At 39.9% G+C, this 144179-nt stretch overlaps 1 protein-coding gene and 1 pseudogene across 1 annotated transcript; both read left to right on the forward strand.

Moving 5' to 3' along the window:
* Positions 1 to 27910: 27910 nt before the first annotated feature.
* Positions 27911 to 107826, forward strand: LOC120542446 (cysteine-rich and transmembrane domain-containing protein 1-like). Its single transcript, XM_039774933.1, has 3 exons — positions 27911 to 28081; positions 99306 to 99568; positions 107498 to 107826. The coding sequence occupies exons 2-3, from the start codon at positions 99325 to 99327 to the stop codon at positions 107602 to 107604; spliced, it is 351 nt and encodes a 116-aa protein (XP_039630867.1). The 5' UTR covers positions 27911 to 28081; positions 99306 to 99324; the 3' UTR covers positions 107605 to 107826.
* Positions 107827 to 119465: 11639 nt separating this feature from the next.
* LOC120542854 lies at positions 119466 to 120619 on the forward strand (annotated as a pseudogene).
* The last annotated feature ends 23560 nt before the right edge of the window (positions 120620 to 144179 follow it).

Raw genomic sequence — 144179 nt, forward strand, 5'->3', positions numbered from 1 at the left:
TTTTTGTTTTTTCTGTCCACCCTGGCCATCGGACCTTACTTATTCTATGTTAATTAATGTTGACTTATGTTTATTTTTTATTGTTGTGTCTTCTATTTTTCTATTCTTCATTTTGTAAAGCACTTTGAGCTACATTTTTTGTATGAAAATGTGCAATATAAATAAATGTTATTGTTGTTGTTGTTGTTAGGGACTTTCAAAAGTCGACTTGATGTTTTTTTGGAAGAAATAAGTGGATAGGATTGGCGAGCTTTGTTGGGCTGAATGGCCTTTTTTCGTTTAGAGTGTTCTAATGTTTTAATGACAGCTGTCAATAAATGAATGCTCATCAGGAAGTAAAATTCATACAATGCAGTGACAAGGAATAAGGAAGGACCTCACAAACAGACAAGGCGCTCGCCTGTTTGATTTCTGGTATTTTATATACAGAATGGAAAGAAAAAATGGGCAGAAACTGGTACAGAACTCTCCATGAGCAAAAAGCACTGGCTCATTCAGGTAGCATGTTATTGGATGTCACAAAAAGAAGTGAGCATGGAAGGTCGGGTACTCAGTCGGTAAATGTGACATATAATATGTATTGTATTGTATTGACCCCATTCTTTTTGACACCCACTACACGCCCAACCTACCTAGAAAGGGGTCTCTTTTTGAACTGCCTTTCTCAAGGTTTCTTCCATTTTTTTCACTAAAATAGTTTTATGGAAGTTTTTCCTTGTCTTCTTAGAGAGTCAAGGCTGGGGGGCTGTCACACTTCTTGTGTGATTTTGGGCTATACAAAAATAAATTGTATTGTATTGTATTGTATTGTACACAGCCAACGAGTTTTAGTCGTATTAATTGAAAAGCTCAGCAACTTCAGCCACAAAGACTGATATACCCCACGACTAGAAGTCAGAGAGAGAGAGAGAAAGACAGGCTGGAAGCATGCATTTATATATCGTGTTGCTGCACCTACCACTAGAAGTCACATAATGCAAAATTGGCTAAATATGACTTGGGGTAGGTAAAAACTTAAACGTTTTCAATACAAGCAAAATCATGTATGCCAGAGTTACCACAATGCTACTTTAAATATTGTCACAAAATGATGTTAAATGTTCCTACTTCCAGACATCATAAGGGAACAATGGGATGTCATTACCAACAACAACATGGCCACAGTCACACAAAATGATGACATTAAAAAAATAATAATAATGACAAGAAAAAATAATTTGTCCATAATGCACAGAAATGTGAAATAATGATAAACATGAACTTTGAGTGGTGCAAACACTTTAAATTATAGTATCTGTTTAACATCATATTTGCATACTATCCAGGGTATTATCTCATTTTATGCAACTATTAAACTGTAAGACTTTTATTGAGCATGATGAAGGCACAGGCTCTGTATCTCATTTACTACCCTAGGACAATAACATAGCTGGACACACAAGTAGTGTTCCAATGTGTATGAAAATCAGTGTAAAGAACAAATCATTCCACAAACCAGTTCAGGCACATATAATTCTTAGGAGATGAAAGTAAGGTTTAGTTAGGAATCATTCTGCTGGATTTTGATCTCTTAACTAGCTGGGGTTTAACTGTTTTCCCCTTGAGCTGGCATTTTAAGTAAATTTGTGTTCTGTGAAACCTCAAGTTCATGACTCTTGGAACATATATCATTTGCAACGAGTGCAGAATGCAGCTGCTAGAATCCTAACTAGGAAAAGAAAATCCGAGCACATTTCTCCAGTTTTGATGTCACTACACTGGTTACCTGTGTCATTCAGAATTTACTTTAAAATACTGCTTATGGTTTACAAAGCCTTAAATAATCTCACTCCATCTTATATATCATAATGTCTGATACCTTATATTCCAAATCGTAACCTTAGATCCTCAAATGAGTGTCTGCTTAGAATTCCAAGAGCAAATTTTAAAAGAAGTGGTGAGGCGGCCTTCTGCTGTTATGCACCTAAAATCTGGAATAGCCTGTCAATAGGAATTCGCCAGGCTGATACGGTGGAGCACTTTGAAAAACTGCTCAAACACATTACTTTAATATGGGCTTCTCATAACTTCACCTTAATTAAATCCTGATATATTCAATTCATTATAATAACTATTCATGGTGGCTCTAAAATCCGTACTGACCCCAACTCTCTTTTCTGTTTCTTTTCCCGGTTTTCTGTAGTGGTGATTTGTACCGTTATGTTCCTACATTGACGGATTAAAAGCCAGAAGTCTAAATGACCATCATCATCAAGTCCTTCCATTAGAACCCTAAATACAATGAGGACTGTTTCATTTATGTTAGGTAGAATGCCCAGAGGGGGCTGGGTGGTCTCGAGGCCTGGAACCCCTGCAGATTTTATTTTTTCTCTCCAGCTGTCTGGAGATTTTGTTTTTGTTTGTTTTTTCTGTCCTCCCTGGCCATCAGACCTTACTCTTATTCTATGTTAATTAGTGTTGTCTTATTTTAATTCATACTTTGTCTTTAATTTCTATTTTCTTCATCATGTAAAGCACTTTGAGCTACATTATTTTTATGAATATGTGGTATATAAATAAATGTTGTTAATATTGTAAATACAGAAAAAAAGATGTTAAAAAATAAAAGTTTAGATTCAAGTTGAAATAAAAAACAAATCATATAAATAGAGTTTCTGGCCTAAAACAACATACTTAAAATCAATTTATAGATGTACTGCAGTATCTTCATTCACTAATGAAAATCAGTGACTGACCTTCTGTTGAAGGCACTCAGCTGTTCATACAACTTGACAAATATCCATCCATCCAACCATTGTCCAACCCACTATATCCTAACTACAGGGTCACGAGGGTCCGCTAGAGGCAATCCCAGCCAACACAGGGCGCAAGGCAGGAAAAAAACCCAGGCAGTGCGCCACCCCACCGCAGCTTGATAAATATGTCACTGAGAAATTATTTGTGTGCTGTATTATACAAATATGGAATTGAGTCATTGTTTGTGTGTAGCAAAAATATGGGTGTCTCATTGACACAAAAATCTGAACTTCTCCAATTATAATCCCTTTATCATAAGTCCAATACAAAGTGGTGATCCTGAGCATAATTTTACATACAAACCTGATGACATGCATACTTGGCTATGCTAAACTACCTCTCTGGTGTTCATACAAATCAGAATAATGCCTCTTGATGCAAATAATTTTTTGTCACAGAATGTACTTGTGATGAGACAGAGTATTGGAGGCAGTTGGAGAAGTCTGCTTTTTGGTACAAAGAGAATTGACTGCATCTTAACATCAGCTAATCCAAGGAACTGGTTATTGACTTGTGTGTATATTTATTTATTTACCTACTGTGAACGCTGGCCCAGACACAGACAGACGGACATCTTTGTTTCACCCAACACACTGTTTATTGTACAACTATTTACAAAAGTCACATGCTCACAAAACCCCAGTGCTTCCAGCACCGATCCCCCAAAGTCCAGGCTCACAGTCCTTTGTGCCTTTCTCCTGGCCGCCTCCAGTTCTCACTCCAGCTTTGTCTACTACCGCCCGACATCCACTGCTGACTGGAGGGAGGCGGCCCCTTTTATAGGAACCCGGATGGGCTCCAGCTGCTTCCCAGAAATCAGTCCTAGCCACACCTCAGTGTGGCGGAAGTGCCGGCTGTGCACCCGGAAGCCGTCCAGGTGTCCCCTGTCGTCTTCCCCCAAGCACTTCCTGGTGTGGCGGAAGTGCTGGGCTCCAGGGTTCCTCAGGCACCTGGGCGCCGCCTGGTGGTGGTCACGGGCCCCTACAGGGCTGGGCTTCCAAGCCCTGTACCCGAGGCCCCCAACCTAACCAGGACGGACGCCCCCTCGCGGTCTGGAGGAGGCACAAGCACACTACCTATTTATGCATTTGTTTATTTAAAGAACTTCTGTAAAAAAGCCAAATATCCCCCTGGGGACAAATAAAGTTCTATCTATTGTAACAAAAGGCACTATATAGGCACCTGACCTGACACAGATTCACACTGGAGGCACATATAAAATAAATAAACTTTTATTTTTCTTTACCTGTGGGGCACATCTTCCCCATAATCCCCACAGGCACAACACAGTCCCAAGTGTAACACAAGCACACAAAAACACCATGCTCCTCTCTTTCTTCCACCACCACTCCTCCTAGGCAACCTTGTCCTCCTACACTTGACTCTGGCCGCTGAGTGGTGGTTGCTGGCTCCTTGTATTGGGCACCCAGAAGTGCTCCAGGTGCTCGATTGCTGACCTCCAGTTGCACTTCTGGGTGTGGCAAAACCAGTGCCCAGAAGGGTCCAGCAGCTCCTGCTGCAGCATCCCCTGGTGGCACCTGTGGAACCCAACAGGGCTGCACAACACTCCAACCCCCATGAAGCCCTGTGGAAGTCCGAGGCACTGCTGCAACCCAGGTAGGCTGCCATCTAGCGTCCAGGGGGAGATACTGGGTTTCCCATTCTTGCTCCCCCGGAACATATGCTGCAGGGGCATCCTAGCAGGGCATGGACCCCGGCCGCCTCCCAGACTATCTATCTATCTATCTATCTATCTATCTATCTATCTATCTATCTATCTATCTATCTATCTATCTATCTAATGTCTTGAGTTTTGCATTTGCCACTTACCTAGTAAACTTAAGAATGCCACTAAATTAAAATTGTTAATCTATAACTTCGGTCATGTACTCACTTGCAAAGGCAAAGGAAATTGTTGCACAATTAACAACAGTGTAGTTTCTCTCACTTACTGAGTCATGCAGTTGCAAAGTTAACTACCGCTATAGGCACCTGCCAGGCTGCATGGAGGCACAATTAAAATACTGGTCTGGGTTCCTGAACACTCATTTCTGAAATGTGGACTGTTTATGTAATCCAAACAGATTAAAGGTGAAGAGCAGATTTTTTTTTATCACTTGCCTATACTGTCTCTGCTTTATTTGTTCTATGGATAAATGAATATATCCATCTATCCTAGCAGCACACAGCACAACATTTGAGCCAAACCCTTTAGCACTATGAAAAAATGTATCACTGCACACAAAAAACAGCTTAAGTCAATATGCATTTGTGACCTTCCATTTTAAAATAAGAAAAAAACACCAGTGTAGATGTCTGAATTTCTCAAGCTGCTTTAATGATTAGGCAAACTATTTGTGGATAGAGAAAGTGTGAAATGAAAAGATGGATGAATGCTTATTTGGATGCACCTGAATTTCTGAATGTTGCCTTCACCGTACAGCACATCAGAGGCTACAGCTTTCTGTTAAGATGAGCACAGATATTACCTTTATGAAAGCTTTTGATATTTTAGAAACTTACTGTGATATAAAGTAAATGAAACTCCTCTTTTAAAGTCATACTGATGTGCAAGACTTGTAGGGATAACCTTCCTAGAAAACTGTAGACTTTTTTTCAATCAAAGTATATACAGTAAGCTACAAATAATTAAGTAACAAATGATGATTAAGTTACTAAAGAGTACCAAAGTGATAGGAGCCACAGTGCACCTTTACTGTAAATTTCAAGAAATTTTCTTTGGCAAGGTTTACCTTTTTGTAGATCTGACTTGCATCATGTTGCCTCTGTTAAGAAAAACTTCAGGGAGTAGCGGAATGGCACATTATTTTGCTGGATGCTAATCTGACCATAACAGAGAGTGAGCAATGTCTAGGGAAGCTCTCAGCTCATTTGCTGGTGTAGCATGGGAGTATAAGTTTTAACCTTTAAGCATTCCCTGGTGTACTGGCAGTAACAGCACTGTTACTATACCAATTGTATCATCCCTCCACACTGCACCTCCTGTTATTCCTGCTCTCTGCATGAAAACCTCATATCCTGTATGAACTTTACTGTTACATTGTATTTTAAGTGAGAATTAATGGGCACCAGAATTACTTAGGGTAATCTGTAGTTGCCTTTGATATTAATTTCTTTTATTTAAAACTGCAGTTTCCTCTGCACCTCAGCTACAGCCCATTTTTCCCATACACAATAACACCAATGAAAACTGGACCCTGTCAGACAGTTGCACAATTCTTCATGTTCTGGAATATTAGCAAATTGAGTTTAATTTAAAAAATGGTACTATATGGCACATGAAAACAAATCTATGTACCAGCTTCAAGTAGCAATAACAGCAAAGTTGAAAATTAATTAATTCTGTTTAATGGATAGTAAATATCACCCTCTCAGAATCACATCTCATTGTAGCATAAGTAAAAGGAAGCAGAAACAGAAAGCCAAGCAGTTTGGTTTAATTATTGCCCAGGTGAGATAAGGCAGGAATGAGAAAGCAGTTTATGTATAAGCTGGAGGCTGCGAACTGATTGTGGCTGGTTTCTGCTGGTGATCTGCCAAAGTCAGTCTATACCTTTGTGCTAGGTAGTGGGGGAGGATCAAGCGGGCCAGTGAGTCTACTCAACAGGTCTGAGTGTTGCTTCCTTTATTCATTTGAATGTACTTTTCTTGAATAAGCACACCTCTAGTAGTACAAGTTTTTGGTTTTCCATAATCTCAACTCTTGCAACTATAGCTTGGTTAGTTTATGGCAGGTTTTGCAGAAGGCAAGAGGAAATTGTTAGGTCCTTTAAACATCTTAAAAGAATATGCATGCAACCGTTACTAGAATTTCAACATTGACTTCTCAACATTGATACATTAAACACAGGTCAATATTTTTGTCAAGTAACTATATTCTATCAATGTGTTGTGCTTACTAGAGTTAACAGAACACATTTATTCACAGGATTTAAAATCATTCCTTTTAAATTGTGCAGTATTGAGTCTCAGATGGAAAAACCATACCTGCCTTTTACTTATTTCTTACATAAAGAGAAATATACAATGATTGTGTTAATCGATCATGTGTAAAGACAATCAGGTCAGCACTTTCCACTTTATTATTTTGAGGTCCTGGTAGTTTGCTTCGCCTTTACTAGTAAATATGGATGCTCACTGGTTACTCTTTTTTATGGATTGCCCCTTCCTTTGTGGTGCCAATTAAGTTACACTAGATGTGCTGCTGCTGAAATCTGTCCGTTTGTGGATATGCAATAAACCTGAGACACCCAGGAAGAAAAATTTGATACCAACAGAAGTGCATTTTATGTGTTGTTTTATTTCTATATATTCTCCATTTACAGCTTCATCTCTTAAGATGCATATCATTGCCCGTTCCATTACAGATACAAAGTCTTCTCACTAGAAAATACTTTATGATAATATTATAACATTTTGCCCTTTCCCAGACGATATCACTACAAGTCACCATGCATTTGGTGATGTAATTGATCCAGATAGCAGGACAACCCTAAACTGTTCTTGGCCCTCTTTCTGCAATATTGATAGATAATATTAAAATAATATCAACAAACAGCAACTGACAAAGCAGAGAAAAAATGTATTAAATCAATTATATAAAACAAAGAAACACAAATGACAGCAACCAAATCTGTAAGTGCACCCCCACCCCCTGCCAAAACACATACAGTACACAAATAACGCAAAGGGAAAAACTCTTTGACCACAGACAACATCAAAGTCTATGCACTTCTGTCATTACTTTAAATTGTAAGCCTTTTTTCTCTTTTTCTTTTTTGCAGAGTCTCCAAAACACACTATCCCAGAAAAAAAAGATTGCTTTTAGATCATCCAGTCTGAACCCTCCTGACTGTCACATTCACTTCTTCCTAGAGCGCATTGACCAATGCAGTCTCAGAGGGAGTCTTAAGGTTGACCACGTTTACAGTATCTATTTTAATATCTGGTTCCCTACCCTTTTGCATGCAGTAGTTGATTGGTCCCATGTACTTTAGAATTGAAGCTGGTCCTGTCCATTTAGCTGCAAGCTTTGAGGAATACCTTTTAGTAGCATCAGAGACATGGTGAGCCCTAACCCAGGCCAGGTCACTCGCTGAGCAGTGCACTTTTCTATGCTGGGCATTATAATATCTGACATATCTGGCAGTCAATTGTTCCAGGGGGGTGAGTGTCAGGGTGTGTCTGGTAAATGAGCTGCTCTTATCAAATGGTCAAGTGGGCCCTTTAGTTGTTTCCCTAGTGCTATCAAGGGAGGGATTTCACTAGTAGCCTCATGCAATGCCATAGTGATGGTAAACCACAGCCCCAGGAGCCACTTCTCCCATTCTTGATGGTGGTCACCCATTTAAGAGGCCAGCATAGTTTTTAAGGCCTGGTTCACCATCAGATTACATTTGTGTTTAGTAGGCTGTGGTCAATTACTGCTTTACACTCCAGGTAGCATATAGCTTTTGCATTAACTCACTAGTGAACTGTGGACCTCTGTCAAACACTATATACTTTGGTACCCACAGTGGATGAATATTTCATTCTTCATGGTGGAGCAGATGTTCTGGGCTTTGGCATCCATTAGAGAAAATAGCTCCATCCACTTTGAAAAATAATCCACAACAACTATCAAGACCATCTTCTTGGTGGAAGCAGAAGGCAAGGGTCTCATCATGTCCACCCACAGCAAGGGTCCCATCATGTCCACCGACAACATCTCTCCTGGTTCAGACACCACGGTTGACTGCAGCTCTCCCAGTGGTTTTTCAAATGGGGCTTTCATTATGTAGAATGTCTGGCACCTCTTCATGTAATCCCACACATCATCCTGCACAGAGGGCCACCATGCAATTTCCTGTACTCTCAACAAGGTCTTCAGCCTGCCAAGGTGTCCCCCAAATGGGCTGTCATGATGATATATGAAGGAACTCAGGGCCGTACCTGTCAGGGACCACTAGCTGGGGTTTAGATTCCCCAGGTTTTGCTGCCAATGACTGATATAGTACACCTTGCAGTTCCTTAAAGTGTATGCAACCATGTTCTGGTTTACCAGGATTTTTTAAGACACCTTTGGCACACAGGACAAGCCTGTTGAGATTCTGCCAAATCCCACAGGCCCAGGGGTAAATGAGTCCTCTGGCTTTTAGTTGTAGCTGCACATACCATGTCTGTTGACTCAGGGATCCATGACAATGTGTCGGAGACCACATTGCCACACCTATTCTGGTAGAACACCTTGGAGGTAAAGCTCTGGAGTCACAGCACCCATCAATCGGGAGGACATTGGTTAAATATCCAGGTCAGGGCACTGTGGTCAGTGTATATCCCAAATTCAACCCCTCCAGGAAACAATGCCATTTTTCTACCTCCAGCACCACCACCACAGACTCAGAGGTGTAGTAGTTCGTAGTTCATTTCTGCTTCATTCAGACTTTGTGACGCAAAAGCAATCACTCTGTCCAATCCATCCTTCCTCTGAGATAGAACAGGACCAATGCTATAGTTGCTGCCATCAGTTTGGACATGAAAGGGTAATGTGGGGTGAGGCTGAGTCAGGATGAGTGGGGACTGAAGGGACACCTTAAGTTGGTCCACAGCAATTTGGAATTCAGTTGTCCATTTCCTGGGTACATCCTTTCTCTTTAGGTGGTTAAGAGGGGCAGCCAGGTGAGTAATGAACTGATGATGCCACCCCACCAATCCAAGGAACCACTGCAACCTCTTGAGTTCTAAAAGTGTGGGTAGTTCTGTATGGCATTGGTTTTTTCTGGGTCCACTTCAACTCCCATTCATGACACTATGTACCCAAAGACTTGTATTTGGGGTTCAGGGAAGGGGACATTTCTTCACAGTCAGCATGAGCCAAGCCTAATGGATCCTGTGGAAGATGATGACCAAGTCCTGTAGGTATTGATCCAGAGTGCGGGAGCAGACAATAATACCGTCACTGTACACAAAACAGAGTTTACCTCTTAACCCCTTAGAACTTGTTCTATGAGGTGCTAGAATGTGGTCCCAGTATTTTTCAGGCCAAAGGAAATAACCTGTAAATGGAACAAGCTTTTAGGGGTTATAACTATAGTCTTGTGCTTGCTGTCTTCTAACCATGCATACCTGCCAATACCCACTGTGCATGTCCAGTGTGCTGAAGATGGTAGCACCGTGCAGGGCTTCCAGTATTTCATGCACCTGAGGCATGGGATAAGCATACAGGTGGGTCTTAGCATTAAGCCCCCTGTTATCCCTGCAAAAATGAAAGGATCTATTAGGCTTTTTCACTAAGATCACTGGAGTAGCCCAATGGGATGTTGAAGGTACTATAATCCCTTTAGCAAACATCTTGTTGATGTGCTTCTTTATAATCTGCTTCTTCTAAGGAGAAACATGGTACGTATCATGATGGACAGGGAATTCATCAATAGTATGGATGCTGTGCATTATTACTGAGGTCTGTGCAAGGTTTTCTCTCCATACCTCTGGCCACAGACACAGCAATGTCTTACCCCCTCAGATTGCTCCAAAATATTTGCTGTTTCAATGTCTATGGAGGTATTCATCTCTACCTGCATAGAATCCCAGGTAAGCCTCCCAAAGCTCCTCATCAGCTTTTGATAAAATGAAATAATTCTCCCCATCCCTAGGCACCACATTAATCTGAGGTTGAAAATATATAATCATATTGACTACTGTGGCTGAATTAAGGCTCAGAAGGACTGAAATGGTTAGATACACATTTTCCAGGACATAGATTTCCATCTTCTAGGTTGCTGAATGAAGCCGTAGCTCCCAATGGACTTTGCCCTGTGCTTTGTTCCATTTGCTAAAAATGAAATTGACGACCAAGGCTGGCTGAAGCTTCTCACAAGACTCTGTCAATCAGTCCCACCAGTTCTTCTACATTAGGGTATACTGGCTTCCCATGTCCAGTGCCCACCATACCATCCAGCATTCAACCCCTCACCTGGACAGGGACCACCAAGATGGTTGCTAAGGAGGAAAAAACAGAAAGCCCAGCATTAGACTCACTGCTGTTTATCTAAGTGGCTGTGGGAGCTGGAGCCACCTTTATACTTGAATGTACTTTATTCCAGTAATTTTTACAGGAGGCCCAATCCCGTTCTACAAGTGAGTCCATCTTCACCAGACTGTCAACAGTAGTCAACACCCTTCTCAACCCCCAGCCAGACAGGCACACATTCAATATGTGGTGGACTATCTTATTTTCCTGCATCTCAGGGCACCACTTCAAGCACATAGCCCAATAGTCTTAGGCAAAGTCCAAAATGGATTGATTCGGCTGTTGCACCATGGACAGGAGTTTATTTTCCAGCTCCGTCTGGCAATCCTCCAGCAGAAATGCTTCAAAAATGCCATTTTTAAGTTGCCTCTATCCCCAATCATCTGTCTGCTAGCTTGCCACCAGCTCTCTGTGGGCCTCTTTGGCTTAATCACCTCTGTCAGTTCTTCCTTGCTTAGAGGAGAGATGGTCAGAAATGTATCATTCTGTTCTATGAGGCTGTCTATGACTTCTGTGGTATAGGACTCACCAAGCTTACAGAACTCCATTCAAACTGCTGGTATGGAGGGGTGCATGGAGCCAGGACAAATATACATTAGAACAATCTAGACGAGAACAGGCCATTCAGCCCAACAAAGCTCGCCAGTCCTATCCACTTGTTTCCTCCAAGAAAACATCAAGTTGAGTTTTGAAAGTCCCTAACGTCTTACTGTCTACCACACTACTTGGTAGCTTATTCCAAGTGTCTATCGTTCTTTGTGTAAAGAAAAACTTCCTAATGTTTGTGCAAAATTTACCCTTAACAAGTTTCCAACTGTGTCCCTGTGTTCTTGATGAGCTCATTTTAAAATACAAGTCTCGATCCACTGTATTAATTCCCTTCAAAATTTTAAACACTTCAATCATGTCAACTCTTAATCTTCTTTTGCTTAAACTGTAAAGGCTCAGCTCTTTTAATCTGTCCTCATAATTCAACCCCTGTAGACCTGGAATCAGCCTAGTCGCTCTTCTCTGGACCTTTTCTAGTGCTGCTATGTCCTTTTTGTAGCCTGGAGACCAAAACTGCACACAGTACTCAAGATGAGGCCTCACCAGTGCATTATAAAGGTTGAGCATAACCTCCTTGGACTTGTACTCCACAGATCGTGCTATATAACCTAACATTCTGTTAGCCTTCTTAATGGCTTCTGAACACTGTTTGGAAGTTGATAGCTTGGAGTCCACTATGACTCCTAAATCCTTCTCATAAGGTGTACTCTCGATTTTCCGACCGCCCATTGTGTATTCAAACCTAATATTTTTACTTCCTATGTGTAATACTTTACATTTACTGACATTAAATTTCATCTGCCACAAATCTGCCCAAGCCTGTATGCTATCCAAGTCCTTCTGTAATGATATAACGGATTCCAAATTATCTGCTAATCCACCTATCTTGGTATCATCTGCAAACTTAACCAGCTTGTTACTTATATTCCTATCTAAATCATTTATATATATTAAAAATAGCAGCGGCCCTAGCACTGACCCCTGTGGAACACCACTCTTAACATCGCCAGTTCTGATGAGGTTCCTCGCACCATCACCCTCTGCTTCCTGTGTCTGAGCCAATTCTGCACCCATCTAAAAACATCACCCTGAACTCCCACTTCTTTTAACTTGATGCCCAACCTCTCATGTGGCACCTTATCAAATGCTTTCTGAAAGTCCAGATAAATAATATCATAAGCTCCACTTTGATCGTATCCTTTTGTTGCCTCCTCATAGAATTCCAACATGTTAGTAAAACACGACCTCCCTCTTCTGAACCCATGCTGACTGTTCAGAATAACTCCTGTCCTTGTCATGTGTTGCTCAATCTTATCCTTAATAATTCCTTCCATTAATTTTCCTGTGATGCTTGTTAAGCTTACTGGCCTATAGTTGCTTGGATCTGCCCTGTCACCCTTTTTATATAATGGGATGATATTTGCCATTTTCCAGTCCTTTGGAATCTCTCCAGTGCACAGTGACTTCCTAAAAATATGTGTCAAGGGTTTATATATGTACTCACTAGCCTCCTTAAGAACACGAGGATAAATATTATCTGGGCCTGGTGATTTGTTTGATTTCATCTTATTTAATCTGAGCAGCACTTCTCCCTCTACAATTTCCAAATCCCTCAGTACCTCCTTAGTAGTTTGTTTACCTCTGGCAGGTTATCCACTTGCTCACTTGTAAACACCTCAGAAAAATGTAAGTTTAGGGCATCTGCTATTTCATTGTCTGTATCTTTTAATTCCCTTTACTATTCCTGATGAACTTGACCTCCTCCTTAACTGTTCTTTTACTACTAAAATACTGAAAGAATCTCTTGGGGTCTTCTTTCGCCTTATCTGCTATATTCCTCTCCAACTGTCTTTTAGCCTCTCTGATATCCTTCTTAATGGTTGCCCTCATGTTCTCATACGCTACGGTTCTCTTTGCAGTCATTAGTCTTATATGCCTTATACAGCAGTTTTTCCTTTGCAACTTCTTTTTAAATCTTTATTAATCCATCGAGATTTTTTAGTTTCCTATTACTTCCAAATTTAGGTATGTATCTGTCCTGCATTACATGTAAAACATTTTAAACCTGTTCCACTGCTCCTCGACTGTCTCCACATTTAAAAGCTTATCCCAGTCTATCCTACTTAGACTTTGTGCATCTGCTCAAAATTAGCCCTACTAAAGTTCAACTTAACAATTTTAGTCTTTGCATCTGTACTCTTACAAAATACTGAGAATTGTATTACATTATGGTCACTTGACCCTAGTGGTTCAATCACCTCTACACCCTCAATTCTATCCTGATTATTACAGAATACTAAATCCAGACAGGCTTCACCCCTTGTTGGTGCTTTAACATGCTGTGTTAAAAAACAGTCGCTGATTACTTCTAAAAACTCCTGCTCTTGTGCTCCTCCATCTGTAAGGTTATCCCAGTTAATATTTGGATAATTAAAGTCCCCCATGACTATAATATCCCCTGTAAACTTGCCTTTTGATATTACTAAAAGATGTGTGTTGAAATTACTGTCTGAATTGGGTGGTCTATAACACACTCCTAAAATGAGACCTTTTCCCTAATATTTTCCAGGCGAAGCCACATGTCCTCACTAAGATGGGGCTCATCATCCAACTGAAGATGACTTACATTTAATTCCTGTTTGGCATAAACAGCAACCCCACCTCCTTTTCTGTTCTGTCTATCCTTCCTAAAAATGTGTATCCCTCTATGTTACACTCATCCCCATCTTTGTTATTTAGCCAGGTTTCCGTTATTGCTATAATATCATAATTATGCTCTGCTACATACAACTCCAACTCACTTACCTTATTTTTGATACTTCTAGCATTAAGGCAAGCTATTTTTAATGTGTTAATCCTTCTACTTTACGTGTTTGCTTAAAATTTATATTACTATGCATTTTTATTTCTACACCATTGTTTGTTCTTCCATGTATAGATCTAAATCTGGCCTGTCCTAAACTCCCTGCTCCCCCCCATTCCCTAGTTTAAACAATCCTCGACTAGCCTACACATACGCCTCCCCAATACATTGATGCCCCTCCGGTTCAGATGTAACCCGTCACGGCGGAACAGGTCCCATCTGTTCCAAAAGGAGTCCCAATGCCCCATAAACCTATACCCTTCTACCCTGCACCAAGATTTGAGCCACGCGTTAAGCCTTCTAATCTCCTCAATCTTACCTGGACTGGCGCGTGGCACAGGCAGAACTTCGGAGAAGACTACCTTGTCAGTTCTGCTCCTCAGCTTGGTACCTAACTCTTTGAATTTGGATCGCAGAACTGACAGACTACCCTTATGTATTTCATTTGTTCCAACGTGGACAATGACAACTGGATCCACCCCCGCTCTGGCCAAGAGCCTATCCACCCTTCCAGGGTGGTCTCCCACCTGTGCCCCTGGAAGGCAACACACCGTGCAAGACTCTCTCTCTCTGGAGCACACCTGCGCTTCAATCTCCCTAAAGATTGAGTCCCCAACTATCACTACCTCTCTCTTTTTGGGAACTGGTTTTGAGGTGGCCCGTTGGGGCTCCTCAACCCTGACCAACCAAATATGTGACCAACCTGCCGTGTGGACTGTGCTTGAACACAGTCAAATGATCAGAAGCTATTGTGTATTTCTCTACAGTTGGTCTCACCTTTCCAAACACTGGACTATATCCCGCTCTAGTTCTATTCTAATGTCTTCCATGCATTCCTTAATTCTTCTGTGCATTTCCTTCATGTGGGTCCTAATTGCACATTTGCGGGATAAAGTGCTCTCTAACACAGATGTTGAACACTGATCAAGCACATCCAGACGAAAGGCCAATTCATTTAATAATGGCAGAAACCTACTGATATTTGATTCCTCCTGTCCAAGGGGATCATTGAGGTACATTGATTGTGACAGGCTTGGCCACTCCCGGCATGCTGGACACACCGTCACTGTAACATGGTTAATGCATTTCTATCAAAACTTAAATGAAATTGTAGTCCTTTTTTCTCTTTTTCTTTTCTGCAGTCTCCAAAACATGCAAACTGGGAAGGGCTTCAACATTTAAGTGAGGCAATCTCCTGTCTTGCCATGGATAGACTACATTTGTATTCTCCACCATAAAGATTGTGCTCAATCTCATTCCTCTTCCTGCCTTTTCACAATCTTTTCAACTGTAAATTAATGTCCATTTACCATGGCAACCTCCCTGAAATTACTGCCCTCGCTGAAATTACTGCAACAGACCACACCCCACTGAGTCCTCCTTATGGCTGTCTACCCAATGTGCCTGTCTTTTTTCCCTCTATTTTACCATAGGTGCTTTGGCGGTGACAGGGTTTACATTGAGGACCACAGAGAGAGACAAAAGACAAACCAGAAAATAAATTATGTGGCAGAGCTACATCTTGGACTATAACCCCACACTCAGGTATTCTGTCACTGGTGTGAGTTACACATGGCTATTTTATATTCTGGCTGGAACTCAGTAGATTTTTTATAATCTTCCTGACTCTATTTTTATGCTAGGTAGGAATACACAGTCCTAACAGTTTAGTGCCACAGTGGCAGAATTTCTTTCAAACCAGTTCAATTCCTGCTGTTAATTGAAATGCATGTTTGCAAAAGACTTCTGAACTCCTTTCTAAGTGTACAGTTTTAGATGACTGTAAACCCATCCAGCAATCCACTATTAAAACCATTTAATTCCAGTTCAAGGACTCAGGAGCCTAGGACTTTCCCCATACAGGTCTGGACACAGAAAAGACACCAACCTTGGACAACACACCACTCTGTAACAGGGCATACTGACTCACTGATGCAATTAACCTAACACAAATGTTACTGAGAAGTGGAAAGAAAACTGTGGTAGCTGGAGGAAAAACCCACAAAGACAAAAGGAGAACATGTTAATTCTAGATAAATCATAAAGGTGCTATATAAATAAAATGCATTATTATTATTATTATTATTATTATTATTATTATTATTATTATTATTATTATCGGAAGTAGGCAGGAATTTAAAATCTGTGAAGCTACAGTATAGGGTGCTTGAGTAATACTATGAGTTTAATTTCATTATAAAATTCAGAGAAAAGCCAAGCAAAATGACACCTTTTATTGGCTAACTAAAAAGATTACAATATGCAAGCTTTCGAGGCAACTCAGGCCCCTTCTTCTGGCAAGATGTAGAATCCCCATGAGTTTTGATTACACTGCTCCAATAAGGAGTTTTGTGCCTCTCTCTGCTTATGGGGTTTCAGGAAGCACTGGCCATCTAATACCAATTTGTTTAGGGCTAGTACCTTGTCCCCTCCCTGTGTTTATCTATCTTGCCTGAAGAAGGGGCCTGAGTTGCCTCGAAAGCTGGCATATTGTAATCTTTTTAGTTAGCCAATAAAAGGTGTCATTTTGCTTGGCTTTTCTCTACATTCATAATGGCTAACACGGTACAACAACCTAGTACTACATTATAAAATTCAGAAAAGAAACATTTACTGTACTGAAATCTATTCATTCTCTACCTTTTTTCTGTTATTAGATAACAAAACTGGCCATAGTCTGCCAGTCTGAGACAAGAACTCTTCCAGCCACATTAGAAATTCTGTCAGAATTAACAGTCAGTAATGGCTAACACTGAAAGTTCTGTTAAAATCCCCATGCTGTTATTATTAGTATAGGACCTTTAAGAAAGTTTTCCTAAGAGGGACAGATTAATTGGATACGTAGTAAAACAACATAGTGTTTATAACTGCCTGATATGGCTCTCTTAATTTAAATCTGACAATGCAGCTCTGAATACTTTTCCCTGCTTTTAATGCCTCAGCAATTGTAGCCAATCAGTTCTGTTTCCTTATTGCATTTTATGGATGCCATTCTGTTATAACAAAGTGTGCTCTTGGAGCTTTGTCTTTGAAGAGGCCTGCACTGTGGCAGCAATACTTTAATGTATTATACCTTTTAGACTTTCTGGTTTAAACCTCAATATGACAAGGACATTTTAAGTAATTAAGGAATAAGGAGATGAAAATGTTTCAATACTACACTGTGATTCACCATTTTTTTTTAACCGGAATTAATTTCAAACATTGAATTAAACTATGATTACAGAATCTCTTTCTTTCAGTGTAAGAAGGTCTGCTTATAACCTGAGATCTTTGAGTATCCGCTGTTGATCTTGTGCATATAATAAGTCTTTTTAACATTCAATGACTTCCTTTGATTGGTCATAAATTATTTTAGATATATAAAACATAACTTTTTTTTCAGATGTCTGCAATATATGGTCAGATATCTGCAGTATTTGTAAGACTACAGAAAGAGAGAGAGAGAGAGAATTACAGATATGTACAATTCAATATTGACTAGTCAGAATGTATATTAGAGTTTTATAATGTACTTCATGACATACACAACTGAGGGATTTTCACTTTGACTTTTCTGTTACATCTTGCCTAATAAATTTCAAAAAGCAGATATCTATATTTTTTACTAATATATGTTACATATAATATAATTGTATATATGATATGAAATTACATTTTCACTAATCAAAACTGCATTTTAGATATATAAAGAATGCTTTTATTTTAGCTATATTAAACAATTGTAATTTTAATCTGCAATTAGATATCTCTGACTGAAAGTTCAATTCTGTCAGTTTTAACTGAGAGACAGAATATAGATGTCGATAATTTGAATTGACTAGTCAAAGAATTAGCACATGACATTAACCATTAAAAAGCCTTGCCATATACTGTACATGCCTCTATGTTTTCAATTTTAAAGACACTGATCTAGTACTGGAAATAAGTAATGTAACTGCTTTATAACATTCTATATTTGTAAAAATGTTTGATGCTAATGACAAAATACAATTTTTGTTCACATGTCTGATGTTACTTTCCAGAAAAGACTAGTACATATCTGTTAGGACAAGTACTTTTTTCATCTTACTAGTCCTTTACACTGCCAAAACATTTTGTGTTAAATTCTAGCCACTGTTAAGATGCTGGGCTCTTGATCTTTTGTTCAACATGTGTGAACACAGAAACAAAGATCTGGTCAGTAAACTCAGAAACAGTAGACACAAATAGGTAAACTTCGACATAGCAATAATTTTAGTGCTTCGCAATTCCAGTTCACAACCATAGGTACCTTGGTACAATTCCTAGTATTGCCACTGTCTGTGTGGAATTAACACATTACACGCAGTCTAATCAAGTGTCAGGTACTGCCTTGTTGTAAGTGTGTCTGTGATAGACATAGACTCCCAATGACCCTGAAATAGAAAGCATGAGTTCATACAACAGAAGTACTGTATAAGTAAACAGAAAAAAACAGAAATACAAGGAAAAGAGTCTGAAGTACAACATGCTGAAAATGACTGCTTCCTTTGACTGAAGATCGTTAGTCTCTTAAAAATAGGCAGAAGCAATGCCATAATTTAGGGGCACCATTGAGTGTGTTCTGACCAGCTGCATTACAGTTTGGTACAGAAATTGCAGCATGTCCAACAACAACATATAACAGAGAATAGTGAGGTCAGCACAGAAGATTATTGGGAGCCCCCACAATCTCTGAAAGACATGTTCTCCAAATGTTGCATCCACAAGACATGCTAAATTGTGCAGGATCCTTTTCACTCCTTGCATGGAGTTTTCTTTCTTTTGCCATTTGAAAAAAGATACTTAAGCATAAAGGCCAGATCTGTCAGGTTATGTGACTATTTTTCCTTCAGCAGTGGAAGGTAGATTTTCGACAATTTCAATCCGAGTGGTGAATGTCTGCTTGACATCCTACAGCTGATCAGCAAGTGTGCTCAGTTTAGACGTGGTTTCCCGAATATGCTCCTCAATTTTATTCAGCATACCTTTAAAGGCCACCTCAAAGCGAATATATATACGTGTTTCTCAGAGTTTTTATTATCCTGCTGCAGGTCCCGTCGCAGCTTCTCGGTTGCCTTCTCGCTTTTCATTATATCTTTCTTTATCTCTTGTTTAAGTTCAGTGATCATCACGTTCAGTTTGGAAAGATCATTTCTGCTTTCATGCACCGCAGGTGAGGTGGTGGGCTCTATTACGGCCGGTGTTCCCGGCTCGTGTGGAATAGGTGAGAGCGTGGACTGCAAGGCTTTTTCCAGTTTCAGATGATCTTCTCCAATCGGTGAGCTATCGTGACCTGTGTCACTCGCACTCGCACATTCGCTCCCCATTTCGCTCTCAACTGGAGACGATACAACAGACCATGGTCCCGAGGAGTCTGGGCTTTCGCCCATCTGATCTAGGTCAGTCTCTGAAAGGCCATACCTTGAGTTTGAACTTGGACTGTTTTCTTTTCCATTTATTTCTGAGCCCCTTTCTTGCCGGCCATGTTTATATACATGTATGCTTGCATATACTGTAGTAGAACCCTCAGGTTGGATAAATACAGGATATCTCAGGATAATAAGAAAATAATACAAAAAAAATAACACCACTGCTAACGGAGCTCCGCTTCAGATGTCCATCTCTCGCAACGTACGAGACCAACTGTGACCATTTTTCCTCCAGGCTGTCAAACTACTCAAGGGAATGCACCATAATCTTCCACCATACCTTAACATCTTCGATCATAATTTCTCCTTCCAGTTTATTCACAAGTCACTTTATGTATCATGTCAAATATCAGTCATTGCATTGAACTGTGAAACCTGCATTTAATGGTCTCTATATAATTGTCAAAGTTATTTGTATTGGCATATTGCCCATTTACACAGTATGTTTCATTGTTTTGTATGTTTGTGCACAGTCTTATCTGATTTGCACAATGTGTAAACTGTAAGCCCTGAGCTTCGTCTTTTCACCTCTCTGTATACTTGTATATGGTTGAGATGGCAATAAATTTTACTTTGGGGTCATCCATGTCAAATCAACCAATGGCCCACGCACTTCGGACTCAAAAACATTCCAGAAAAATTACCAGGTGTACCCATGTTAGCAGGAGACACCCTGTAATTTTTTTTTTGACATAAGATCAGTACTTTCCAAGATATAGGCAGTTTCCCAAGGGAGGGGGACGATTTTATCCAGCCTAATTTTTTCATCAAATTTCACAAGTCCATAGCTCAAGAACTAAAAGACTGGGTAGGTTTTAGACTTTGCACGCTGGTACATTAATTGGTATAGTATGTGACGAAATTAAAACATTTGGTCTTGATGACCCTGTATGGTCAAAGCAGCTCCTTGAAACTGACCAAAATTGAATTTGTGCTTTTGGCTTAGCTATGTTTAGGCTTCAGAAACACATATTTGTAATCAACACAGACTTTTTTGTTTCCCTTATTCAAATAACTACATAGGCTTTCTGAAACAGCAATAAACAGAAAAGTAAATGTATCAGAGTTTGAAAAACAGACCTCTCACATCCAAAATATCTTTTTTGATTTCATTTTCAGAGCACTCCAACAGCATGTGGAAATGTGCAGATGATTTTTTAAAATATTTTTCATTTATTTTACATTGTCCTTTCTTTCTCAAAACATAAACCTTCTTTTCTTATGCAAATCTTTCATGTTTATTTTCCATCCTAAACATAGGTTGAATGTGCCATGTGTCCATAATGGTAATCATTGAGTTTTCAATCAGTAAGTTATCTAAAATGCCAAACTTTTTTCATATCAAATGGTGATGTCCAATCTCATGTTGCTGAACAGTGAATGTGATTCCCCATGGTCAGTATACCTAGTACTTGAGAATACCACTGTTACATTCATACAGAGGACAGTCAACTAACTGTCTGAATATTCATCATTGAAGCAGCAGCTGAGATCCTGCACTCTCGTGATCAAACACCTGATGGATTTAGATGCGTCCCACACATTAGACCAGTGTCCTATGAATATTTTGGGTGTATGCATGATGAAAAATGTTGTATTGGTGTGATTCATGACAAGAGTAAAGCAGAATCAGACATCCTGATATGTTTCATATATCCAAACTGTATTTCACAGTTTTTCCATTGTCCACCTAGCGATGATATTTGTTGGGTGCCATTACAGTGTCATTAATTGCTTAGTGCACCTACAACGGTTAGAAGGAGGCAGTACCATCTTGATCTCAAGGACAGAGAGACAGACACTCTGAACTTCAATTGAAGCAGAAATTAAATGGGTCACATTCCTCCTGATGAAATACCAAGATGTTAACATTTCATTTTAACTAGTTTGGTATTTAATGATAAATCGAGCAGCTGTTGTTCATGTTTTGTGCTTAATGTGCCTTTGGTGATTTTTTTTTATTTTTTCATTAATCCTAAACCCAAGTTAGTGATAAAGAACTTGATGATTATCATTAATGACAAATGGTGAATTTATCCCATGTTTAAAATGGAAAATAAAAATGAAAGATTCACAAAAGAAAAGTAAGACTTGTTTTTTGAGAAAGAAGGGACCATGAAGGATACAGGAAAAATACTTTTAAAAATGTCTGGACATTCCCACAATGCATTAAGCTGGTCTGATATCCAAAATATTTTTTTCATTTTTGATAGGTCTGCTGGTCAAACCCTGATGCAGTTTTGTTGTTTAGTTCTAACCTTTTGAAAAGCCCCGTGCAAGTATCTAAACATGGAAAAACTTTCAGCAGGCTGCATCAGTTAGAAGCATGCTTTTTGAAAGCCTAAACATGGCAAAGCAAAGACACCAATTTTTTTTCCATTTTTGAAGGTCTGCTCTTACCAAGTGGTGTCATCTGGGCAAAACATTTTGATTTTGTTACGTACTATACCTATAAAGGTACCAGTATGCAATATTTGAGCGTACTAGGTGGTTTAGATATTGAGATATGGTCTTGTGCTGTGTCAAATTTAACACCCTTCTCCCCTCACAAAATTGGTTGTATCTTGGAAAGTATGGATCTTACATCAAAATAATTTTATAGGTTGTCTCCTGAATAACATGGGTACATGTACTGTATTTTTTCAGAATTCTGTGAGACTGAAATACATGGGATTTCTGGAAAATCAGTTGATTTGACATGGAGTGACCCTTTGACTTTGACTTAAAAATGAAAACGTTAAGGAAATATTATGAGCATTGAATAGTATAAGTCCAAGTCTATTCAATTTTAACACTGCATTAGTCACATCGTACTTAATAGATCATAAGCACTTTTAGCTCATAAATGTAAAGATATAAAGTAAATATACATTAATGCCTAACACTGACAAAGTGAAATGCCACATTTTTGATGCACTCACTACCATACCCACGAAATGCCTTGTTTAGCAATAAGCCAATAGAATCTACTACCAACAAAACCTTATCCATACTGCCATGCATGGTGGGGAGAGTGTCCATCTATAGGGCTGTTTTTCTTACTGTGGCCCTTAACAACTTGACATTGTCAAGGGAATCGTGCAATCTGAATAATGTCAAGAAATTAATGAGAAGAATGTTGGGCTATCAGCTCAAACAGTCAAGATAGGCACAAAATGGGCATTTCAACAAGATATCCTAAACATTCAAGTAATTCACCTTAAGAATAGCTTGGGAAGTACAGGTTCAGTGTCCTGGAATGGCCTAGCAAAAGCCCTGAATCTTATTGACATTTTGTGACAGGACATGAAGAGGGGTGTTCATACCAGACTTAATATTTAACCAGTTAAATATGCAAGATGAATTAGGAAAACAGTTTAACTGACAACATATTTTGATTAGAGACATTATATTTTACTTACATGACAGCAACGGGCAGACAAAAAAGAAAGCTTGCTTCATTTCCATTCTTGCACAATAATGTAATATCTCACAGAGCAGCGGTTTTCCTTTTTGCCCCCAGGAGCAGATGATGATTTCTTTCTTCACATTCTTGTTCCAATATGTTCAAGTTATATTAATAAATTATTTTTAAATTTTCCTTATAAGCCACAAATAGTCGTATTGAAGGAATAATATTAATTAAAAGATTAGCTGTCTTTTGTTCATTCTTGTGCTGTTATATTGCAACATCTTTACATAAACATATAAATTCAGTATACACTGCAACTCATAATTTGCAATTACAAAAGACTAAAATGCTTGTTATCACTTAAGTCTACTGTTCAGTATAAGGCTGTGTGGCATCCGGCTGGGGGTGGAGCCCAGCCGGGACGCCCAGGAGGACTGGAGGCGGGCTTGTACCTCCTCCAGACCACGAGGGGGCGACCGCCCTGGTTGTATTGGGGGCCACGGGTAGAGGGCTTGGAAGCCCAACCCTGTAGGGGCCTGTGGCCAACGCCAAGCGGTGCCCCAGTGCCTAAAGAAACCTGGAGCCCAGCACTTCCGCCACACCAGGAAGTGCTGGGGGGAAGAAGACAGGGGACACCGGAGGGCTTCTGGGTGCGCAGCCGGCACTTCCGCCACACTGGGGCGTGTCTGCGGAGGAATGCCGGGAAGCAGCTGGAGCCCATCTGGGTTCCTATATAAGGGGCCGCCTCCCTTCATTCAGTAGCGGAAGTTGGGTGAAAGAAGGACGGAGCTGGAGAGAGGACTGGAGGCGGCCAGGAGAAAGGCAATTGGACAGTGAGGCCTGGACTTTGGGGGATCGGTGCTGGAGGCACTGGGGGTGCACGTAACGTATAGTGTAAATATTGTATATAATAAATAAGTGTGTTGGGTGAACAAATGATGTCCGTCTGTCTGTGTCCGGGCCATCTGCCACAGCTGTTACTGTAAATCTTTGATGGTGTAGGTGAAAGCTTCAGATTTACACAAATTAAATTAGAATTAAACTCTGCCAAATGAATACTTCAATTGAAAACACAAAGGCATGCAATCTTCTATTAGAAGTAATTGAACATAACTAAAATAAATAATAATAATAATAAATTATTAAAATGTAATAAAGAAATATAATAAATGCAAACACATTGATGATGACAAAAATAAACACAATCTTAGTAATAAAAATTACATAAAACCCAATGAAAATAAACGATTTTCCCTTTGCATAAAGGTTAAATAAATACACAAAATTGTTGACAATGAGCAAAATACTTACAAAATGGGAAAGATCCTTTTCATACTGTGTCCTACTCTCTGAACACTCTTTCCATGCTCTTTCATAAAAATGATAACTGCAGAGACATGAAAGGCTAACTCTATGGAAATGTAGGGAAATTACTGAAAAATGTATTGAACTTTAGTTTGAATAACAGGTGGACATAAAAACAAGATTATTTGAAAATGTGGTTTTTTAAGGGAATTTTACAGTAGAAGGTATTTTATGTAGGTACAATCACCTGAACTAGTAAATCATGCAGATGGAGATTACTGCACAACATACAATCATGATTAAAAACATTACAAAAGCAGCAATTTTTCCAGTGATGTTTCATAAGTATTGTTTTAATATTTCATATAATCTGTTCCAAATTTGTCATGCTGACACCATTAAAAAGGGTACTTGAGTGTACTTGGGAAATTTCTCGCTTGTAACAAGTTAAAAGTGTTAGAAAATATGATTAACAAAAGTTAATCTAAACATCTGTTGACAAAAACGTGTCAAGATAGTGGCTTAAAGGGGCAGAACAGATCCTTGACTCTAATGCAGGGCACAGGTTTGCTGCACTTCAACCCCATAAAAATAAGGTCAGGTCAGGTTGGGGAGCATGCATTGGTACAGTGTGTGGCTGCACACACCACATGATGAAACAACTAAGGATCCTGGTTGACAACACCCCAGGCAGACACGTGGTCCAGTCCCAACCCCAGAAATTACCATTTATCTGAAGCAACCAGGTGTTATGTGGGTGTCCCCTTGGCCTGGTTAAATCCATATGAGCTAAAGACAAACCAAATTTTTAGGCACAGCATCAGTAAAGAACATAGCTATAGTAAAAATCTCAGGCAAAGTTAGTCAAGGCACTGAAAGTGAGCTTATAAGACACTTAATAACAGGAGCCTGGTTAAATACATGCCACGTACATGCCAAGCCAATTAACTTGGCATACAACTGATATTGAGAAGTGAGTCAGAGACTAAAATGCCCATGGCGGGATACACCAAACGGTGTTGTGCTGGACATATCCAACGGTGTGACATAACATTTACTATCTTCAGGTGCAAGGTTTAGTGAGTGCTAGGACTAGACAGCAAATATACCTTGATCAAGTCAGGTCAGGTTGCGGAGCATGTACTAGTAAAGCACACTGCCGCACCCACCAGATGATGAAACAGCTTGGGATCCTGGCTGGCAACCCCCCAGGCACACAAGTGGTCCAGCCCCACCCCTTGCAAATGACCATCTATCTGCCCCTTGGCCTGGTCCAGCTGCTTGAGTCCTCAACAATGACAATTCTGTAAGCCAGATCACCCTCAGGAAATCGTGCCACATGGCCATGGTACTGTAACTGACGCTCCCTTACAATGTAGATAATGTGCCTCATTTGGGACTCTGTTAGCAACTGCTCGCTTGACACAAAGTCAAATCAGAGGTATCCAAGGATTCTCTAAAGAGACACAGTACTGAAGGTGTCCAGTCTTTGTCTCAGGTCACTGGATAGTGTCCATGTCTCACAACCATTCAGCAAAACAGGAGGCACCGGGATTCTAAAAACTTGGACCTTCATCCTTTTGCAAAGATATCGGGAGCACCATGCATCCCTATCCAGTGACCTTATGACCCTCCACGCTCTCTCAATCTGTCTACTCATTTCATAGGACAAGTCACCGGAAACATGAACGTCGCTGCCAAGATAAGTAAACCTCTCAAAAAGGTCAACACTTTCTCTGCAGTCAGACACACTGTTGATGGCTGTGTCCAAGAGGTTGTTAAAGCCTGGATCTTGGTTTTTATGCAGGACACTCGCAAGCCCAGACACTCGGACTCTCTCAAGAGCCCTGATCGGAGCCTCCATTGACTCCATGAAGATCACAGCCTCATTGGCAAAGTCAAGATCAGTGAATCTTTCTTCACCAAGAGATGCCCCACAGCCACTGGACCCCACGACCATGCCCAATACCCAGTCCATGCAAACACTGAACAGAGTAGGGGCAAGAAAACACCATAAAAATGTGCATCTTAAAAAGACTGAGAATCATTACACTTGATATTTTGTACTTTTTCTCAAATTTAACTATTGGAGTAAAAAATTAACATTACCTAAACGCATAAAGCCATCTTCTCAGAAACTTAGACACCAAAATTGTATATATATATAAAACAGAACACATCCAATCACAACTTCTAACAAATTAATTTGGTTAGCCAAAAAAGTAGCATTATGCGTGGCTGGACAATTTACTGTGGTGTCATTGTTTTGCAAGTGTAAATGAGAGTACTTTGAAATGTTGGAAAAGTTTTGCATCTATCTGTGACGACAATGAATTTGAATTTTGTCAGACAACAGTGGGCTGCACAGTGGTGCAGTGGTAGCGCTGCTGCCTCGCTGTAAGGAGACCTGGGTTCACTTCCCGGGTCCTTACTGCGTGGAGTTTACATGTTCTCCCCATGTCTGTGTGGGTTTCCTCCGGGTGCTCCGGTTTCCTCTCACAAAAAGGTGCATTGGCGGTCCTAAATTGTCCCTACTGTGTGCTTGGTGTGTGGGTGTGTTTGTCCTGCATTGGGCTGGCACCCTGCCTGGGATTTGTTCCTGCCTTGCACTCTGTGTTGGCTGGGATTGGCTCCAGCAGATATAGTGGGTTGGATAATGACTAACTGACTGACTGACAGACAACTGTGAACATCTATAATTTGGTGATAGAAGTTCATTCATAGCTCAAAGCTCTAAAGAAATCTGACCTTAAAAGAATTAGATGATAAAAATAGATCATTGCGCGTTTTTACATGCTGGACCTCAGCACCGTTACATCCACAGCTAGATGTGCTATGACGCATTCAAATGTCTTGCTGCCCTGAATCAGTGTGTACGCTCCAGAATATTGGTGTTCTATTGACCACATGATTATTAAATGGGCACAAAGGAGCCGATTGTCCCGTCGATCTAAGATAAACTCGTGTACATGTTTAGTTTGCATGCGCCTCATGATTAATGTGACCTCGCGATGAACCGATGCACCAGCCACACAGCAAAAGTAGCAACGCGAAATTCACGTGCGCGCGCCTAGGAGCGCTCTAGGCCTTTTTTTCTCACGGTCATCGCTAATTTTTATTGCACTTTTTACAAAGAAGCTTTGCCACTATTACGTTTCTTACAATGAAATGATTTGGGAGGAAGACTGTACAGTAAAAGAACGTTAGTGGTATAAAATGTGTATGAATATCCTTCGCGTTCTGTTTCTCTCCGTCTTCTCATAAAACAGAGTAGAACCAACACGAGCATCCAGGATACATCCCTCACCGGCGGAGGAAAATTGCACTTCTTGCGGCGAGTTAATAGCTGTATCATTATAATTTTCTCCTTCCCTCACTGGAAAGACCCGTTACTCCCAGCACCATTCCATCAACCTATCCCTCTTTTTGAAACTCTCCAGAGGTCCGTGTAGTAGCAAAAAAGTGCTGGGCCAGCCACTGGAGGCGAGTGTCAGCTGATAGGAGTGACAAGGCGGAGGCGTGACGTCATGGCTATAAAAAAAACCCAGCGGCATTGAGGGGCTGTGCCAGAGGTTTGTCGTGTGAGTCGGTGTTTGTTTGTGGATAGTACTGAGCGCCCTTTGGACAACCTTGTAGGAAGACGGTACGAAGATTACGGACGATTATAGTAACCAGATAAACCGTCTTGTCCAAAGAGACCAGTTCTATATTTCGAGGTAACTTCCTAATGGGATTTCTTGTCTATTAACTGAACGCGTTGAGCTTCTTTCCGCAGCGTTTTGCATGCCCTTTGTCCGACGTTTCTTCTTTTCTTCTAGAAATTGTGCTGTTCGTTTATATTTGCAAATTTTGCCTTAACTTGTCTTTATGCAGTTTACTTGGACCGCTGTGCACTCTCCCGTTACCAACGCAATTTTCGAGAATATCGCCCTCTATGGCTTTAAAGCGACAGCCTACCCAACTAACATTTTAATGAATGCAGGTGTATTGGGAAATGTAGACCTTTAGTGGCGATGCGCGAATTGAATTCCCACGTAAAGGGTCGGATATATCGAGTTTCGCCGGTTTTATTCAGCATCTCAACCTTGAATTGCAACGGAGTTATTTCTGGGGCCGATAACTCAAATATTCCCAGCGTATGTAATTAGTCGTTTGCGGCACTTAACTGTAGGAGTGTAAAAAGATATTTAAACAAAACCTCAACGATGTGATAGGTTTAGCTTTTTGTTCGGGACCCATCTAGTTCTTTTCAGGTGGTTGTTGAAAAAAGATTCACTATATGACGAAATGCGCAGGAGTGACTACTTCGCTTGCAGTATCTGCGTCTTTGTGCCTGTTAGCGTTTCAAATATTTAACTTCGATAAGGTTGCGAAACTGTAAGCAGCTTTAAATAATACTTCGAAGGTGTAACTTGTATGCTTATTGATTAAACGTCGACCTGAATGGAAAGGAGGGTCGTGAAAAACTTTTTCATTCATGTAATAAATGCTTTATTGTACCACACAGCTCGGGTAAAAATTAGTTTGTTTAGAGGTAAAATCCGTTTGTTGTGGTCTTCCAAGATTCCATTTTCCAGTTATTTTTAGATCTTTAACTAATTTTTCTCATTCTCATGGTCACCATTAAATGGCTGATTTATTCCAAATACAGTATTTGGGTTCTTGTAGTTTGGCTTTTGTTCTTTACGTATATAATGCATTAATTATTAAGGACGGTTCTGTATTTGGATAAAATTGCTTCCGGTTGCTGCTGCACACAAAAAGCAGCAGATGCAACTGGCTCAAATCGTGTTGCAGTGACATCATTGGTGAATACTGTAATGACGTCCATAAACTAGTGAATGTATATACTGTACCATCAAAAGAGTAAAGTTTGTCTTGGGATGTGGTTGTGCTTACAAATACGTCATGAGTTTTAAAATGTATTTGGATAGTTACATTGTTGTGACTGCTGTTTTTTCTCTATTTTGTCTATGGTAATGTGTATCTCCGAGAGTGTTGGAGAACATTCTTTTGATAGATTAAGTGCTCAAGTACTGGATTTCAAATTAGTTAAGTAACCATGCTGACTATACCTAGTTGTGTTTCTCATAGAAAAGCCAATTGGGTTAACAGTGCTTGTGGTGTTTGGGCATTTTAACATGGTCTCCTGTTTGACTTTGTTTTCCATTCTAGTGTTCTTTAATGAAATGCTGTAATTAGATTTGCATCTGTCCAGCCAACTATAAATCCGCTTTGTTCATTTGTTTCTGTGACATCATGGTTGCCTTGCCTATATTCTTTAGTCTGTTTCAAGAAAAAGAATGCTTTCATCTATACTTGTGCAATCCATTATAAATGGTCATCATACTGTGTGTAATGTATTTTCTGTGGGCTTGTGTCTTGTTCATCTATACTTGTGCAATCCATTATAAATGGTCATCATACTGTGTGTAATGTATTTTCTGTGGGCTGGTGTCTTGTTCATTGTTGGTTTATAGTGTTACATTAACAGTTCATGTGAGCAATGACTATACTGTAAACCAAATGTAAAAGGCATTAAGACTTGCTTTGGGCCATGAGGGTCTCTGTCTCGGAATAAAATTGGTAGTCCAATACAGTACCTGGTACAGTATATCTTAATTTATTCAGGTTCATTCAGTACCTAGCTAAGATCCCAATGACACCTGAAGAAAACAAGCATTGGTGACAGGAAAAAAGTGCTAAGCATCCTTAAAGAATAAAATCTGTAATGGCCTTAAGGTTATGAGTTTTGTTTTTCTCTCTCAATGGTTTTTCTTTTTTTATCAACCTGATTTGTTTTTTTTGACAAAGATTCAGCTTAAGAACTTTTTTAAGCACGTTCCCGTTTATAGCATTAAGCCTATGTTTTCCAATTGTAGATGCATATTATTGAATTTAATTTGCTTGCAGTACATGTTCAGATAAATTATGAATATTTGATAACGTATGCTAAATTTATATAGATTTGGTAGAACAAATTAAAATTGGGCCAGATAAATTTTGAGCTGATGCGGCAAGGTCTGAAAAACATTTGCGGGAGACATGTTTTAGGTACTGTAAAGAGAAGTTTAAGGAATAGTGGGGAGGTGGTAATGGAGTGCACACCAGTGTATGTCAAGTTTATCCTTAAATTTCTAATTGGGATACAGAAGACCTCAGTGGATGAGTAAGCAGTTAATTGCATAAATTTATACAAGAGAAATTGGGAACTAGTAACAATAGGCATACCATCCACTGAAAAGGAAATTAGAAATGCCAAAAGGCAGTTGAAGAGAAATATCACTGAAAGTAGGTGTTTTTTTTTGTTTTTTTTTAAAAAAGTATAGGCTTACAAAAATTACCTTAGCATTGACGGAATGGTCAAGGACTAGGGCAGCAGCGAAGGAACTTAACACACAGAAATGGCAAATCCTGGTACTGAAGCATTAATCTTCCAGTGCCTACAGGGAATACTTATGAAGCACTATACATATGTTGGCGAGTATAGAGATGAGGCACACTATAATTTTAAAGCCTAGTACACGATAACATTTACTTTAGTGTCCAAGGGAAGTTAAAACATAGAATAGACTGTTGCCAGGTATATAAGATACTGTATATACAGTATCTTGGCTAGTTCAAATCTCCACTTGACAGTCCTTTCCAAAAGTAAGGCAAATACACATTGATCAGCTTTGTTTGGTGAAATGGCATATTCCTAGCAAAAACCTGAGCTATGTCACTAATAAATATAGAATCAATTTATTTTGTATTTAAGTTTCAGCATTTTGATATTCAGATTAGTGTTTTAAGGTAGCCTTTTGAAGAATGTTTAACATGACAGTTTTGAGAATTGCAAATAAAAAAATGTTAGTCTAGTTATGCCACATGGAACAGGGTGTATTTCGCAGGGGGCACACATCCTCAGTGAAAAATGGTATACACAAACTTTTCCTTATGCACTTTAGTAATGGACAATGGAGGGCAAAGCATACACAAATTGGATGTAAAATACTTGGGTTTTAATTCTGGTTTAATTTGAAGATTTACTAGTTTGTGAGATTAGTGGAATCTCTGTCACAGCAGAACATCAGGTTTGTCTGTCATTACATTTTCATGGCTCTTCAGCTGTGCCTAGGTGGCTTAGTTTGGTGAAAAGATCCACTGTCTTGATGACTTCTAACAAGACAGCTATTAGATCTTGACTATAAAGAAGACAATGGACAGCAGGAGTATAGTACTGTAGCTGCTGTATTTTCTTATACAGATTCCTTGCAGCGTTTGCCCCATAATCTGTACAATTCCAAATATAGTTCTTTCCACTATAATCATTTAAAAATTCTAGATGTGCAGCTCTACTTTTGTTTTTTCAATTTCTATCTAGATCTGTTTTTACCCTCTTTAAAAAGGTCCTGTTCTGTATGTCCTGTCATGTCTCTCATTTCTAGCATAGGCTAAAATGTTTGTGTGTCAGTATACAATTAAAATGTTTATATCAGTATACAATTAAGTCCAGCCAAATAACTTGTTTGTATAAATACTTTGGATAAATTACTGAATGTAACATGCAAAAAATATAAATGGGGTGAGGATTATAAATTGAATTGGTTAAAAGCCTGTTTGTTTTTTAGGGGTGGGGTATGTAGTTAAACTGGAAGATTGATTTCAATAACTAGAAATTCAGTCGTCCTTGCTATTCAGGTAAACATGTTTTATGAAAGGTATGTTATCTTTATGCAGGGTCTTTAGTAGTTATGCACATTTAGTGACTAATGAGTACCACTTTGTAGCATTGTATAGACATTTAAATTTATTATACAAAACATGCACTATCAAGATTTTGGCTGAACAGGTGAATGATTAATTTAATGACTGTCAGCCTTGTGTAATCGGTGCTATGTTTAGTCTCCTTACAAAGGAAGTTCAGTAAGGCATTGGATTAGTAGCAAGTCTTTTCAATCTGTATTTTGACATTTTATGTATAACCTCATGTTGCACAGGTACACAACTTGTAACAATTTTAACAGTTGGTTAGCCAAAACTTGTATTTGGGCCGGCAGTGTTGTTATCTAGAAATGGGAAGATTTGCTGTATACTTTAGGGAATTTCGCCTTGGGCTTTAGAATGATCTTCACTAGACTGTGATTTATCTTGCCATATGTACATCTCTAAAATTATACAGCAACATTTACTGTTAGTTAAAAAAAAACTAGTTAAATTAGTATTACTCCTAACCAAGTCAAAATGTAAACCTTGTCAGCACCACATGAATTACTAAATACCAAGATTTTCTCGGGATTCTTTTTATTTATGAAAACACTTCTTTCAAAATAAGAAAAAAAAAAAAAAAAAAAGCTTTTCAAATTTGTCAAAATCAGTTTGTCATTTGGGATATTTGTTTGCATTAGCTCATATATAGTAGGAAACATCGACTAGTTGATGTGAGGACCAATGAATTTAATTTTACAAATTTCTGCAAATGTCATAGCAATCATTGATTCCAAGAAGCCAAAACTGTAATTATCAATTCATAATGTCAATTTCCATACAGCGGTGATGGTTTCGAGATAGTTCACATAAGCCCATCTTCTACTGTTACTACTGTGAACACATACAGAATTAGCCATTGAACATTATTGTCCCCAAGTGCAATAGCGTATGCTTTCTTGGATGTTGCATCCCTATCATTCTCATAGCATTCAAATATGTGTTGTATTCTGAATTGTTAGATTACCTTCATCACTTTTTATAATAAATAGATAGATACTTTATTAATCTCAAGGAGAAATTCAATAATGGATGATTCTTGGGCTTTGAGACACTGAGCACCACAGAATTGAAGCAAACCATATAGGGCCTATAGAAAGTTTTCTTACCCTTTCGAAGTGGTTACATTATTTGTCATACAGCCTGAAATCAAAAACACTATGCTCAAAACAACTTTTTACCAGCCTCTTTTTACGAATGTTGCCTTGCAACATCAAACTTTTTAAAAGAAAGTTTTAGAAAATTAAAAAAAAAAAAAAAAGTTGGAAAAGTCCTCAATCCCCTGATTTAATCCTTTATACAGACATCCTTTACTGTAATTACATCCATCAATCCTTTTGCATTGTCTCTACTAGCTTTGCACACCTAGATTGGGAGTGTTTTCCCATTCTTCCCTGCAAAATTAAGAGTTCAGTCAAATTCCGTATGAAGTGGCAATGGACTGCTCTTAAAGTTTATCCACAGATTTTTCTATTACATGCAAGTTAGGGTTCTGACTTGGTCACTCCAGGACATTCACCCTACCTTTCGCCAAGCATTAATCACGGTCTTTCCAAAACAAAATAAGGACTTATTACAATGTGCATCATACAGACCAATTTCACTTCTGAATAACTATGTTAAAATACTCTCTAAAATCATAGCTAGAAGGATGGAGAAAGTGCTCCCTCGGTAATATCACAAGACCAAACTGGATTTATTAGGGGCCGACACTTATCTTCAAATCTTCAACGCCTGTTTAATGTAATATACTCACCAACTAAATCAAACACCCAGAAATATTATCATTGGATGCAGAAAAAGCATTCAACATGATTGAATGGAAATACCTTTTTACTACATTGGAGAAGTTTGGGTTTGGCCCGAACATTTGTGCATGGATTAAATTCCTGTATACTAACCCAGAAGCTTCAGTTTTCATCAACAACATTTGCTCAGACTACTTTAAACTAGAATGTGGCACTAGACAAGGATGCCCCTTGTCACCGCTGCTGTTTGCGATTGCCATTGAACCACTGGCAATACATTGTCGAAATACTGATCAGATAAAGGGGATTAGCAGAGAAGGACTGGAACAGAAAATCTCATTATATGCAGATGATATGGTACTGTATATTTCGGACCCAGAAAATTCTGTGCCTGCAGTCTTAGCAGCACTCACAGAATTTCAAAAGATCTCTGGTCTCAGAATTAATCTGAATAAAAGTGTACTCTTTCCAGTGAATTCTTAAGCATATAATATTAGATTAGACACCCTACCTTTTATCATTGCAGAACAGTTTAAATACCTAGGGGTAAACATCACAAGTAAACATAAAGCTCTTTATCAACAAAATTGTCGTCTGCATGGAAAAAATTAAACAAGACTTGCATAGATGGTCAACCCTTCATCTCACACTAGCTGGAAGAATTAACACTGTTAAGATGAATATTCTTCCTAAGCTCCTTTTATTTCAAAACATCCCAATATACATTAATAAATCATTCTTTAAGCAATTAGATTCAACAATAACCTCATTTATTTGGAATTCAAAACATCCACGCATCAAAAGAGCGACCCTACAAAGACAAAAGGCAGAAGGCGGCATGGCTCTACCTAACTTCCAGTTTTATTACTGGGCGGCAAATATACAGGCGATAAGAACCTGGACACAAATAGAAGAACATACACAGGCTTGGACCGCAATAGAAGTAAAATCCTGCAGTACTTCTTTGTATTCCTTGCTCTGCACTCCAATAAACACATGTTATCGGCAATATACTAATAACCCAATTGTGCTCCACTCACTTAGAATCTGGAACCAATGTAGAAAGCATTTTAAGACGGAGAAGCTTCTATCTGTGGCACCCCTGCAAGAGAACCACCTCTTTCAACCTTCGCAAACATATGCAGTTTTTAATATCTGGAAAAAATTTGGAATTAACTTGCTTAGAGATCTTTATATAGACAACTTCTTTGCATCCTATGAACAATTACATTCCAAATTTAACATTCCAGCTACACATTTCTTTCACTATCTTCAAATCAGGAACTTTGTTAAACAGAACCTTCCAGATTTTCCTCATCTTGCACCCTCATCCACGCTGGAAAAAATATTGCTCAATCTTAAGGAATTAGACTCCATCTCTACAATATATAAAATCATTTTACAATCCCTTCCTTTCAAAGATCCAAGAGGACACTGGGAAAAAGATCTCTCAATTAATATATCAGAAAAGGAGTGGAAAGTAGCAATGCAGAGAATTCACTCAAGCTCCATATGCGCAAAGCATACAATTATACAACTCAAAATTATATATCGAGCACATCTGTCTCGACTAAAACTCTCCAAAATGGTTCCAGGGCATGATCCAACCTGTGAACGTTGCAACCAAGCCCCAGCCTCACTGGGTCACATGTTCTGGGCCTGCACCAAATTAACATTATTCTGGACAAAAATTTTTAATTACCTCTCAGACAGCCTTGGACTCACAATCCCTCCTAACCCATTAACAGCTGTGTTTGGGGTTCTTCCAGAGGGCTTAAAGTGGAGAAGGACAAACAAATTGTGATTGCATTCACTACACTCTTGGCACGCAGACTTATTCTGATAAACTGGAAGAACCCAAACTCTCCTCTTTTAAGTCAGTGGGAAACCGATGTGTTATATTATTTGAAATTGGAAAAATCAAATACTCAGTTAGAGGATCCGTACAGACTTTTTTCAAAACATGGCACGATCTAATCGGTAACATTTTAAAATAAGTTTATAAAGCACAGAGAATTTATTAATTTAGGTATGTTTACAAGCCTTAAATTTTACGCCGTTTGGCTTGCGCTCTCTCTCTCTCAGGGGTGGGGATTGATCTGTTCTTAACAATTCTCTTTTTTGTAAAAACTTGATTGCTATGTATGGATTGTAATAAAATTAATAAAAATAAATTGAAAGCAGCAGAAACAGCTTTTAATTATGTGCGTAAACTCTCAACCCGCGTCTACCTTTCCTATTACACTATCACATAATTAAAACCAAACCGAAGCGAGACATCTGACACACCCACTCTGCTTCAAACATCATCTCGCTAACTGCTGCGGATAGGGATCTGAAATAGGACGGAATTTGAGGAGTAGTCGTGGCCTAATTCCCTTCTAACTTTCCATGTAACATGCAAAATGGCCAAACGAAAAATTTCCAACTTTTTCTAAATGCCCACTCGTCCAAATCCTGCCTTGTCTATTTCTGAACGAACCGAAGATAATTCAGTCAGTGGGTTAACTGAGGTACAGCCACTGGTGTCCAGAAATGTACAGTTATTAAAGGATGACCACTCCGTCCTGTTAGCAAAGTCTTCTGCACCGAGGCTCCGATGCCTGGAAAACAGTATAAAGCTGCTTGGTTACGGTATGACAAGGGAAAGATGTATTGCAGCTTTTGTGCACAAGCCAGACAAGAAATTGCTGGTAAAACAGAATTCATTTGTGGCACGAGCCATTTTAAAAAGGAAACTGAAAAACATGGTAAGAGTAAGAAACACAAGAATGCCAGAGACTGTGATTGCTAGGTCTGCTCCTCGTGACACCCCCATAGCAAAGGCAGTACAACGTGCTTGTGAGAAAGTGACAGAAAATGAGATGAAAGAATTAAAAATAAAATTCAATGCAGCATATATGATTGCACTGGAAGAAATACTGTTCACAAAGTTTTAAATCTCAAATTCTGCTGATGAAGAATGGCATGGATGTGTCAAACATATGATAATGATACAGCATGTGCAGAGTTTGTAGGTTGCATTGCAGATTAATTAAAAAGTAATGTGCTGGAAGAAGCTTTAAAGGTAAACTACATCTATGTTATAACTGATTGTGGAACAGATGTCTCCGAGAAAGACAATGTCATCGCATACTGTAGGTATCTGATGGAACACGTAAGACTCATCTAGTAGGTTTGGCTGAGATTATGGTCATGCAGAACCGATTCAAAACGCCATTAAATCACTGCTTCAGAATGCTGACCCAACCAACCCAAACTGGTGGGTACATAAAATGAGTGCTTTTGGAGCAGATGGTGCAAGTGTGAACATGGATGCAACAGGAGGAATAGGGGCACTTTTCAGAAAAGGGATAGGTGAACATGCTCTGTCTTTCCACTGTCTACCCCATCTGCTGGAACTGGAAATGCTAAACACACAGATCTGTGCCAATGGTTGAAAAAGTTTGACCTTCTAAAACTTGTGTGGAAAATCATTTCAGTCCCAAAGGCAAGCGGGAGCTGAAGGCTATAGGAGCAGAGTTATTAGGATGCATAGTATGAAACCCATCAGCAGTAAAACCTCTGCGCTGGTTGCCACACTTTTATCGGGCACTCTGTTTTTCGCCATTCAAACTATGCAACAGGTCAGGGGCAGTACACTGCTGTGCATCATCATATGGAGCACCTTGCAGTCATGTCCAAAAACATAGACATAAAGGGAAGAGCCAAACACATTGTTCAGCAAATGGAAAGCCTGTCTTTTGTTGCCTTTTGTCACTTTTTACATGACCTTTTTTCAGAGGTCTCAAAGCTGAGCCTTACACTTTAAAAAAATTCTTATATACTTCCTCAGGCAGTTGCTGCAATTGTGGGCTGTGTGGTAACAATTAAAGGATTGAAGGAAAATGCTTTGAGAGAAATGTGAAATGTGACAAAGTATAGCTTTTCACAGGGTATGACGACTCTCTGTACGCACTGTAAATGTCTGGCAAATGTGAGTTTTGAATCGATAAATAAAATTTGTTTTGGAATGAACGTACAAAGTACGTCATCTGTACCTAATCTTCATTGATAGTAAAAACACTGACCCATCCCAAGCACTTGTAACATTTGTAGTTTTGCCGTCCTCATTGTCTCTCTGCATGGGGTTTCCCCTCCACATACCAAAGGTGTGCAGGTTAGTTGGTAACCTACAGTGGTGTTACCAGGGTTGGTTTCCAGCCTTTGTCTAATGATGCTGCGATAAAACACCTTCTTTCCCCGTGATTCTGATCTACATAAACAAATTAGAAAATGGATGGTTGTGTGGCCAGATAACTGTAGGAAAGATCCCTTTTAGTTTATCTGGGCCCATTGCAATGTAGTTTCCTATTAAACAGTGAATTTTTTTTTTTCTTTCTTGTGTGTGAGTGAATGTTGCTCATAGTCAATCATTTTCTATGCCACTTAGTCCTGAACTGGGCTGCGGGGATCTGAATGCAGCCTATCCCAGTTAGCACAGGGCACAAGGCAGGAACAAATCCTGGATAGGGCACCAGTCCATCACAGGGTGAGCACACACTATATGGTTAAACTAACGCAATCTCGCCTCTCTGACTTTGTCTCCAAACTGTCCAACCTGTGCACACAATATGGCTACTTTAGGACTGCCAGTTCACCTAACTGGGCATGTCTTTGGAATTTTAGAGGAAATTTGAGCACCCGGAGGGGTGATTACATAATGTCCCTCTCAAAGTATTCACATTTCTGAACTTGCATAATAAAGCAGTAAAATTGGCAAAAAAGCAAAAGCAGTTTTTGTTTTAAGTGTAGTGAACCTTTTTCTGCTGTTAGTTAGTGGGCCTTTTAAATAAGACCGTTCCTGCAATCCCACATAAATTCAGGGTCTTTTTTTTTTTTTTTTTTTGAGGGATCAATACAAATTTAAATATAATTACTGATTTATAGACAAACTTGTTAGGTGTGTGTAATGTTTTATTAAAGGTAGGAGCTTAAAGGTGATTATTACAAGGAATCATTTGGGCTATGTTTACAGTTTTGTTTCTGCTTCATTTGGCCAGCCATCTGCTTGCAGCTGATGGGCTAACTGCAAAATATGGATAAGAATGACAGCTATACTGTGCAATTTAATTTTTTTTTTCTTTGAAGTTTTTGTGTGCATTTTAATTTGAAAATGTGCTGAGTTTTAAGCAGATGTCAGTGCTAATGCTACTTAAGAGCCTGCAGAATTTTTCCACAAGGCTACCAAGTTATTTGAAGAAATAGGAAAACAGGAGTGTTTTGGTTTATTTAACTTAATGCTCATCTGCAGTAAATGACTATAGTTCTTTAAGGCCAGCACACTTCATTTAGTTTTCTGCTAGGTCTCCTTGTTGGTTACCCATACTTATCCAAGCATTTCTCTCGTGTTAGAGTATGAAAGATGTATAAAATCCATTTCACTGCTTCTTGTAAAATGTTTAATTTTAGTGTTTTTATTTAAGTGTCTTCACAAACATATGGATGGATGTATGTAATGTCGTGGCCATATTTCTGTGCACTTGAAACAACTTTGCTTTCTGACAGATTTCAGCTTTGGAACTTATCACTTTTTTTTTTTTTTTTAAGGAATTTTTGTCAGGAAAGTTCAGTTTTTTTCAACATAATACCTCTTAATAGATTATTACTCTGTACAAGCTTTTACAAATTCAAAAACTTCCATTTATAATACATTATCCAATTTATTTTATTTTTTCCCTTAAGTCCTATGTCTTTTTCTAAGTGATCTTGATGTTATTTGAACTTGAATTTGGGATTTGTTTGCTCTCAGGAACCTCTATTGGACACAACAGAAAAACCTACAAGTTACTGAAATGCTGTCACACAAGTGACTTGTGCAGGTTGATGTTCTTTCAAAAAATGTTAAATACGGACTGCAATTACTACTAGAATCTTCAAAACCAACATCCAACAGTAATACATCAGTCAATGCAATTTTTTTCATTGCTTGATTTGGAATCTCGTGTCTGTGAAATCTATTTTGGCCACTGCATGTTTTGATAGTGCTGGGTTTTTAACTACACTAGATGTGTTTCCCAGTGGTTGCTTAATTTTTTTCAAAACACAAATGTAAATTTTACTTTTTTCTCCTGAGCAAACAACCTGCAGTAGCCTATGAAAGAAGCAGCTTGACCAAGGTTTGCATGGCTAGAAAATGGACTCATGGGGAATCGTGACCATTTTGAAATGGAAAGTGTCATTTGACAGGATTTTATAGTTTGCCTCGGACATCATTTAAATGCTGGACAACAAACTACCAGATTCATCAACACCTCTTTCCCATTGCATCAAGATACCATATAGGTCTCCATCCAAGACCACCACCCCCCTGATTTCTTGGTTATTTGAAGTCTGCTGTACATTTTTAAATGTCTACATTATCTGCACAGAATTTTGTGGTCTGCTGTACACTAAGAAAACATGTCCAACTATGAGCTTGTCGTCCTGGATAAATGTGATTGGTGCTCCATACTGAGGACCATAAAACCTTGGCAGCAGGTGTCAGGGACATGTGGGAAATTGGTTATGACCTTTTTGAGAAGCTCTTAGACCAGTAACAAGATATTTTGGGGGAACTGCGAATTAGTATTTTCATTGCATGTTTGTGGTGAGAAAAGTGTTTTTTCCCCCCCAGTGATTCTCCACTCTTCAGTAGTCTGTCAATGTCGATATTTTTAACGAATAAATGCTTGCAAAGCTCCAGTGCAGTAGGGTAATCTGGTGTTCCTAGCCAAGACTTTAGGATATGTGGATCTTTATCATTTTTTTAGTGGGCATTGTTTAACCTTTCTGTGCTCCACAATGCCTTTCCTCTATTTAATAAAGGCGTCAATTATTTCAGTTGACATTGAAGCTGGTCACAATGTCTGTTAGTAGCACTTGCATTATTTATAACAAAGTGCTTTGGGAGGAAAATGCATTTCAACTCTAGTATCCATTTGCATCCAGCCCTGTATATTTGTCTTGAGTAGTTCACCAATTGAATTTTGTTCATCATACTGTTCTCACAGGAAAAAAATGCCAGTTTTTGATTGCTTTCCTTAGGCCCTAGTTTATTCCCTTCAATCAGATTCCGTCTAAGCTGACCGCATTGCTCAGTCTGAGATATGGCTCCAATGTTTACATTTTTATATTTGCTGATTAATCTACTACAGCACACAATCCAATCATTTAATGCTGAACATGAACAAGTGCTGTGTGATTAGCTTCACTGGTCAGTATAATGCTAATGACTGTATGGCTTGACATCTTCCATATACCTCATCTTTTAATTATGCCTGCGCAGGGCTCATCATTAACAGATGACAAGTTGCCCTTGGCCACCATTTTGAGGCAATTAGTGACCACTTTTTGGCTGGTGGGTGCCAAGAATATCATCCACTTTAGTGATGCACCAGTTTATTGGCAGTGGATCTGAAATTACCAGTTTTTGCGCATTATGCGTAGTTAGGAGATTGGCATATGCCTTGCCATTTGCCAGTTGGTTTAACAATTAAAACAAAATGTAAGCTTATGCATTACATTTCCTAGCTTTAACAGTTTAACTTGTTTTATCCACGTAAACAGGACGGAACATGTGATCCCGGTGTGCACGAAGGGGGAAATGTTAAGTCTCCTTTAGTTTAGAGAGATGAACATTAGGGCTTAAAAATCCCACAGGACCTGCGCCCTCTAAAAATGTCTGTGTAGAAGTCTGTTTTAAGTGTTTGAAGATGAGATACCAACTGTAGCTTATGGTAGGAAAACGTCAGCTGTATTGGAATTAAAGTGAAGACATTTGGCATTATAAATGAGATCAGACACTTTAAGATTACATCACATAACTTATGCCGACTATCAACTTGATTACATTTTGGGTGTTTTTGACACAGTTGTTCACTTCATTTTGGTTGGTTGTTCAAAATTTTGAAATATCAAAAAATTCATTAAAAATTTTGCTTTTTTTGTTTGAATTCAAGTTACAAGGATCAATATTTTAGAAACAAACGAAATGCTGTTGAATATTTTAGGAAAATGGGTTGTTACATATTTTTGCTATTTGCTCTACAGAACACGTACATGTGTAATGAATCCATTAAGATATATAACTTCCATCCATTTCCAAACACACTTCTCACAAGCAGGGTCTCTGTGAAGCTGGAATCTATTCAAGTAAGCATTGGGTGTGAGGAAGGAATATTCCCTGGACAGGGCAACAGCCCATCGCAAGGAGAGCATACACAAAGGACAGTTTAGCAACCGCAATTCTGTTTCTGGACTGTGGCAGGAAAGCCATGTGGAAATGGAGTGAACATGCAGGCACACCCAAGAGAAGAAACCCCCCATCCCCTTACTGTGAGGCAGCAGTGCTATGTTGTACTTTATTGTACTTCCCTTTGCTGTTGCTTATATTATTGTGATCTGGTGATTTATGGTGAAAGTAGAAAAACTTTAATATTATTGGTTTTAGGTATGGCTTACTGAAGCAAACTCTGGTAATTTTAGGCTTGTTTAAGCAGTTCATTTTTGTTTGCTGGTCCACAGTATTACATGAAAGCAAGATTATAAAATGCATTTTATGGTGGAATCCTATTTAGTGTACTGTGAGTAAATGAAGGTCTTTTGGAAATCGCCATCTTGCACTTTAAATGTCAGCTGGCAATTAGTGTTTTAAGCTGTAAAAGCATTAATGAATAGTTGCTCAATAAACTGAGTTATGCCACCCCAATCCTCATAGGCAAAGTTTGAATAAACCACGTGATGCAAGGAATGGTTTTGCATACAACTGATATTCTGACATGTTACGTGATACCATTTCAGATTGAAAATCTATAATTGTATAGAATCCTTTTTTTCCCCCAAATATAGGTTGTTAAAAATGGTAACCATAGTTTCAGTTTTGGTAACCAAAAGTTGATAACTGGTTACCAAGCCTGACAACCACTCTTAAAAGCAAGTTTTAAATTATGCTACATTTCCCATCATAGATGCAATGAGCAGGCATTGGAATATATAAATGACTTGGCATTTTCACGTTTGACAAAACAAAGGTTTGCATCACGCAGAGAGCTTCCTTTGTTTTTGTCTGTAAGGAAAATCTGGCAGCTTTAGCTGTGATTCAAGCACATTTTGAGTGTTGGTTAGTAACTAATAGAAAAGCCTCATTGGTGCTTCAGCTATTAACTCCAAATGTTAGGAATATCTTCATGAACACTTTTTTTTACTTTTTTGATGCTTAGCAGTCTAATTTAGCAGCAGCCGAAACTTGGAACAAAGTATAAAATGTTGTATTGTTGAATCAATACTAATAAAAGGCAAAGCCCTCACTCACTCACTGATCACTAATTCTCCACCTTCCCGTGTAGGTGGAAGGCTAATATTTGGCAGGCTCATTCCTTACAGCTTACTTACAAAAGTTGGGCAGGTTTCATTTTGAAATTCTACGCATAATGGTCATAACTGGAACCTATTTTTCTCCATATACTGTAATGGAGTTGAGCTCGAAGGCCGTGGGGAGCGGAGTTTCATGTGACATCATCACGCCTCCCACGTAATCACGTGAACTGACTGTCAACGCAGTACGTAGAAAACAAGGAAGAGCTCCAAAAAGTGCTGAAGAAAACATGCATTATACAATTGAGAAGGCAGCGAAACAATAAGAAGCGAGCGAGTGACACATACAAGCATATTCATGAGTGCAGCTACTTCGGAAACAAAAGCACGGTGTAAACCTAAAGTTTAAATTAAGTTCATAAACAGGCTGCCGCTGGCGTTTGTCATGTCCACGGCTAATGCGGGATAAAAGTTTAATGAGAGGACGCAGGATATAAACGAGGGTTTTGATCACTTTGTAACTAAGTTAAAATTGCACGTGAAGGGCTGTGCTTACGCAAATTCCGAGAGACTGTGTTTGTGGGGTGATTGACAGTTAAGGCGGGTGGGGGAGACACGTCATCTCCCATTCACCTCATTTCGCTCTGAGCTGAGCTCCGCAGCTAACGCAGTCTTGCGGAAGCAACTTTGTGACGCTGCCACCAAATACTCACAGAAAAATCCACAAGTTAATACACACGCTGTCTCTAGAGTTTCTCCACACTCTGAATCCTCCAGGCACTACTTACAAAAGGTTACATTGACAATCGTGTTACGTTATTTTTAAAATGTTTCCTTTTCTAAGCACAAGCACAGCTGAGAAGCTTCGATGCATGTGCTCCATAACGCGTTAAAAAATAACGCATTTAATCATACTTTGCATTCCAAGCAAAGGGGAACTTCTGTCAATGCATGATTTCCTGGTACACAGATTACATCGATGCACACATTAGAGCTACAAAAATGTAAGAGTCGGAAGAAAGCACGTTGCTAGGACTGAATGGAGGAAAATTTCGTTTCAAAAGACTACCCGACGGAAGCCTTGATAAAAACGTGGTTGTGTGTGTGTGTATATATATATATATAGATAGATAGATATAGATATAGATATCTATCTATCTATCTCATTTTGCAAATTATGGTGAAAAATAAGTATTCGGTCACCTACAAACAAGCAGGATTTCTTTCACAGACTATAAGTTCTTCTGTAAGAGGCTCCTCTGTCCTCCACTTGTTACCTGTATTAATGGCACCTGTTTGAACTCGTTATCAATATAAGACACCTGTACACAACCTCACAGTCGCACTCCAGACTCCACTATGGCCAGGACCAAAGAGCTGTCAAAGGACACCAGAAACAAAATTGTAGACCTGCACCAGGCTGGGATGACTGAATCTGCAATAGGTAAGCAGCTTGGTGTGAAGAAATCAACTGTGGGAGCAATTATTAGAAATTGGAAGACATACAAGACCACTGATAATCTCCCTCGATCTGGGGCTCCACGCAAGATCTCACCACGTGGGGTCAAAATAATCACACGGGGGACCTACTGAATGACCTGCAAAGAGCTGGGACCAAAGTAACAAAGGCTACCATTAGTAACACACTATGCTGCCAGGGACTCCAATCCTGCAGTGCCAGACGTGTCCCCCTGCTTAAGTCAGTACATGTGCAGGCCTGTCTGAAGTTTTCTAGAGAGCATTTGGATGATCCAGAAGAGGATTGGGAGAATGTCATATGGTCAGATGAAACCAAAATAGAATTTTTTGGTAAATACTTGTCGTGTTTGGAGGAGAAAGAATGCTGAGTTGCATCCAAAGAATACCATACCTACTGTAAAGCATGGGGGGTGGAAAAATCATGCTTTGGAGCTGTTTTTCTGCAAAGGGACCAGGACGACTGATCCGTGTAAAGGAAAGAACGAATGGGGCCATGTATCATTAGATTTTGAGTTAAAACCTCCTTCCATCAGCAAGGGCATTGAAGATGAAACATGGCTGGGTCTTTCAGCATGACAGTGATCCCAAACACACCGCCTGGGTAACAAAAGAGTGGCTTCGCAAGAAGCATTTCAAGGTCCTGGAGTTGCCTAGCCAGTCTCTAGATCTCAACCCCATAGAAAATCTTTGGAGGGAGTTGAAAGTCCGTGTTGCCCAGCGACAGCCCCAAAACATCACTGCTCTAGAGGAGATCTACATGGAGGAATGGGCCAAAATACCATTAACAGTGTGTGAAAACCTTGTGAAGGCGTGCAGAAAACGTTTGACCTCTGTCATTGCTAACAAAGGATATATAATAAAGTATTGAGATGAACTTTTGTTATTGACCAAATACTTATTTTCCACCATAATTTGCAAATTCTTCAAAGATCGGACAATGTGATTTTCTGGATTTTTTTTTTTTCTCATTTTGTCTCTCATAGTTGAGGTATACCTATGATAAATTACAGGCCTTTCATCTTTTTAAGTGGGAGAACTTGCACAATTGGTGGCTGACTAAATACTTTTTTGCCCCATTGTATATATGAATAACCTCCAAAGAGCGCAGAGACTTTTGATCACGTGAACGTGTCTGCAAAAAGTGGCGTCTCCTGCCCTCCAAAACTCGAGCAGCCAGCGCGCGCGCATAGCTGTGCCGGCCTTTGAGACGCTGACTGCGCTTCTCAAAGTGAGCACTTTTAATTTTTTTCCTCCTCCCCCTGAACTATAGCCCAGACAAGTGCAATCACGGGATCCCTTTTCTACCCCGTGGCAAACTAATATTAAGGCGCTTCGCACTTTCTTTTGCACATATACGATTTTGAGGTCGTCAGCTCGGATTATGAAGGCATGCACAGGAGTGGAGGACCAACAGTGCCATCACAGCCGATTAATGGCAGGGACGTCTCACCAGTCTAGACAAGACCCACCGTGACTGTCCCCAAAAGGCGCTCATATCGTCAGCAAAAACCTCTCTCTACACTATATAAAAGAAAAAGGCAACTTTCCTTTCTTTACACCTTTTTTTCCTTTTATTCCCAAACCAAAGCCTTTCTCTCTTAACACTGCAGAGGACACCAAAACTAATTTTCTTTAATTGCTGGTAAGGCACATTACCAGAGGCAGAAATTTGGACGTTCACATAGAAAATGTAATTTCTATACCACAGCCGTCGTGTAGCGCCTTTCAAAAGGGATCTACTACCGAGAGATCATCCATATACATTTTAGCTGCTGCTAGTACTACTTACCTGTTGTGTTACACCGTCTTTAAAATGTAGTTTACCCGAAACCACTCCAGTAATGCTCAATGTAGCTTTACTTCTTAAAACGTTAATGTTTTACTGTTTAATGACGTAGACTACATTTTTATTATTTTTCCCTTGCACTCGGTGACCAAAGCTATACACACACACATATAGACACATACATATGCATGTATGCATGCAGTGGTGTGAAAAACTATTTGCCCCCTTCCTGATTTCTTATTCTTTTGCATGTTTGTCACACAATGTTTCTGATCATCAAACACATTTAACCATTCGTCAAATATAACACAAGTAAACACATAATGTAGTTTTTATTATTTAGGGAGAAAAAAAATCCAAACCTACATGGCCCTGTGTGAAAAAGTAATTGCCCCCTGAACCTAATAACTGGTTGGGCCACTCTTAGCAGCAATAACTGCAATCAAGCGTTTGCGATAACTTGCAATGAGTCTTTTACAGCGCTCTGGAGGAATTTTGGCCCACTCATCTTTGCAGAATTGTTGTAATTCAGCTTTATTTGAGGGTTTTCTAGCATGAACCGCCTTTTTAAGGTCATGCCATAGCATCTCAATTGGATTCAGGTGAGGACTTTGACTAGGCCACTCCAAAGTCTTCATCTTGTTTTTCTTCAGCCATTCAGAGGTGGATTTGCTGGTGTGTTTTGGGTCATTTTTCTGTTGCAGCACCCAAGATTGCTTCAGCTTGAGTTAATGAACAGATGGCCGGACATTCTCCCTCAGGATTTTTTGGTAGACAGTAGAATTAATGGTTCCATCTATCACAGCAAGCCTTCCAGGTCCTGAAGCAGCAAAACAACCCCAGACCATCACACTACCACCACCATATTTTACTGTTGGTATGATGTTCTTTTTCTGAAATGCTGTGTTCCTTTTACGCCAGATGTAACGGGACATTTGCCTTCCAAAAAGTTCAACTTTTGTCTCATCAGCCCACAAGGTATTTTCCCAAAAGTCTTGGCAATCATTGAGATGTTTCTTAGCAAAATTGAGACGAGCCCTAATGTTCTTTTTGCTTAACAGTGGTTTGCGTCTTGGAAATCTGCCATGCAGGCCGTTTTTGCCCAGTCTCTTTCTTATGGTGGAGTGGTGAACACTGACCTTAATTGAGGCAAGTGAGGCCTGCAGTTCTTTAGTCCTGGGGTCTTTTGTGACCTCTCGGATGAGTCGTCTCTGCGCTCTTGGGGTAATTTTGGTCGGCCGGTCACTCCTGGGAAGGTTCACCACTGTTCCATGTTTTTGCCATTTGTGGATAATGGCTCTCACTGTGGTTCGCTGGAGTCCCAAAGCTTTAGAAATGGCTTTATAACCTTTACCAGACTGATAGATCTCAATTACTTCTGTTCTCATTTGTTCCTGAATTTCTTTGGATCTTGGCATGATGTCTAGCTTTCGAGGTGCTTTTGGTCTACTTCTCTGTGTCAGGCAGCTCCTATTTAAGTGATTTCTTGATTGAAACAGGTGTGGCAGTAATCAGGCCTGGGGGTGGCTACGGAAATTGAACTCAGGTGTGATACACCACAGTTAGGTTATTTTTAACAAGGGGGCAATTACTTTTTCACACAGGGCCATGTAGGTTTGGATTTTTTTTCTCCCTAAATAATAAAAATCATCATTTAAAAACTGCATTTTGTGTTTACTTGTGTTATATTTGACTAATGGTTAAATGTGTTTGATCAGAAACATTTTGTGTGACAAGCAAAAGAATAAGAAATCAGGAAGGGGGCAAATAGTTTTTGACACCACTGTATACCTGTGTGTGTGTGTGTGTATGTATATGTATACACACTCAAACCGATTATAACAGCAGCAATCCAAGCTGTGAGAAAACACTAAAAAGGAGGTGTGTCAGACGTCGTGGTACATTTTCTGATGCAGCTAGACGAAAACAACTTCGTGACGCTGCGGCCAAATACCCAAAACAATTACTTTGACAATTCTGTTACGTTATTTTCAAAATGTTTCCTTTTCCTTTTTCTTTAACACACTACTTCTCCGCTGCAACGCGCGGGTATTTTGCTAGTACACATATATATATATACTCGTTAGTCTGCAAAATGTCAAATGTTTCAATGCTGTGGATACAGTAATCCCTCGCTATATCGCTCTTCGACTTTCGTGGATTTTATATGTAAGCATAACTAAATATATAACGCGGATTTTTCGCTGCTTTGCGGGTTCTGCGGACAATGTGTTTTTTCACTTCCTTGTACATGCTTCCTCAGTTGGTTTGCCCAGTTGATTTCATACAAGTGATGCTATTGGCGGATGACTGAGAAGCTAACCAATCAGAGCATGCAGTTAAGTTCCTGTGTGCTGAATGCAGTGTTAACCAGGAAGTCTCGTCTCGCTCATTCAGCATCAACGTGTTTCGCTGTGTAAAGAGTTAACTTTTGTGTTTATCTTTGTGTGTGTAGTCAAGCCCTTCATTATGGCTCCACAATGATCTTCTCCTGTTACTTCTTCAGGGGCCGTGTCCAAGCACCAACGGAACATGTTAACGATTGCTAAAAAGGTGAATGTTTTGCATTTGTTGAAGGAAGGGAAAATCTACACTGCTGTAGGACGCCATTACAGCATCAATGAGGCTACGATTCTTTTTATTTAAAAGTAGGAAAGGAATACAAGATCTATGGCCGCAGTGTCCTTTTAACCAGGGTGCAAAACAAGTTGTAAGTGGATGTAATAAGGCAGTAGTCTTGATGGAATCTGCTTTAGGGATTTTGATTGAAGACTGCCAGAAGAACAACAACGGCAGTGCTCCACAATCGCCTGAAGTGGCTCCTTTACAAGGGCTGTAACTCTCTCCTTTGTTGAGCAGTAAAATTAAACTCATTGTTATCAGACAAGTCATTGTGTCATTGTTGGTGAGTAACCATAATTAATTTTCTACTTACAGTGCTTAGTACATAATATGTATGTTTACTGTCACTGTGTACACATTTACTGTATGCTATTTTTCTTGCATTGTACGTATTTATTGCTGGTGGCCTTTCTATTGTAATTGCTGTAATATATGTGATATCGGAGACACTCTCTCTTTAAAATATTTAGGTTTTACTGTATATAAACAGTGTTTTTACATGCATAATTTCAATGAATCTTACATAATATCTAAGAGAATACAAAGGGTTTATGCTGTATAACTCTGTGGGGAATATTTATAAACAGTGTGGGAGAGTTTTATAAGGGCTAAAAATACATATAAAAATAACCATACAAACATGATTTCTACTTCGCGGATTTTCACCTATCGCGGGGGGGTCTGGAACGCAACCCCCGCGATCGAGGAGGGATTACTGTATTACCATTCCAGCTACATTAAATATCTTGTTTATGCTACATAGGATGCTGGATAAGCAGTACAATGAAATGCTTATTTACATGGGCAATACATTTTACAAACCGCAAGCGAAGTAGGGATTGAAAGTGTAAAATGGCCATACATTTGATCAGTAAAAAGTGCTGGTATCCAATTAAACATGACTGGACAAAACCTAAGCAACCTTTTGTCTGGACCAGTATTGACATAGTGTCATGGGGTTTTTGTTGTTTGGTGTTGGTTTTTTTTTTTTTTAATATAAATGCTCTCTGATTTTTATAGTTTTTAAACTGTTTTTTGTAAATTCCATTCATTTTAATGTTTAGTGACTATAGGTGGAATTTTTTTAATTGATTCCATAATTGACCTTTTAAGCTTGCAAACGTGTTCCGGTTTCCTATTTTATGCTTCTTAGAAATCTCAAAATGCATTTTGTTAAAGATGTGGTAAACAAATTTGCTATACTTAACTTTTTCACTATCTTTCTTTAATGCATTTCCCCCTGTGGGTAAATGATATGGTAGATCCCAAAATTTTTTCCCTCAAATAACCATAAATATCCATAGTTCCTAGTTTATTTTTCCTTGGTCTGAGAATTAAGATGGCTCACAATATTGCTTTTGGGTAAATTGCATGCATTGCCCATAAGGACTCTTTCTTGTGGTCAAGTTTTGAAATATTTTGATTGGTCAAAAAGGCTTTTAATTTTGGAACATTTGACTCCACTTATACTTAAGTTGGATTTTTTTTTTTTAATGCTTGCTGAAAATGCAAATTCTTCAGTCAACTTGTCTTCATCCTAATGTACCATCTTTCTTGACATTAATATTTGGCTTGGAAACTGGTATGTCTCCTGACCCCAAAAACTGTCCAACATTGTAATTTCATTGTGTGCGGATATAGTAATAAAATAAACTTGGTAATTTGCAGTCGCTTCGTACAACACGTGAATTTTAATGGATAATTTTCTGGTAATAGGCTACAAATATATATCCTGATACATGGTATTGTATAGTGACATCCATTTGAAGGCTGTATGTTACATTATTGCTGATGTGGAGAGAATTAATGTTTAAAGCCATGGTGCATTATATACAATCAAACTTGGATTGTGGAAACAGTTTTTTTTTTTTAAATCTATTAAATTATTTTAGATGCAGGTCAAGTAGATTTCTCATTATCAACTCAACATTTAAAAGTGTAAACATCTTCTTTTTTGTTACATATGAAACCCTATCCACATTAATCAGTTGTGTATGAAAATGAGTTATGGTGAGATCATAAATGTGAAAGTACTGAATTAATGTTCCCCAGGGTTTACTTTGTTAACTTTTGCTTACCTTGGCAGTGACATTCATGTCTCTGGTGACTCTTCCTGTGAAGTCAGTAGACGGATTGGGAGAGCTTGGGGAGGTTCATGAGGTCGCTGGAAAGGGGTGTGTGGCGCTCCCAATATCTATGCAAAAGGATGAAAGGGCAAGTCTTTAGAGTCCTGGTGCTTCCTGTCTTGCTATATGGTTGCAAGACATGGTCGCTATCCAGTGACCTGAGGTGAAGACTGAACTCCTTTTGGTACTGTCTCTCTCCGGAAAATCCTTGTGTACCATTGGTTTGACTTTGTGTCAAATGAGCAGTTGCTTATGGAGTCCTGATTGAGGCACATTACCTACCTGCATTGTGAGGGAGCGTGGATTACGGCACTAAGGCCTTGTTGTGCGATTACCCAACCAGGACAAGGGGTCGCCCACGTAACGCCTGGCTGTAGCAAATGGGTAATTTCCAGAAGGTGGGGACTAGACCGCATGTCTGCTTGAGGGATTGCCAGGTGGGATCCAGAGCTGTTTCGTTGTGTGGTAACGCACTGTACCAGTGCATGTTCCCCAACTTGACTTGAGTACTTTTTATTGTTTTTAAAATTCTTAGTTTAAATATAAAGTGTTTACATTCTCTTTACTTTTTAGCCAAAAATTAAAGTGAGAGATGTTTCTGTGGCTTTAATTTCTTATCAGATGTTGGACTGTATTGAGACTTGCTGAAATTTACTGCTCTTAGTACTTCAGAAAGAGAAATTGATACTTGATGATGATTACGCTGCCACCATTAAACTTTAAAAAATTTTTTTTTCTTAATTTTGATCAAGCCGTGTGTTTTTTCTTTTGTTTATAATAAATATAAATGGAACCCATCATATCTTTTACCTGCCGTGGTGTAAACTAAAATACTTTGAATACCCTATTTTTACATAGTGCATTCAGATACTACTGAGTAGCAGTGTACAGCTGCAGGAAACCTTTATCACAAACATTCTTTGTGTCTATGTTAGTGTTTGGCGGTATGCCCAAAATTCTATATCACGGTATTTTTCAAAATTATACTGGTTTCATGGTATTCAATGATATTTTTTTTTTTCCCCCATAAGTGAGTGGATGTTAAAACCACATTTTCCACTGCAATTACTGCAGTAGATTGGCTAAGTATAACCTATTCGACTGTCATGAGAGTTGTACATTGTACAAAAATTTTTTTTAATGTGCATACAAGTATTAATACAGGTTTGCATGGCCCCATAAAGTGTGAGTTTTCAAGGGGTGGCACTAATGAAGAGAAGGAATCACATTGCATAACAGTTGCAGTCAAAATATAGAACCTTTTTATTGAACAAATTTTGCAAACAACTTTAAACTAAAATTTTAACATTTTCAACCATTCAAAGAGGCATTTAGACTTAGTAAAATATTCAGAGTTGCTTGTCAAAAGTTGTATTGCACTGAACATGTCTTGGAAAATGAATAGTAAATATTTTTAGTAAACCAACTACACTTTCTGTTAATGTTAACAATCTCTGTCCACTGACACGTTAAAGTGATTTTTAAGCAACTTCACCATCATTTAACTGCATAATATTTAAACTAATAAATAATAACAATAAAAAAGTGCAACTTCCAGTAATACTATTTATTTCAAGCCCAGGTGAATTACACAGTATTCACCAAATAAAAATAAAATAAAATAAACCCAGTACAACTTGGTGATGACATCTTTACCAACTGAACCATCATTAAAGCAAACTGTATTAATATGAACCTTGCTTCAAGCTAAGCTATATACATAAATAATAAAACACATTAAATGCTTTGTGTTGTGTTCCCTGACCCAGTTGTTAATCACTACGCTTCTTAAACTGACTTTCTCTGCATTAAGAGGAGGCGCGGGCAGGCAGCGCTGCACAGAATACATTCACTTCATGATATTCCTGCTCTCTGAAAATTTAGAATGCTAAGATAAATACTTCATATTTTCATGATGAAAAGCATCAAAGCAGGTATTAAAACCCCTTAACATGCACGTGTACCGGTCCCGGTACATAACGACGATTGGATGACGTCACAATCATGTCACAGCCGTGTGTGCATGCCCCTCTGTCATGCACCTCGACATACTACACATCAAATGAAAATTCAGAGTCTCGTCTTTCCGATGATATAAACCATTTTGACACACAACAACCACAGCACTGACACTAAATCCTTTTTTACAGAGAAGTAAATACTTTTAAGAGCTGACTTTTCCTACCTTTGACTACCTTTTGAAGGCTCTCTGCAAGTCAAACATCAATATTTCCGAGCAATATTGATCTCATTCTGTCCGCAAGGCTCCAGGGAATCTAATCCAGTAAAACGATTAGGTCCAAAACACGATAGATCCTCAAAGGGACAAAAACTCCAGAAGACGTTTTTTAACTCGAGACTAGCTCCGACATTTTTTTTTTTTCCTTCATTTCTATTCGTCATATCAGACGTAATTTGTTTCTGTCGGCAATAACCATGCTAAAGCATGTTACACGGAAGTGTTAGCTTCTGATTGACACCTAAGTTGGCCAATTACGAGGGGTCTGGGGGGTGACTGGCACCTCGTATATCCAACGAGTGTCACAGACAGCTGAACGATGACGCACAACTCCAAACCCTGGTAGAATCTACCAGTTTGATTGGACGCTGTGAGTGACACTCCAAACTTACAGCCAATGAGCAGCTGAGCACGCCGATATGTAACTTGCCATACCAACTTGTAAACAAAACCGATTGGAGATGCGTGAAGCTGGCATTTGTGCCAGTCTGCAGACTTGGTGCGTGGTGGTTTATTGTGATTTCACCTAGTGTTTTTTCGCATTTTAAATATGGATAAACATACAGATAAATACACTCTCGATTAAGTCGTAGACGAATGTACGCGGCGTCACAGTTTTCAATCGGACAATGGATATGTCTGAGGCAGAGAGTGACATGTGACACGCCCTTGTGCTTTCTGCCTGCTAGGGAGTGCTACAATCAGTGGCACATGGAAAAACGCTGAGCTGTGTTGTAACAGTTTGTAAAAAAATGTATATAGTTTTGTGTGCATTTTATTAAAAAAAAAGTAAAAAATAAAATATATATATATATATATATATATATAGCCCATAAGACTTGTTTTGACTTTTTTATATTGAAATGTGTATTTTTTGTTTTTATTATGGAATATGAATTTCCATAACTAATAGAGTGACACGGTGTGTAGATATAAATTCCTTTAGGTGTAAGCTTTTAGTAGAGCCCTCCTTGATATATGTGGGTTGAAGCATTCAAAAGTTATTACACTTTTTCCATACGTTCCAAAATGTGGATAATGGATAAACCATAGGTCCCTCTAAAAAGCACCTGGACATGCCCACATAAAACTGGTGTAAAATTTCATTTTACAGGTATTCTTTTCAAATTTGAAATGTGAGTAGTCAACAAGTTATTCTGTTGGTACATAGTGTGTTTCTGTCCCCACCTACCTACTGCAGCTATAGAGGCCTTTATTTTCACAAAAAAACTTAGCCAAGAACAAAAAAAATAATTTTTTCTGTGAGTTCTAATGTGCATAACTTTTGATCAGTCACACCTACAGTGATTCTGACTACTAAGGGTGAAACTAGAGAAAAAGAGACCAAAACATATGTTTATACTCCAGATAGTTCAATAACAGCAATTATTCTAATTTGGAGAGGTCAAATTACAAGCGATTTAGCAAAAATGACACCGCTTGATAAGGGGTTGGGGGGGATATGGTGGAGTGGCAGTAGTGCTGCTCCCTCGCATTAAGGTGTTTCCAGGTGTACATTCAGGGTAGAGAACTTTATGGCAGGTGTGACGAGGCTCCAAAAACTGGATGTATAAATGGGTATCACACAGGTTTAACTTAAATATTGTGTAAATGTTGGGTTTGTAATCTGGTGGTCGGAGACACGAACACAGAATTCAGTAGATGTTCCTCTGAGCGGGCTTTCTTTATTGCATGCATGTTATCTCTGTCTGACGTACCAAACCCCCAGTATCCTTCCTTTTTTCTTTCTCCACATAACCAATCGCCACACGATAAATGTTTTTGTGAAATTAAAACTAGTTCTAAACTTAGACCACGGAGTGTTCAGAACTTTAAAAAATCTGTGTTATACAGTACATGTTTAATTATGCCATCCATTCAGGGTTGCACCCATCCCAGCAATCATTGGGTGCGAGGGAGGACGTGGCACCAGCTCATCGCAGGGTGAATACGAGAAATACATACACTAGCAGGGTCAATATAGCATAACAAAACCCCACATCCTACATAAGTTTGAAAAAAACTGAAGCACGCTGAGTAAACCTACCAGATAAACATGCAAATTCAAGGCAGTGTACACCCGAGACCCCCTTGCTGTGAGGCAGCAGTGCAACCTCCACGCCATCGTGTCCCCCCATGATATAAAATTTTCATTAAAGCATGTATTAATCAAGTATTTATCTTAGCATTCTGAATGTTCAGGTAGCAGGAATATCATGAAATTAATGTATTCTGTGTGCTGCCTGTGCCTCCTCTTAGTGCAGAGGAAGTCAGTTTAAGAAGCATGTAGCACTTAACACAAAGCATTTAATATGCTATATAACTTATGAGGGGATTTGAGAAAATCTAGTAAATATTCATTTTAAGATGACGTTTAGTTTACGATGTTCTACTCTAATGACATGTAGCTGCATATTCCCAAAATTACCAAAGTTCTGCAGCTTCAACTCAAAAAATGGGATTCAACAAAAACCTGACATGCAGAGATGATTCAACAGACAAAATATCTTCGTTTTTAAAAGTTTAGTTAAGTTTTAAAGTAAAACGAGTTCACACAAAAAAGGGGAAAATTTTAAAATGGCAAAAAAGGAAAAATGTTAAGTTCAATTAATTCTAAGCTTAATCTTGTTACATCTCAAATCGTTACTATTTACTTAACATTTCTGAACCATTTCAAAACGGTCAGAAAACTGTATGCTTATCCCATTTCTAAGTTTAAAATGAGTCTTAAGTCTAGGGATGCACCGAAATGAAATTCTTGGCCGAAGCCGAATAATAATGAAATGCTTGGCCGAATACCGAATGCGGTGTTTCGCATTTTTTTCCATTTATTTTGCCAATTTTTTCACCATTACAATAATTAAATAGTAAAATTAGCTTTTACTATTTTGTGTTGCTTTTCAGAGAAATAAATCAAATAACAAAAATAAAATTTCAAAATATTTATTTAATACTGAACATTTTTTTTTTTTTTAACATTCCAGCAGATATTATACAAACAAAGCACAATATAACTTAAAATAAATAAATTGGTAAAATAAAAAAATATTTTTATTTGGCCATCTTTGAAGCCCCCCTTCTTGAATAGCCTATGTTAGGCCTATAACTGACTGCTGAAAGAATGTAACTCTGTATGTCTACAACAACAAATGTGCATTGAATAGTGCAAAAAAATGTGGATGAACCCACAACAAATGTATAACTGTCCTAGACATAAGCCTACTTAGCCTACTTCTTCAGGAAAAGTGGCAGGTTCTTCTTTATGAAAAGTAGCTTCTCTGCTTTCTCACATGAAAGTCGGTTCCTCTTCTCATCGATGACATGAGATGCAGCACTAAACAGTCTCTCGCTGTCGGTGCTTGTGCATGGAGCAGACAAGTACCTGCAGAATAGTTGAAATTTTTATTGCAGTTTTCTGACAGTTGCTCATTTCAAAACGAACAATGTCTTCAAGATGATGAAATGGTTGAAACCCAGTGTAGGCCTACTATTTTACTGCACTGAAAATAGTTAAATTTTCACAAAATACATAATATAAAATATAGGTAGTAACACTTTACAATGTTTCCTTTTGTTAACATTATTGCATTAACTAACAATGAGCAATACATTTGTTATGGTATTTATTAATCTTCGTTAATGTAAGATAATTTAAAAATATTTAGTTCATGTTAGTATAAGTGCATTAACAAAATTAACAAATAGGCCTACCACTTTTGATACTTTTTAATTCAAACATTAAAAATGTGATACTTAGTTTTAATACTGTATTAGTAAATGTTAACATTAAGATTAATAAATGCTTTTAATATGGGGTTTTCATTGTTAGTGTTAAAAATAGAAGCTACTTAAAGTGTTACCATAATCCAAAATATTAATAAAATCTTAAATTAATTTCCCATAGAAGTAGCCTACCTGCGTGCCATCTGCGCCAGTTCGGGAAAGCGGCCTTGATTGGTCCTCCAAAATTCGAGAGGGTTATTGCTCCTGGGGATGGGGACTTCTGAGAGATAACCATCTAACTGTTGAGCGGTTGAGCTTGTCCTCTCTTGCAAATGGGTTATTCTCTTGGAGGATCTCATCGAACATGTCAGACAGCGAGACTGTGCGCAGCTCATCTGTAGTACGAGCCCGTTTACTCTCTGTGCTGTTTTCATCTCCTGCGCTGTGCATCACCTGACCGTCTCCATCACCTAGCGGCTTTCCCAAATCCAACTCAGCCTGGATCATTTCTCGTGTGCGCAGCTTTTTCCCCACATCCAAGTAATGATCTTTATATCGTGGATCAAGCACAGTCGCGATGCAGTACAGGGGTTCTGAGTTCGCCTGACTAAATCGTGTGCTGACCACTTCCAAGAGCGCACTTTTAGTAGTTTTAACTCCGTGGTCTGTTTCAGCCTCTTTGTTTAAAAGACGCTTTAGTGCTGCAAGTAAAGGTATGACGTCTGCCACAGATGCATCAGATGAGCTTATCTCTTTTGTTATCTGCTCAAAGGGGGCGAGAAGAGAGAGAACATTCTCGATTAACACCCACTGGTATGCGGTGAATGTCACGGGCAGGTCATGATCTGCTATGTATGTAGCCAAGACACTCTTTTGCGCAAAAAGGCTTTCCAGCATATAATATGTACTGTTCCACCTTGTGCTCACATCTTGTTGGAAACGTTTTTGTGGCATTTCGAACTGTTCTTGGATCGATTGTAGGTGTGCATATGAAGCAGTGAATGTTTAAAATGGTCAACAATTTTCCTGCCTATCGCTATCACATCTGCTATACTGCGCTGACTCAACAATCCCTCGTTGACTGCCAGTTGAATTGTGTGTGCCATACACCATATGCCTTTCAGATCACTATCTTCCATGGCTTTAGCCAGATTTCTTGTGTTGTCACTGACTACCGCATGCACTTTAGATCGGTCGATACGCCAAGTGTCAAACATGTTGGCGAACGCCTCGGATATGGCTACAGCTGTATGGGACCCTCTAAACTCTTGTGAGTTAGGCACAATCTTTTGTAGCTTGAAATCTGTGTCGATCCACTGCGCAGTTAAACTCGGCATACTGGTGGTTCGCATCCGAGCTCCAAATATCAGTCGTGAAGCTGAGGGCTGCAATATCTGTAGCCAAGAGCTCATGGATGTGAGTTGAAACGACGTTATACATCTCGGGTAAGCACACATCTGAGAAATGCCGTCTACTAGGAATGGTGTAACGGGGCTCAATATGGTCTATAAGCCTGCGAAATCCAACATCCTCTACAACAGAGAATGGTTGATCATCCAATGCGATGAATTCCATTATCCTTTTAGTAATACCTTTAGCTTTGGCACTGTCATTGGCAAACTTTTTTGCCTTTTCTAAGAAGTCAGCCACAGATGGAGTGGGTGTCCTAGAACTGGGAGGAGCTACTTTCCTTTTCGCTGCTGCTGTTGCTGTAGCCGCCGCCGTGTCTTTCATGTACTCTGCATGATGTTTGGGGTGTCTTGATTTTAAGTGATAAATTAAACTTGAAGTGCTGTACGTTTTTGCAGATGCACCCCCTCTGGACAATTCAGCAGAACAGTGTCTGCAAATGGCCGTTTTTGCCTCTTTCTCTGACGCTTTAAAGTGTTTCCACACTGCTGACATTTTTGCTGCATAAAGCGCGCGTATCTGGTATTGTCTTAATGACTCGACCCATTACCCAGGAATTGCGGGGTGTGGTTTTGTCTACAATTAGAACAACGTCCATGGTTCCAAATTTCATTTCAAGGTTGTGAATGATACTGATCACGGAGATTCTGTTGGTGACAAAGGTCTTGAATCGAGTGCTTTCATTTGAGATGTATTTTAGCACAGTGGTGCTGTCCGTCCAAAATGTAGATTCTTGTAAGGGCATTTGAAGCTCACCTTTAAGCTGTTTTGTCCATTTTTACTGCCACAACGGCTGCTGTCAATTCCATTCTTGGAATCATGACCTGTTTCAATGGTGCAACTCTTGACTTGCCCATCAGGAATAAACAATGACTTTTGCTCTCTTCATTGGTTAAGACAAGGTAAGTGACAGTGCCATATCCATCTTCACTAGCATCTGCAAAATGGTGCATTTGTGCTGTCTTTATGGTTCCAAACCCGGTAGGTTTGAAGCATCTGTTCACTTTATAGTCTGTAAGTAACTTCAAATCATCCATCCATTTTTTCCATTTCTGAATATGTTTGACTTCTACTTCCTCATCCCACCCTAATTTCTGTTTGCATAAGTCTCTTAGAATAAGCTTTGCTGGCAGTAAGATGGGTGCTAGAAAACTAAGTGGATCGTAAATTGAGCTAATAGACAGGATACCACGCCTTGTAGCAGGCTTGTTTTGCAACTTAATCTGAAATTTGAAACTGTCCGTTTCTGTGCACCACTGGATGCCCGATGCACGCTCTGTGGGAAGGAGACTGTGGCTCAAATCTAAATCCTTGTGTTCATGAGCTCTGTTATCTTCGGGTATGGACGATAACACTGCTCTGTTGTTACTCGCCCACTTAGTCAAATGGAAATCCCCCTTTGAGGCATAAAGCTTGGAGGTCTTTTGCTAGCTTTATTGCTTGTTCTTCTGTTGTCACTGAATTTAGACAATCGTCCACGTAGAATTTGTTGAGAATGGTGTTAACAGCTTCCACAGGAAATGTCTCTGCCATCTTCGGCTGTTCTACGCAAAGCATAAGAAGCAGAATTGGGTGAAGAAGTAGCACCAAAAAGATGTACTATCATTTTGAATTCTTTTAAGTCTTTACTTGGATTGCTTTCAGGCCACCATAGAAAAAAGATCAGTGTTTTTGTTTGGTATCTTAACTTGATAGAACATTGACTTAATGTCTGCCATTAAGACTACTGGCTCCTTTCTGAATCTTGTAAGGACGCCAATGAGTGTGTTAGTTGGGTCAGGGCCTTTAAGTAATTGTTCATTAAGTGAAATCCCCTGGTAGGTGGCTGTGCAGTCGAAAGACTACTCGAATCCTCTTTTTCTTTGGATCATATACACCATGATGTGGGATGTACCACACTCTGCCTTCATTACAATTCAGTCTTTGGGTACCTTAACAGCACAACCATTGTCTATAATGTCTTTCATGAAGGCTTTATAGTCTTCGTGGAAACCTGAATTTTTGCTCAATTTTCTTTTGAGTCCAATAGCATGCTGTTCAGCAATACAGTGGTTATTCTGCATTTTAAGTGTTTCATCCTTCAAGGGTAAATTTAAACAATAGTAGCCACCTACCAGTCTTGCAGATTCTGAGGCTATGCATATGAACTTGATGTCTTCCTGTGACATCTCCTCCTTTTCTTCACAGCTGCGCTCTGGAAAATCTGTGTTATACTGTTGCAGCAACATGTCTTCAATCTCTATTATTGACACACGATTTGATGGAATGTTTAGACATCTTACCATTTTGTTTTATGAGGTCATCTATCTCTTTGTATGGTCCACCAACTACCCATCCAAGTGCAGTCTTCATGGCGTGAGGTCCACCTCCTTGGCTAGGTATGATTTCGTGACTGCTTGAAGGTTTCTGGATAATTGATTCCTATTAAAAGATCAACTTCAGAATCAATATGAAAAAGACGTACCTCCTTTAAGATATGCCCACTTATCGATATCTTCTTGTAGTGGAATACTTTCTCTGCTCACTGGAATGGAGACACCTGTGTGAAGACCTTTGGCTAATCCAATGTATTCAACATCATTGAGACCACAGACTTGTAAATCTGATAAGACAGAACATTGGGTTAACATCTTTGAATCGTCATCATAATTACTCATAGTTTTGAGGAATACTTGCGTCCTTCTCCCTTGAAGGCTCAATTGTCTCTGGAGCCTTTAAGTGCAAATCACTGTACTGCCGAGGTCTATAAAGGTGTATGTTTCTACATACCTTTCACTTTTTTCTTAGATTTTTACCTTAACAGGAACTACTTGAAGTGCACATTCTTCTCCGGCCCCAGTAAAGGCATAAGTTCCAGTCTCTGTTTCCTTTTCAGTAGATGTTGCCACACTAACCGTAGCTTTAAATACTGCTCCACTGTCCCTTTTAATGTGCAGGATATCTGGGTGCTGTAAGAAACCTGTCTGACATTTCATTCTTTCTTTATAGTTCGTTCTAGATAACCCTGTTTGAGACAGCGAAAACATAAACCTTTAGATTTTAAAAAGTCAATTCTTTCTATGTGGCAGTTCTTAGATTTTTCTACATTCGGCAAGGATATGCTGGCTACTGCAAAAGGCATAAGGTTTTTCAAATGCACATATATCGTTAACATTCATTAAGACAGATTTCTTGAGTCTCCTTTTCGGCAGCATCAGCTATATTTGTAGTAAAAATGTTTCTTGATTTCTGTCCATACTTAAGAAGAGATCTGATTTTGTGTTTTTTTTCTGTGGCGCCATAAACGGGATACATACATTTCTTAGCCTGTTTATGCAAAAAGGCAGTTAAATCGTGAATGTCGATCTCTCTCTATCTTCATTTTCAATTTCATAAGATGCATCTTGCCACTTATCTTGTATTGAATATGGGAGCTTTGAGAGAATAGTACAGATATTTTCATTGCTATTGAATGCTGCTCGATTTTCTTGTTTTGGTAATGGAGTCCATATAGTTATCAAGAAAGGTTGCATAATCTTTCGAGGCTTCCCCATCATTGTTTTATTTGAGGCCACTTCAAAGCTTTGCTTACGTATGTATCTATTACGAACGCTTGGTTGCCGTAATAACTTTCAAGCTGTTTTCCTAGCCTTTTTCATATCCTTCATCTGGTGGCAATCACGTACACCCTTCAATCATTTCTTGGCCTGGTCCTCTTGTATATTGAATCAAATAATCTAATTTATCTTGTGGGTCTAGTAATATGTAACCTACAGTGTGATCAAAGGTTCTGATAAATTTTGCATAAGTCAGTGGGTCACCTGAAAATAAAGGGACTTGTCTACGTGGTACTTCACCACGTGGCGCAGGAAGTGCTGGAGGTGTTAGAGCAGGTGTTTTCTTTTTTGATCAGTTAACGATCTGGCCATTTCAGTAATTGCTTTCTGACATTCAGCTTGATTCTGCGCCAATATGTCTATCATATCATTTTTGGAGCTCTGAGTGTTGGTTTTTGTGCTAGATAGTTTTTTCCGTTTTAAGTTCATGTAACATTTGTAGGATACTATCGAGTGTCGATTGTTCAATTTAACACTGCTGTAGAAGATGATGATGTGGCAGCGGTTTTCTGGGCCAAAAAATCAAGTTTAATATCGAGAGTGCGTTTTTAGCTGAGGAGACATCCTTCGTGTTTTTGACTTTGAGCGATGTCGTTCTTGTAATTGCATCTCTTCGAATTGATTAGCTGTTCATCAGATGTGTGTGTTAACAGTCTATTTGCATCTTTTGGCCATGCCGTCGTAGCGACAGCAAATTCATTCCATTTCTTAGAGCTTTCCACGAATGTCATTTTCTGTTTCCTAATCGCTCCCTCCTTATTTAACGTAGATAATTAGCTTTTCATGCAACTCCTCTATCTCTCTGTGCATCACACAAATATCTTCAAATCTTTTAGCTACAATTAAGCAGTTTCCTGGAATGTCTTTAAGACCTTCAATTTCCGTTATGAACTCGGAAAGCTTATCTTTCCTCTGACTTAGGTGATCTTTAAGATCTCCAATTATATTTTCTGACTTCGAGTCTGTGCTCGGATCACTGCCGATCTCACTTGAGCTCTGTTTAGACATTGCCGTGACAGCAGTTCAAGTAAATGACAGGACGTTTCCTGACAGCAGTTTCGTCACAATCGGGATGTTCCAACAAAGCAGATTACTTCCTTGAAATAAGGCTCCAATGACTCGGACAAAAGCACATCCGATCACCTAAAATGTCTTTTTCCAAGACGTCTTTTTAAAATATCAGTCTCTCAAATCTTCTCAAGGTATGGCGACCTTGCTTTCATTTACGATCATGAAGATAGTAGATAAGATCATAGTACCTCATAATGATTCAGTTCTTTTTCTTCGTAGATGAGTTCTGTAGCAAAAGCGTCCTCTGTGTTCAGAGGGTAGATTCCAATTCATGTTCAAGGCCTTCAGTGTGATAATAAGCTCAGTTGTTTAGAACAGGTCCCAGTACATAGGGACTTAAAAGACTCGTTTTAAACTTAGACATGGGATAAGCATACAGTTTTCTGACAATATTGTAGCTGCGTTTTCCCAAAATTACCAAAGTTCTGCAGCTTCAACTTAAAAAAATGGGATTCAATAAAAGCCTGATGCGCAGAAATGATTCAACAGACAAAATATCTTCTTTTTTAAAAGTTTAGTTAAGTTTTAAAGTAAAACAGTTCACACACACAAAGGGGAAAATTAAAATAGCAAAAAAGGAAAATTTAATGTTAAAAGTTCAATTAATTCTAAGCTTAATCTTGTTACTTCTCAAATTGTTACTACTTCAACAACAACATTTATTTATATAGCACATTTTCATACAAACAGTAGCTCAAAGTGCTTTACATATTAAAGAATAGAAAAATGATTTATTTTGTTTTATAATTGTGTCTTTCAACATTAACATAGAATAAGAGTAAGGTTCAATGGCCAGGGGGGACAGAAAAAACAAAAAAAAACTCCAGACGGCTGGAGAAAAAATAATAACTTACTTAACATTTCTGAACCATTTCAAAATGGTCAGAAAACTGTATGCTTATACCATTTCTAAGTTTAAAATGAGTCTTAAGTCCCTATGCACTGGGACCTGTTCTAAACAGCAGAGCTTATTATCACACTGTTTCTCGGTTACAGTAAGAAGGTTCTACCTATTGCTAACTTGTAGAGGGAAAAGACTATACCATAAGTTATGACTATGAAAGAAATTTTATATTCTATTCAAATTGAACAAACATTAATATTAGTTTAACTCAAAACTTTAACTTTCTAAGATTGGCTATTACATGACAAATTACGAGAAAGTCAACATGTCGACTTTATTCTCGTCATAAGCGTCGAGATTAAAGTGGAAATGTCACACTATTACACAGTACCCAGGTACATTACACAGTATTGGAAAAATAAACAAGTGCAACTTGTCTTGCATTATTAGCCAGTAGTATAGAAATAGTATTCACACATTTGAACATAATGGTCCACATCCAGCCTTTTAAAACCAAGTACACAGCTCCTTTGTTCAGCAAAAGTTCTTCTCTGTCATGTTCAACTTTATCGTTTGCTACAGCTTCAGTTTCAAAATGTTCTCTGTCCATTTTCACCGTTCAATACCTCCACTAACGCAAGTACTCCGTTGTATGCGTGTTTAGTGTTGCAGCAGTGAAAAAGGTCCCCCCCAAACAAACAGTTCCTCACTATGCAACTTTCTGAACGTTGTTTAGGCTACCGGTGTTAAGGTATAAGAAAAATCCATATAACAAAAATTTAAAAGCGGTTTTTGGTATGAACCAGTATACCACCCAGCACTAGTTACAGGGCCCCTAAACTGTGGAATGGTCTGCCTGCTACTATAAGAGATGCCCCTTCGGTCTCCGCTTTTAAATCCTAGTTGAAGACTCGGTACTTCGGTTTAGCATATCCTGGCTAGAACTGCTGATTAACTGTACAGACTGCATTTCTGTTAGTCATTAACACTCTAACATAAGTAACATGATAGTTTAGAATAGGTGAGTGTTAGTAACAAATTTATATTTCTCTTCTCGGTGCTCAAATGTGGCATTCAGTGCCACGGCCCACCTGCCAAGTTGTTTTGCCTGCCTAAGGTAAAGTCAACCCTGATGGACGATCGCAGCAATCGTGGGGTAGAGGGGTCCTTTCATCAGATTGGCTGGCCAAGCAATATTTCAGCTGTGGAATGGCCAAATGGGTGAGGCAGCTTGATGGCTGAGGTCTCCAGGACTCTAAACAAATCCAAATCATATGTGATATCATCTACTGTTAAAATCTTCTCCGTACTTGTAAAATTATTTTTATACTCTATTGAGGATTTGTTCGGTTTTGTGTATTGTATTGACCCCCTTCTTTTTGACACCCACTGCACGCACAACCTACCTGGAAAGGTTTCTCTATTTGAACTGCCTTTCCCAAGGTTTCATCCATTTTCTCTCTACAAGGCTGTGGTGGTGTGGTTTTTTTTTTCATAGTTTTTTCCTTGTTTTCTTAGTGTCAAGGCTGGGGAGTTGTCAAGAGTCAGGGCCTGTTAAAGCCCATTGCGGCACTTGTGTGATTTTGGGCTATACAAAAATAAATTGTATAATAGAATGTACAGGTTGCTGGAATTGTTCATGTCAAGTAAGATGGTCTTTAAAACTTGGCTACACAAGAAATTATTGTAGATAATGGCAGGGCTTGGGAATCCTTAAGTCCACAATTTAGTCTGAATCTGAACATCAAGATACATGGAGCCTCACAAACAGATCTAGGAAAATAGCTGCAGAAGTTGGAAGCCATGGAGTTCTGCAAGTGTTTGCTAAGTAAGCTGTGTTAGGAGCAGTAAAGAGGCCAGTGCTAGGAGTTATCTAAATTAAGAGATACAAACAAATATTCTGGAGTGCTGGAATACACTGCTTTTTAAAATCTGAAACGTTGTTTTGAAGGGTGTCTGATATTAAGTAGGAAGGTAATGTGAATGACTTAATTGAAGGATAATGTGGCCCTAGCATTTGGTTTGTTTTGGGACTCTACAGCATGTTAGATCAGATCATTGCTGACCAATCTCTTAATTCTACTTGCAGAAAGATCATTGATGGTAGAGTCTGGATGGTTTCTAGCAAGGATATGCCAGATAATAAAATATATAAATAAATAAATATATAAATAAAAATAAGAGATTGGAGTAATGTGTTAGTAAGCAAAATTTGTTAAGGTACTTAAAAATAAGCAGTTCTTAAAAACTTGTGGTTATCAGAAATGGGGGCAGTGTTGGTAGGTTTCATGAATAGTGAAAATATTTTAACCTAGAGCTGTTGGACAGAGACCAACATCTTTGATTCCTTCTTAAAATAAAACAAACTCTGATTTAATGTTGAATGAGTGTCCTTCAAGACTTAACACTCCACATGTGAACAGCATATGAACTTGTGTATATTTTATGCATAATATAGTATAACCCCCTCTATGGCACTTTATCTCAATAGTTTAGAATAGTTTAATTCTGTGTTAGTGTGAACAAAAAATTTATATTTTATGATGAGTACAAAAAAAATAGATGATGTTAAAAGGCAAAGCAAGTTACTTTCAGTATAGTACAAGTACCATTTTTGTTGAATTTTATTGGCCCAAGTAAAGATTAGGGATGTACCCAGACTATTCTGGTACTTGAATTATATTTGAAAAGTGACATTCGATCTGACAGTGCTAGTCATGATCAGCCTAATACAAGTTTATGGTAAAAGGCTGGGTGGCACGATGGTAGCACAGATGCTTCACAATAAGGATGTCTGAGTCCACTTCCTAGGTCCTCCCTGTGTGGATTATGCATGTTCTGTGTTTGTTTTTTTTTTTTTTTTTTTTTCTCTGGGCTCCGGCTTTCTCCCACATTTTGATAATTTTGATTAGAGATCTACTTCTTGAATATACATCTGTGTGTGTTTAGTTGTTAGCCTCACTGCACTGTTTTTTTAATTAGTTATACTATGAATATAATTTTAATACTTCCTAGGACATCCCTGATTTACTGCTGCATTAAGAGAACTGTAAAGCATCCATCACACCAAGCAAAAGCTAGCATCCTTTCTAATTAATACATATGGAAAACCAGTCTGAGTTGGCTGCTTACTTGACACATGTTGCTTTTAACAATATGGTGTAATTAAATATCTAGGTGTTCAGGTCACCTGTATATTTGCTACAGCAATAAATAAGAAAAACTAGAGATGCTGTTGAGTCTAATCCCTTCTGTTTGTTGATAACTGCTACACATAGTGCTTGAACTGGTGTCCCACAATACAAAGTATCAAACCTACCATACTTGGAAGTCCATTTTCCCACTGATTCTTTAATTATTAAGGCTTCATATAGAAGAAACCAATGCACCCAACTTTTATAACCACAGCATGAGCAATGTCTTTACTGAAATGCCCTTTACAAAAGTTCTTTAACAATCAGAAAACATATGATTGGGTTCAGAATCCAGTTCATTTAACATTGCAGCTTTTCCACTTGTACTTTGCAAAAATGTCAAATCTCCACTGCGTGTTTTTGTTTTTTGCATTGACCATATACCATGAGAGAAAATAAAAGCTTTCTAACATAAAAGCTAATTATAGGATTCACTTTCTCGTAGTGGTGGCTATTGTGAAAAAGGTACTAAAATAAACATGTAACTTAATAATTAGGGGTTTTGGTGAAGAATTACGTTTTTTGTATGGATCCAGTAAAATATATCTAATGTAAATATTTAAATAGTTTGATTTGCCATGCTTTTTTTTTTTTTAAATCACATTTCCTGTAGATTTTAAAGTGGTATTAGAAATGTTGTAAACAGAAATATTCTCAATCTAAGTGTAAATGTTGCATTAATACTATGATTTTTGGATTCTGAGTTTTGATAATATTGGTTCACCCCCGTTTTTCAATTATTGAAAATCAAATGTTACTGAATAAACTTTCTAAAACTCAAAACGATAAAATTCACACGTAATGGTAAAGTAACATTCCTTCTAAAACCCACTGAACTCCACCCAATGCTGTGATTTATTAAGATTCCTAACACATGTGAATGTTTAAAGGGTAATTGTTCAATCATTTCAAAATGAAAAAATATGTTTTGTACATTGTTCCGTGATTACAATTAACCACTTTTTTCATTGTTCTATTTTTGGAAATTTGGCATCATTCTTTAGATGTATGCACCGGTCATATGATATTGGTCTGTTGACCTTGGCGTTGGTTTGTCTGATTAATGACCCTTAAATTAACTCTTCCAGAGTGAGTGGGAAATCTCTCACAGGGCTTGATAACCTTTTTCAATACTTGAACCCAGAAAGGCCTTGTGAAAAGCGTTCTAAAACCATGAAACCTGCCCTGTGGTAAGGTAATTTGGGGCAAAACTTGATACAATAACACTCCCATTAAATATCTATCCACCCATTTGTGTTTTTACCTGGTAAAGTATCGTGAGGAAAAGATCCAATCATGAGAGCATCAGGTGGTGGGATGAAACCATCTCTGGATTAGATGCCTTGCGTTGAAGGGTTCAGTTATGCATTGACTGACATATGTATAGGGTTGTGACCTTCACATTTGGAATTCAGATAGCATGTTTATAGTCTGAATGTTCAGTAAGGTGTTGCAAATTGTTACCAGAAGTAATGCAGACCTGAGTAGAAATTGAAACACTTGGATTTTTCAGCTTTCCTACAAGCACTGTGTTTACATATCAATGAGGTGCCCTTTTTATATTTTGAATTTTTTTTATCAATAGCTTCTGATTTCACAAATGAAACAGTTTCCAATAAAAAGCATAGTCCTGTGGTTTTTTTCTGCATATCCCCCCCCAAGATATGAGTTACTCCATGGAGCAAGTCTGTTGCGTGGTTGACTGCTCCCTTGTGCTAGAGGAGCAGTGAGAACTACGAGGAGCATTTGCATTCCTCCCACTGACTAAGGGAGTGGCTAGCTTTAATGTGCCTGGGGAAAACTCAAGAGTGTCACAAATGAAGTCTTGGTGTGCTTTTTTTATATAATACACTGAAATGTATTGTATTGCGATAGGATTTGTCCCACGTGCCAAAAAGATTGGTGTATGTATGTGTATAGTATCTTTAAATTGGGCCAGTTTATGCCGTTCTGTACACCGTGTCTTGCTGTGGATGAGTGCCAATCCAGTATTATCTGTCTGATCATGTCATGAGATAGGGTTTAGCATTGCATGACATGGAACTGCACAAAGTAGGTCCAGGAGGACTGATGGAAGAAATTTGAGAAAATAAATGGCTCACAGACAAAAACCAGCATTTGTTAAGCAATCTGTTTCGATTTTTGTTGAATTGACCTTAGCCTTCTCTGGTAGAATGAGGGAAAAGGAAATGAATATCTCTTAATTTAAAAAAAAAAATCCCATGGGAGGGAATGACTAGGAGACGATATGTGATCTTCACATTAAGATCACGGAAGACCAAATAAAAGACCCGTAAGAAGAAAGAATGGCCACGGGGCGTCTCGCGGGAATATAGAGTATGAGATTCTTGCAAGACACACCCTACTTACAAGCAATATCAGGGCACGGCCAGCAAAAAAAATTAGCACACACAGATACAGGGGTCTCGGTGGATATAAAGCGTATAAAGGACAATAAGTTATAAATGAAATGTCGACTAAAAGATTGCATTCGCGCTAACAAAAGGAACTTAATCAGCAGCACCAAGTGTAATTGGAAAAAATAGCATGACAAAAAGCGAGGTCAGAAATAAAAGGCAAAGAGCAGAAAACAGTCTCTTCGCATCATTCAATGCACAAAATGTAGATTTACACAATAATGGACCATACGCTATGAGAATCTGTGGTCCTGCAACAGTTAAAGCAATGACAAGTTAATTTCAAAGAAAACACAATTCGGTCAGGTGTATTTATGATTACGGAGAAGTGATCACAACGCGAGCAGCAAAGACACAAAGTGGCAAAAAGGACAGCAGCTGTACAGGCTTTAAAATGATCGAAGGGCAGCACGATAGCAGCTGCCCCCCGCCTTCACAACGCGAGCAGCGTTGTACGTACTAAAAGAAAGAGATTTAACCATGCGCGGGGCCAGAAATAAAGGATAATTGTTTTTACAATGTCACGCGAGACAAGGCAGTGAGCCATCATTTTAAAACCAGTCCACAGACATCTAACCTATGGATTGCTTTTGGCAGACAAGCATCATGTGCTCCCAGCTCTTAAAACGACATGCGACAAGCAAAACAGGCAGCTCGCAAGCAGCAAATAGACCACAGATGATCCGACGGCATATCCTTGGCGTGTGTTCAGCTGTAATTCACAACGCGAGCAGCATTATACATCTGGCAAGGAAGAGATGTAACCACGAATGGGTCTGGAAATAAAGGACAAGTATTGCTTTTTACAAAAGTTTTTAAAAGTGTAAATAATGCATTTGTAACAATTCCCATGAAAATTAACAATCTCTTTAAACTGTATATCCAGTAAATCAAACACGGGTGTGGGCGAGCAAAGCAAGCAGGGGGCCGAGCCCCTAGTTTTAGAAAATTGGAAGGTAAAATCCTCTCGGAAGGTACTGTATATGCGAGAACCAGGAAGTTCAACTTGTCTGTTGCCAAATATTTTGTGAAAATGGTACTTCAGCAGTCCCCTTGTCACTGTAATTCCCGATTATCCCAACCCCACTTTTTTAAATAGTCAAATGTTATTGCTTATCCACTGGATTTTTTTTTTTTGGTAACTTATAGCAATGATGATACTCTGAAAATGCAGCCAAATAAAATGAAGATATCTCCTACAGCTATAGAGAAGCAGCCTCATTGTTTACATCAAAGTCCATTGTTTCCAGAAGTTGTTTCACCTGTAGTAGTCCAAGCATGAATCGACAAATACCATAGCTATCCAGTACAACATAATGGGCAATTTATGGAATAAGAATAAGGAAATAAAACTGAATATATAATTGACTGTATGCTTTGCCATTGACTGCATTATCTCTGTAGAATAAGTTAGTTCTATGTTTTTGTGAACTTATTTCCAGTATCAAGAGCTGTCTGAAATTGATACCAATAAGTTAATTCAAATGAAATGTGTTAACTTTGAAATGAATAAAAGTATATAGAACAAAGTTAACAAGTTCAGGATATAGCTGTCTAATTGTTTTAACTGGTTATATTGAGTATTTTAACGGTAAAACATTTGAGTAAAGCAGTTTTTTAGTACAGACAGATGTACAGTTTATGACATTTAGGTTCTTTTTAGTAAATGGCTCCTTTTTTGGTTTTCCAGCCCATAAAGTGTCTTGCATATTCTTAATGAGATTCCCGTACCTGTGAGTGCACAGAATACTGATGGAAATTCCCTAAAGAGAAACAACTGGGGAAACAAGTAAATACAAGAAATGATGGAGAGAAATGGCTTTCCTCCTTTTTATATCCCATTTTGTTATGATAGCAAATGAAATATTCCTTCCAGTGTTCCCATATTATTCAGATTTGTGTGTTAGTCCACAGTATGAAAGTTTTTCACTTTCAAATGTGCTGTTTCATCCAGTCCTGTTGGTTTGTTTTTGTGTGAAATATGCCTTTCAACCTTCCATCATTAGGGACTACTTTAAAGTCTTTGTCGTACAAAATTACATCTGTCAATGTGTTTAAGCAGTTACCATCTAATGGTAGGGCTAATGGATATTTTAGTCCTAATTTCAAGAGATTGGGGGTTCTCAATTACCAACCTGACATTACCAATTTTAATTTGGCTTATGCTCTAATTCAGTGCAACTGAGGACAATGTAAACCTGCGTTACTGCAAAATGTTCTAGTTTCTCATAAATGCTTCATGCTATTTTTTTGACTCTGGTCCTCATGTAATGAGACCTGATGTGTGTTGTCTCTCAGCACTGAATGGTAAGAAACCTTCAAATTCCTTTAGCAAAATACTTATTTTGTACTGTATGAGGAAGGCTGTGAAATATGACTATTATGAAGGATTTTATTTAATTCAGTACACTAGGGTAAACAGACACTGAAACAATATACTATTCTACTTAAGCTTTTGTTCAAATGTTACATTTAATTGAATATTATCAGTTTTATCCAGAAGAATACACGTGTACATGTGATAGGGTACAAATGTCACATCATATTACAAATTTTTCATTGTCGAAGATAAACATGAGCCATGTAAATATTACACATTATATTACAATAAGGGAGTTGTAACACCCAATATAAAATAATTCTAATGAATTACATGAAATGGGGATAGAGAAGATACAGACTACATACAAATGAAAATGATCAATAGAAATCACCATAAAAGAAACCCAGACATGAACTATGTGAGCCACTCAGAACTTCTCAGTCCACAATAGTAAATACTGTATCATAAAGTTTACAACTATATAATATCAGGAATATATTGAATTCCTGAGTTTCTAAGATATGTGGGTTTTATTTAATGCCTCAGAGGGCAGAAAGGGGTAACTTGGTGATGGGAACAGTAGTCAGTGTCTAGCCCTCAATAGAGAAAACGCAGCTGTTTTAAAAAAAGGTGTAAGAGTTGAGAAGAATGATACCTTAAAATTGTTCATGCATTTAATTGACCTTATGCTGCCACATCTGGGCCCTGCGCCATGCTCTTTGACTTTTTGCCTCTTTGTCCTTCTATTGCAATAGAAAAGAATGGCAGAAGATGTTAATGATCTTGAAATGAAGTCTGTGGAACTTGACATTTCTTTTTTTTCTGTCTTGACAATGCTGGTATTTCCTGCTGTAGCAGTGATACTGTTAGTTAAAACCGCATCTCCTGGCAGTCCCTGCAGAGGCTCTGACTGGACTTCTGTCTGGGGTGCAGGGGCTGTTGGGGTCAAAGGTGCTCAGAGTGGCTCTTAGCAGGGTAGGTGTCCAAAGTTTTTTTTTGTATTTTGTGTTTATATACCTGACTGGTTGCCTTCTGTTGATTAACTGTGCTTTATCGTTGTGTCCTGGATTGTTTTGTTGTTGGAGTCTGGGTCATCTTCTGTCTATCTGTATGCTGAGGACTGATAGTGGATTCATGGCTTTCCCACAACAAATGGAGCGCTCCTTAACCGTCCACCCATCTTCATCTTTATAGTGTCTACCAGTAGGACTGTCTTTTCATTCCCTTTCAACGTACAGATCTCTGGACTTATCTTCATCTCATTACATCTGGTGCTGTTTTCCATGGACTTTGCTGTGGGGGGGTTGTTTGTGATTTATTGTAACATCGCCGTAGGGATACAGGGGTGTTTTTATTGTTTTCGTTTATTTCATTTAATTTCATTATATTCTTTAATTGTTTGATCCCAGTGTGCATTTTTGTCTCCGAGTGTGTATGCACAATTTTCAGTCTCTGAATACTACAGTATACCTAGCACACATGTTGAAATATGGTTTTATGTTTAGCTTTGGGAGATTTTGTTTGTTTTATACTAAGTTGCTTACTATACTATAGCACACACGTATTTGTGGAGAGATAAATATACAGATAACCCTCAACATTGACGTGTTTACATTTTGACTTTTACGTCCCAAACATTTGGCTGATTTTGTTAGTAATATTTTTACTTTTGTGTTGGAGAGAGAAAAAAGTGGGGTGATGCACAAGTTTGGATATTGGCTAGTATCCTAATAGGCACTTTATCACTCTTTTTGCCATACTGTTGCAGAGTAGCAGGGTCCCTGTGTGTGTGTTATATATTTTCTTGCTTAAAATAAAGTTATGTGTTGCAATTTTGACCCCAAATCAAAGTACAAGGCCTTTAGGCTCTAAACTCAAGTGTGCAAAGTCACTGATGCAGCTTACTGAGAAAATAGCTGTTAGAAAAACATAGAAGCTTCTGTCAGCCGACTAAAGACATAAAAGTTGCCGATCCCATCATCAATAGCAGCCTCAATATAATATTTTATGTTGGTATAAAAGGTCACACAATTCTAGGTTCAATGTGTCAGCACTTGCATCTTTGACACTTCTGCGCTTTTTTTCCTACCAATGTTACCCCCATGAAAGTTGAGGATTGATTGTAAAATGAAGAACAAAAATAGGTGATATAGTAGACTACATAAAAGTGAGGAAACCCTATTGGGTGAAGTATTAACTTGTGAATTTAGACCAAAAAAAAATCTGGTTTTACATTAATTCACTTTGTGTACATGAAATGTACCAACTAGCATTTAAGTTTGTTTTTTTGCTTTATTCTTTAATTTCTAAATTAGGATTAGCAGTCTTTTAAGTTTATATTTAAAAATAAATAAATAAATAAATCTCGTTTTTCTACATGTTGCTTATTCCAAGGAGTAGAACCCATTTAGCAAAAGGTTGAAACTCCTAATTCTGTTGTTGGAATTGTATCTTTTGATGTATGATATGTGAGTTTGTCATACCCAATCTCATTTTGCTGAATGGTTACAAACATTTTATTTTTGTAGCACATACAGATAAGAATTTTTATATTGGTTTGCTCATATGACAGTAACCCTATAAACTTGTGTTAGGGATAAGTATGAAAGCTACATAGATCTATTACACTTGTCAGGTTTGAATAAGAGAACAGAAAAAGCAGCTGAAAGTGTCATTTGAAATGCTCTGCTTTTCAGCTCATGCTTAGTCTGTAGATAGTATGTTTTGGCTATGAAGCCCAGCACTTTTTAGCTGCAAAATATTTATACCCAAAAACTCCTGCTTAATCACAGGCACATTTTTATAGTCTGGTGGAAGGGGGGAGGGTGGGAACTTCAGGCTCAATTTTAAAACCAATTATTGAACTTGCTGCTAATGTTAGGTGGATTGATTAAGAGAATTAATTACAACTAGCCAAAGCCGGCGGTGTAAGATTAGGAACGGAAAACGGTGAGAAAGGAATTCAGTATAACAAAGGCTTAGGAAACCATCGTTGCAGTATTACGAAAATAGCAAGGAGTGAAACCAATGCCAATGGTCGAGAGTACCTTCCTGTAGCATGCTACGGAAAACAGACATATAGATGGACGCTTCATTAACTCTGTTGACCAGTCGACACGATTAGTCGGCGCGTCCGCCTCTATTGCGAGTGGTAAAAGTGCCATTTAAACTAATACAGGTAGACGTGGAAACCGGGTTTTCTGATGGAAAAAACAATAACATTTTAAACAGTATCGTTTCGCCAAAATCTGTTGTATGTAATCATTTACATGCAATTATTTATATCCATGTATACACTAAATGCGTGCGTATCCCACGGTCTTAGAGTTGGTGGACGGGGCTCTCTGTCTTGCTTTCCCTTAGAGTTGGTGATCGTGGCTCTGTCTTGCTTGTGGTGTAAAGTGAACCTGGCTCAGAGGTGCATGTGGACTTTTGCACAGACGAAAGCAACTGAGGCTGTGTGAGTTGTTGCGTGCCTCAAGAGTGACGCTGAACTTGCGAGGACAGTTACAGTTGGTGTGCGTGGCTCTGTTGTGCATATCCCATGACACGGTAGGAGGGTTAGAGTTGGCGGGCGGGGCTCTATCGAGCATATCCCATGGTCTTAGACTTGGTGGGCGTGCCCTCAGTGTGTGTGTGTATAATATAAATACATAAATATATACACACACACACACGCACACACTCTTAGTAAGCCTGTGCACAGATCCAAGCTGTTTGTTTTAGTAACAAATCTTGTTCCAAACATAGCAAAGAAGTCTGATCTGCTGGGTCATTTAAAATACCCCCTTTAGTTTTATTAATTGCTGTTGTGAAAAATATAGTCAAACTAGCAAGGGATTCAGAAGAATTAAACACTAAAAACTTACAGGTCTCAAAGGCAAACTAAACCAGGAGGTTTGTGTGGGTTTTTTTTAAAAAAGCATGAGTTGACAAAAAGCAACAAAAGTACAATAGTACATTTTAAAAGATACCACATGAAAATTGGTCATCAAACCCCAGTCAAAAAAAGTCATTTACAGAGCACCATCTTAAAAATGATTGTTTTTACATAGAGTACAGTAGCATATAGCAATAGATTGAGGACATACACATCATGCTTCCTTATTAGGGATGCTCCCATCCATCAGCTGCCAATCTAAATCGGGCAATTTTCACTAAAAAAGTAAAATGAAAAATTGCCGATCACAAAAACTGGTACTACTTCTGTGAGCGTTACGGTAATTTAGTTGTACTGCTGCTTTATGCAAGGTATTATGGTAGTTGAACCAGCAAGTGTGGAGCAGGACTATTTCAGCATTTTATTTTTTTTCCCAGCTGGAAGCTTGTTTTATCAGAAAGTGAGAGATTGGAATATTGACTTCTATGTTGAAGAAAGTGGAATAATGAGAAAGGATTGGGAAGAGAGTCTGAGTTCATTAGCTTTCAAGTTCAAGTAGCTTTTCTTGCGCTTTTTTTTTTTTCCCTTTAAATTAAGGCACCATTTGAGTTTAGACAGTGTACTAGTACAGTGCAGTAGCCTTCATTTTTAATGGGGAGAAAGAAAAGAGACTAGTTTTGAAATTGCTGCTTAGTAAGCAATAGGTTTTTTTAAAAGATTTGTACTGTTTCTTGCTATGTTTCATATAGCAACTTTTTGGTAAGACAATGACTACATAATTAAAATGGTATTCCATTTTAATAATTACACCTCAAGCGTTACAAATGTCTAGCTGTTACACTGAAGAAAAAAACACCTGTATAAATGTAGTAAATGTATATTTAGTAGCAAACGGTCGTAGTGCAGTTAATGATTTAAAATGTTTAAAACCTATAAGTGCAAAGATATTTACATTTAAATATTGTTTAATTATCTAATTTGTTTTCTGTGAAAGTATTTATTTTTCTCTCCTTTTCAGAGAGATGGTGAAAGCTGCTTTTTTCAGATAAGTATAATACAGGAAAATTAAAACATTATGACAGCTTGTAATTGAGAAGCATTTTATTTTCTTTTATGCCATATTTAAGGGTAAATTTTGGATATATTCTTAATGTATTAGGAAACTTGTATCTTTTAATAATTTTATGTTCACTGAACAACAGGCCTACAGAATGTAATTTTGTTAATAAAAACCAGTTAAACCTATGGTATAAAAATACCAAAGTTAACGCTTTAATTTATGACATCACTTCTATGTATCTGGTTATACACGACCTTAATGTAAATTTTTAAAAAGACAATTAGGGGGTGAACCGGACTGCAGCATCCCTGTTAATTACATTGTGTCCTGAAGAGGGAGCATTAGCTCCAAGGATGCTCTGATCAGGTTTTTTTATGGCAATTCCGAAGACCAATTTCATGAAACTTGATTGGCCAATTCGATATCGATTCAGTTGGATTTTTTTTTATATATACCTAAAACATCTGAATAACATAGCAAGTCTTATCTTTGGAAAGCCAGTAGTTTATTTAAAAAAAAAAAAAAAAAAAAGACACTGACCGAATTAAAATTTTTTTAATAAACTTCCATTGGGTAGCTGTCTGCTCCTACAGCTTCCCCACTTTGGCTGACTTTATGGTGTCTTGAATTTTTGAGAGCTAGGAGAGATTTACAAAGCTCTTCTGCACAGAGACTATAGAGCTATAGTAGTTATATTTTATGAAAAAAGTTCTTGACTTTAACCTGATTTGTATGCTGTGAGAAATGTAAGGGCTTATAATCTTTTTACTTTTTTTTTTTTTTTTTTTTTTTGGTCTTAATCTGTATAATTACATAGTGACCATCTGTTCGTTTTATTTTTTCTTCATTATTTTTCCTTTTCAGCTGAAAGATTCACTTCCAGTTATAAAGCCAGTCTTTTCCTATACAGTACCTAGCATATTTCTAATCAGTTCTAGAAATCTGTTCGCTTCCAATCTGCAGTTTATTTTAATGTAAAACGTAAAGGGCATTCTGACTTCAGTATTTTCCACAGTGTTCAGGTACAAGTACCTAGGGTTTACACTTCAAAATAATTTTGGTTCCAAAAAAATCCAAATTTTCTGAAAGTCTTTGTCAGCTAGCAATTTGTTACATTTAATACACAATCAAAGACTCGACATCAATGAGAGCTCACAGTTGGAACTAATATGACCCTTAAGCAAGAATTCTTTGTCATCCAGATTTGGCATATATCAGCTAGTAATTAGGGTTTGTATGGGATTCTGACATCATTATCACCTATCAGAATAAGGTATTCTGTCATTGTCTCCAAATGGAACTGTTTTGTTCAACAAGCTGACCCTATTTTATTCACATGTTAAAGATGCCTTTTAAACTGGTGGCATCTTTGAGCAGATCTGATTCATATTACTTTCACATACAAGCATGTTATTAGACAGAAACCTGTTTCCACTAGGATAGTGAGGAAGTGTACCCTGAAGGCTAAAGTGATTCTAAATATCTGTTTCCAAAGGACAGATTGGGAATTATGAGAGTTGCATGGGAACAATATCCAGGGACTTGGGTGGTCAACACCATTGGTCTCTCAAAAGTCTTGAATTGCTAAGCCAAGAAGTCTCCTGAATGATGACTGCATTCTGGTGACAGAAGCTGTGAAGGACAAAGAGAGTGCTGAAGGAAAGCTTACTGAGCTAAAATAGAAAAATGAATTCGCTCAGAATATGAAGGATTTTTGGAAGAGATTAGGCATAAATACTGAACTGAAGCAATCTAGGGCTCATATGCGGGAAGGGAATGTAGACATTACTCGTGCACAGAGACAATTAATATATACAGTGGGTACGGAAAGTATTCAGACCCCCTTCAATTTTTCACTCTTATATTGCAGCCATTTGCTAAAATCATTTAAATTAATTTTTTTCCTCATTAATGTACACACAGCACCCCATATTGACAGACAAAAAAAAGTTTTGAAATTGTTTCAGATTTATTAAAGAAACTGAAATATCACATGGTCCTAAGTATTCAGACCCTTTGCTGTGACACTCATATATTTAACTTGGGTGCTTTCCATTTCTTCTGATCATCCTTGAGATCGCCTTCATTTGAGTCCAGCTGTGTTTGATTATACTGATTTGGACTTGAGTAGGAAAGCCACACACCTGTCTATATAAGACCTTGCAGCTCACAATGCATGTCAGAGCAAATGAGAATCATGAGGTCAAAGGAACTGCCTGAAGAGCTCAGAGACAGAATTGTGGCAAGGCACAGATCTGGCCAAGGTTACAAAAAAAAAAATCTGCTGCACTTAAGGTTCCCAAGAGCACAGTGGCCTCCATAATCCTTAAATGGAAGACGTTTGGGACGGCCAGATCCCTTCCTAGAGCTGGCCGTCCGGCCAAGCTGAGCTACCGGGGGAGAAGAGCCTTGGTGAGAGAGGTAAAGAAGAACCCAAAGATCACTTTGGCTGAGCTCCAGAGATGTAGTCAGGAGATGGGAGAAAGTTTTAGAAAGTCAACCATCACTGCAGCCCTCCACCAGTCAGGGCTTTATGGCAGAGTGGCCTGTCGGAAGCCTCTCCTCAGTGCAAGACACATGACAGCCCGCATGGAGTTTGCTAAAAGACACCTGAAGGACTCTGAGATGGTGAGAAATAAGAGAGAACTTTTTGGCCTTAATTCTAAGCGGTATGCATGGAGACAACCAGGCACTGCTCATCACTTGTCCAATACAGTCCCCACAGTGAAACATGGTGGTGGCAGCATCATGCTGTGGGGGTGTTTTTCAGCTGCAGGGACAGGACGACTGGTTGCAATCGAGGGAAAGATGAATGCGGCCAAGTTCAGGGATATCCTGGACAAAAGCCTTCTCCAGAGTGCTAAGGACCTCAGACTGGGCCGAAGGTTTACCTTCCAACAAGACAATGACCCTAAGCACACAGCTAAAATAACTAAGGAGTGGCTTCACAACAACTCTGACTGTTCTTGAATGGCCCAGCCAGAGCCCTGACTTAAACCCAATTGAGCATCTCTGGAGAGACCTAAAATGGCTGTCCACCAACGTTTACCATCCAACCTGACAGAACTGGAGAGGATCTGCAAGGAGGAATGGCAAAGGATCCCCAAATCCAGGTGTGAAAAACTTGTTGCATCTTTCCCAAGAAGACTCATGGCTGTATTAGCACAAAAGGGTGCTTATACTAAATATTGAGCAATGGGCCTGAATACTTAGGACCATGTGATATTTCAGTTTTTCTTTTTTAATAAATCTGCAACAATTTCAAAAATTCTTTTTTTTTTGTCTACCAATATGGGGTGCTGTGTGTACATTAATTAGGGAAAATTAATTTAAATGATTTTAGAAAATGGCTGCAATATAACAAAGTGAAAAATTGAAGGGGGTCTGAATACTTTCCATACCCTGTGTGCGTGTGTGTGCGTGTGTGTGTGTATAATTTCTCTCCCCCACCCCCCTTTCTTTCATCACTTCCTTCCAATGGCCAGCCTTATACATGTTCCATCAAGCACTCACCCCCTACTGTCTCCAATGCATCCTTAAACTCTATTAGTAAGTGCTGTCCTCTCACTTAGTGCTGGGCGGTATGACCAAAATCTATCACAGTATTTTTCAAAATAGCGGTTTCACAGTATTTCCCATGCATGACTGGATGTTAATCACTTTTTTCACTGCAATTACTGTAGTAGACTGGCTAAGAATAACCAAACTCCACTGTCATGAGGATTGTACGTTTGTACAAAAAACATTTTAATGTGCACACAAGTATTAATAATACAGGGTTTGCATGGCCCATTAAAGTGATAGTTTTCAAGGGCTTGACACTAATGAAGAGAAGGAATCTCATTGCATGACAGATGCAGTCAAAAGATGGAGCCTTTTTATTAAACAAATTTTGCAAACAACTTAAACTAAAAGTTTGACAACATATTTTCAACCATCCAAAGAGGCATTTAGACGTTGTAAAATATGGTGCTTGTCAAAAGTTGTATTGCACTGAACATGTCTTAGAAAAGGTATAAATAGTATTTTTTTTTTAAACAAACTACACTTTCTGTTAATGTTAATCTCTGTCCACTGAGACGTTAAAGTGACTTTTTAAACGACTTTACCATCCTTAAACTGCATAATATTTAAACTAATAAGTAACAACAGTAATATAAATAATAGTGCAACTTCCAGTAATAATACTATTACTTCAAGACCTCAAGCCCAGGTGCATTACACAGTATTCACCAAATAAAAATAAAACGAGTGCAACTTGGTGATGACATCTTTACCAACTGACCCATCATTAAGGCAAACTGCACAATATGGACCTTGCCTCAAGCTAAGCTATATACATAAATAATAAAACTGCAAAATATAATGCTATTTGTGGTATATCCTTACGGAACATTTCCACTTTTTATTCTGTTTATTTTGTCATTAAAGTAGAATATCGTAAACTAAACTTCATCCTAAAATCAATGTTCAATTTACTTTTTCTCAAACCCCATCATAAGTTAATGTAGCGCATTAAAGGCTTTGTGTCAAGTATTCCCCGACCCAGTTGTTAATCGCTGCGCGCTTCTTAAACTGACATTGCCACACAGAATACATTCACTTCATGATATCCCTGCTCTCTGAAAATTTAGAATGCTAAGATAAATACTTGATATCATTTTCATGATGAAATGCATTAAAGCATGTATTAAACATGCATGGTGGTGTGGCTGTACTGCTGCTCCCTTGCAGTAAGGGGGTCCCCAGGTGTATGTTCAGTGTAGAGAACTTCATGGCAGGTGGGACGAAGCTCCAAAAAACTGGATGTATGAATGGGTATCGCACAGGTTTAACTTAAATATTGTGTAAATGTTGGGATCAGAGACACAAACACAGAATTCAATGGATGTTCTTCTGAGCAGGCTTTCTTTATTGCATGCATGCTGTCTCTGACATACTAAATCCCCAGTTCCTATCTTTCCTTTTTCTTTTTACACATAATCAATCACCACACGATAAATGTCTTTGTGTAATTAAAACTAGTTATAAACTTAGACCACCGAGTGTTCAGATCTTTTTTTTTAAAAAAAAAAAAAAAAAACCTTCGTTATACATGTTTAATTATGCCGTTGAATCAGGGTTGCACCCATCCCAGCAAGCATTGTGCGCAAGGCAGGAGCAAATCCTGAACAGGGCGCCAGCACATCACGGGGTGAATACAAGCAATACATACACTAGGAGTGTCAATATAGCAGAACAAAACCTCACATCTTACATGACTTTGAAAGGAAACTGAAGCACGCCGAGTAAACCCACCAGAAACGTGCAAGGCAGGGAACACCTGGGACCACCTTGCTGCGAGGCAGCAGTACAGCCTCCACTCCACCGTGCCCCCACATGATTAATGCATGCTCTAATGCATTTCATCATGAAAATGATATCAAGTATTTATCTTGGCATTCTAAATGTTCAGGGAGCAGGAATATCATGAAATTAATGTATTTTGTGTGATGATTGCTGCCTGCGCCTCCTTAGTGCAAGAGGAAGTCAGTTTAAGAAGCACGTGGTATTATGGCTCAGGGAATACTTGATATAAAGTATTTAATATGCTACATTAATTTATGACAGGGTTTGAGAAAATCTAGTAAATTAAATATTCATTTTAAGATGTTTAATTTATGATGTTCTGCTTTAATGATAAATTCTGAGAATAAAGTCAACATGTCGTCACACTATTACACAGTACCCAGGTACATTACACAGTATTGAAAACAAAAATGCTGCAAGCCAAGTTGTACTTGTTTTATTATCCAGTAGTATAGAAACAGTATTCACACAATTGAACATAATGGTCCACATCCGACCTTTTAAAACCAAAGTATCTCCAGACAACAGACACAGCTCCTCTTTTCAGCAAAAGTTCTTCTGTGTCATCATGTTCAACTTTATCATCTGCTACAGCTTCAGTTTCTGAATGTTCTGTCCATTTTCACCATTCAATACCTCCACTAACGTATGTACTCCATTGCATGCGTGTTTAGTGGTGTAGCAGTGAAAAAGGTCCCACCCCTTAAACGGTTTCCCGTTGCGCCATTTTCTGAACGTTGTTTAAGTTATTTGAACCGGTGTTGCGGTATAAGAAAAATCTATATCATAACAAAAACAAAGATTTTTGGTATGAACCAGTATACTGCCCAGCACTAGGTCTTAAGTTATGGGCAACCAAGGAGACTAAGCACAGACAAAGCCATGGGGCTGGTTGGAGCTCGTTCTTGAGTATTTAAGGCCTGTTGTGACTTTTCATCCAGTCTATCACTTAGCCTGCTAAAAGTTCTGCCTGCTATGAAAAAATGCCTATTGTTTCAGTTCCAAAGAAGGCAGATGCTTTGTCACCTAATGAATATAGACACATGTCCCTTATATCCAACATAATGATCTTTGAGAGGCTACTCCTTGAATATACAAGTAACCATGTGAAAGACTACTTGGACCCACTGCAGTTTGCCTGTCTGACAAATACAGGACTGGAAAATGCAGTGATCTGCAATTATTCATAAAGTTTATTCCTATTTAATAATCCTCGGTGCTACTCACTTTTTTTTTTTTTTTATTTCTCCAAATCCTTCAGTACCATTCAGCCATGGTAGCTTGTGGATGTAAGCAACACTGGAGTATTACAAGGAACTGATCCATTACCTTTTCTGTTCAACCTGTTCACCTCAGACTGCAAGTATAACACCCAGGGCATGTCCATTGCAGAAATCCTCTGATTTTTGCAGTGTATTGACAAAGGGGTGGAGATTAGAGTATATGACTCTAGTGGATTTTTTAAGGGGTTTAGAATACTGCATTCCTTTAATATTGGTAGAGAGTTGTACTTTCTACATGGTTGGTGTGCTGGGCAGGTAACATCACTTCAAGATATTCCCAGAAAATATCAACATGGTAAATAAGAAGGCAGGCTACATTATAGGATGCACCATTGACCTGTTGGAAGTAGTTATGAAGGACGGAGAGAAGTTAAATCTGATGGCCATTATGAAAAATACTGCACATCCTCTGACACATTTAGGTACTTTCTGACAAAACATTAAGCAGATATTTGACAAGTGTTACTGGGGCTGTTTCATAACTCCAATACGCCTTTTATTTCCTAACCGTGACTGCTCTTATTAGCCAATTTGTATTCTCAACCCCCTCACCCCCAATGCAGAAAAGAAATATAGAACAATCTATTTCCAGAGAGAGAGATATAAGCATAGCACTTTTTACTTCTTGGCCATGGATTTTTACACACCGAGACTCATCTATTCAGGTAGTCCATTTCAAGCGCTGAGAACAAATTCCCGTGCCAGTGTGGTTCCCTATTTCCCCTCTATGTAAGAAGGCCATATCTTGGAAGCAGAGCCGGCTCTAAGCAGCTAGTGAGAAAGTGGCAATACAAGCCTTCAGTGCCTTCTGTGATGCTGGGAAATGTGAACTCACTACCAAATAAGATCAACGAACTGGCTGCGTTGGCAAAAAACGTCAGTACCTACAGAGGATGCAGTTTGTGGCGTTGTTTTTTTTTTTTTTTTGAAACGTGGATAACAACTAACATCCCAGAAGCTAACGTGGAGCTACCCAGGTTTGGCACAGTTAGAGCAGACAGAGACGCAAATACCTGCGGAAAGGAGGAGGTCTTGCTCTCTGTGAATACAAGGTGTTGCAACTCTGGACATTGTAAATGTCAATCTCCACTTGCTAAAGGGACATCAAACTGTTGGCCGTAAGTCTACGTCCCTATTACTTACCCAGAGAGCTTGGACACAACATTGTTATTGTTTACATCCTTCCTCTGGCGGATGTGGAGATAGCAGGTCACCTCATCCATTCCACTGTTGGTAAACTACAAACGCAGCACCCCGAGGTGCTTGTGCTAATCACTGGAGACACTGGACAAAACATTATCTGCCTTCTCCCCAGTATGTGTATTGTAACACCCAGGGAAATAGGACTATTGACCTACTGTATGCAAACATTAAAGACGCATTCTGCGCCACCCTGCTACCTAAGCTTGGGAAAGCAGATCATAACCTGGTTCTGCTTCAGCCTCACTACAAACCAAGAGTGAGGAAGCTACCTACAATCACACACTAATTGAGGAAGTGGTCTCCTGAGGCAGAGCAGGATTTGAGAGACTGCTTTGGAACTACGGACTTGGATATCCTGCAGGGATCATATAGTGAGAACATTGAGGAGGTTGTTGACTGTACTACGGACTACATCAACTTTTTGTATGGACATTGTAGTTCCAGTAAGAACAGTATGCTGCTATGCTAACAAGCAGCCATGGATAACAAGTGACATCAAGGGCCTTTTGAACCAGAATAAAAGGGCTTTTAAAGGCAGTGATCAGCATGAGCTCAAGCGCGTGCAGAAGGAACTCCGAGTCCAGCTCAGGGCGGCGAAGGAGCAGTACAGGAGAAAGCTGGAGCAGAAGTTGCAGAATAACAGCATGAAGGAAGTGTGGGATGGGATGAAGATCATCACTGGCTCTACCTCAAACCAGATGAATGACTTCTTTAACACTAGAATTACCAGAGCCTACGAAAAAACTCGTAGATCCGTCCCACCTTAAATCGCTTCTTAAAACCGTTCTCACCTCTCCGCCAGCCTCCTTTGTCCTGTAAATGTGCCGATAAAAACAAACTGCAAGCAGCCGGCTATTCCATCCCCCCCACCGACTCGGAACGTGCACGAACTTCTCCGAGCTCATGCCTCGATTATCTGGGAGTGAAGTGGAGTTTTAGAGTGGAAATAATAGATTATTTGGAACACACGCATTTCATGTGTGTTCCGTTTCTACAGTAATCTGTGTAAACACAATGTTAAAACAGAAACTTTTTCATATTTTAGTAATAAATGTTACAAAATGTAGACTTAAACAGCCAAACAGAAAATAAACACTTTCATAAAAGGTTCAAGACTTTTACAACAGCTTCCGTGGCGTACTGGTAAGATTTCGTCACTTAGAGCGCAGCAGACTTGTACTTCAAGAGATCCGAGTTCGATTCCCCGCTGCAGAAAATTTTTTTTTATTTTTAACCTTTGCCGTTCTGCCTGCCTGAACTCTTTGTCTATCTATATAGTAATAACAGTAATTTTTGTATTATATAGGAGCCTCCCTGTCTGTGTATGTATATGTATGTATGAGCCCGGCCGGGACGCCCAGGAGGACGTGAGGAGGGCTTGTGCCTCCTCCAGACCGCGAGGGCGCCCGGCCCTGGTTTTGTTGGGGCCACGGGTTGAGGGCATGGAAGCCCTCCCCTGTAGGTGGCCCGAGGTCACCGCCAGGCGGCGCCCCGATGCCGGTTTATCCCGTGCGGTTGCCGGTCGGGCAGGAGCCCGGCCGGACGCTTGAGGACCGGAGGAGGGCGAGTGCCTCCTCCAGACAGAGTGGGGGCGCCCGTCCTGGTTAGGCAGGCCTCGGGTACAGGGCTTTGAAGCCCAGCCCTGTAGGGACCCGTGGCCACCGCCAGGCGGCGCCCCGGTGCCTAATTATCCCAGGAGCCCGGCACTTCCGCCACACCAGGAAGTGCCGGGGGGAAGACTTTGTGTGGCGCCCGGGGAGCTGCCAGGAAGGCAGCCGACACTTCCGCCACGCTGGGGCGTGGCCAAGGAGCAGATGGCGGAAGCACCTGGGGCTCATCCGGGAGCCTTATTTAAGGGGCCGCCTCCCTCCAGTCGGTGGTGGGAGTCGGGAGGCAGAAGGACTGAGCTGGAGAGCGGACAGGAGGCGGCCAGGACAAAGGCACAGAGACTGTGGGCCCTGGACTTTGGGGGATTCGGTGCAAGAGGCACTGGGGTTCGTGAGTGCACGTGATTATGGACATTGTTGTAAATAGTGTAAATAAAAGTGTGTGGAGCAAAGTATGCTGTCCGTCTGTCTGTGCCGGGGCCAGCGTTCACAATGGCGCCCAACGTGGGGCCCACCCCCTGCTAAAGGGGGGGACCCCGTCTTTATAAATATTTTGTGAACGCCCGCGCAGCAGCGGACCCACACACTGGCGCTGGAGCGCCCGCGGCACCCGCTGGAGCGTTCGCCCCAGAAACCGCCTCCGGACAGCGGAATGGCTTTCCCCGGGTGCGGAGGAGGACCCGACATCGGCGAGCGCAGCGGGCTCAAAGTCGCGCTGTCGGGACGGACAGCCAGGCCGCGTTGCAGCGCTGGAAGGCCACGCCGAGGCATGGCGGGATTCGGAGGTGAGTGCCCTGCCCTGCAATCATCGGCCCTTCGGGGTCGGACTTACCTTTGTTTCGACAGGGAGGGACGAACCGATCCGCGGCCCGTGGCGAGGCACACCGGCCACGGGCTGTCGGCAGCGCGCGACGGAGGCAGCGAAGAGGGCTGCGGAGTCGGAGCCGCTGCGGCTCAAGGAATCGCCGCAGCTACAACGCGGTGAGAGGCGTCTCCGCACTCCAGCGCAGGGGAGACAAGATGGTCGCGGGCGGTGGTCCCGCCGCTGACAGGCACGGGATTGGCGGTGTGTCTTGCGTGCCCGCCGATGATTGGATAGAGGCGGGCCCAAGGAATGCCAGTCTCGTGCCAAACCGAGACCCGATTGGGCCAGAGGGAGTGGCCCAGAGGAGGCAGGCGTCCGCGTGGAGCTGATGGACAGGTAAGCCCACCGGACGCCTGTCTCTCTCTCCACCAGCGGCTCGGCGTGTCGGAGGAGTCCCTTCGCCCGCCAAGCCGTCTTTAGAGGAGCTGCTACGTGTTCTCGCCGCGCAGTGTGAGCAGCTGATGGAGAAGGCGGTCGTGGGACTGACACCGAGTGAGACGGAGGATCGGCGCGCGCTGGAACCGGAGGCCGGCAGAACACGGCGGGGTGGTGAGTAGTACCGCCCCGTGAAGCAAGCGGGAGGTTTGCGAACATGGCTGTGACCGCTTACGGACGATCAGCTCCAAGTAAGCAACCTCCCGACAGCAGACGCCGCGGTGCAGACAGCTAGCGAGGCGAGGAGCTCGAATATGCAGGGGCGGGTAGGATCGGGGCTGCTGAGTGCCCTGGGTCCTAGCGCCCTGCGCCCAAGCCTGCAACTGTCTCCCGTCGCTCTGCCTGGACGCAGACGGGGCTGGATTTGAGCTTTCCTGTGCTCAGACCCAGACCGCCAGCGCCCAAGAAAAGAAGGAGGAACGAAGGGTGAATGCCGGTTCCTCCGATAGGGAGAGGACGCTGGCGCTGCGCGCGCGTCCGGAGAAGGGCCGTCCGCTGTGCGGGCAGAGGAGATCCCCTGGGCGGCTGGGCGAGCCGCCTGCGAGAGCGGTGCCGCGGACGGGCATGGAACCTGCGGCGGAGGACTTCAGCAGGCAAGGTGGGGCTGTCGGGGGGCAGAGGCACGGTCGTACGGAGACCGACGGAGCGCCGGGATGAGTGTCCTGGCTGTGCTTCTGGCCCTCTTTCTTTATTTTACAGGCCCGAAGCCCCGGCGAGCGCTGAGGCCGGCGTCGGCGGGACCTGCCCGCTTGGACGGGCAGCTCTGGAGTGCTCCACGCCGGGAGGCCTACAGTGACCCGCTGGGGAACAGCGGGCAGAGCGGCGCAGACCACAGGGGACGCTTTGCGGGCGAGGGTGCGAAGACAGATGTCCCAGGGTGCCGTGTTGGACCCTGGGGACATAGTAGGACCCTCGCTGGGGACGTGCTGCCCGTTCGGGTTGTGCCGTTCGGACCCACGCGTGTCCTCGCTAGCGGTGGGGCACTGTGGCCCCGCCGGGCGGGAGCCGGCGGGGCCAGGAGGACGTGAGGAGGGCTTGTGCCTCCTCCAGACCGCGAGGGGCGTCCGGCCCTGGTTTTGTTGGGGCCACGGGTTGAGGGCATGGAAGCCCTTCCCTGTAGGGGCCCGTGGTCACCGCCAGGCGGCGCTCGATGCCGGTTTATCCCCGGCGGTTGCCGGTCGGGCAGGAGCCCGCCGGGACGCTTGGAGGACCGGAGGAGGGCGAGTGCCTCCTCCAGACAGAGTGGGGCGTCCGTCCTGGTTAGGCAGGGCCTCGGGTACAGGGCTTTGAAGCCCAGCCCTGTAGGGACCCGTGGCCACCGCCAGGCGGCGCCGTGCCTAATTATCCCAGGAGCCCGCACTTCCGCCACACCAGGAAGTGCCGGATATATATATATATATATATATATATATATATATATATACACCCACCCACCCCCTTAGCTGTTTTTTATATATCTGTTATACAGTGCCTTCCCTGTTTATTTCTATATCTAGTGCCTTCTCTGCCTTTCTGTCTGTCTGATTGCATATAGCGCTGAACTTACTGCTCTGTACTATTCTGTCCTCTGCATGTCCTGAAGTAGAAAAGAAACGGCACCATACAGCAACATGTGCGAACTGGCAAGATTGGGTGAAAAAACACGCGGCCACTGATTACAAACCGTAAGATTAATGAAAGAGACAATATATGTAAAAAACATCATCGCACTAATGCAATATTATTTGAAAACGAACTGCGTCAGATCAGGTTTGAATAAGCGCCCGATCTGACGCTGTTCGTTTTCAAATAATATTGCATGTACTGTGCGTTGAAACTGCTGCACTGAATAAGCTGACTTCTTCTGTAACAGCATCAGCGTGTATTCAAACCCGATTTGACACTGTTAGTTTTCAAATAATATTGCATGTACTGAACTATTTTAGAATAAAAACATACATTTGATTTCAGTCAGTCTGTAAGAGCCAGTGTAAATGCATGATAATTGTAAAGGTCAGCTTTTTTTTTATTTTTTATTAATTCAGTCCCATTCTCTGTCGCGTTCACGACCCCACCGCCATCTGATACTGCTGTTTTCATATAAAGACACGCTATAACTCAAATGTGATTTATTTGGATACGTTCTATACTCGAATGTTGTTTTATATAGTGAAGAAAGTACAATGTCAGGTGCTCATTTAGTGTAATAGGAACCATAGCACAGAGAGCTGTGTACACTGCAACAAGTACACATGTCGTGAATGTAGGAAGGGTGTGTGGGAATTGTTAATATTTGAATGTGATGATTTTATATAGCACGGATCAGAAATCCGCAGTTCTTAGCATTGCACCGTACAAGCTGTCGTATCAACCGCCTACTGTAACTTGCTTTATTTTTTCTTCAACACGCGTGCAATGCGTGTACAGTATTCCAAATCTATTTCCACTCTAAAACTCCACTTCACTCCCAGATAATCAATCAAGGCATGAGCTGAGAGAAGTTTGTGCACGTTCTAAGTCGTTGGGGGGGATGGAATAGCCGGCTACTTGCAGCTTTTCTTTTATCAGCACATTTAGATTAACAAAAGACGCTGGCGGAGAGGTGAGAACGGTTTTAAGAAGCGGTTTAAGGTGGGACGGACCTACGAGTTTTTTCGTAGGCTCTGGTAATTCTAGTGTTAACAGGTTTGACCACCCTAACCCACTCTCACCTTGGAGTACTGCACCCTTCACCTGATACCAGCATAGGAGAGAGTTTCCCCCCCCACCCACAATTATAGCAGCCCAGGTAAGCAGAGAGCTGAGGAGACTTCATGCCAGTAAAGCAGTGGGTCCAGATGGAGTATCGCCACGACTGATGAAGGCCTGTGCGTTGGAGCTGGGGAAGTCCTCTACAGCGCATCTTCAACCTGAGACTGGAACAGGGGAGAGTCCCGAAGCTTTGGAAAACATCTTGCTTTACCCCAGTCCCAAAGGTATCCCATCCTAGTGAACTGAACGACTTCTGGCCTGTCACTCTGACGTCGCATGTGATTAAGACCATGGCACAGCTGCTGAGTCACCACCTGAGGCCACAGGTCCTCCACGCCCTCCGCCCTCTGCAGTTCGCATACCAGGAGAAGGTGGGAGCGGAGGATGCCATCATCTATATGCTACACCAATCTCTCTTCCACTTGGACAGAGCCAGTGGTGCTGTAAGAATTATGTTTCTAGACCTCTCTGGCCCCTTCAACACCATCCAATTTTCTCTTGGGGACAAGCTGACAGAGATGGGAGTAGATTCATACCTGGTGGCATGGATCATGGACCTATCTTACAGACAGACCTCAGTATGTGCGTCTTGGGAACTGCAGGTCTGACATTGTGGTCTGCAGCACAGGAGCGCTGCAGGGGACTGTACTTTCTCCAGTCCTTTTCAGCCTATACATGTCCGACTTGCAATACAACTCGGTGTCCTGCCACATGCAAAAGTTCACTGATGACACTGCTATCATGGGCTGCATTAGGAGTGGGCAGGAGGAGGAGTATAGGAACCTAATCAAGGACTTTGTTAAATGGTGCGAATCAAATCACCTACAACTGAACACCAGCAAAACCAAGGAGCTGGTGGTGGATTTTAGGAGGCTCAGGCCCTTCACGGATCCCGTGATCATCAGAGGTGACTGTATGCAGAGGGTGCAGACCTATAAATACATGGGAGTGCAGCTGGATGATAAATTGGACCGGACTGCCAATTCTGATGCTCTGTTCAAGAGAGGACAGATCCGACTATACTACCTTTAGAAGGCTGGTGTCTTTCAACATCTGCAATAAGATGCTGCAGATGTTCTATCAGACGGTTTTGGCGAGCGCCCTCTTCTACACGGTGTGCTGGGGAGGCAGCATAAAGAGGGATGCCTCACGCATGGACATACTGGTAAGGAAGGCAGGCCCTATTGTAGGCAGGGAGCTGGACAGTTTGACATCCATGGCAGAGTGATGGGTGCTGAGCAGGCTCCTGTCAATCATGGAGAATCCACTGTTTCCACTAAACGGTATCCTCTCCAGACAGTGGAGCAGCTTCAGCGACAGACTGCTGTCACTGGCCTGCTCCACTAACAGAGTGAGGAGATCATTCCTCCCCCACACTATGTGACTCTTCAATTCCACCCCCCTGGGGTAACCATTAACATTATACTAAGTTGTTGTCTGTTATACCTGCATTTTTATCAATCTTTAATGTTTTTTTTGCTGCTGGAGTATGTGAATTTCCCCTTGGGATTAATAAAGTATCTATCTATCTGGATAAAGCTAAATTTCCCCTACATGATGTTATCTTAGTAGTTGGAATGAAAAGTGAAACATTTGACCAACCAATTTTGTTAAGCAAATGGTTATTCTCTAATTGGGTGTTCTGAAAAAATGCTACCTTTGCTCTTAAGGAAGCAAGATCTAAGTTGTTCCTTGTTTATAGTCGTAGTTAAGACCTGTTACAGATAATATTTTACTGTTCTCTAAGAATTGTACAATTTCCTACTTTGGGGGTTGGGAGGGAGTGATTTTTCTTAATTTTGCTTTAGCTTATTTTTCATTTGCCATGTCTTGCTACCAGTAAAGTAGTGAATTTTAAGATAAATGAGGGTAAAATCACTTGCTATAGAGTCCCAGTTCTCTGATATTCCAAGAGATATGATATAGTTAAAACATGAAGAATCTCTATCCAATGTTCTTTGCTATTGAGCATTATATATCTTCACAGTAATGCACACCTAGTAGAGCAGGTTAAGAGTAGGATTATCAGTCAAGCTGTAGTGTGGGCTGAAATGAAATCCCTTTACACTTTATTTGCTCGCTATACACAACAGTGAGTTAAGTACTGTATGACCACGTGTTCGTTTTTTTGTTTTTTTTTTTTTTTTTTTTTCTGGAATTTGAGCATAGTTGGATGCTCCAATCAGGGGTGCTTTTTTTGTTTTATAAATTGAAACTAAAATTCTTTAGGCTTACTGTTCATTGACTGTAAAAATAGTAATAAAATATGCACAAGTATTTATCCAAAATACACCTGGCATAAAAGAAAAAAATGCTTCTCATGATTACAAGTTGTTGTTGTTTTTCTGTGTTTTATGTTTTGACACACAGCAACAAATAAACAGAATACAAATATCTCTATTATATAAAAAAATCTTTCGACTCGATGAGCCTTTTTGGAAGAGAGATTTTTTGAAGTCCTGTGAGACGAGACCACAGTCCTTTTCAACTCTCATTCCTGTGAATGTTTTTGTCAGACACACTTCCTAAGCTCTTATACATTTTAACATTTTTCCTCACTTTAATTAAAGAAAGGAGTATTCTGTCCAAATCTTACTGAATAATTTCATCATGAAGGGTTATCTACATAAAAAATGAGTACATGTGCAATCCTAGCACCAACAAATGAGGAAGTCAAACTAATTAATGACAAAAGTGTATCCGTTACACATTGATTAAATGCGTCCCAAAATGTTGAATGATTACACGGCAAACTGGTTAAATGTCAATAGACTATGCTGAAACAGTTGGTGGTGACTATGGGAAGATGAAAGCGACAACTTACAGTATCTCGAAATATCTACAACCATTAACAACGTCTTGTCTTACAACACACAAATTACTGTAGAAGGAAAGATGTATCTGTGACGATGTGGGTTTGGCTCCACACTCCCATCCGCTGTTCGGGAGCCCTTGAATCCAACACCGTCGATAGATATAACCGAGGTGAGCTAGACAGTGAGACGACAACAATTGAGCAAGGGGATGGTTCAAAAGGTGCAAAGTGCTTTTATTTAAAATCAAAACAAAAACAAAGTGCAACAGTGCAGTGTCCACAGTTCAATAAATCTTCATTTAATAAATCCATAAAAACAAACGTGGAGGTTAAACAATAGAACAAAAACAATCCTTTTAAAATTAGGTTAAAATGTTCATCAGGAAGCAGTCTTTAAAATCAATAATAAACCCGGTGCCTCTTTCAAACTAGCATCTCTCCTGCTTCACCCATCTGGCCCCCGCAACAAGTGAGACGCTCTCTCTGCAGCTGACATTCTTTGTGCCTGCTTCTGCTACTACTGCCAGTCACCTTACCGATCCTTGGCTCCAGTCAGCTCCCCCTGACAGTGACTTGGGAATTCCTCTGCGACCAAGGCTCTCACGCAGGGAACACCAAGTCCCAACTCCCACTGCCTTCCACTGAGAGTCCTGCGCCTTCTGGTTACTCCCGCTCTTCGAAACAAGCTCTGTGGGAGCGACCACAACCACTACTTCTCCCAGGTGTTGGCCAAACACCCAGGCTGTCGTCTTAGCTGCCGTGAGCCTATCTCACTCGCTGACTCTCCTGCACCGACTTGCACTCTCTCTCTCTTCACTGCTTCCTGCTGCAACCTCCGTTCCCCCCCCCCTCTCTCTCCGTTTTGTTCTCCTCCTGATCTCCTTCCTGTTTGACTTGCGCCTTTTATATTGAGGGGCCATAGCAGCTGCAGCACATTAGCCACAGGAACCATCACGGATGTGGGCAGTCCCTCACCTGTGCACTAGGTGAGAAATGCCCACACTGCAGATCGCCCCTTGGCTTGCTACGGCCACTACGCCCCCTCACTAAGCCGTGAGCACGGTGATTATTTATTTAATTTAAAACTGCTGGCCCTTGCTGAGAGGGCTGTGGACCTGCTATACCACAGTATCCAAGAAAGATAATAGTACATCTTCTGCGGATAAGACAACAAAGGAGACCTTGATACGCCATTCGTATTAAAACATTAAGTTTCCGGTTAAAATTAGCTTTTGTAAAAACAATTGAATCTCGGAGCCAAACATTTGAAAATTTTGTTTTCATTAATAGAGAAACAAAATTCAATCACAGGCAGTTATGCATTGCGTTGATGCATATGCAACAATTCCCATGAAAATAAAAATCTCTTTAAATTGTACGTCCGCATCACCATATGTGAGCTGCAAAGAGGCTAGCATATAGCGCAGGCCAGAAGGTTGGGGAGCGAAACAAGAAGGGGACAAAGCCCGCTAGTCTTGATACATTTAAAAAAAAAAAAAAATTTATCAAGAATACAAAAAACTAATATGCTTATCTATACTAATAAAAGGCAAAGCCCTCACTCACTCATCACTAATTCTCCAACTTCCCGTGTAGGTAGAATGCTGAAATTTGGCAGGCTTATTCCTTATAGCTTACTTACTAAGGTTAAGCAGGTTTCATTTCAAAATTCTACACGTAACGGTCGACAACGTCTGCCATGTTGAACTTTCTTATTTACGGCCCCATCTTCATGAAATTTGGTAGGCGGCTTCCCTGCGCTAACTGAAAACCGATGTACATACTTATTTCGGTGGTATGACGCCTCTGTCGGCCGCCATATTGAACTTTTCAACGGTCTTTGTTACTTATGGGCCCATCTTCAAGAAATTTGGTACGCGGGTTCCCAAGACTAACTGAATCCTACTTGCGTACATGTATATGTCCATAGCTTGCAACTCGGTCACCGTGTGAGGCGGCGTTGGGTCCCCCATCCTAACGCTTCCCACGTTGTTGGCTGCCTGCCTATAAAAGGCCGTCTGTCGCTCCAGTCTCTACATTCCCTTCCTTGCTTTCGCCACGGGATTCCCGTCTCCCTGCTGATAACTACAGCCTTTTTATTTAATCCACGGCTTCTCCGCTGTTTTATTGTTCATTTATTACGATTATAGTTATTGTTTAGGTATTTTACACTTACTTTACATTGTTCAGGTACCCATTTCCTTTATCATTCCAACCGTACCCCCATTAACTTGTCTATCAAGGTGATCACCATCGATCAAAGAACTGTCACTTACCGAGTGGTTTCCATGCCCAGAGATGGCACCTGCCTTTTCCATTCTCTTTGTTACATATTGCACGGCCATATCAGGCTCACTCTTGATATCCGGAGGAACATTGTGTCTTATGTATTGAATGACTGGGACAGGTTCAAGGTGTGGACTGTTATTATAATATAATAATTATAAATAATTATTGGTATATTTTCCCTCTTTTTAAAAAAGGTTTAATTTTTCTTCTTATTAAAAATTTTAAGGCAGTACTTCGCCGCTGCGAAGCGCGGGTATTTTGCTAGTTTGTCTTATAAGTAAGACACATTTTGCTGTTAAGCTGGCAATACTATTGTTGACTAAGCAGCACATTTAAATTTCTTTTTCCAATTGAAAATATAAGCTGATGCACTTTTTAAAAAAGCTCACTGTCCAATCGCAAACATTGTCTGTTTTTAAAGGACAACATAAAGTACTGAATTCATTAAAATAGCGCTTTTTGCCTTTTTTTTTTTTTTTTTTGTCTTATCGCACAGGATGACTTCTCTGATTCCTTTTTCTCAGTTTATTACTCCACTTAAACATAAACATAAAGGCTAATATTCCAATTATCTTTCACTCTTGTTAAACAAGCCTTGCCTTGCTTTGTTTACAGCAGATTAAAGCAGCAACTAACCATAAAACCTAGAAAAACTTGGCCAGAATGGTGGCTCCTAGATCAGGGATCTGCACGGGCAATTGGAAGGTTTCCGCTTCAAATCCCACAAACGGCAGAAGTGACTCTTCTCCATTGGGCCCTTAACCTGCAATTGCTTCATCCTGGGTATGACATTAATCTGCATCTAGCCCTGCAAGCAGGTCCGCAAACTTGGAGTATTTGGGGGTTGGTGGCAGGATTATTTATTATTATTATTATTTATTATTACTATTACATCTCGCACTAGTCCAGTATGGCGCTGTGATTGTCACCTGTTGCACTCTGGTGACAACACAGGTAGTTTGTCTTGTGGTGTATGCAGCACTGCATTATCAGCGCATGCTCCCAAACCTCTCTAGAAATGCAGAAGACTAAAAAATATTTTGTGTGATTGGCCAATTTGCCAATCACTGATCAAGGTTTTTTTTTTTTTTTTTTTCCTTTTTACTGAATCTGCCATAATTTAGGTCTTCATACAATAAAATACAATTAAACACTCTATAGTAGTTACCATACAATATATAGTGTTTTGTGTGTGCATGTATGATACAGATTTCTGGCAAGAAGTCATACAGGTATTAGGATGTGAAAACCATTGACAACTCGAAGTTAAAAGGACAAATTTCTTTAACCTAAAATACAATATGGCGGAAGGTAAAGCCAAAGACTAAAGCAGCGTCAATAGCAAAAAGGGAGCAAGGGACATACCAATAGGTGTTAATTAAATAGGGGGTGGGGGTAGGAATGTACCAAACAGTCTTCTAACAATATTATCACAGGCTGCTGTAACAGCACTGTGTGTGTGTGTGTGTGTGTGTGTGTGTATGTGTATATATGTTCTACATATATTTCCTAAAACAGCAGTGTAGATCTAGATATAAATGCATAAATAAAATCCTACACAAACATATAAAAATATTTTTCCTCTAAATGGATGAAATAACAATTGTATTAATTATAAATGTTGCAGGCATATTTGATTTAACCAGAATGTTATACTTCTGTTTTCTTCATAATTCTGTAAGTGTTCAATATTGTCTTCAGGCAGCCTTTGATCTATGAACCAAACCATAGTAGTACTTGTTTGTTTTAAACATTTTGGGGAATTTGTGGGGGATGAACACCTGCAGTTAGTGGTGGGTTGTTTTTAATATTGATATTAGAGATGCAGAATTTTAACAATCCGGGTTGAATTTTTTTTTGAAAGTACAGCATTTCCAGTCTTCTGACATGCATAAAGACCTGGCACACACAAAGCATGAATAACTGTTTCAAGAAAACACAGGGGAGAGGAAGATTTTAAAGTAAGGAAGAAGACATAAGGAGCAGTTGAGGTGTGGTGTACAGGTCAATATCAATATGTGCCATATGATGGCCCTTCACAGTTTGAGGAGCAGGAGACAGACACACAAGCCCAGAAGTCTACTTTACATGAGCATTGCTTTATGCTGCAAATTCAGGCCTAATCAATCCATTATAGCAGGGAAATTTTGAAATGTATGGATTTGATTGTTTTCAAATAAAATCCTTTTCATGTGAAGTAACACTTTTTTTTTTTAATCTGAAGAGTTTGACACATCTAATCATGAAACATTGTGGGGAGTTTTTTCCTTCCAGGCCGGCTATACAGTCATATGAATAATTTACTCTACTTTCAACAAAAAAGATAACTGTGGGATGTCATTTCCTAGGAACATCCGAGTACTGGGATGTTTTCCGAGCAAAGATTTTTAGTGAAGCAGTATTTAGTTGTATAAAATTAAATCAAATGTGAAAAACTAGCTGTGCAAAAATGTGGGTACCCTTGTAATTTTACTGATTTGAATGCATGCAACTGCTCAATACTGATTACTTGCAACACTAAATTGGTTGGATTAGTTCTTTTAAGCTTTGAACTTCATAGACAGGTGTGTGCAATCATGAGAAAAGGTATTTAAGGTGGTCAATTGCAAGCTGTACATCCCTTTGACTCTCCTCTGAAGAGTGACACCATTGGGATCCTCAAAGCAACTCTCAAAAGATCGAAAAAACAAAGATTGTCCGTTTCAACTGTAAGGAAAGTAATCGGGAAATGGAAAGCCACAGGCACAGTTGCTGTTAAACCCATGTCTGGCAGGCCAAGAAAAATACAAGAGTGACATATGTGCAAGATTGTGAGAATGGTTACAGACAACCCAAAGATCACCTCATGCTGTGGGGCTGTGTTGCTAGTTCATGGACTGGGGCCCTTGTTAAAGTCGAGGGTCAGATGAATATTATCCTGAAGAATTTGTTGATATTGGGTTGAATTCAAGCATCAGTCACAAAGTTGACGTTGCGCAGTTACACAGTTCGAAATTTACAAAGGCATTCATGCAGAGGGAGAAGTACAATGTTCTGGAATGGCCGTCAGTCCCCTGACTTGAATATCATCGAAAATCTATGGGATGATTTGAAGCAGGCTGTCCATGCTTGGCACCCATCAAATTTTACTGAACTGGAGAGATTTTGTATGGAAGAATGGTCAAAAATGCCTCCATCCAAAATCCAGACACTCCTCGAAGGCTATAGAAGGCATCTAGAGGCTGTTATATTTGCAAAAGAAGGCTCAACTATGAATTGATCTGTTGGGGTGCCCAAATTTATGCACCTGTCTAATTTTATGACACCTATTGCATATTTTCTGTTAATCCAATAAGCTTAATGTCACTGCTGAAATGCTACTGTTTCCATAAGGCATGTCCTGAATTAAAAGGAAGTTGCTACTTTTGAAAGCTCAGCCAATGATGAACAAAAGTCCAAAGAATTAAGAGGGGTTCCCGAATTTTTTCCATATGAATGTAAATGCTTTGAATTAGTGTCACACATTTTAAGTCATAATTAAATTAGCAGGCGACTTCTTCTAAAACTGTAGATTGATTTACCAGATACTATTATTTCCACTGTTGTGGTTTTTTTTGTTTTTTCCCCCCTCCTCCTCTCTAGCTTGATCCATCAGTAGTATCTTCCACTTGGCTCTCTTAAACATTCTACAAGATGTTCAAGAACAAAGTATGCACCAAGAAAATGGTAAAGGAAAACTTTAGTAAAAATGTTTTAAATTGTTTTATTTTCTTTTGATACTTTAGGGCATCTTCACCATCCCACATGAATTACGAAAATCCTCCTCCTTATACTGGACCAGGACCAACTGCACCTGGATATGCACCTTACCCACAGCAACCGAATGTTCCTTATCCTGGACCGAATCCTGCCTACCCCAATTACCCTGTAGGTACTGCTGGGCCCTACCCGCCTCCAGGGCAGCCTCCTTACCAAGGATACCCACAGTATGGTTGGCCGAATGCTCCTCCTCCTGGCCCAGCATATGTAGAAGCACCTAAAAACACGGGTAAGTCTTGATGTAAATGTTGCTCTGCTTTAGGACATTTTATACTTCACGCTTAGAACGCGTACGCGCCTGCATCATAGCTGCCACGCGTTCCCAGCGTTCATTTGATGCGTCCTCTGAGCAGGTCCTCGGGAAATTTATGCGGCAAGTTGCAGTTCCATCAAAATGTTGGGGGGCGCAGTGTGCTGAAAGTTGGAATGTGATGTCAGAGTCTCTGGTTACTATCTACATGTGACAGCCGCTTTGTGGATCCTACGAGATAAATGTAGGCACTTCAATGTTTGATGGATGGTTAGATGTGGTGAAGCAAAATGCCAATATACCAATGCATTCGTGGTGCTTTTTATATTCAAGTGTCGCATATTCCCGATCGTAATGCCACAATACATTTTAAAAGTCTCGCATACCATCTGTGTCTCCCAGCTCATGCCTTGATTATCTGGGAATGAAGTACTGGAGTTTTAGAGTGGAAATAATCGATCGTTATTTGGAGCACATGCATTTCATGTGTTTCATTTCTACGATAATCTGTGTAAACACATTGTTAAAACGGAACATTTTTCATATTTTTGTAGTAAATGACAATGTTGGCATAAACTATATAATGTGTGAAGTCGGAAGTCCAAAGATCAAATAAAAACTTTTTCACAAAAGGTTCAAGGATAAGACAACCGCTTCTGTTGCGTAGCGGTAAGATTTGCTGACTTGTAATCAGGAGTCCCTGGTTCGATCCTGATTGCCTCCTATACAGTATTTGCCTTTTTCAGTAGTGAGCTAATCTTATTGTTAATATTATAAAGTACACACATACATTTTGGTTTGTGTCTAACAGATAGTGTGCATTTATAGGACTTGTAAAAGTTACCTTTTTTTCCCCCACTTCTATTCTCTGTCACGATGCATACTACCGCCCTAGGGATCTGACACTTAGTTTTTATTTGAAACTGGGAATAACTGTAGATGAACTGTAGAATGGTGGTTTGAGGCAATGGAACTGGACATTCTCTGATCTGGAGGGATAAAAGCTGACACACAAACGCTGGTGAATCTGCCTTCGTTCTTCGTATCTCACCGTCACTTGATTTTTTTTTTTTTTTAATTCAGTTTTATTGAGTAGTCCTGCTCATGCTGAATTAGTATGCACCTTATGGTCTATGATGACAAAAAAAAGACAAGTATATATGATATTTGGAATTATTCATTTTATGACCTGTATAGCACATTTCGGAAAACGTGGCATGGATGCAGCATTATTCATATTCATTCGCGTAACATCTTGCAGTTGTAATCGGTGACTGCGTTTTGTTTTTTTTTTTTTTTTTTTTTTTTTTCCACTTGCCAGTCTTCACGTTGCTGTATGTTGGGTTTTTTTTTTTGTTTTTTTTTGACATCTTAGACCATAAGGTGCATACTAATTCAGCATGAGCAGGAATCTATACTAATAAAAGGCAAAGCACTCACTCACTCACTCATCACTAATTCTCCAACTTCCCGTGTAGGTAGAAGGCTGAAATTTGGCAGGCTTATTCCATACAGCTTACTTACAAAAGTTGGGCAGGTTTCATTTCGAAATTCTACGCATAAGGGTCATAACTGGAAGCTATTTTTCCCCATATAATGTAATGGAGTCTTGAGTTGGAGATGGCCGTGGGGGGCGGAGTTTTGTGTGACATCATCACGCCTCCTACGTAAGTACGTAGAGAACAAGGAAGAACTCCAAACAGCGATGAGCACAAAACGCCATTTCACAATTGAGAAGGCAGAAAAACATTATGAAGCAAATGATGAATACAAGCATATTCATAAGTACAGCTACTGCGGAAACAAAGCACGGCGTGAACCGTAAGTTTATATTAAATTAAGTTCATAGACAGGCTGCCACTAGCGTTTGTAATTTAGTGCCTGCCCATATAAGGCCGTCCATCGGCGGCAATCCAATACAAACACTGCCGGTAAATGTTCACGGGTGAAGGACTGTGCTTATGCAGAGGAAGATGAGATGGTCAGGGTGGTGTTTGGCACAAACTCATTGAAACTGCGAGAGAAACTTTTAAGTGCCGGGTCTTAGCTGACATTACACGAGATGGCACCAGTACAGCTGGGAACCTTCGATGCAAGAACACCAAGCGGCTCACGTACATCCATTACACTGATGCACACATCAGAAGCTACAAAAATGTTACAGTCGGAATAAAGCGCGTTCCTACGACTGATCATTTCGACTACCCGAGCGAAGCCTTGATAAAAGCATGGTTTTGTGCACACTGAAAAGCAAGCAAAATTAGATGCATTACAGAAAGCGGACTTTGTGGCTCTTACTGGGGATCATTGGACTTCCGTGACCGTTAGTAATTCTAAATACATCTAATTACAAAATGTTCAATGATCACACTGTTTTAGCCTAATGTACAAAATAATTTTGGCTAATGTTACTCAGAGTTTAAAGAGTAAGCTGGTCAAATTACCTTTTATGTTTCTGACTTATTTTTTTAAGAAGAAAAACTGCACTTTATGGTGAAATTTTGGTTATTATTATTTAAAGACAATACTATTCTGCAAATGTACTTAAACTACCACTTTATTTTTAAGTCTGCCCAATTTTAACCAGGGATGATATTTTTGTTTCTGTTTTGAATTCAAATGCAGTTTAAAAGCTTTTTTTCAGAAATTAAAACAGCTTCAGTTTACAATATTCATGTCCATGTCTATTATTTGATTCTGTCGCCCACTAAAACCGTTTTAAATTAAAAAAAAAAAACATTTGCGATTTGGGGCAAATTTACATGTGCGATTACATACGATTAATCAAGATTAATTCTTACACAGCCTCTAATTAATTGGATAAATTTTTTTAATCGAGTCCCACACCTAAAATATATGTATGTAGATATATATATGTAGATTTGTATATATATGTGTATATACAGTATATATGTATATATGTATATGTTCTATATACAGTATGTATGTGTATATATATATGTGTGTGTGTGTGTGTGTGTGTGTGTGTGTATATATATATATATGTGTGTGTGTGTGTGTGTGTGTGTGTATATATATATATATATATATATACACACACATATATATATATACACACACACACATACAAAGCCCTCACTCACTGACTCATCACTAATTCTCCAACTTCCCGTGTAGGTAGAAGGCTGAAATTTGGCAGGCTCATTCCTTACAGCTTACTTACAAAAGTTAAGCAGGATTCATTTCAAAATTCTACACGTAATGGTCATAACGGTCGACAACGTCCGCCATGTTGAAATTTCTTATTTATGGCCCCATCTTCACGAAATTTGGTAGGCGGCTTCCCTGCGCTAACCGAAACCGATGTACGTACTTATTTCAGTGGTATGACGCCACTGTCGGCCGCCATATTGAATTTTCCAAACGTCACTAATTCTCCAACTTCCCGTGTAGGTAGAAGGCTGAAATTTGGCAGGCTCATTCCTTACAGCTTACTTACAAAAGTTAAGCAGGTTTCATTTCGAAATTCTACTCATAACGGTCAACAACGTCCGCCATGTTGAACTTTCTTATTCATGGCCCCATCATCACGAAATTTGGTGGGCGGCTTCCCTGCGCTAACCGAAACCAATGTACATACTTATTTCGGTGGTATGACGCCACTGTCGGCCGCCATACTGAACTTTTCAACAGTCTTTGTTACTTATGGGCCCATCTTCAAGAAATTTGGTAAACGGGTTCCCAACGCTAACTGAATCCTACTTACGTACATATATACGTCCATAGCCTGCAGCTCAGTCACCGAGTGAGGTGGCATTGGGTCCCCCATCCCAACGCCTCCCACGTTGTTGGCTGCCTGCCTATATAAGGCCGTCCGTCGCTCCGGTCTCTACATTCCCTTCCTTGCTTTGCCACGGGATTCATGTCTCCCTGCTGATAACTACAGCCTTTTTATTTAATCCACAGCTTCTCTGCTGTTTTATTGTTCATTTATTACGATTATAGTTATTGTGTAGGTATTTTAGACTTACTTTACATTGTTCAGGTACCCATTTCCTTTATCATTCCAACCTAACCCGCATTAACATGTCTATTGAGGTGATAACCATCGATCAAAGAACTGTCATTTACCGAGTAGTTTCCATGCCCGGAGATGGCACCTATCTTTTCCATTCTCTTTGTTACATATTGCACGGCCATATCAGGCTCACTCTTGATATCTGGAGGAACATTGTGTCTTATGTATTGAATGACTGGGACAGGTTTAAGGTGTGGACTCCTGACGGTACAGGAGATAATTATACTACACAGGAGCACTAGAAGAGTGAAATGCTTAAGCCCTTCACCTATGCATCTGCATGTGAGTTGATGGCTGCCGCTGAATTGTTCGGTTGTCGCTTTCAAGTGGACCGAAATGGCCAAATATTTTACACCTTTGGACAACCGCCAATGCCTCTTAAACATCTTAGATTGACAGGTGATGATTTCAGTAGTGGATACTTTGATGTTTATGAATGTTTAAACTCTCAAAAGCTGGATGTGAAGTTATCGATGAAACTGGTTGTATACTTACAACGCTTGACAGATGCTGAATGTCACTTCAACACAAGCCCTACAAATACTGTCGTAATTGAAACAAACCATGAAACTCAAACCGATTATGACAGCAGCAATCCAAGCTGTGAGATTTGAAACAAGATTACTGTTCACATGGCCAACTGTACTTGCATGCTTAAGAGTAAGCTCAGCGCACAGCTTGGTCATATTACAACCGGAGGGCCGAACTCACAATGTGGTATACAAAGAGATCCTTAACAAATAATTATTGGCATATTTTCCCTCAGTTTAAAAAGGTTTAATTTTCTTCTTAATAAAACTTTTAAGGCAGTGCGGGTATTTTGCTATATATATATATATATATATATATATATATATATATATATATATATATATATATATATATATATATATATATATATATATATATATATATATATATATATATATGAATGACAGCAACACTCATAACAGTGACAAAACAATTACATTGACGCATAACTATTATTTAAATGTTTCTTTTCTTACGTCAGATATTTTGCTATATATAATATAAATATAATATAGATAGATATGACAACAACACTCATATCAATGACAAAACAATTACATTAACAATCATCTTACGTTATTTTTAAAATATTTGCTTTTCTTTTTCATAACTTCTTTAACACACTACTTCTCCGCTGCGAAGCGCGGGTATTCTGCTAGTACTCAATAAAACTGAATAAAAAAAAATCAAGTGACGGTGAGATACGAAGAAGGAAGGCAGATTTACCAGTGTTTGTGTGTCAGCTCTTATCCCTCCAGATCAGGGAAATGTCCAGTTCTATTGCCTCAAAACACCACTCACATCTACAGTTGTTCCCAGTTTCAAATAAAAACTAATAGCGTCAGATCCCTAGGGCGGTAGTGTGTATCACGATCATGACTGAGAGAATAAAAATGAAACCAAATGTATGTGTGTACTGTAATAACAATAAGAGCAGCTCACTATTGAAAACAGCAAATATAGGAGGCAGTCAGGATCGAACCAGGGACTCTTGATTACAAGTCAACAAATCTTACCACTATACCATGGAAACTGTTGTCTTATCCTTGAAACTTGTGAAAGTGTTTATTTGATCTGTGGACTTCAGGCTTCACACATTATATAGTTTATGCCAACATTTTGTCTCTTACTACTAAAATATGAAAAACATTTCTGTTTTAACAATGTGTTTACACAGATTATTGTAGGAACAGATCACACATGAAATGCATATGTTCCAAATAACAATCTATTACTTCCACTCTAAAACTCCAGCACTTCACTCCCAGATAATCAAGGCTGGAATTGGGAGAACTTTGTGCACGTTCTGCGGCGGTTGGGGAATGGAATAGTAGGCTGCTAGCTGCTTGTCTTTATCGGCCCATTTACAGGGCAAAAGGCGCTGACGGAGTGGTGCGAACGGATTTAAGGTGGGCCGGATCTATGAGTTTTTTCATAGGCTCTGGTAATTCTAGTGTTAAGTATTAATGTTCTATTAAATGTGAAAGGGCAAACTCATTTAAAACTTTGGTTTTCAAGAAGATATGGGTGGATTTCAAAATACATTGTAGAGACATTTAGTATTTTACTATTAATGTCGGAAACATAGCATAAAATGTGAATGACCCTGTAATTTCCATTTCTAATTTATTCTTGGATGGTTTTGCTTAATTGCACTTTAATTGGTCTGTGTTAATGGTTGGTGGCAGCCTTGCCCACCAGCACCCTTTTTAGTTTTGGGGTAGGATAGTATTTGCCAGATGGGTGGTATTTTAGTTGTATGGTGAATCCATGAATGTTGCAGCATTTGTTCCCTTGTTCGATATTATACATGGATATGTACCTTTTACTTATTGGTGCTGCCCTCTGGCTCTCCGGAAGAAAAAATAGGTTTAGAAATTGTGTACTTTTTCAAAGCACTTTGTGATATGCTCTGTGAAATATACAAATCTAGGTACCCTTTCATATACTTTAAATGTACCAAGTGGCAGTTGCACTTTAATGTGTTTGTAGTAGTTTATTAAGCAGTGTATAGATACCGAATTTCAAAGTTTCAACTAGTTAATAGCCAGCATGTTTAATGTGCACTACACAACATATACAAGCATGTAGTTAGTGTGTGGGATATGTATGGATACATATGCATAGTGCATGTTTGTGTATATTCAATAGTCTATGGCTAGTGTATGTTTAAGTGGAATGTAATGTTACCATTATCTACAAGAAAACTCATTCAGAATAAACTGGATGTAAACATGGTAATTTTTAGAAAGTAATTAACGTGTTCATTAACTGTACTTTCCACTTCTCATTTGTTTGTTTGGGTTTTATTGTTTTCAAAATGAAATTTGCACATTCTTACATGGTGAGTAGGTGTTAGAATTGCAAGGGAACCCACAACATGATATCCTAATACCTGGGTCATGATGCTCGTGAGATGAACCCTTATTTTTGTATTAGAGCTGGCACCCAACGATTGAAACTAGAATAGCTCATATTTAAAATACTGTTTGAGCGGGCAGAACACACACACATACATACCCATTTTAGAATTCAGGTTGCATGAAGTATAGAGAGGAGAAAGAGAGGTTGGGGACCCTGCCTAGTTAGGTGTGTGTGTGTTGTTGTTGGTTTTTTTTTTTAATTATTATTATTATTATGGGTTAATATTCAGTTTTAAAGTAACATTTTTGCGAGTTGACTTGCAACCTGACAGTGTTTTTTTTAATACTTTTGGCAGGGGGAAAAAATGTAAAGAATTGCCTAACTTTCCAGTCCCATTAGTTTGAAAAACTTGTATAATGTGAAGAACAGCAAAAGTAAACTGATGCCACACAAAATAGTTGAATCAGTGCGTACTTTTTGTTCTAAAATCGTGCTGCTCCATAATCTCTATACTGTTACATGAATAACTCTTATAATAACCAAGTCAAGTCATTTTAATGTATATTACTTCTGTCACTTATTTTGTAATATTTTGTTGACTGAAATTGATTTCCAAGTCCCGTAAGTGTTGAGCTTTATTCACTAATCGCAATTTAGTGAGTCACAATTTAATCATGGCCTGTAACTTGCTGTGTGATTCTGAGTAAAACATTTAACTTGCCCATTCACCTTTTAAGTATTGAAAAATATACAGGACCACAGTGCACATGTCATTTTACACACCATATTGTGTTTTTTACACTGGAAAATTTGCTCTTTGTGGTCGTTATTGAAATTGGATGCTATATGACAAAACACACAGACTTATGGTATTGGGTTGGCTGGACAGTTTCTTTTAAAAGACTCTAAATGAGACAGCCAGGTAAAATGATGTTTTCTGTCTTTTTTTTTTTTTTTTTTTTTTTTTTTTTTAGTTTATGTAGTGGAAGAAAGAAGACGAGATGACTCTGGAGAGACTGCCTGCCTGACTGCTTGTTGGACGGCCCTGTGCTGCTGCTGCCTCTGGGACATGCTCACCTAGGGGCCAACTTCTTGCTCAAGCAACTAACCTTACACTGCAGGGCCTTTTTAATCTGAGGTGCTGAACCTCCACCACCATAGCCTCACTTGTTGCTTTTTTTTTTCCTTTTTAAGAACATTTAAATGACAGAATTATGTATGGTGAATGTACCCTATGGTTCCCGCTGTGCCATTTTTCAGAGTTCTACTTTCATTTGATTGATGTTCGTCACGAGAAAACTTTTTAATGTTTTTCTTTGTGTTTTGTTTTTTTCCTGCCCAAGTTTAAAAAATTTTTTCAGTAGTGTTTTTTTTTGTTTTTTTTTAACATTCCTAGAATGCAAGCCTGTATGTTTAAATAAAGTAAATTTATTAATTCAGATTTGCACAATCAATAAATGAATGGTTCCTTAAGTTGTTTATCTGGATAGTAACTTTTTTTGATGACTTGTTTTCATCACGTTTTTTGTCATTGGTGCAAGCCAAAGTCTGGATAGATGCTTTAAATTCTCAGATCTTTATAGCTGGTTAAGATGCTGAGGCTTTACGAAGCTTGTAGATGTTTTGTGTCAAAGGAAACAAATTTGTAACCATGTAGATAATTAGATGCACAATTTGTGGCTTTATGAACAGGTAAGCAGATTCTAGGAAGAAGGATCATTGCTGATATTTGCAAATTACTCCATTAGCTTTGTGACCTTCAGTTATCCATTACATTGCATGTATGTTTTGTGGTGAAGCATGTCCATGATCTTATCCTCTCTTAGCACAAGGTCCTGACAGGTATGTCTGAATGGTGCAGTCTATTTCTAGTTCTAAGTAAGAGTGCTGCTTTTTCTGTGGACCAGCTGTAACCACAAGGTTTGTTTGGGTAGGTGGCCACCCCCACTTGCTAGTGTGCTTTTAGTGAATGTTGGATGTGCACTGTAGATTGTGGCAGAACTTTCTATGTGAATACTTTCAGAAACCAAACTTGAAGCTGTGGTATTTAGTCTTTATTTGGTGTACATGAGTGCATAAATTAACCAGGGTTCCAAGGGAGGGATGACCTTTCGAGTGTGACACCTGTGAACAGCACCATGCAGTTCATCTGCTCCTGCACTTTCACAGCAGATCTCTAAATTTTTTCATGAGTGTAATTTTTATGCAATGAAATAGCCATTTAATGGCATCCTGTCATCTTTTGTTTTCTACATTGAACCCAGTACTGCTGGAGTAGACTGTACTATCTCTAAGTGGGTTTTTCATGTTTAGAAAGTGGACAGTTGAGTGAGTTCCATCTTACATATGCAGAATGAGCGGTGCATCTTTTGTGCCTAAAACAAAGGGAAGTAGCAATGTAGAAGAATCTGAGCTTGAGACACAAGAATATACATGCGATTGACATTTTTGAGACCCCACCTCTGTGCCCAGCTTTGGCAATGGGTACACATGGGGTCTGTTTTTCTAAGAGCTGGTACTTTGCTATATTGTGATACAAACCTTTGGAGTGCGTGACCACTAGCCAGTAAAGCCTGCACCAGTGTGCCCCCTTACACCAGCATCTGAGAATTTATAGAAGCTTTTCTGTGTGTTTATTAAATTTTTGAATGGTACGTAAAATGTGGTGTCCTCACTTTCACAGCATAAAATTTTGAAATGTATGGGATAATGAATGGAATCAAAATCTTCTTCCTGCCCATTGTCGAACCTACTTATCCAGATAGTTGTTGATTGACACAGATGGAGTACTGTTTGAAATAACTTGAAACATGTTAAATTTTTTGGCTTTGTGTATCTGTTGTTAATTGAGTTACGCTTTGTCAAGTGTAACGCGCTGCAGCCATCCTTGCATTTACTGGGGAGCCAGTTGATCTTGATTACGATAGAGAGATAGAGATATATATATATATAAAAAAGTATGGAATCTATCCATCCATCTCTAGTATGCACAAATCATTGGATTTATATTAAAGTACACACACCTCACTTTATAAATCTCAGATCAGCTTAACTATATAAATATGTCCATGCATCTTTATATATGGTTACTGACAGATGGGGACTGCAGTGGATAAAGTAGTAACTCCTTTCTTTTGAGTACAACCCTAAGTCCAAACACTTTGGGACACTGTGTAAAAGGTAATAAACTGAATGATTTGCAGATCTCCTAAACCCATGTTTTATTCCAAAAAAAAATCAAATGTTGAAAGTGAAGACATTTTACTATTTCATAAAAAATATTCGCTCATGAATTTGGCTGCAACACATCTCAAAGTTGGGATGGGGGGGCAACAAAAAGCTAGAAAAGTGGTACTAAACAGCTGGAGGAACATTTTGCAACTAATTTGGTTAAATAGCATGGTAAAACTGGTAAAACATTTATTATTAATAGGCAACCGGTCAGTAACATGATTTGGTATAAAAAGAGCATGTTAGAGAGGCAGTCTATCAGAAGTAAAAGATTTGCAGAGGTTCACCAATCTGCACAAAAACTGCATCTACAAATTGTGGAATAATTTCACAATAATAATTTCAATAATGTTCCTCAACATAAAAACTTTGAATACAGTTGCCAAAAGTTTTGAGAATGACACAAATATTAATTTTCACAAAGTTTGCTGTCTCGGTTTTTGTAATGGCAATTTGCATATACTCCAGAATGTTATGAAGAGTGATCCGATTTGCAAAGTCCCTCTTTGCTATCAAAATTAACTTAATCCCAAAAAAACCATTTCCACTGCTGTTGTGAAGATGGCTTCAGGGCACCCAAGAAAGTCTAGCAAACGCCAGGACCATCTCCTTAAGTTGGTTCAGCTGCTTGATCAGGGCACCACCAGTGCAGAACTTAATTAGAAATGGCAGCAGGCAGGTGTGAGTGCATCTGCACACGCAGTGAGGATGGAGGATGGCCTGATGTCAAGAAGGGAAGCAAAGAAGCCACTTCTCTCCGAGAAAAACATGTGGGACAGACTGATATTCTGCAAAAGGTACAGAGATTGGACGCTTGGGGTAAAGTCATTTGCTCTGTTGAATCTCCGTTCCGATTGTTTGGGACATCCGGAAAGATTGTCCAGAGATGAAAAGGTGAGCACTACCATCAGTCCTGTGTCATGCCAACAGTAAAGCATTCTGAGGCCATGTGTGGGTTTGTTTCACAGCCAAGCAAGGTTATTATAGTTTTTGTCTTTATATTAGTTTTTATTTTTTTCTGACTTTACTTGGAAGTTCAGTTTAGTTTTAGTTTTCCTTCATGTATTTTTAGTTTAGTTTTTCATTTTACAAAGACATTTCTATTTTGTGTGTGTATGTGACGTTTAAAGAGCTACTATGGAGTTTGTGTCACAATGAGACAGAACTGTGCAGTTAACGAGTTTGGATATCATATGAATTTAGTGTTCATGGAGGCTTACTAAACACCAGTTTACTATATGGTTTTGTTTTTGTGTCAAAAACGAGCAGAATCAAAACTAGATACTGAATATGAAAAAATTCACTCTTATAATTTTTAAAATATTTTGTCATTTGTGCTGAACAAATCTGCTCTGATTGTTGGCACTTTTTTCTTTTCCTTTTATTGCCCAGAATGGGCCAATTTTGTAATGAAATTTAGGTGAATTTTAAGGTGTGAGGATTTTTTGCTCTAAATGTCTACAGCACACAACATATCCTGCTCCAAGCCAAAGTGCTTATAATGAATGCCTTCAATATTGCATTCAAAAATCTCAAATACTGGGTTTTATTTTCTACCAGCCATGTTGATCTCTGATTCCATCTCGGGTACAAACAATTTATAGACAGAATTTTGCCACCTGCAGACCTGAAAAGATCAAAAATCAAAAAAACAGAATCTACTGTGTTCTGACAGGTGTGATCATGGAAATCATGGGGGCTTAGGAAGAACAGGGCTCTTAGGCTGGAATCAGTGTGCAGACCCCACCTAGCTGTATTGAGAGAAACAAAGAAAAACAAGCATGTAGTGTCAAGGTTAGGGGTGGTGAGTCTTGAATAGCCCACCATAAGAATAGTAAACCCATAATGAGCAGGGCAAAAGCAGGTAATAAGATTACAGACAGGCACAAAATGACAGAGACAGCATCTGAGATCAGGAACAATATATACATTATCTAAACCTGTTTATCCAGAGCACGATCACAGGTAACCTGGAGCCTACCTGAACAGGTTTGGATGCAAGGCAGGAAAAAATCCCTGGTATGCAATATGTGTGATAAGGCTGATGTTAAGAACAAAAAGAATATATTTCAACTATATCTATTTTGAGAGAAAAAAACATGGGGACAAATATCTTAAAATATTCTTTGGATTCTTTGCACAATATCTAGTATTAATAATGAATATTAACTAAAAGATAAATCTATACTAATAAAAGGCAAAGCCCTCACTCACTCACTGACTCACTGACTAATTCTCCAACTTCCCGTGTAGGTAGAAGGCTGAAATTTGGCAGGCTCATTCTTTACAGCTTACTTACAAAGGTTGGGCAGGTTTCATTTCGAAATTTTACGCGTAACGATCATAACTGGAACCTACTTATGTACATACAGTGCATCACTTTTTCCACATTTTGTTATGTTACAGCCTTATTCCAAAATGGATTAAATTCATTTTTTTCCTCAGAATTCTGCACACAACACCCCATAATGACAACATGAAAAAAGTTTACTTGAGGTTTTTGCAAATTTATTAAAAATAAAAAACTGAGAAAGCACATGTACATAAGTATTCACAGCCTTTGCCATGAAGCTCATAATTGAGCTCGGGTGCATCCTGTTTCCCCTGATCATCCTTGAGATGTTTCTGCAGCTTAATTGGAGTCCACCTGTGGTAAATTCAGTTGACTGGACATGATTTGGAAAGGCACACACCTGTCTATAGAAGGTCCCGCAGTTGACAGTTCATGTCAGAGCACAAACCAAGCATGAAGTCAAAGGAATTGTCTGTAGACCTCCGAGACAGGATTGTCTTGAGGCACAAATCTGGGGAAGGTTACAGAAAAATGTCTGCTGCTTTGAAGTTCCCGTCCCAATGAGCACAGTGGCCTCCATCATCCATAAGTGGAAGAAGTTCGAAACGACCAGGACTTTTCCTAGAGCTGACAGGCCATCTAAACTGAGCGATCGGGGGAGAAGTGCCTTAGTCAGGGAGGTGACCAAGAACCGATGGTTACTCTGTCAGAGGTCCTCTGTTGAGAGAGGACAACCTTCCAGAAGGACAACCATCTCTATAGCAATCCACCAATCAGGCCTGTATGGTAGAGTGGCCAGACGGAAGCCACTCCTTAGTAAAAGGCACATGGCAGCCCGCCTGGAGTTTGCCAAAAGGCACCTGAAGGACTCTCAGACCATGAGAAACAAAATTCTCTGGTCTGATGAGACAGAGATTGAACTCTTTGGTATGAATGCCAGGCATCATGTTTGGAGGAAGCCAGGCACCGCTCATTACCAGGCCAATACCATCCCTACAGTGAAGCATGGTGGTGGCGGCCTCATGCTGTGGGGATGTTTTTCAGCGGCAGGAACTGGGAGACTGGTCAGGATAAAGGGAAAGATGACTGCAGCAATGTACAGAGACATCCTGGATGAAAACCTGCTCCAGAGCGCTCTTGACCTCAGACTGGGGCGACGGTTCATCTTTCAGCAGGACAACGACCCTAACCACACAGCCAAGATATCAAAGGAGTGGCTTCAGGACAACACTGACCTTGAGTGGCCCAGACTTGAATCTGATTGAACATTTCTGAAGAGATCTTAAAATGGCTGTGCACTGATGCTTCCCATCCAACCTGATGGAGCTTGAGAGGTGCTGCAAAGAGGAATGGGCGAAACTGGCAAGGATAGGTGTGCCAAGCTTGTGGCATCATATTCCAAAAGACTTGAGGCTGTAATTGCTGCCAAAGGTGCATCGACAAAGTATTGAACAAAGGCTGTGAATACTTATGTACATGTGATTTCTCAGTTTTTTTATTTTCAATAAATTTGCAAAAACCTGAAATAAACTTTTTTCATGTTGTCATTATGGGGTGTTGTGTGTAGAATTCTGAGGAAAAAAATGAATTAAAACCATTTTGGAATAAGGCTGTAACATAACAAAATGTGGAAAAAGTGATGCGCTGTGAATGCTTTCCAGATGCTCTGTATATACTGGCCATAGCCGCAGCTTGGTCGCCGTGTGAGGTGGAGTTACATCCCTCATCATCACGCCCCCCACGTAATTGAGTGCCTGCCCATATAATGCTGTCAGTCACTGGCAATCCAATAGAAACACTCTACCGCTAAATATTCACAGATGAAGGGCCGTGCTTATGCAGATGCAGATGAGATGGTCAGGGTAGTGTTTGGCACAAACTCCGTGAAACTGCGAGAGAAAAGACTGTTTATTGATGCAGTAAGAAAGGAATTGATGAATGAAACCTGTTATCTTTACAACGGTTGACAAACACGGAATGTAACTTGAACACAACACATCCTCTCAAATACGAACCTGATTGAATGAAATAATGATAATCAAATCCTTGATGACAGCAACACTCATAACAGTCACAAAACAATTACATTGACAATCATGTTATATTATTTTTAAAATGTTCCCATTTCATAACTGCGAAGCGCGGTTATTTTGTTATATACAGTGGTGTGAAAAACTATTTGCCCCCTTCCTGATTTCTTATTCTTTTGCATGTTTGTCACACAAAATGTTTCTGATCATCAAACACATTTAACCATTAGTCAAATATAACACAAGTAAACACACAAAATGCAGCTTTTAAATGATGGTTTTTATTATTTAGGGAGAAAAAAAAATCCAAATCTACATGGCCCTGTGTGAAAAAGTAATTGCCCCCTTGTTAAAAAAATAACCTGACTGTGGTCAGGTTAAATAGGAGCTGCCTGACACAGAGAAGTAGACCAAAAGCACCTCAAAAGCTAGACATCATGCCAAGGTCCAAAGAAATTCAGGAACAAATGAGAACAGAAGTAATTGAGATCTATCAGTCTGGTAAAGGTTATAAAGCCATTTCTAAAGCTTTGGGACTCCAGCGAACCACAGTGAGAGCCATTATCCACAAATGGCAAAAACATGGAACAGTGGTGAACCTTCCCAAGAGTGGCCGGCCGACCAAAATTACCCCAAGAGCGCAGAGACGACTCATCCGAGAGGTCACAAAGACCCCAGGACAACGTCTAAAGAACTGCAGGCCTCACTTGCCTCAATTAAGGTCAGTGTTCACGACTCCACCATAAGAAAGAGACTGGGCAAAAACGGCCTGCATGGCAGATTTCCAAGACGAAACCACTGTTAAGCAAAAGAACATCAGGGCTCGTCTCAATTTTGCTAAGAAACATCTCAATGATTGCCAAGACTTTTGGGAAAATACCTTGTGGACTGATGAGACAAAAGTTGAACTTTTTGGAAGGCAAATGTCCCGTTACATCGGGCGTAAAAGGAACACAGCATTTCAGAAAAAGAACATCATACCAACAATAAAATATGGTGGTGGTAGTGTGATGGTCTGGGGTTGTTTTGCTGCTTCAGGACCTGGAAGGCTTGCTGTGATAGATGGAACCATGAATTCTACTGTCTACCAAAAAATCCTGAAGGAGAATGTCCGCCATCTGTTCGTCAACTCAAGCTGAAGCGTCTTGGGTGCTGTAACAGGACAATGACCCAAAACACACCAGCAAATCCACCTCTGAATGGCTGAAGAAAAACAAAATGAAGACTTTGGAGTGGCCTAGTCAAAGTCCTGACCTGAATCCAATTGAGATGCTATGGCATGACCTTAAAAGGCGGTTCATGCTAGAAAACCCTCAAATAAAGCTGAATTACAACAATTCTGCAAAGATGAGTGGGCCAAAATTCCTCCAGAGCTGTAAAAGACTCATTGCAAGTTATTGCAAACGCTTGATTGCAGTTATTGCTGCTAATGGTGGCCCAACCAGTTATTAGGTTCAGGGGCAATTACTTTTCACACAGGGCCATGTAGGTTTGGATTTTTTTCTCCCTAAATAATAAAACCATCATTTAAAAACTGCATTTTGTGTTTACTTGTGTTATATTTGACTAATGGTTAAATGTGTTTGATGATCAGAAACATTTTGTGTGACAAACATGCAAAAGAATAAGAAATCAGGAAGGGGGCAAATAGTTTTTCACACCACTGTATATATATATATAAATATATATATATGACAGCAACACTCATAACAGTGGCAAAACAATTACATTGAAAATCATGTTATGTTATTTTCAAAAGTTTTTTCCTTTTCTTTTTTATTACTTCTTTAACACACTACTTCTCCGCTGCGAAGCGCGGGTATTTTGCTAGTTAATAAATATGGCATAAATACAAAAACACTTTAGTATGTTTAGCTTTTCATCACTTGGCAGACTGTTTTTGCCTACCTACCTGTAGTTCAGTAGCGACATTGCCAGCTCAGGAATTTTACATGGTTTGTATCTCTTTGTTGTTAAATGATGTTTTTAAAGCAAAACTGATTGGTCAGTAACAATATGCTGATCTTGTATGATGACCTAGTCAGTCTCAATCAGTGGCGTTTTATTTTCAAAAATCGGGAGTAGTCTCCCCCAGACTTTCTCGTGCACTCAGATATGGGGATGGATATTTGAGGGGTAAACCGCTAGACGATTATATTTTTATATTATGTACATTGAAGAACAATCAACAACAAATCAAATTAATATTATATTGAATAATTATTATAAAAGTAAAGTTGATTAAATCGGACTCTGCAGCTGCATGAATAAAAAAAAAAAATCGATTATGACCCAAAAGTTAATACAGTTCTACAATTCCGGTGTAACAGCCACATGCCAAATTTCATCTATCTATCTAGTTGTGTTTTTGAGTTATTGTGTTTATATACACACACAGACATAATTCCAAAAAACGGTATTTTCAGACTTGGGGAGAGCTAAAATGTCAAGATTCATCAAAATCTCGAGGTCAAATTTTTTTCATGTTTATGCCATCTCTATTCTTCATATGCAAAGTGGCAGGTGAATTGCTGTCAACAAAAGGCAGGCACCTGAGAATAAACTGAAACGTTACTCACTCGTGATTTTTCTGTCCATACGGTAAAGTTTTTGTTGACCACCACATTCCAGTTTCAGGCATTTGAATTATATCTTGATATACAACAAGTGCAGATAAAGGCGGTACGTAAATTGCTTTCTATTCCACACGCTTTACCCGCGTATTCAGCTTGCTCTGCCACTGCAATTGCTGTGTGAACAGCCGTCACCAGCCACCGTTCACTGGATGAATATATGCGGGCGGCTCGTGGTGGATGACTTTCAGTTTTAGAGTTAACTTATAAGGATTAAAAACTAACGGCAAGAATTTTCATTCAAAAATGAAAATTCTTTTAATAAATTATTTTATTTCAGTTAGTCTTTCCAGCTACTTTAATAGTTTTGTTTAGTTTTAGTTTTTCTTTTCGGTTTTGTTAATTTTATTTCAGTTTACAAAAAAAATGTTTTAATAATAGTTTCAGTTTTAATTTTAGTTTTCGTTAACTATAATAACCTTGCAGGAAATGAAGTGAGCTCACTCACAATTTTGCCTAAGAATGCAGCCATGAATAAAGAATGATATTAAAATATTATCAGACAGCAACTTCTCCCAACCATCCAAGAGCAGTTTGGTGATGATAATGCCCTTTTCAGTATGGTAGTGATTACTTTGCCTTACACGGTGCTCTAAGTGGCTCAGGGAACAAAACATTGAAATTTTGGGTCCATGGCCAGAAACTCCCCAGACCTTAATCCCATTGAGAACTTGTGGTGACTCCTCAAGAGGTAGGTGGACAAACAACAACCCACAAACTCCAAGCATTGATTATGCAAGAATGGGCTGCCATCAGATGGGATTTGGTCCAGATGTTGATTGACAGCATGTCAGGGCGAATTACAGAGGTCTTGTAAAAAGAAGGGCCAACACTGCAAATGTTGACTTTGCATAAACTTAATGCAATTGTCAATAAAAGCCTTTGAAGCTTATGAAATGCTTGTAATTATACTTCAGTATTCCATCGAAACATTTAAGATCTAAAAACACTGAAGCAACAAACTTTTTGGAAATCAGTATGTATGGCATTCTCAAAACCTTTGGACACAACTGTACATTAGATATTATAAGTGTATATACTGAGAATCTGGAGAAATCTCTCTGTGCAAGGGACAAGGCAGAAAATCAGTATTGGATGCCTGTGATCTTTGGGCACCTCAGGAGACACTGCATTAAAAGCAGGCACGATTCTGTCATGGAAATCGCTCCATGGGCTCAGGAACACTCCCTGAAATCATCTGTGAACACAGTTTACCATGCCATCCACAAATGCAGGTTAAAGCTCTGTCACACAAAGAAGAAGCCATATGTGCATATGTTCCATAAATGTTGGGCCAAAGCTCATTTAAAATGGACTGAAGCAAAGTGGGAAACTGTTCTGTGGTCAGATGAATCGAAATTTGAAAATCTTTTTGGAAAATATGGATGCCACGTCCTCTGGACTAAAGAGAAGAGGGACCATCTGGCTTGTTATCAGTGCTTAGTGCAAAAGTCTGCATCTCTGATGGTATAGGGGTACATTAGTGCCAATGGAATTGGCAGCTTGCCCATCGGGAAAGAAACCATCCATGCTGAAAGGTGTTATACGGGTTTCAGAGCAAGATATGCTCTCTTCAGATGATATCTTTGTCAGGGAAGGCCTATATATATATATGTTATTTATTTTATTTTTTTTTTCAGCAAGATAATGCTAAACTGCATGCTGCATCTATTAACAACAGCATAGCTTCATAGTAGAAGAGGCTGGGGGCTGATTCTAATTGAGAACATTTAGGGGCATCGTGAAATGAAAAATACAAACCAACAACACCCAGGACTATTGAGCAGCTAGAATCCTATGTCAGACAAGAATGGGGCAACATTCATCTCCCAAAAGTCCAGCAACTGGTCTCCTCAGTTCCCAGATGTTTATGGACTGTTATTAAAAGAAGTGGGGATGCTACACGGTGGTAAGCATGGCCCTGTCCCAACTTTTTTGAGACGTGTTGATACCATTAATTTCAAAATGACCTCATTCTTAAAATGGTACATTTTCTCAGTTTAATCATTTGATATGTTTTCTATGTCATATTGTGCAGAGAACGTAAAAATATGGGTTTAGGAGAATTGCAAATACAGTGTCCCAACTTTTTTGGAATTCGGGTTGTGTTCCAACCACCATATGAATTTGCCCAAGGGTAACAGGAGCAACTGAGTAGAGAGAGCAGTAACAGTGGGCCGAGACCACTACCAATACACAGTCTGAACTGATGCAGGCTGTATATGCCGAACTGAGATACTAAGAATATTCTTACTGAATGTGTAAAAAAACACTTTTGGCAAGTAAGTGTTTCCTACTAGTCTTGAATATCCAACATCCAGACATTGTTGATGTGGTGAGATTCTCCATGTAACTGCACAAGCTGTCATGATGCAGCATACTTTTGTTGGGCTCTGAATGGGCCTCAAACTCAAATTTTGCCCTAATTGGTGTTTATAAGCTGTTGTTCAGTTTCATCTTTTTTTTGTTCTTTATTTCACTTTATACAATCTCTCGTATTAGGGATTTGTTAGTTTTCACATACCCCTTGGGGTCAGCAATTGAAGGTTAAGGGCCTTGCTCAAGAGCCCAGCAGAGTAGGATCTCTTTTGGCAGTGACGGGGATTGGATCCGGCAACCTTCGGGATACCAGCGCAGATCTTTAGCCTCACAGCCACCACTCCTCCCTAATTGGGCCTAATCATACAGGAGTATTTGTCTTATGCACATTCAACAAGTCTCAAGAAGCAATATGACTAATCCTTCCCATGAGGTGTCGTGCTGCACGTAATATGACTTCTCTCCTCCATGACATAAACAAACCAAGCTCTATTTGACCTAACAGATGGAGAATCTGAACTAATTTCAGTGTTTTCTTCCTTGCAGAATATACCAACATACTATTAATAAACACATTTTCTGCTGTTATATCTCGTACAGTGTCACTATATTAACTAACCTGAATTGAGCTATCAAGTCCGTAGTCCTGTCCATATTATTCCTCTGAATCTGAGCCTCCCACCCATGAGTTTGTTATGATCAGCTAATAAACTTAGTATGGAAAAATTTCCTGCCCTTAACACTTGCCCCCTCCCCAACCCCCCACAACTATACGCCTGAGAGCTAAGGACTACTTTGATAGAGTAGGTAATAGGGGTTCAAACCCCCTTAATGCCTAGGAGAAAAGGGTTTGAACCTGCACCAGAAAGATCAAAATTTTCAGTGCAACAATTACACCACTTCCTAGTAGGGTCAGCTAATTTAAGCTTTTGGAGCCATACCCTAAAATATGTTAGTTTAAAATTCTTCCCCTACTAATGAGCTCATATATCTTATCCATCATATTAATAAGCCTAGGAATCGGGACCGCCCTAACATTCATCAACTCACACTGACAACTGGCAATAATTGGACTGGAGATCAATACATTTTCCATCATCCCCCTCATTACTAACCAACATGGCAACAAAATATTTTATTACACCTTTGCAAGTACTATAAATGCATGAGTAACCAGACAATGTCTAATCCAAGGAGTATCAACCCCAACTTCCACACTGCTCATCCTTATCCTCACCATCAAACTAGGTGTAGCTCCAATGCATTTCTGACTCTCAGAAGTTATACAAGGAATCTCTTTATATACGGGCCTCATTCTCGCCACTACTCTCACACTACTTCAACATGTCTCCCAAAGTGTTAACCCCTAGGGCTAACATCAACTCTTATTGAGGGATGGAGTGGACTTCATCAAACCCAAATCTGAAAAATCATAACATACTCATCAATTGTTCACCTTGGTTGAATCATCTCAATTATACACTTCAAACCATCCTTGCTGTCATCGATATATCATCCTCTAGACTAGTGATTCTTAACCTTTTTTCAGTCACGGACCCCTTTAAGAATCTGATGAAAGCTATGGACCCCCTTCCCCAGAAATATTCACATAAACACAACTTTTCAAGCAATGAATATAATGTACTTTATTTATCGAGATTTGATTGTCTCATACATATATGACATACATATTAAAGTAAACAATCTAAAAAAACACTTTTTAGGCATATGGTAATGGCTACTCGTTATAATTATAAAATGCAATCCTCTTGTGCAAAATAAAACAAATCTACTACTACTCTGTTATCTACTACAGTTACTACTACTACTACATCTACTCTAAATTAACAGTTCTGAGCTGTATATTGAATATAATTGTTAATTTTTATCTGACCCTCACGGACACCCTGAAAACCATCCATGGACCTCCTAGGGGTTCACAGACCTCAAGAACCCCTGTTCTATATTATTATAACATCAACTATATTTATAACCTTCAAAACCTTCAACTCCACTAGTATTAACTAGCCACAAACTAATAAAAATGACGTATTTTAATGGCCACCTCCCCATTATTACTTTAACATGGCCTTCTAATAACTTCACTGTAATTAAAATCAACCTGATACTCTGTATATCCAACTCATTATAATAACTATTCATGGTGGCTCTAAAATCTGTACTAACCCCTACTCTCTCTTCTGTTTCCTTTTCCGGTGTCCTTTTGGTGGTGCTCCACCACCATCTACTCAAAGCACTGTGATGTTCCAACAATGATGGATGGATTAAAAGCCAGAAGTCTGTATGACCATCAACATCAAGTGACTCCATGAGAACCCTAACTACAAAGAGGACTATTTCATTTATGTTAGGTAGAATGCCCAGAGGGGACAGGGTGGTCTAATGGTCTGGAACCCCTGCAGATTTTACTTTTTTCTCCAGCCATCTGGAGTTTTTTTTTTTCTGTCCACCCTGGCAATCGGACCTTACTCCTTTTCTATGTTAACTAATGTTGTCTTATTTTAACTTCTTATTGTCTTTTATTTTTCCTTTCTTCATTATGTAAAGCCTTTGAGCTACTTTTTGTATGAAAATGTGCTACATAAATAAATGTTGTTGTTGTTATCACTAGGTGGCCTTCCCCCATTACCAGGATTCATACTTAAATGATTAATCTTACAAGAATCTGCTAAGCAAGAACTAACAATCACCGCCACACAACTGGCTCTCTCTGCCCTGCCAAGCCAACTTTCATATATGCAATCTATAACTATTATACCTAATATACCCCCAACATTAAATGGAACTAATAAAACTTAAACCTGTATAATTATATCAATCATCACTCTTCTAAAAATTACTGAGCTTCCAATAACCCTCACCATTATTACACGATTCTAGGAGTTTAGATTAATTAACCGAAAGCCTTCACCTTCAAAGCTCTGTCTAGAGGTTAGAGGTTAAAATCCTCTAACTCCTGCCGCATTTAGGATTTGCAGGACTTTATCCCACATCTTTTGAATGCAACTCAAACACTTTACTTAAGCTAAAACCCTTCTATATGAGTAAGATGTGATCCTACATACATTTAGTTAACAGATAAAAGCTTTAACTGGCAAGCTTCCACCTAGCCTTCCTCCCGCTGGTAGGAGTTAGCATATGTCTCCGGCTTGCTGCTGCTTCCGCCGTGCCGTGTGATCTCCATCTTGCGCGGCACTTCAAACATTTAAAAGCCGGTATTGCAGCTGTCCTACATTTTCTCTTTTATTTATGGCCCGGGCGTGGTTAAATCTCTTGGCACAAAGTCTCGTCTCACGGGACATGAGTTCCTAATAGTTTTTAGTTTATAATTTAAAAACAGAGTAAAAATCTGAAAATCTAACAACATCACATTAAAGTTCGATAAATTCTGAAAAGAATGATCTTTTTCTTACTTCGGCTGCTCCTGTTAGGGGTCACCACAGCGGATCATCTTCTTCCATACCTTTCTGTCCTCTGTATCTTGTTCTGTTACACCCATCACCTGCATGTCCTCTCTCACCACATGCACATGTCCAAACCAACGTAATCTCGCCTCTCTGACTTTGTCTCCTAACCGTCCAACTTGAGCCGACCCTCCAATGTACTCATTTCTAATCCTGTCCATCCTCGCCACACTCAATGCAAATCTTAGCATCTTTGACTCTGCTACCTCCAGCTCTGTCTCCATCTTTCTGGTCAGTGCCACCGTCTCCAACCATATAACATAGCTGGTCTCACTACCGTCCTGTAGACCTTCCCTTTCACTCTCGCTGATATCCGTCTGTCACAAATCACTCCTGACACTCTTCTCCACCCATTCCACCCTGCCTGCGCTCTCTTTTTCACCTCTCTTCCACAATCCCTGTTACTCTGTACTGTTGATCCCAAGTATTTAAACTCATCCACCTTCGCCAACACTACTCCTTGCATCCTCACTATTCCACTGCCCTCCCTCTCATTTACACACATGTATTCTGTCTTGTTCCTACTAACTTTCATTCCTCTCCTCTCTAGAGCATATCTCCACCTCTCCAGGGTCTCCTCAACCTGCTCCCTACTATCGCTACAGATCACAATGTCAACAGCAAACATCATAGTCCATGGGGACTCCTGTCTAATCTCGTCTGTCAACCTGTCCATCACCATTGCAAATAAGAAAGGGCTCTGAGCTGATCCCTGATATAATCCCACCTCCACCTTGAATGCATCCATCACTCCTACCGCAGACCTCACAACTGTCACACTTCCCTCGTACATATCCTGTACAACTCTTACGTACTTCTCTGCCACTCCCGACTTCCTCATACAATATCACAGCTCCTCTCGAGGCACCCTGACATATGCTTTCCCCAGGTCCACAAAGACACAATGTAACTCCTTCTGGCCTTCTCTATATTTCTCCATCAACACCCTCAGAGCAAACATCACATCTGTGGTGCTCTTTCTTGGAATGAAACCATACTGCTGCTCACTAATCAACACCTAACTTCTTAACCTAGCTTCCACTACTTTTTTCCCATAACTTTAGGCTGTGGTTCATCAATTTTATTCCCCTGTAGTTACTACAGTCCTTCACATCCCCCTTATTCTTAAATATCAGCACTAGTACACTTCTCCACTCCTCAGGCATCCTCTCACTTTCTAAGATTCCATTAAACAATCTGGTTAAAAACTCCACTGCCATCTCTCCTAAACATCTCCATGCTTCCATAGGTATGTCATCTGGACCAACAGCTTTTCCATTCTTCATCCTCGCCATAGCTGTCTTTACTTCCTCCTGACTTAATCCATTGCACTTCCTGATTCACTATCTCCACATCATCCAACCTCTTCTCTCTCTCGCGTTCTCTTCATTCATAAGCCTTTCAAAGTGCTCTTTCCATCTGCTCAACACACCCTCCTCACTTATGAGTACGTTTCCATCTTTATCCTTTATCGCCCTAACCTGCTGCACATCTTTCCCAGCTCGGTCCCTCTGTCTAGCCAATTGGTTCAGGTCCTTTTCTCCCTCTTTAGTGTCCAACCTCTCATACAACTCATCATACGCATTTTCTTTAGCCTTTGTCACCTCTCTGTTCACCTTGCACCTTATCTCCTTGTATTCTTGTCTACTTTCTGCATCTCTCTGACTATCCCACTTCTTCTTTGCCATCCTCTTCCTCTGTATATTCTCCTGTATTTCCTCAGTCCACCACCAGGTTTCCAAATCCTTCTTCCTCTGTCCAGATGTCATGCCAAGCACCCTTCTTGCCATCACCCTTACTACATCTGCTGTAGTTTCCCAACTGTCTGGTAACTCTTCACTGCCAGCCAGTGCCTGCCTCACCTTCTTCCTAAACTCAACTTTGAAGTCTTCCTTTTTCAACTTTCACAATTTGATCCTTGGCTCTGCCCTCACTCTCTTCCTCTTCTTGATCTCCAACGTCATCCTACAGACCACCATCCTATGCTGCTTAACTACACTTTCCCCTGCCACCACTTCTCCTTCATCTCCTTCAGATTGATTCTTATGCACAGTATGTAATCTACCAGTGTGCATTTTCCTCCACTCTTGTACGTTACCCTATGTTCCTCCCTCTTAGAATACGTATTCACCACAGCCATGTCCATCCTTTTGTCAAAATCCACTATCCTCTGACCTTCTTCATTCCTCTCCTTTACACCATACCTATCCATCACCTCCTTGTCTCCACTGTTCCCTTCACCAACTTGCCCATTGAAATCTGCTCCAATCACCACTTTCTGTCCCTTGGGTACACTGTTCATCACGTCATCCAACTAACTCCAAAAATCTTCTTTTTCATCCATTGCACACCCAACTAGCGGTGCATATGCACTAACAACATTTATCATCACACCTCCAATTTCCAGCTTCATACTCATTACTCTGTCTGACACTCTTTTCACCTCCAAAACACTCTTGACATACTGTTCCTTTAGAATAAGTCCAATCCCATTTCTCCTCCCATCCACACCAAGATAGAACAATTTGAATCCTTCTCCGATCCACCTGGCCTTACTCCTCTTCCATTTAGCCTCTTGCACGCACAATATATCAACCTTCCTTCTCTCCATCATATCAGCTAACTCTCTCCCCTTACCAGTCATACTGCCAACATTCAAAGTTCCTACCCTCAGTTCCACTCTGTTTACTTTCCTCCTCTCCTCCTGCCTCTGGACACATCTACCCCCTCTTCTTCTCCTTTTCCTTCTTCGGCCAACAGTAGCCTAATTTCCGCCCGCACCCTGTTGGCTAACAGTACTGGTAGCAGTTGTTGTTAACCCAGGGCTCGACCGATCCCATATGGAAATTTGCATCGTTGTCCGCATATTGATTTGGCAAAGTTTTACACCGGATGCCCTTTCTGACATAGCCCTCCCCATCTATCCGGGCTTGGGACCGGCACGAAGAAACACACTGCTTTGTGCATCCCCTATGGCTGGGTTTCTGAAAAGAATGATACCAAACTTATATATGAAGGTTTTAAAACAAGTCCGATTTAAAATTTGACAAAAAGTGACATAAAAAGGTCACATAAAATCATTGCACAAAATCGTTGCACTTTTAGGCTTAGGATTTTATGTATAGAGAGTAGATATAGCACATTTTCATACAAATGATGGAGCTCAAATTGCTTTAGAAGATGAAGAAAGAAAAGTTTCTAACCAATCTTTATACATATATATATATATATATATATATATATATATATATATATATATATATATATATATATATATATATATATATATATAAGTCAATGTGTGTATGTATGTATGTTCCAGCATCACTTCCGAATGGCTGGAGCGATACTCATAAAACTTGGTACACATGTTTCTCATTGGTCGACTAAAAATACTGTAGGGTGAAATCAGCCCTTACCCACCCCCCTTCTGGGTAGGATGGGGGGTGATCTTGCGGTCTTGTACACATGTTATCATCCAGTTGACACTCGGAACGACCACCAGACAGCGAACTGCAGGTGATTGCCAGCATTCTTTATGTTTGAGCACCAACGTGCCCCTGTTGCTTTTGACATTAAATAGAGTAGGCCAGTTCCGAACGTCAACTGGATGATAACATACATAGAAGAGCACAAGACAAGCATATTAGTGAGTCTTTATTGTTTGTTAATTTATTTTTATTTTTAAAGTTGTGTTTTTTATTAATTATGTTTTTCTCAAACAATTAAAAGAAAAAAAAAGAACACTTTATTTTCACCCCAGGTAACACTGGGTATTTCAGTTAGTAAAAATATAAAAATAAGATTAGACACCACTAAATAGCAAAGAATAAAGTAAGGTTCAATGACTGAGAGGACAGAAAAAACAAAAAACTCCAGAGGGATGGAGAGAAAAAGCAAAATGTGCAGTAATTCCAAAGCCATGACACCGCCCAGCCACCTCTGGCTATTCTACCTAACATAAATGATCTAAATCAGGTCTCATGGTTTTCAAGCTTCACATGAAAAAAATTGATGATGATGGTCATGTAGACATCTGGCCGTCAATCTAGCGATATAGCAACTGCATGGTGCCCTGATCAGGTGGTGGTGGCGCAGATCGCGACAACAGAGAAACCGGAAAAAGAACAGCAGAGACAATAGGGATTAGTATGAATCGTGAAGCCATATATACTTGATTAGTTGGTCTTGATGGAGCTCATGTTGTATATATTTTGATTAGAAAAATTTAAGGATAATGATAGTTAATGGTTTATTAATTTAGATAATGTGAATAATACATGTAGTTCTAAGATAGTTAATTATTATGTAATGGTTATAAGGGGTAGATTTTTATGTTGAATTTTTTTATACATGTACTTTTCTATTATGATGTTATGTTCTTATATAGGTTAATGGTTTATTTACGCAATAATTTAATGTGTGTTTACACATTTAGTCTTATATTCATACATAGTTGAACAAAGTGTAGTTTAGGGAAAATTTTAGCTTTGTGAGTTAAAGTGTCTTCCTTATGAAAGCCCAAGAAAGGAATTTAACCTTCATGTTTGGTTTACAGGACCAACACTTTGGCTTTTAAGTTACTTGGGCAGTAGCAGTTAAATATTTTGTTTTCAAGCAATCCTGCTACTGGTATCAATATAAGATAAGGAAGTATAGAATTGAGACCCTTGGCCAAGAACAATGTATGGATCTTTTACTGGCTGTCCTCCAGTTCGTGTTTGTACTAACACATCAGCTGCTAAGATGTTCAGGAGAATTTTGAAGAATGGCAGATTGTTGCACCGTGGATTTTAGATATGTGAAGGAATGGAATTAGCATTAGAATAATAATGGAGAATAATAAAGCTAGCATTCTTCCTAGTTTATTTGGAATAGAACATAATGTGGAGTAGGAAAATAGAAAATATTCTGGTTTAATATGTGGGGGATTATGTAGGGTTTTGGCAGGGGTAATGTTTTCTGGGTCATTTAGTAAGGTGGGTGAGAATAGGGCGAGTATTGTTAGTCCTAGTAATAGGATAATGAATCCTAAAAGGTCTTTGAAAGTGTAGTAATGGTAAACTGGAATTTTATCGGCATCCAAGTTAATTCCAACTGGATTGTTAGATCCAGTGTCATGTAGAAAAAGGATACGGTCCCTACGATTGTAAATGGGAGGACAAAATGGAAAACGAAAATTTGTGCCAGAGTTGGTTTATCGACTGAGAATCCACCTCAGATTTATTGTATAAGGGTATCTCCTACATGGGGAATTGCGCATAAGAGGTCTGTGATTTCTGTGACACCTCAGAAGGATATTTGGCCTCATGGTAGTAAATAGCCCACAAACACCGTTATTATTATAAAAAGCAGTAACTCCAATATTTCATTTTACATTATATAGATAGGGGGTGCAGACCAGGAAATATGTTCCTGCATTGAGTCCTCAACATGTAATAATTATTAGGGTCGGAGTTAAGGGTAACTTCAAATATAATGTAAAACCAGGGGGCTCTGCTGCCCCCTGCTCACTTCGCTTGCCAACCCCCTATGCGCTGCGCTAGTTATTACCCGGGTCTGCCGCTTACGACGAATCGTGCTGTGCTTTTGGATAAACACAAATATCAGCTCTGTCTTTGATATCTCCGTCTTTTGAAACTATTATCACTGACGATTCATCACATGTTGGTTTATTACATATGCGAGCGTGATCTTTCGGAAATCCAAGAAAACTTCTTTGTCCGTGTTTTTCAGATAAATTTTGTGTAAAGTGCGATACTTTTGGACATATGGATTTTTATCCATTATTGGGTGTAGAATTTCTAATACGTCCGATCATTTAACTCTTTCAATTCTCTTCTCCGTGATCATAAATATAAACCTGACTGAATTGTGGTTTCTTCAAAATTAAACTTGTAGTAGCTTTAATTGTTGCGGTGTAGCGGGGCTACATAGTAGTAATAGTGTTTGTGTTCGTACCACGTGCGTCTTGTTTCCATCGTCCCGTTTACTGTTTGTGTATGTCAGTGAATGCCATCCCCGTAAAGGGGGACGGATGATGGAAGGAGATCGCAACCCCAAACCTGGAAAACACCGGTTTTCAATTAATCAATTACATTCGTCACAGGACTATAAAAACAATCAAGAGAAGAGGAAGGAAGAGGAGAGAAGGAGATTTTTCGATATACGACTACGAACCACCTGTACTTGCTGTATTTCACATCGCGCATTTCCATCCAGTTTGTTTTTCATTCCGCCGGACTCACTCCAACACCCTCATCATCGAGAGACCCCGGGGTCGGATCATTTTCCACCACCGCCGAGGATACACGGTGAGGCTGTTCCATTTTTTCCGGGAATTACAAACACTTCATATATTGGTTAACCAGTCATCTGCATTCAGGACAATTGTTACTCGGACTCAAGTTCACGACCGTTCATTTCCGTATTTCATTCATTCTTTTTTGGTATTTGTGTTGTTTGTTATATGTTACAAGGGCAAGGGAGGGGTAGTTATATTCATCTAAGGATTTGTCACGGTGTTGCTTTGGTGGAGGGATATTTATAATTTGTTTAGCTTGTCTGTTTCATTTAATACAATTTATCAGTTTAAGTTTACATATCTGCTTTTCTTTTGTGTTTTTTTTACACCGTCGATTGTGGGGGAAAGGTTTAATTTGTTAAAGGTACGGCTTGATTAAGATTTAACCTCAGCAATTAATCCAGGCCACAGGTCTTGGAGGTGTAGCTGCCGGCCGGGTAAGGGGCGGCCGTTACAGCGGGACCACAGATTCTCATTGTGTATGGTCCTGAATCGTGTAAATCTACGTTCTGAGCATTGAATGATGCGAACGCGAGCAGATTATTGTAGATTTGGATTTCACTTTCACCAAATAACAAATCTTTTATTTCTCACGGATCTTCATTGGGAAGAAACGCTACTTTTCCCTGATGGCAAAACAAATTGCACGATCTACTTAAGGTCTGGGCTGATTATAACTTTCCTTATTTTCCATATTTGCACTTAGATTATTATTGTTCTTTTTTGAATTCTTTTCTCTCCAATGCTTTTGGGCCTCTTTTTCATGCGTTGCCCTTTCTTCTTCACTTAGTCGTTGACATTTCACATAGAGCGTATAAAATTATTGTCCAGAAAAGGACTACATCGAAGGAAACGAATAGATTGTATGCCTTGTATTAAAATGAGGAAAACGTAAAAATTTATAAGAGCTCAGAGCACAGGAACTGTGTCTGACAATAGTATTCACATGAATGAGTGGTGAGTGGACTGTGGGTGTGTTTAAATCTCTTGGCAAAAAGTCTCGTCTTGCTGGACTTGAAATTGCCTCTCTGAAAATGTTTCGTCTCGTCCCAGGATTTTTTTATATAATAGAGGGACAACATGATTTCAGTTGCACTAAAGGCTAAAATCAGAAGTGCTTGAAGTGATACTGATAATGAGATGTATATTGAATATCCTGCATTAATGGGTCCTGCATGGGCAATGTGCTTTTAGCTTGCTAGAATTATAAGTGGTAGTAATCAGCAAGTTAGGACAATTAGTGGTATTGAGATTATATCTGCAGCTAAAATGTGGTTTAGGTTATATCACTGAGTAGTGGAGTAGTATTTGAAGAGGGTGAGAGACAGGGTTGCAGTAATGATGCTGTGGGTAGTGGTGATAGTTCAAAGTCATTTTGGTGAAGATATTCAGATAGGTGGAAATTATATAATGGTGGAGATTAATAGTTTTAGCACTGATGAAGGGTTAGGTTGTGAAGGTGGTCTGTCCCATGGGTGCGTGAGATGGCAACAAGCAGACTTAGACTTACGCCCACCCCACACCTCATGATAACTGAAAACACTTTACCCTATCTTTGGTGAAATCCTCTAAAAGAGCTACTAGAGCACTGTCATTGCCAGTTACATTGTACAACACACAGCACATCCCTTGCAAAGACAATATAGACAGGCTACATACTAAAAGTAATTGACATTAAGCGTTTGCATTAAGCAATTTTACCAACACTGAAGACAGCTGTATTGAGAGAACATCCATCCATCTATCCATTATCAAACCCATTATATCTTAAATATCAGGTATTATTAGTTTCAAGAACATCAGAATGTGACTGACTTGTCATTGAAATGTGCAGTAAAATAGTATTTTCGGTTCACTTCATTGTCCTGCTCTTTGGATTCACCAGGAAGTCTGTGTAGGACTTAACTTTAACTGTTATTAGTCCGTGTCCATGCAAAGTTTATGATTTCTCAATCCCAACTTTTGTGTAAGAAACATTTCTGCACATAAGCATATTTTATAAAAGGAGCCACTGATGCTGAGAGCAAAACATGCAAGTCAGCCATATACTGGGCCGCCATGGCTCGACACTCTTTAAAGCTGCTCTGTCAGGTTCCATGGAGCTTGCAGTACTGGACAAATTCTTCATGATTTTCTGAGCTGCCCTCAACATTCACGTGGCTGACGTGTGCTTTGCAAACGCTAGAGTCTGTTAAAAGTTGTTGATTTGTTCTGTGGTGTGACATTTCAATAAAACATATATATACATTTTGCTCTTAAAAACTTGGGATTTGGTTGCCGCTAAGGAACCGTATGGGAATTTTTAAAGCTTTTTTCCCTTTAGAAGGGTTTTTTTTCGCTCGCACAAGAGCAAAAGTAGCTGGGTGTTTGGAAGTGCGCTTGGAAAAAGTTATTTGTACTTGTTCTTTTCTTGTTATCTGTATTTGAATTAGCATCGAGGCGGCAGGGTAGAAAGCAGCAGTAACTGATATCGGCATTTGTAAGTAAATAACCGCGTCATCGTAACAGCGATTCCTTAGTTTAAAGGAAAAGAAAAAAAGGCCGCGGCTGACTTCAAAGCAGTAAAGGTGGAAACTCAGTAGTGCGCAGGTAAGCGGCCAGCGTTAAGACACCGATCAGGCACAAGGAGCAGTAGGAGCAAATAAGGTAGTAAAGTTTTATTTATTTGTTTATTTTAGATTAAACAGTCCTTAGCGGTCCAGAGGCAGAACAGTTAAGTGGGCGACAGCGTATTGGTTCATTAATACGGGGGAATACAAACAGTGCGAGTGAAGAGCTTATAAGTAAGAAGAGCGAAAGTTAGAAGAGACAGAGAAAAGTAAAGTTAACCTCAGAGAAGACAAATAGCAGGCAGCTGAGAGGGAGAACAGTACAGGAGCTTAAGGGGAAAAGGTGTAAAATATCTGTAGCAGATCTTAGTGTTACCATTTAAGTTAAGGAGCAGCTGAAAGAAGAAGAAATTTAATTTTAAGAAAGAAAAAAAAAAATATAGTTAAGGCAGCTTAGTAATCCCAAATCAAATTTTAATAATGAGGCCAGTGCAATGCAAGTCCTGTTGGATGTTGGACTTTTAGATGATGGTTTGGAAGAGCCAGTTGTCTATGAGGGCTACATCTGCAAGAGATGCCAGCTGATCCAGCACCTCGAGCTCAGGGTCGCTGAACTGGAGGAGGAGTTGGCTGACCTGCGTTGTAATAGAGAATTGGCGGACTTGGCCCAGGTGTCCTTTAGAGATAGTGTGCACCCCTAAGGTGGCGGGAGGAGATTCCAGACCAGACAGGTAGGAATAGGTGGGTCACGGTCACAAGGCGTAAGGTAAAGGGTGCACACTGTCCGGGGCATCAACCCCAGAATTAGAAGTGTCTAACGTTATCATGTCCTGGCGGAGCTGGACGGTGACTCTGATAATTCTGAGGTGGTAGGCAGGGTTGAGAGCCCCAACGGGCCACCTCAAAACCAGTTCCCAAAAGAGAGAGGTAGTGATAGTTGGGGACTCAATCATTAGGGGATTGAAGCGCAGGTGTGCTCCAGAGAGAGAGTCTGCGGTGTGTTGCCTTCCGGGAGCACAGGTGGGAGACCTCCTGGAAGGGTGGATAGGCTCTTGGCCAGAGGGGTGGATCCAGTTGTCATTGTCCACGTTGGAACAAATGACATACATAAGGGTAGTCTGTCAGTTCTGCGATCCAAATTCAAAGAGTTAGGTACCAAGCTGAGGAGCAGAACTGACAAGGTAGTCTTCTCCAAGTTCTGCCTGTGCCACGCCAGTCCAGGTAAGATTGAGGAGATTAGAAGGCTTAACGCGTGGCTCAAATCTTGGTGCAGGGTAGAAGGGTATAGGTTTATGGGGCATTGGGACTCCTTTTGGAACAGATGGGACCTGTTCGCCGTGACGGGTTACATCTGAACCGGAGGGGCACCAATGTATTGGGGAGGCGTATGTGTAGGCTAGTCGAGGATTGTTTAAACTAGGGAATGGGGGCAGGGAGTTTAGGACAGGCCAGATTTAGATCTATACATGGAAGAACAAACAATGGTGTAGAAATAAAAATGCATAGTAATGTAAATTTTAAGCAAACACGTAAAGATAGAAGGATTAACACATTAAAAATAGCTTGCCTTAATGCTAGAAGTATCAAAAATAAGGTAAGTGAGTTGGAGTTGTATGTAGCAGAGCACAATTATGATATTATAGCAATAACGGAAACCTGGCTAAATAACAAAGATGGGGATGAGTGTAACATAGAGGGATACACATTTTTAGGAAGGATAGACAGAACAGAAAAGGAGGTGGGGTTGCTGTTTATGCCAAACAGGAATTAAATGTAAGTCATCTTCAGTTGGATGATGAGCCCCATCTTAGTGAGGACATGTGGCTTCGCCTGGAAAATATTAGGGAAAAAGGTCTCATTTTAGGAGTGTGTTATAGACCACCCAATTCAGACAGTAATTTCAACACACATCTTTTAGTAATATCAAAAGGCAAGTTTACAGGGGATATTATAGTCATGGGGACTTTAATTATCCAAATATTAACTGGGATAACCTTACAGATGGAGGAGCACAAGAGCAGGAGTTTTAGAAGTAATCAGCGACTGTTTTTAACACAGCATGTTAAAGCACCAACAAGGGGTGAAGCCTATCTGGATTTAGTATTCTGTAATAATCAGGATAGAATTGAGGGTGTAGAGGTGATTGAACCACTAGGGTCAAGTGACCATAATGTAATACAATTCTCAGTATTTTGTAAGAGTACAGATGCAAAGACTAAAATTGTTAAGTTGAACTTTAGTAGGGCTAATTTTGAGCAGATGCACAAAGTCTAAGTAGGATAGACTGGGATAAGCTTTTAAATGTGGAGACAGTCGAGGAGCAGTGGAACAGGTTTAAAATGTTTTACATGTAATGCAGGACAGATACATACCTAAATTTGGAAGTAATAGGAAACTAAAAAACTCCACGATGGATTAATAAAGATTTAAAAAGAAGTTGCAAAGGAAAAACTGCTGTATAAGGCATATAAGACTAATGACTGCAAAGAGAACCGTAGAGTATGAGAAAAAGAGGGCAACCATTAAGAAGGATATCAGAGAGGCTAAAAGACAGTTGGAGAGGAATATAGCAGATAAGGCGAAAGAAGACCCCAAGAGATTCTTTCAGTATTTTAGTAGTAAAAGAACAGTTAAGGAGGAGGTCAAGTTCATCAGGAATAGTAAAGGGGAATTAAAAGATACAGACAATGAAATAGCAGATGCCCTAAACTTACATTTTTCTGAGGTGTTTACAAGTGAGCAAGTGGATAACCTGCCAGAGGTAAACAACTACTAAGGAGGTACTGAGGGATTTGGAAATTGTAGAGGGAGAAGTGCTGCTCAGATTAAATAAGATGAAATCAAACAAATCACCAGGCCCAGATAATATTTATCCTCGTGTTCTTAAGGAGGCTAGTGAGTACATATATAAACCCTTGACACATATTTTTAGGAAGTCACTGTGCACTGGAGAGATTCCAAAGGACTGGAAAATGGCAAATATCATCCCATTATATAAAAAGGGTGACAGGGCAGATCCAAGCAACTATAGGCCAGTAAGCTTAACAAGCATCACAGGAAAATTAATGGAAGGAATTATTAAGGATAAGATTGAGCAACACATGACAAGGACAGGAGTTATTCTGAACAGTCAGCATGGGTTCAGAAGGGGAGGTCGTGTTTTACTAACATGTTGGAATTCTATGAGGAGGCAACAAAAGGATACGATCAAAGTGGAGCTTATGATATTATTTATCTGGACTTTCAGAAAGCATTTGATAAGGTGCCACATGAGAGGTTGGGCATCAAGTTAAAAGAAGTGGGAATTCAGGGTGATGTTTTTAGATGGGTGCAGAATTGGCTCAGACACAGGAAGCAGAGGGTGATGGTGCGAGGAACCTCATCAGAACTGGCGATGTTAAGAGTGGTGTTCCACAGGGGTCAGTGCTAGGGCCGCTGCTATTTTTAATATATATAAATGATTTAGATAGGAATATAAGTAACAAGCTGGTTAAGTTTGCAGATGATACCAAGATAGGTGGATTAGCAGATAATTTGGAATCCGTTATATCATTACAGAAGGACTTGGATAGCATACAGGCTTGGGCAGATTTGTGGCAGATGAAATTTAATGTCAGTAAATGTAAAGTATTACACATAGGAAGTAAAAATATTAGGTTTGAATACACAATGGGCGGTCTGAAAATCGAGAGTACACCTTATGAGAAGGATTTAGGAGTCATAGTGGACTCTAAGCTATCAACTTCCAAACAGTGTTCAGAAGCCATTAAGAAGGCTAACAGAATGTTAGGTTATATAGCACGATGTGGAGTACAAGTCCAAGGAGGTTATGCTCAACCTTTATAATGCACTGGTGAGGCCTCATCTTGAGTACTGTGTGCAGTTTTGGTCTCCAGGCTACAAAAAGGACATAGCAGCACTAGAAAAGCTCCAGAGAAGAGCGACTAGGCTGATTCCGGGGCTACAGGGATTGAATTATGAGGAAAGATTAAAAGAGCTGAGCCTTTACAGTTTAAGCAAAAGAAGATTAAGAGGTGACATGATTGAAGTGTTTAAAATCATGAAGTGAATTAGTACAGTGGATCGAGACTGTTATTTTAAAATGAGCTCATCAAGAACACGGGGACACAATTGGAAACTTGTTAAGGGTAAATTTCGCACAAACATTAGGAAGTTTTTCTTTACACAAAGAACGATAGACACTTGGAATAAGCTACCAAGTAGTGTGGTGGACAGTAAGACATTAGGGACTTTCAAAACTCGACTTGATGATTTCTTGGAGGAAATAAGTGGATAGGACTGGCGAGCTTTGTTGAGCTGAATGGCCTGTTCTCGTCTAATGTTCTGTGGACGCTGACTGTTATGGCAAGAGCTCTGGATAAATTGATGAAACACTTCAACAGCAAAGTGCAAAATGGAGCTTGACATCCCAGTTGCAAGCCTTGTGTAAATACTGAAATTCTTTTGGTGTGTAGTTGTCCTCATTTACAACTAAAAATGTGTCACTGGCTAGTATTCCACTATCTCCTTTTCCTTTCTCCTTGTGATCATTACAATTGCATGGAGAGCCATGCTGCAGTGTCCTGTTAGCCATTTGTATGACACTGGGAGAGCTGGCATCTGTACAGCACCTTTTGGGAATGTTTCTGTTGTGAATAGGCAGCACATACACTGCCTGTAAATTCAAGAAGATGTTGTGATCACATCCTCTTTGGCAGACACTGGAGGCTACTACAGAACTGCAGGGTCTACAGAAATGCCCAGTTTATGAATTCTGACCATAGAATTGTTGCTACTCTGAAGATCCAGCTTAGTTCCAGTAAGTTACCACCTATGAGGAGAATGAGGCTTGGCCAGACTCCAAGATCAGGATGTTTCTTATGAGTTTGCAAACAGTTTATGTGAGGAACGTACAGAATTTGGTGTGACTACTGATCCTAATGTGATGTAGGAGACCTTCCGTGAGAAGACCCTGAACGTTACTGAGGGTTGTGTTGGTTTTGCCAGTGATCCTAGAAGGAGGTATTTCATCTCGTAGGGCACCCTGGATATCATCAAGAGAAGCTGCAGTGCATGGCTTGATTGCAACTCCGGTATACGAGGGCTCTAAGCACAGATAAGGAGGTGTTTGCTAGAGGAATCTGTGAGCAAGTGACCCACATCCTGCTTATAGAGTAATCAAAGCATTATACACATCTGAATCTGTTTCTCAGAAAGTCGCAATCAGGACGGATGATGGAACAGTTCATACAGATAACACTGTAGTTGTGACCTGCTGTTCTGGCTGCTTTAAGCAGCTGTTTAAAGCTGATCTCCTGGCTAGGACAATGGGCACCTCTGAGTCCACAGTTCTTGAGGCTAATCCTCCAATTATCTGTGAACCACCAAATCTGACTGAGATTGTACCAGGTGGACCAGCTAAAGGTAGAGAAGGCCACAGGGATCTGTGGTATCCGGGATGAACTTTTTCAGACTGGTCGTAAAGCTGTCATCCTGGCATTGCAAGCAATCTTTGCTTACATTTGAGAGACTGGCGTCATCCCAACTGACTGGAAAATGGGACTTGTCGTCCCTCTCTGGAAATGGAAGGTTGATCACCTGGATTGTGGCAACTACAGGAGGATAACACTGCTCTTGGTGCCAGGAAAGGTCCTTGATAGAGTCATCCTCAATAGGATCCATGATCACTTGTTCACCTACCAGCAACTGGAGAAGTCTGGTTTTATGCCTAAGAGGTCTATCAACCACATATTGACACTGAGGGTTCTCAACAAGCGCAAATGTGAATATTGGTAGGGTTTCTTTGCAATCTTTATCAATTTAGATAAAGCAATCAACTCTGTTGACTGAGCTGTTCTGAGGGACATCCTGCAACTTCATGGAATCCCTCTGAAGTTGCTGGATATCATGTCCTCCCTCTACACTGGTACTTGGAATACTGTGCAGAGTGGAAGTGCTTCCTGTTTTGCTATATAGTTGCAAGATATTGATGCTATCCAGTGACCTGAGACAAAGACTGGACTGTGTCTCTTTAGAGTATCTTTGGGTACCGCTGCTTTGACTTTGTGTTGAATTAGCTGTTGCTCACAGAGTCCCAAATAAGTCACATTAACTGCATTGTGGAGGAGTGTAAGTTATACCACTTTGGCCATTTGGCACAATCCCCCAAGGGTGATCTGGCTTGTAGGATCCACATTGCTGAGGTCCGGAGCGGATGGACCAGGCCAAGGGAATGCCCACGTAACACCTGGCTACAGCAGATAGATGAACTTTTCCAGAGGTGGGACTTGACCACATGTCTTCCTGGGAGATTGCCAGCCAGGATCCTGAGCTATTTTGTCATATGGTGGGTGCAGCAATGTTCCCCAACCTGACTTGACCTAACCTGGTGTGAGTGAGATGTTGTGCTTGACTGTGTTTCTTCAGTAGATTATAATGCTTAGGATGGTCTTGGAGCCCAAATATTGGACTGTAAGTTGAGATTCACCATGAATAACTGACATCTGGGCCAGGAGCCCCTATTGTTCCACTCAGGTCAGCTGCTAAAGGAGACCTTTACCTTCACTTTCTAAGACATGGATGTGTGGGAATTGAATTTTACCTCTGCCAACTCTGTCATATAGTTCTGCCACCTCTAACCCTTGACACCAGTGTCTGATCGTTAAATTGAGTTGGGTGGGCGCACTGAATGGCATGCCAGCTCTGACTGGCCTCAAATATGTGAGTGAGCTGCAGGCCAGTAGTTATTTAAAGCAGCAGGAAGGTCACCTTTATTGAGCGCTTCATGGAACAAAGGGATGTCACTGGCCTCGGGCTGAATGTCCTCACACCACTGCTCCCAGACTTCGCCACCAGAGAGAGTGGAGCTCAATGTCTCCAATATGTTTTAGTTTGTCATTGAAGCTGTAAGAAAAGGACAGTTTGGATTGTCATCTGGTAGTGGAGAGTCACCAAAAAGCCTTGATATGTTAAATGGAGCAGAATCCAAGGTGGTCTCAGAAGATGTAGTGTCACCATTCTCTTCATGGCTGTAGATGTTGCCTACTGGCTCAGTTGTGGGTCTTTCCAAGCATATCTGTGCCACCAGACCACCTGTGGCATGCTGGTCAGTTGGAAAAGCAATATAGGCACATTGGCAGCCAGAAAATCCATGAAGGTGACTTGTAAAATGGACACCTGGGATGTGAGTGAATTTTTAATTTATCTTCTTCAGAATTAACTTTTATTAATATAGTGCCTTTCATGTTACTGCCCTGGGGTTACTGGACATTGAGGTTAATGAAAGAAGACAGCAGTGTACTGTGGCCATTCTTTCAGCCTAGAACTCTCTATGATGGCCATTCTCCCTTGTGGCACATTGCTGAGCCGACCCTTAAATAGAAAGCCATCCTGCCAACACTGCAGAAAGTGGACCGTTCAGATCTAAAATGAGCGACTCTTGTAACTCGACCTCGACAAGTGTGCAGATATTAATAGCCACCCTTGCTGGAAAGAGAAGGAGGAGGCCTTTTTGTACTCCCAGCATGAGATGCACTCGTGAGGTGATTGGGATTTGAATGAAATCTGCTGGTGGCCCAGGAATAAAAGTGCTCCACAGAGTACAGTAGGCACGGTTGGACTGCAGTTGTGGCTGATCTCTACCTTGTTCTTCGGCTCTCTGTTGGCATTGGTGCAGACAATGGGCACCCCCCAAAACCGTATTGAGAGGTTTCATTTTAAACTAGAAATTCTGCAGATTCTAAATTGGCAATTCATGAATGTACTCAATGATGCCCTGGCATAGGTCGGTTCCTGTCTTGTACCTCACTATCTCCAGTGAGCCGTGTTGGAGTAAGCAGATACAGAAAATGGGAAGATTCACTTGTGAGGTGGTGGGAGAACCTCGAGATGAGCAAATCTCCAAGCCATTCTATCATGTTGGCCGGCTCCCTGCCAACAATGTCTTCTTAAATCTCTTTATTCCAATGGTGTGTCATTTTGAACCAGTCCTGGCAGTGCTGAATGGAGTACCCATCCATGCAGGGCCTGTTTGTGCACGCAGTCGCCATTCAACCTAACCTGCATGACTTTCATGATCTCCCGGTATCTGCAGAGGATTTCCTACCATGTCTGACTCCATCCTGACAGTGGATCCCTGGACCTGTGAAGAAACCGTGCAGTGCTACCTATACACCCCCACCACACCCCACCATACCCAAGCACCCACCTCCCCAGCCTCCAAATGAAAACAGAGGAGCCATTCTAGCAGCTTCTGTTGCCAGGAGTGGCCTGCTGGGTAATTCTGAAGCTGGTGTACAAGTCATGTTCATATGTCTTATCTGTCTGCTGCCAGGACCTTTCTAGAATTGTGTGATTATTTTTATTTATGTTTTAATCTATTTTTCTTCCCAGAGAATTTGGTAGCTGAATCTCCAAAAATGAGCCAGTAATGGATGTGTTCTGTCATGCTCCTTTACCCAATGACCCTCATTCTCCCAGCAGGAGGGCTGTCTGGCTGGCTATAATTCTTAATTGCTTTTGACAGCCCTGTGGGATATGAATCCTCATCTTGTGTGGAGGAGTTGTAAAGAGGCTGATGGGGAACCCCTTTGCCACCACTTGTGTCCCATGCCCTTGCTGTAAGGGTGTGCTCTGTACCCTGCCATCTCCTGACTGGCTTATTCCATTTGAGTCATGGGAAGTGCCAATCCATCACAGGATACACTTTTGGGCACATAGACTCCTCATGGGGTCTCCAGTTGACCTAATGTGGTGGAAGACTGCAGATTCTGGAGAATAAAATCCATGAAGAACCAGGGAGAACTGGCAATCTTAGAGTGACCAGCCCTAGAAAAGATTGGCAATTTCTAACCCCAACAATGCCCGCTAAGCTTTATTTGATAATTGTTAATGACCTTTAAGACATATAATCACCATTTTAAAGCAGTAACCAGCTGGCACTGTTCATTATAAAAAATTGACAGAACTTTTCTGATAACTCCTCTATCAAGGGCTGCATTAATAATGAAGACAAGTCAGAGTACTGGAGGATTGTAGAGGACTTCATCTTGTGGTGTAGGTAAAACCACAAGAACCTCTGATAGCAGTCACTATTCAGGCGGTTGGCATGGAAGTAGTGCAGAGCTACAAGTACCTGGGAGATCACATGAACAACAAACTGGACTGGTCTGACAACACTGTGGCTCTGCCCAAGAAGGGCTGGAGCAGACTGGACTTTCTAAGTGTCAGCGTATTGTATACTGGTTAATGTGTTATAACATCCACCCGCTAGGGGGCCTCAGTGAGATATATTTCTAGTTGCAGGCACCAGCGAAGCTGGGTCGGAACTGTTAGGTGGCGTTGTATACTGTTTTTCACTGCATTCTTAATAAACGAGAAAGCGACAAACAAATGCCTCCTGGTAAATAAATACAAGACACTAAGGAGACTCAGGTCTTTTGATGTATGCAGCAAGCTACTGGAAATGTTCTCCCAGTCCATAGTAACCAGTCTAGTGTTCTACGATACAGTCTCCTGGGGAAGGAACTGGAGCTGAAAAGAAGTACAATGCCTAAACAAATTTATCAAAAAGTCTCCTCCATCACGGGGCAAATTCTGAACACACTAGAAGTTGCTACTGAAAAGAGGAGAGGAACGAAATTGGAGGCTATCATGAAAAATCCCCTCCATCCCCTCCAGGAGGTGCTGTCTTGAAGAAGTTTCAGCCACAGGCTCATTCCATGATATGTGTGAAGAAGTCCCACCAGCGGTCTTTTCTGCTATCAGGCAGTTCAGTGCTTCCTCCTGGCACCCCAAATTAAATGCTGATACTCTATGCTCATTTTGCAATTTCTGCATAATATACATGAATTTACTGGTGGAATGCATAGTTTGTCCTGTGAGTCTCTATCCTTGTTCATTTTATATTTCAGATGATGTATGCATCTAAGTTTCCCCTTCGGATTAATAAAGTTAATTTAATCTGATCCAGAAAGGTTTTGGATTGTAGACTGTAGACCTTCGTAATTTCAATGTGGATCTCATTTTGTCGCATTTCTTTTTTGTCAGACCTCTGCCTTCTGCGCTCAGTCCACAAGAGGGCAGCCGCGCTCTGTTTGAAGCACAACCGGAATTCTGACGACTGTACCGATTATTGTGTCCGTGTCTCAATTATTACAGTAAGCTGACTATGTGCAGAGTGAGAACGAATTTCATTTAGAGAGCAAAGTGGCATTTACGTCAAGCCTGTGCTGTTGCGAGCAGAGTTTTGTCGAGGTCTCTTTCGCACATTACGCTTCCATAAGGCTGCTTGCTGGGCCAGTCGCGTCCAATTTTGTCCTTCTATTGCCTCATGCCCCAAATCACTACTATCAAATGGTAGACCCGGATGTGTGTAGAAGACCCAGGGCCAGTCAGGTCGATCCACTCGTTGACAGTTCCAGGCCGATGGAGAGGCAGAGCGCGGAGACACAACGTAGGTGGGCTCCGCTGTCTGGAATTTGAGACTGGTGAGCAAAGGAGACTAGGGGGCGTGGTCCTAGTCAAGAATTGGGAGACGGAGGTCCTCCTGAATGACCAGTTTTTAAGATCTCTTAGTGTGTTAAGTTTCTTGAATAAAATGAAATTCTCTGACTTGGACAATTTTGCTGAAATTATGCATTTCGTCCAATTTAGATATATCTTTCCAAATTACAAAGTTACTGCACAATGATGATAAAGTTTAAAAGTTACTAAGGATGTTATTTTAAACTACACTCCTAAGTAGCTGGTTCCATGTTGTTTCCAATTCAGTGTGTAACACGTCTGAATTTACTTAAGCTACAGTGGTTTTTGATTTGAAATATTTATACAGTATTTATATTTTTAAAACCAAGCCACAGGAGATGCACAAACCAGTGCGTTTCTTCGTGCCAGTCCCAAGCCCGGATAAATGCAGAGGGTTACGTCAGGAAGGGCATGCGGTGTAAAATTTTGCCAAATCGGACAACAATTTTGGATGAACCGCTGTGGCAACTCCTAACGGGAGCAGCCGAAATAATAATAAGAAGATTAAAAGAATTACAATGGCAGTAGCGATTAAAGCCTGGTGTGATCAAGCGTTTGTGCCGAATGTTGCATTTATTAATGCGCACAGATTTGTAAATCTAAAGCTGAACTTCTGCAAATATATGAAAGGCTGTATATTAAAACATACACCTTGTACTTAAATTCGAATTATTTATTTAAAGGATTTTGCGTTTATCTCAATATAGAACTAAAGTGAGTTAAGTTGCATGCTTAAAACACGTGGTAAGAGCGGATATCGTCTCCATTAATTGCAATACGTAGAGCTGCCAGAAGATGGCGCGTTTGCACGCAGCATTTGGTTGTCTCTTCGCTCTCGCAGTGACTTTGTTTTTTGTGATCAAACGCTGGAGGCCGCACGGAGGCGCAATGATTCACGGAATTGACATCCTGAATTCAAATTCCACTTCTTATGTGATTTTGAGTTATACAAAAATAAATTGTATTGTATCCGCTTTTTGTCCATGTGGAGCTCTTCCCAAACCACTAGAATGTGCCTTAATGTAGTTAGGAGACTTCAGATTGGTCCATTGCAGGTGTGTGCCCCGCAGTGGACGGGTACCATCCTCACCAGGACTGATTCTATAATTTGAGGGGTTCTAAGGATTTCATAGCTTGAAATGAAAACATTGAAGAGGTGGCACTCAAGGTGTTTCAACTTTCACAGCTATCTGGAGGTGGATGGACACATGTCATGCTTGCAGAGGTGGGGCTGTATTTGAAATGCAGATCCTCCATCATAGATTTACAACACACACATATATGCCACCTCATGGATTCATGGAGTAAAGGTGTGAAGAGTGCTGCCATTCCCAGGAGACACTGACCGATTCACAATTTAGTGTCGAGAGGTTGTGAGAAGTGCTGGTACTGCCCGACTACAGTTGCTGCAGGTATGTATGGAAAAGCTTAGAGTATTCCAAATGGCAACATTTCAGAAGTGCCGTACTGGTGAGGTCTGACCCACTTCAAGCACTGGGGTTTAGTGAAACCCATCTGTTGAGATAGCCACTAAACATACATGTCTCCTGCAGGTCCCACTCCCTTTGCCCTGCCTAGTGGGCTTTGCTGGAAAACACAAGACTGTGGTCACTGGCACCATGGCCAAAACCCTTCACCAGTGAGGTGTCCTGTGCTCGTTTACACCATGAAAGGCACTATAGCAAGTGAAGACTTCATTCCTTAATGTTTTATTTTACCTCAGGAAAGTCTTGGTCCATTTTGAATTTAAAATTGGGAGCATTGAGCCTCAAGCAGCCATGCCACCTGCAGTTCAGAACAGGTCACCCACCTGAAGCTAAGCATGTCTGTGCCCAGGCAGGAAATGGATGGAAGACCACCTAGGCAAACCTTGGGTGTTGGTGGGGCCATCAGGGGGTGCTTGCCCTGTGGTTTTTTTATGTGGATCCCAATGCCCCAGTGCAGTGATGGAGACACTGCACCGAATAAATGGTGTCAGTCTTTAGATGAAATGTAAAACTGAGGTTCTGCTTCTCTGTGGCTGTAAAAGATCTCTGAAAAGAGGAGGGTGCACCCCAATGTCCTGGCTAAACTGCCCATCATGGACTTGTCTATTGAGGAGTCCTAATTATCCCCGTCTCTAAATGACTATCTCACCTCTTCGCCACCTAATAACTAATGTGTGGTGAGCCCACTGGCACAATAATGGCTGATTGTGGTGGATGCTGACATTGGTGGTGGTAGAAGTGGCTCCCCACTGTCTATGTGAAGTGCTTTGGTAGGTTACAAATGCGCTCTATAAATGTGAT

Source organism: Polypterus senegalus, chromosome 13 (genome assembly GCF_016835505.1).
Source record: "Polypterus senegalus isolate Bchr_013 chromosome 13, ASM1683550v1, whole genome shotgun sequence".
NCBI lineage: Eukaryota > Metazoa > Chordata > Cladistia > Polypteriformes > Polypteridae > Polypterus > Polypterus senegalus.

Excerpts from the sequence above, each read along its gene's own strand:
- LOC120542446 (XM_039774933.1), top strand. The coding sequence starts at position 99,325 with ATGAATTACGAAAATCCTCCTCCTTATACTGGACCAGGACCAACTGCA. Across the intron at positions 99,569-107,497 it reads AGAAGCACCTAAAAACACGG|TTTATGTAGTGGAAGAAAGA; the intron begins GTAAGTCTTGAT and ends TTTTTTTTTTAG.